Consider the following 144,179-nt stretch of genomic DNA (forward strand, 5'->3'; position numbering starts at 1 on the left):
CTTCATGATAAAGGTCTTTAAGAGATCAAGGATACATGGAACACATCTAAACATAATAAAATCAATATACAGTAAGCTGACAGCCAACATCAAAATGGAGAGAAACTCAAAGTGATTCTACTAATCAAGAACAAGACAAGGCTGCCCACTTTCTCCATATCTATTCAACATAGTACTCTAGCTAGAGCAATAAGAACAAAACAAGATCAAGGGGACATAAATTTCCAGATTATAAACATTGAAGCTCAAAAGAGATAAATTGCAAGGGTCATATAGTTTATGTCAACAAGGTATAATAGCACATCTAGGAACATGATAGAATTTCAAGCATTTAATAAAGATTCGGTTCATTTAATTGTAGAAACTCAGTGTTTGAAAGGATTTGACCTTGATTGCAGGCCCTGTTTACCTTGAGTACCACATAGACTCCTCTTCAGGATCACTAGCTGGCTCATCAGCCATTTGTTCTTAAATCTATCATTACCATACCTACCTCTAATATATCAAAGCAAAATGATTTTCCATCACCCAGATCCATAATCCTCTATATTAATTTTGCTGTTGTGTGAATGTCCAATAATACAATTTTTCCTACATGAAAACTTACAGTACAATATTTATCTTGATAAAAGTGGTTATTAGGTATATTACTTATATTTACTTAATTTTACCCTCACATGACATATATGTAATTGCTCTTTCCTTTGTTAATTAGTTATATGATTTATGAAAACTTTAGTAAGTTATTAAGCAGGCAATTCTTTTTGCATTTTATATTCATATGTTAGAAAGAGTTTTCTAAATCTAATGCTGTCAGATATTAGCCCAGTCACGACTTCCACTCATCTTATTTACAAATAACATTATCTGGCTAGCTTGCATTATGCATATAAAACTATGTTTTCATTTCATTATACTTTAATTTAAATTTTAATTGGTTTGTTATGGTAAAAGGCTATAACATCTTAGGTTTTCATAATTTACTCTACTTGAAGCATATCTCCTCTTCTAGAACAATTTGCATAATTAAGAACCATAAATTTATACTTATTAATTAATAAACTACTAAGAAAATAATGATACTCAAGTAATGTATAATTTCTTCCAATGAGAATATACAAGAATGCTTTAGCTCCAACTCAGCCTGTTGCTAGCTTTAATTCTTTTTTTTTCTTTTTTTCCATTCAATTATTTACACTTCCTTCCCTCCTCCCAATCTCCTCCCAGTCCTCAACATCCCCTCCTCCTTCTCCTACCCTGCTTGAGAGAGGGCAGGGAACCCTGCCCTGTGGGAAGTCCAAGGCCCTCCCCCCTACATCCAGGCCTAGGGAGCTGTGCATCCATATAGACTAGGGTCCCAAAAAGCTACAACATTCCATAAAACAAGTCCCAGTGCCTTTATCAATGGCTTCTCAGTCAGCCCCCATGGTCAGCCATAATCAGAGAGTCTGGTTTGATCCCATGCTCAATCAGACCCGGTCCAGCTGGATTTGGTGAGCTCCCATTAGAACAGGCACACTGCCTCAGTTGGTGGACCAACCCCTCGTGATCCTGACTTCTTTGCCTGTCTTATCCCTTCTTCTTCTGCCTTTCAACTGGACCTTGGGAGCTCAATCCATTCCTCTGATGAGGGTTTCTGTCTCTATCTCCATCTGTTGCTGGATGAAGATTCATATTCATCTTTTTGGGTCTGGGTTATCTCACTAAAGATAGAGTTTTCTATTTCCATCCATTTGCATGCACAATTCAAGATGTCATTGTTTTTTACCACTGAATAGTAATCTAATGCATATATATTCCGCACTTTCTTTATCCATTCTTCCATTGAGGGGCATCTAGGTTGTTTCCAGGTTCTGGCTATTACAAACAATTCCACTATGAACATAGTTGAACAAATGCTTTTGTAGTATGATTGGACATCTCTTGGGTATATTCCCAAGAGTCGTATTGCTGGATCCTGAGGTAGGTTGATCCTGAATTTCCTGAGAAACCGCCACACTGATTTCCAAAGTGGCTGCACAAGTTTGCATTCCCAGCAGCAATGGATGAGTGTTCCCCTTACTCCACATCCTCTTCAGCAAAGGCTATCATTAGTGTTTTTGATTTTAGCCACTCTGACAGCTTATAAGATGGTATCTCAAAGTTGTTTTGATTTGCATTTCCCTGATCACTAAGGAGGTTGAGCATGATCTTAAGTGTCTCTTGGCCATTTGAATGTCTTCTGTTGAAAATTCTCTGTTCAGTTCAGTGCCCCATTTTAAAAATTGGGTTAAATAGAATTTTAAAGTCTAGTTTCTTGAGTTCTTTATATATTTTGGAGTTCAGACCTTTGTCTGATGTGGGGTTGGTGAAGATCTTCTCCCTTTCAGTAGGATGCCTTTTTGTCTTAATGATAGTGTCCTTTGCTTTACAGAAGCAAACAAGACAAGGCTGTCCACTCTCATCATGTCTCTTCAACATAGTGCTTGAAGTTCTAGCAATAGCAATAAGATAACATAAGGAGATCAAGGGGATTTGATTCAGAAAGGAAGAAGTCAAACTTTCGTTATTTGCAGAGGATATGATAGTGTACATTAGTGACCCCAAAAACTCTATCAAAGAACTCCTACAGCTGATAAACACCTTTAGTAATGTGGCAGGATACAAGATCAACTCAAAAAAAATCAGTAGCCCTCCTATACATAAAGGACAGAGAAGCAGAGAGGGAAATCAGAAAAACTTCACCTTTTATGATAGCCACAAATAGCATAAAGTATCTTGGGGTAACTCTAACCAAAGAAGTTAAAGATCTATTTGACAAGAACTTTAAGGTTTTGAAGAAAGAAACTGAAGAGGACACCAGAAAATGGAAGGATCTCCCATGCTCTTGGATGGGTAGGATCAACATAGTAAAAGTGGCAGTTCTACCAAAGGCAATCTATAAATTCAATGCAATCTCCATTAAAATCCCAAAAGAATTCTTCACAGATCTTGAGGGAACAATAATCAACTTTATATGGAAAAACAAAAAACCCAGGATAGCCAAAATAATCCTATACAATAAAGGAACTTCTGGAGGCATTACCATCCCTGACTTCAAACTTTATTACAGAGCTACAGTAATAAAAGCAGCTTGGTATTGGCATAAGAACAAAGAAGTTGACCAATGGAATTGAATAGAAGACCTGGATATTAACCCACAAACCCATGAACACCTGATTTTCGAGCTAAAACTATACAATGAAAGAAAGTATCTTCAACAAATGGTGCTGGATGTCAACCTGTAGAAGAAAATAGATCCATATCTATTACCATGCACAAAACTGAAGTCCAAATGGATTAAAGACCGCAATATAACTCTGACCACATTGAACCTGATAGAAGAGAAAGTGGGAAGTTGACTGCAACACATGTGCACAGGAGACCATTTCCTAAGTAGAACCCCAGTAGCACAGACAATAAGGGCAACATTGAATAAATGGGACCTTCTAAAACTAGCTTGAATTCTTTATGCAGTGAAGATTGGAAAGACCAGTTGCATAAGCAATACTGAGAAGTACAGATAACGGATAAAGCAAAACTATTAGTCCTTCATAATGCCAGGGACTTAGCAGGTAAACCTTCAAATTTTAAATAATATTTGCAGATTTTTAGACTTAGATTTTGTCTCAATAATCATGTCATTTCTTTTTCTATGATCCTTTCATCTTACATCATTAATTAGCTTGTGTTTCACTTGCTTGCCCTCTGTGATTTTTACCTATTTATGACTGTATAGATTGAAATGTACAATGTGCACACATGTACAAAACCACAAATACCAATGCATATATACACATGCATATTCACAAAATCATACACCCAAATATATAAAGACATACATACATAAGTATATACATGAATACACAGATGAATGTGCAAACACATGAATATCCTCACAAATACACATGCACATCATAATCATACAAACATACACAACTCAGTTAACAGGCATACACATATTCACCTACCTACACAAATAAATGTGCCTTAACAGGCATACATAAAAGTACAATCATATGTACATCAAACACACAAGTATACAAAAAAACAGACAAAAAGAAACACACATACATACATGATATACATTGCATAGAGAAAACTTCATTCTTATGTACACATATATACATACATGCATATACACAAGTATACATATACACATAACACATATGTATATAAATGCATAAAAATGCACATATACACATCTAACATACAGATACATGCATATACAAATGCACACTTAAGCAACATACACATGTACACATATACAAATACTTGCATATAAACATATACATACAAATACTAAATACACACAAATATGTATATGCAATGTATGCATAAGCATGTACACACATGAATGCACATATATACACATATATAAGTGAAAGCACAGAGATTCCCCCACATATATAATGCATGCATATATGTAAATGAAGACTGTGTGTTGGTTTCCTGGCCTCTCTGATCCCAATAATCACACATAAGTATATTAATTACAACACTGGTCTATGTCTCAGGTGTATTTCTAGTTAGCTTTGACATCTTAAATTAACCCATTACTATTAATCTATGTATCACCATGAGGCTGTGGCCTACTGGTAAGATTCTGGCATCTTTCTCCTTCTGCAGCTACATGGCGTCTCTCTGACTCTGCCTTCTTTCTGCCACTATCTCTGCTTAGATTAGGAAATCTAAGCCTTGTTATATCCTGCCCTGCCACAAGCCAAAGCAGTTTCCTTATTAAACCAACGGCAATAAAACATATTCACAGCATACTAGGGGAATCCCACAACACATACACACACACATATATATATATATATATATATATATATATATATATATATATGCATATATATAAGTACACATATACGTGTACTCACCGAATGAACTAGGTGCTGAAGCCAGGCTGCTGACCATGCCTTATGTTAACTGACTTTGATTCTTTATGTTTGAAATAGTTTATTTTTTTTTCCTTACTGAACTGTGAGTCTTAAATTTTGTTTTCAGGGATGGTATCTTCATGTGATTTCAGAGGAAGATGGTTTTGGGTTGTGTAAAATTTCATGATCGCCACTCCATTTCCTGATTGTTGGGTACATTATCATCTTTCTTGAGGGTAGTAGAAAGTATTATTTAATCATTAGTTTTCAGGTCCTCCTTCACATGAATACTAAGTATTTATGTCATTCCATCTTCAAGAGGGACTCACAATCTATGAACATGTGAAGGAAGCTTTTATCCCTTTTACACTCAGTGACAGAATTATTAAAATGAGCTTTCTTTACTTTCTCTTTGATGGAATGTGTGTAAATACTCATGAGAGATTATCCTTACTGATAAGCTTGGATGTTTTGCTGCTCAGTTTTAGCCCACAGACTGTTAAGAGTATAAAAGCTCTCTAGGAGTAAAGAGAACAGACACTGGGGCTCTTTGCATGAAGATGAGAGGATTCTGAGTAAAGAGAAAAGGTAATAAGGTCTGTGGAAAGGAATTAGCACAGTGATGTTGCCTCATAGCTTAGGCTTGAACCTGCTGAGCACCTGGGCAATTGTCAGTGTATCCTTTTTCTTTCATGGGAACTTCTGGGTTTTCACAGCCTTTGGCTATGTGGAGAAAATAAATAACATTTTCAGCTTCTGGTGATTGAAGCTGTTCTCTGAACAGTAGGCAGAAATATTCATTCAGTAGTTGCTCTTAGCAAATACTTATTTAAAGACTTAAATTTCTAGTTCTCAACCTGTTTGCCAAAGCACTATCTCCAAACAAAAAGTGTTTACATTTCATGATTTATATAGCATTAACAAAATCACAATAATGAAGTTGTAGTGAAATAATTGCATGTTTGGGGGTCACCACAATGTAAGGAACTGTATTAAAGAGTCACAGCGTTGGGGAGGTTGAAGACGACTGGTGTAAATGGTTATGGAGAGTGAAACCTTCCGTAGATGACTAAGGAAGATGAGCCTACCTCTGCCAAAGTCTATCTCATCTATCACTTCTCTTCTATGCTGTCTTTCAAAGAAGCACCTTGGGAAAAGAAAGGAGTTGTCTTGCAATTTATTAAGTAATTTGGAAAAGAATTTTATGTGACAAAAGCTGAAGTTATTTATCAAATGTTAATTAGGAAGATTTTAACCTTCCCCTCAAAATTATAATTTCAAAAAGATATTTGAATACCACAATTCCCATAGCCCACTGTAGAACAGTTAAAGGGTTTCAATTTCACACAAGTAAATATATAAAATGTCTTTAATTTTCAGCATCAGAAATTCACATTTCCAGCATGTGTGAACAGTAATTCCACTGGTAACATAGATTTACATTAAATTGTGAATGAAAAACCTCTTCCCTTTACATATTGTAATCAGAAATGAAAAAGATTTGGGAGTGCTTTGATGGATGCTCTTTCATTTCATATTCCCAGTGTAAAACTGACTGGGACTATGGGGAAAGAAAAGTAGAATTAAAGAGAATGTGGGAGTCTCCAGGTTTGTAGACACCTAGAGAGAAGCAGTCTCATCAATCATGGTTCAGCATCTTCTGTGACCTGACAGAGGACTGAGTTGTTCACTATTTCACATTCAGTCAGTCACAGCTGACGTGGAATTACATTGTAAGTGACATTTTAAAAAGTTCTTTAGAAACTTTTATATATAACTTTATTATAATGAAGTAGCAAGTGTTTCTTTAAGCACTTTTTTGTTAACCACCATAAAAGCAAAATGTGGAAGACAGAGACATACCAATATTTAAATTATTAATTTAATGGAGGTTCCCTTTAGAAAATTAGAATAAGAATGCCTTTTTGCTGTCGGACAATGGTCTGTACCCTGTCACTTGCATTTTAAATAAATGTTGATTAGCCAGGCAGAAAATATAGATGGGGCCACCAGACAGGAAGTAGAGGTGGGGCAATAAGAATTCTAAGAGGGAAGTTTCAGTCTGCAGTCATCACCCAGAAAGAGAGAGAGGAAACCAGACACAGAGCAAGCAAGATGTGACTACCTCACTGAAAAAGGTACCAAGCCACATGGTTAACACGGACAAGAATTATGGGCTAATGTAAGTTATAAGTGTTAATAAGAAGCCCGAGACACTAATCAGTTTATAATTAATGTAGACCTCTGTGTGATTTCTTTAGGACTTAATGACTGTAGGAACTGGGCAAGACAGAAACCTCTGTTAACATCCTTTTGCTATCTGGAGTGAATAAAGAGTGTCTTAGCTCTTGGCGAAGCAGGGTATTCTCTGAGCAGCAGAACAGCAGAGAGACACATTCTTCAACTTCTTATAGTGAAACACCATGTACACAGAACACCCACTCAGTCAATGAGCATTTGACGGACATCAACTATGTCAGAAATGAAGCTAGATATTGAGTATTAAACTGATTTTTGAAGTTAGCAATAAGCTAACTGTAAGTGGTATAATTCAAAATTCTATTATATAAAAATATTTTTATTCAGTAAATCTCATCAGGTGTTGGATATTAGAGTTTCAAAAACTCTGAACATGTCTGAGATCTGACTTAGAATATACTGAATATCTTATCAGAGGCACTGGAATAGTAAGCTGTGGTGGAAACCACCTTTAATGCCAGCACTTGGGAAGCAGAGGCAGGTGCAACTCCCTGGATTCTAGGCCAGCCTGAACTCTACAGAAAGAAGATCACTGGAATAGACGGCATTATCTGAAATAGATAGACCATTACCTCTTTCATAGAAACACCAACCTCCTCCCTGTCAAAAATGAAAATATTTTAACCCCTCTCTCTTTCTTGGTATGTATGCGCGACTCTGTTTTTCTCTCCAGTCTCTCTCTCTCTCTCTCTCTCTCTCTCTCTCTCTCTCTCTCTCTCTACCTCTATCTTTGTATGTCTTTCTCTGTCTCTCTTTCTCTCTGTGTTGGGGGGGGGGAGAATTAAGGCCTATCAGGCAGAGGAGTCAACCAGAAGCCTTCCCGGCCTACCAGAGGCTCTGATCCTGCCTAGCCAATGAGGGGCGAGCATGTGATGTCAATGGCTCACAATGCTTGGGTGCTAAGGGTTTATTAGTTTTTCTCTGTTGTTAAATGAATGAGTCTGCTGTGTCCCTTTCACCAGACCCCTTGTGTCTGTGCTCATCGACATTGCACTTTCTCACCCCCTCTCTGAGGAAGACGTCAGGGCCCAGCTACATCTGCCATCTAGAACAGGGACTTCTAGCATAGGTTTTGAACTTACCCTGGTCAGTTATTTTTTTATTGTGGCTGTAATTTTTAGGTTTTGCCTGGAACAGGTTCTAGTCATTTCTCTCTTCTCACTTGATCCCCAGTTTATTTTTGGTGAGAAGGCCTCTCGATGTGTGTTCTCAGTCCCCATCCTTTCCTTCTTTTATGTTGTCTGTCACGCTTGTCTGCCTATTCAGTTAAGGAAGACATATTTTTTTTTTCTCTTTTGATTTGCCTAAGGTCTCCACATAAGGGCTGTTACATTAGGATGTGGCACCAAGGCTTGGCTCCTGAACAGCGTTCCTAATCAGGAAACTGTATGAGCATACAGTCCTTCTCAAAAAAACAGGGAAATACCCCACTGAGCATAAAACATGAAGGTCCAACAAAATTTTCCAGCCCTGTGGACTACCGTCGTCTCTCTGACTGTTGGTAGTCTGCTATTTCCCTCTACAAAATGGGTAATCTCTCTCTCACCTCCACCCCTTCCATGTCTGATCCCTCTACATCACCTGATGATGAGGAGACAGACATATCAAGCATTGTGAGACTGAGGAGAGCACAGTCACAGTTAACACCACAGGTGCCACTTCTCTGTCAGTTCCACTCCCTCTGTGGGAGGCGACATCTCTGGGGCGGTCATCTTGGAGTGAAGTGCTGTGAGATCTGCCTGTCCTCGAAGGCAGAAATTCCTTTACACTGCGATATGACCCCCAGTCAGTGCAGTCCCTGCTACTCCCATCTGAGGCCCTAAAGACCAGCAGAAGCCTTCCTGGTCAACCTGGGATGAAATGCCATTAATCCCACACCAAAATTGTACAGATTTATCCATGATGGCCATAACTTCTAATAAGTGCCTGAATACTGAATCAGACTTTTCTGAGCTCAAGGCAGTTGCCCATTGAAAACCTGAATAAGTGTCAATGGTATGGTGTCCATATTTCAAATATCCACATTCTGTAAAGTGGAGATTTCATTCCTTTGAGTGCTCTTTGGGTTACTCCCTGAAGGTAATGGTATTTGGTTATGGAAAGAGCAAATAGGACATCTCCTTATAATCCTCATTAGCTTGTTGCTGTATAATACAAAACTCTTTCTTTAAACCTTTGCTATTGACATGACTTTTTATGAAATTCTGAGGCCTTCAGCACATCAATAATCAATCAATTTCTGCATTACCTTGTGGTAGAGGACCAGGCACAAGGATTGGTTTTATGCTATGTATATGGGACAAACTTATACCTGATTATATCTTGAACCTGTATGAATAGTTGTGGCAGATGCCATGATTCTCCTGCCCCAGACAGACGCTGGTTAGACTCATGCCAGTAAGCCACAGTTAAGTGGCGATACACATTAATAGAAATGGGTAAATCAAGATGTGAGAGTTAGCCAGTAAGAGGCTAGAGCTAATGAGTCAGAGAGTGTTTAAATGAATACAGTTTCTGTGTAATTATTTCAGGTGTAAGCAAGCTGGGTGGGACAGAACAAAGGGCCTGCATTCCTTGTGGGGAGCAGGACATGGCCCACTCCTCCCCACTACAGATTGGCTAAGCTAGCCAGGCAGCAGGAAACAGCCCAAGCCCCTTCTACAAAAAATAGTGAGGGCTTTTGAGCCACAGAAGCTGAGCTCACACATCTGCCAGGATGAGCTATGACAGTGCCATCACCATCTTCTTGCCCGATGGCCACCTCTTCCAAGTGGAATACGCGCAAGAGGTGGTCAAGAAGGGCTCCACTGTGGTTGGTGAACGAGGAAGGGACATTGTTGTTCTTGGTGTGGAAAAAAAGTCAGTGGCCAAGCTACAAGATGAAAGAACAGTCCAGAAGATCTGTGCTTTGGATGACAACGTCTGCGTGGCCTTTGCAGGCCTCACCGCTGATGCAAGGAGAGTCATCAACAGAGCCCGGGTAGAGTGCCAGAACCACTGGATGACTGTGGAAGACCCAGTCACTGTGGAGTACATCACCCACTACATTGCCAGTCTGAAGCAGCGCTATACTCAGAGCAATGGGTGCAGGCCATTTGGCATCTCTGCCCTCATTGTGGGGTTTGACTTTGATGGTATCCCCAGACTCTATCAGACTGATCCCTCAGGCACATATCATGCCTGGAAGGCCAATGCCATAGGTTGGGGAGACAAGTCAGTGCGTGAATTCTTGGAGAAGAACTACACAGATGATGCCATCGAAACAGATGTTCTGACCATCAAACTAGTCATAAAGGCACTTCTGGAAGTGGTTCAGTCAGGTGGCAAAAACATTGAACTTGCTGTCATGAGGCAGGATCAACCATTCAAGATTCTAAATCCTGAAGAAATTGAGAAATATGTTGCCGAGATCCAAAAAGAAAAAGAAGAAAATGAAAAAGAAGAAACAAAAGAAAGCATCGTCATGAAGTGTGCGTTATTTGGAACGGCTTTCAGCCTTGGTGTTGCGGGCCTTCTGTCTGCTTGTCCTGGAGCCCAATAAACATCTCCATTTAAAAAAAATAGTGAGGTCAATTCTGTATCATCTGGTATAAATTCAGTGGTTTCAATATGCAAGACTACTCTTTCAGCATATTGTGAATCAGTAACTATATTGAGAGGTTCTTTAAAATCTCTAGTACCATGAAAATAGCATATAATTCTGTCTTTAGACAGGACTATAGAGGCTTTGTTCTACCTTACTTAAATCTTCTGATTTGTAACCTGCCTTTTTTGATTCATGTGCACCAGTATAAAATGTATGGGCTCCAGTTATTGGTACACCACATACAATTCATTGAAGAATCCAAGTAGTTTTCTTTAAAAGCTTAATTCTATCAATTTTGGGAGAATTGCTATTAACCTCTCCTAAAAATTAACACAAGCTCTTTTCCATGGTTCCTTGTCTTTCCATAATTTTTTTAATTTCATCAGTAGTAAAGGACACTATAATCTCTGCTGAGTCTATACCTGCTACTTGAAAAAGTCTTAATTTTCCTTTTATAATTAATTCAGAAACCATTTCTACTTAAGTTTTAAATTTTTTACTTGTTTGATGTGTGAAAAAAGATTTATGGAGATTGTTTCCCATTCTGTACACTGTCGTTTTGTCTTGTTGACTGTGTCCTTTGCTTTACAGAAGCTTTTCAGTTTCAGGAGGTCCCATTTATTTATTGTTTGTCTCAGTGTCTGTGCTGCTGGGGTTATATTTAGGAAGTGGTTCCCTGTGTCAATGTGTTCAAATGTACTTCCCACTTTCTCTTCTATAAGTTCAGTATGGCTTGCTTTATGTTGAAGTCTTTTATCCATTTGGACTTGAGTTTTGTGCATGGTGATAAATATGGGTCTATTTTAATTTTTCTACATGTTGATATCCAGTTATGCCAGCACTACTTGTTAAATACGCTTCCTTTTTTCCATTTGATATTTTTTGCTTCTTTATCAAAGATTAGGTGTTTGAAGATGTGTGGATTGATATCTGAGCCTTCTATGTGGTTCCATTGCTCCTCCTGTCTGTTCTTATGCCAGTACCAGGCTGTATTCAGTACTGTAGCTCTGTAGTACAGTTTGAAGTCAAGGATTGTGATGCCTCCAGAAGTTCTTTTATTGTACAGGATTGTTTTGGCTATCCTGTTTTTTTGCTTTACCAAATGAAGTTGAATACTGTTTTTTTGAGGTCTTTGAGAAATTTTGCTTGGATTTTTATGGGCATTGCATCTCCAAAATATATAAAGAACTCAAAAAATTGGACACCAAAAGATCACATAATCCAATAAAAATGGAGTACAGATCTAAACAGAGAACTCTCAACAGAGGAATCTAAAATGGTTGAAAGACACTTAAGGAAATGTTCAACATCCTTAGTCATCAGAGGAATGCAAATCAAAACAACTCAGATTCCATCTTACACCTGTAAGAATGGCCAAGATCAAAAACACTGATGACAACTTATGCTGGAGAGATTGTGGGGGAAAAGGGAACACTTCTGCATTGCTGGTGGGAATGCAAGTTGGTACAACCTCTTTGGATTTCATTGTGGTGATTTCTCAGAAAATTAAGAAACCCCACAGCTGGCAAGCCCCAAAGAAAACCACACAGAGATCTCCATAAGTTATAAAACTGATTGGCCTATTAGCTCTGTCTTCTTATTAGCTCTTGTAGCTTATATTAACCCATTGTTCTTATCTATGCTAGCCATGTGGCTCTGTACCTTTCACAGCAGGCAGCTCACATGTTGCTTCTCGGTGGTCTGGGCAGGAATGGGGAATGGGCTTCCTCCTTCCCAGCATTCTCCTGTTCTACTTCCTGTCTGGTTTACCCACCTATACTTCCTGTCTGGCCAATCAGTGTTTTATTAAAATACATAATTGACAGAATACAGATAATTCTCCCACATCACTTCCCCCTCTTTTTTCTTAAACAAAGGATAATATCCATAGTTCATTTTTTGGGAATGTGGGCATAGTTATCCAGGCTACTTCCTGCTGGTTGGGGGTGCTGAAAAATCTTATGGGGACCAAAAGAAAATTATCATCAAGTCCTGACTGGAGTATCTTGTGAGTCTTGATCACCTCAGGCAGCAGTTTTGAATCTGTTTTGGGTATAGAACTCAGACACCCAGGTCATCTGTTCCTACTGGAGATTTCTCAGGTGGTCTTCCTTGATCAAACTGGATTTTTCTTAACTCAGAATGAATCCAAATCCTCTCATTTTCTGTGGAAATCAAAGCAAAATCTCTTCCCCAAAGTAACATACGTTTTGACTTCAATTTTGAAGTCAAGGTATCTTTAAAATACCTATCTTTGATTAATTCGGCAGTATTTATAACCAAATATCTTTTAGCAGCTGTTGCTCCTTCCTCAGCATTAAAACAATTCAAAGAAAGCATAATATCATACAGTATCAAGATTCTGTGTGTATTTTCCATCTTTATGTGGCTTTACTTAGCCTCTATTTCTTTTATTTTTACTTTTACTTTTTGAGACTGGTTCTCTGTATATCTTTGTCCTGGATTAACTCTGCAGAACAGGCTGTCCTTGAACTCACAGAGACCCATCTGTCTCTGCCTCCCAGGCATTGTGATTAAAGGTGTGTCCCGCCACATCTTGAAGTAACAGAGATCAATCTACTTCTGCCTCCCAAGTGTTGGGATTAAAGGTGTGTACCACCACATCCAACTACTCTCTTTCTTTTTTAAGAACTTTAACCTTTAGCCTACATATATTTTTAACACACTGTAAACCATTTAGAGGTTTTTTCCTTTGAATCTCTCTTTACTATATATCTCTCTTTTTCTGACTATATGAGTCTTTAAGGAGAGGATTAAAGCCATCGCTTTGATGACTGGATCCAGATCATTCCATAGCATTCCAGCCTCATGGTGGAGGTACTGGCTGTAGCCATGTTTATTGCCACAACTCTATGGCATTTCAAGGTCTCTGCCAGCAAGCAAGCTGCAGCATTCTGCTCACAGACCACACTCAGTCAACTGCCTGCCTGAAAGAGTCAGAGTTTGCCCTGGCAGGACAGCTCAGAAAGCCAGCATTTTAAAACGGCACAGCTTTTTTTTTTTTCCTGCTACAGTTGAAAACAAAAAAGCATGTGGTCTGCTTTTTATCAACACTATTTAAGTGTTTCTTGGCAGGACCTCTTCAAGAGCTGTAGGGTTTTGCAGCTAAAGCTGAGTCAGGAAGCCTCTCTTAAATGAGAGTGCCTCTAGCAAGCAGAGCAGACCCAAGAAATTGCTGCTACCAAGAAAACATGATTTACTCTATTCTTTCCCAAGCTTTCTCAGGCTTTTTATGGATGTAGTTATCCATGTGGGCTCCATTTTGTAACACGAGGGCCTGCTCATTGGGGTTTTCATCCCACCTAGTACCACACAGCCGGCAAGCCCCATAGAATATCACACAGAGATCTCCATAAGTTATAAAACTGTTTGGCCCATTAGCTCAGTCTTCTTATTATCTCTTGTAGCTTATATTAACCCATTGTTCTTATCTATGCTAGCCATGTGGCTCTGTACCTTTTACAACAGGCAGCTCACATGTTGCTTCTCGGTGGTCTGGGCAGGAATGGGGAATGGGCTTCCTCCTTCCTAGAATTCTCCTGTTTTCATTGTTCTGCCTCTACTTCCTGTCTTGTTGATTTGCCTATACTTCCTGCCTGGCCAATCAGTGTTTTATTAAAATACTTGATTTACAGAATACAGATAATTCTCCCACTAGCTCAGTTGGTAGAGTATAAGACTCTTAATCTCAGGGTCGTGGGTTCATGCCCCATGTTGGGCACCTGATGAAGGCATAAGTCATAAACAATCCCACACCAGTTCAGAATTATGATTAATAGAATAGTTATTTATTTAAAGGGGAAAACTTACAGACCACTGTCCCAGACAACTGCCCTCTATGCAATCAGGAAAGGAGCCTAGTTGCCAGAAGCAGAGCCAAAAGCAAGAGAGGGCGCGGAGGATAGTTGCTGCTTTTTTAAAGAGAGAGACCACTCCCCAATGAGCTGGTATTTCAGCGGCTATTGGCTGAAGGAGCAGAAGGAGCTCCCACAACACAACCTACCTCAAGACCCAATAATACCACTTTTGGGTATATATCCAAAGGATGCTCAATTGTGCCGCAAGGACATGTGCTCAACTATGTTCATAACAGCTTTGTTTGTCATAGCCAGAACCTGGAAACAACCTAACTGTCCCTTGATCAAAGAATAGATTAGCAAATTGTGGTACATTTACACAATGGAGTACTACACAGCAGAAAAAATAACAATAGCTTGAATTTTGCAGAAAAATGGATGAGACTAGAAAACATTATTTTGAGTGAGGTAACCCAGACACAGAAAGACAATTATTACATATACTCACTCATAGGTTGTTTTTAAACATAAAGCAAAGAAAGCCAGCATACAAACCACAATCCCAGAGAACTTAGACAACAATGTGGACACTAAGAGAGACTTACATAGATATAATCTACATGGGAAGTAGAAAGTATAAAAAGACAAGATCTCCTGAGTGAATTGGGAGCATAGGGACCTTGGCAGAGGCTTGAAGGGAGGGAGGGTAAAGGCAGGGAGCAGAGCTCAATAAATATCAATAAAAAAGATTTATTATAAGATAATATCTTCCCACTTGCCCCCAAACTTGCCTATCCTCCATCAACCTTGGTGAAACTATGAAACACAGCTTGTTAAAATACTGATGGAATGAAGAGCTTTCTATAATACAGAGTGGATCAAGAGCTTGCTACAATACTGATGAGACCAAGAGCTTGTTATAACACTGGGGGAACCAAGAGAGAGGATCAACCAGTAGAGAAGACCAAGAGAGCAGGCTTAGAGAGACTTCAGAGGCTCCCAGAGACACAGATGTTGACAGTACAGAGGAGACCAAGAAAAATTACCAAACACTCAGACAACCACTGCAAGGATTGGACCAAGATGCAAAGACAGTGCCGGCTTCATTTGAAGAAAAAGATTAGCAGGTGCCAATTCAAGAATTTATCCAAAACCACCATGGTAACACCAGAACCCAGTGGTCACACAACAGGAAAACTTGATCATTCTATCCCAGAAGAAGCAGAAGAAAATGCCTTTAAACATAACTTTATGAAAATGATGGAGACCTTTAAAGAGGAAATGAAAAACTCTCCTAAAGATATGGAGGAAAGGGAAAACAAAATATTGGAAGAAATTAATAAATTCCTCAAAGAAACCCAAGAAAATCAAGAAAAAATAATCAAACTGGTGAAGCAAACAGTTGAAGACTTGAAGACTGAAATAGAGGTAATAAAGAAAACACAAACCAAGAGAATTAGAGATATGTAAACAAATAGGAACTACAGAGACAAGTATAACCAATAGACTACAAGAGATAGAACAGAGAATCTTAGGTGTTGAAGATACTGTAAAGGAAATAGACTCATTTGTCAAATAAAATATTAAATCTAAGAATTTTTTTACACAAAACATCCAGGAAAACTGGGACACCATGAAAAAAACAAACCTAAGAATAATAGGGTTAGAAGAAGAAAAACTCCAGCTCAAAGGCACAGAAAATATATTCAACAAAGTCATAGAAGAAAACTTTCCCAATCTAAAGAAGGATATCCCTATGAAGGTACAAGAAGTTTACAGAATACCAAATAGACTGGATAAAAAAACATGTCCCTTCGCCATATAATAATAATGAAAAACATACAGTATAAAGAAATAATATTAAGAGCTACAAAGGAGGCCAGGGCATGGTAGTGCATGCCTTTAGTACCAGTACTCAGGAGGCAGAGGTAGGAGAATCCCTGTGAGTTCGAGGCCAGGTGGGTCTACAAGAGCAAGTTCCAGGACAGCTAGGACTGCTATTCTAATATCTAACAAAATATGTTTCAAACTAAAATCAATCAGAAGAGTGGAGGACACTTTATAGTTATAATAGAAAACCCATTAAGATGTAGTTTCAATCCTGAACATCTATACCCCTAATTCAAGAACACCCACATATGTAAAAGAAACTTACTAAAACATAATCACACTTCAAACCCTACACACTAATAGTCGGAGACTTCAACATTCTACTCTTGCCAATGGACAGGTAAACAAGAAAGAAACTTAACAGAGAAATAACAGAACTAACAGATGTCATGAATCAAATCGACTTAACAGTCATTTATAGAATATTCTACCGAAACACAAAAGAATATATTTTTTTCTCAACACCTCATGGAACCTTTTCTAAAATTGATCATATACTCGGTAATGAAGTAAAGCTCCACAGATACAAAAAAACCGAAGTAACCCACTATGTCTTATCAGATCACCATGGATTAAAGTTAGAATTTAACAATACTACTCTCAGAAAGCTTGCGAACTCATGAAAATTGAACTGTGAACAACTGTACCACTCCTGGGTCAAGAAAGAAAGAAAGAAAGAAAGAAAGAAAGAAAGAAAGAAATAAAGAAATTAAAGATTTCCTACAATTCAAAGAAAATGAAGGCACAACGTACCTAAGCCTATGGGACACTATGAAAGCAAAGCTAAGTAAGAGAAAAGTGCATAGCACTAAGTGCCCACATAAAGAAAATGTAGAATGCTTACATCAATGACTTAATAGCACACCTAAAAGCTCTAGAACAAAAAGAAGCAGACTCATGGAGGAGGAGTAGAAGACAGGAAATAATCAAATTTAGGACTGATATCAACAAAATAGAAACAAAGAAAACAATACAAAGAAATAATGAAATAAAGAGTTAACAAGATAGACAAATTCTTATCCAAACTAATCAAAAGGCGGAGAGAGAAGATCAAATTAACAACACCAGAAATGAAAAGGGGGACATAACAACAGACACTAAGGAAATTCAGAGAATCATTAGGTTATACTACATAACTGGTACTCCACAAAATTGGAAAATGTAAAAGAAATGGAAAATTTTCTAATAGATACCACATACCAAAATTAATTTAAGACCAAGTGAGCAATTTAAATAGAATAATAAACTGCAAGGAAATAGAAGCTGTCATCAAAAACCTCCCAACCAAAAAAATGCTAGGGCCAGATGGTTTTAATGCAGAATTCTACCAGAACTTCCAAGAATAGCTAATACCTATATTCCTCAAAGTGTTTCAAATAATAGGAACAGAAGGAACATTGTAAAACTCTTTTTATGAGGCTACAGTTACCCTGATACTGAAACCGCACAAAGACTCAACCAAGAAAGAGAATTACAGACCAATCTCACTTATGAACATGTATGCAAAAATACTCAGTAAAATATTGGCAAACCAAATCAAAGAACACATCAAAAAATTATCCACCAGTGATCAAGTCAGTCTCATCCTAGAGATGCAGGGCTGGGTCAAAATACAAAACTCTGTTAAGGTAATACATCATATAATAAAGTTAAAGGAAAAAACATATAATCACTTAATTAGATGCTGAGAAAGCATTCAACAAAATCCAACACTCCTTCATGATAAAGGTCTTGGAGAAATCAGTGATACAAGGAACATATCTAAATATAATAAAAGCATCTATGAACATCCAATTTTTGACAAAAGCTAAAATTATACAATAGGAAAATTGAAAGCATCTTCAGCAAATGATGCTGGCATAATTGGATGTCAACATGTCAAAGAATTAAAATTGATTCATATCTATCTCCTTGCACAAAACTGAAGTCCAAATAGATTAAAGATCTCATTATAAATCTGAGCACACTGAACTTGATAGAAGAGAAAGTGGGAAGTAGTCTTCAATGCTAGGGCACAGGAGACCACTTCCTATGTATAACCCCAGTAGCACAGACACTGAGAGCAACAATAAATAAATGGAACCTCCTGAAAATGAGAAGTTTCTGTAAAGCAAAGTACACAGTCAATAGGACAAAAAGACATCCTACTGAATGGGAAAAGATCTTTACCAACCCCACATCAGACAAGTGACTGATCTCCAAAATATATAAAGAACTCAAGAAATGAGACATCAAAATTCTAAATAAACCATTTAAAAAATGGAGTACAGAACTAAATAGAAAATTTTCAACAGAAGAATATGAAATTCCTAAAAGATACTTAAGAAAATGTTCAATATCTTTAGCCATCAGGGAAATGAAAATCAAACAACTTTGATATACCATTTGGTTTCTCAAAGGATATTACTGGAGAAGCAGTAAAAACTCTGTGTAAGTCATTCCTGACTTTGACTTGTACTGGTGAGGCAAAATATTATTCCTGCACCGTCTTCCTGCTCATCAGTTCCAATAATTTCCTCAATTGTTTCAAATCTTTTTACCACTGCCTTTTGTCAAGTCTGAATCTGCAGTGCTGTGTGCTGTTCTAGTGCTCTCATTGATTCATTTAGCTTCTGAGCCTTTTTCTGTATATATGAACCCAAGGTATAAAATTTTTTTCAGTAAAGACAATATCTGTATCGGCTTGAATAAATGCAGGCAGATATTAAAGAATATATACAACTTTAATGATTAAATAAACTTACAGAACCAAGGTTCCCGCGTAGCACAGGAGGTAGGAAAGAAAGGGCCGAGCCGCCTCCCGCGTGCCCGATTTATCCGTATGCATTTGCCGAGGCAAACCTGCCCCCTAAAGGGGCTGGCTTAACTCAATATCTCCCTCTTTTGTCTAAATAAGACAGAACTAAACCAAATATAACTATAAACAATAATAACAAATGATAAATATTACAAACAATATTGAGAACAAAAGTTTTGCTAGACATTCTATCTCAAGGAGTCTAAATAATGTAGAGTAATTACAATTAAATAATCTTCAACTCCATCAAAGATCTGAGAAGGGAATAAATATTACTTAACAAATGAGAGATATCCAAAATGTGCAACAAATGACAGAGACAACTGACTACCTGGGCAATCACCCAAAGTCTCGTTTGCAATGTTGAGTCAACCAACTTTGGCTAAGGCCTAACATAACTGACATACCATTATCAAGTGCAAGGAACTTTCTTAGAATTATCCTACCCTGTCTTGGCAAGACAAGACAATCCTGTTTCATATCTTAGTCAGTAGTTGAGGTATGGGCTTTTCTTAACCCAAAGGCCGGTTCTGCCAAGAAGACAAGCTCCCAGTGAAGTGTCTTTGGTGCTCAATGTTCTCTCAGGAGTAGAGTGGCATTGCCAGGAGTAATTGTGTCTCGTTGGCACAGAATTCTAGGTTAGATTAAAGGCCATTTTCTACAGCTCTTCGAAGAGGCTGAAGATTATACTATCTATACTAAATATAATCTCTATGTATCTAAAAGACCTGATTAACCTAAAAATAAATATGACAAACATATAATTCTCAATATCTATCTAATTTGAAAACTAAGAGAATAAACAACTGTGCAATATATGAAGACAATGATCTTCACCTGTAAACAATGTCATTATATATCAAATGTAAACAATGTTATTACATAAACAGTTTCAGAGGTAGAAATGTACATTGTGATATGGTAGATGTATCAATACAATGTAAGCATACTCATACAAAAATAGAGGTAGGAACACTCACATTCAATATTTAATATATCAATATACAAGAAACAGTACCAATATAATTTTTTAAAAACAGTAAGTCACAAATATCAATCATCCCATCAAACCAGTTAATCCCGCCCTTTTTTTTGAATATACCCCTAATTCCATACAATATCTTCCCATCCCCTCAACCCTAAACCAATCACTAAAAGATGTCCCTAACCCTGTGGGCAAACTCTGTTGGGAGAGGGGACGTCGTCCTCTTAGATTGATTCTAGCTGACATGGGGGCGACGTTCTTCTTAGGGGCCCCTGTGAAAGCAAATGATGGTAAAATTCCCAAATTAACCTTTGACCTAAGAAAATTATAACTAGTCTCTGAGCGTTTTGAGAAGGTCTGGCCAGAGTGTTGTCAAAAATGTGCATCATTCTAAAATGTCTCATGCAGTTGGTTCCAAAAAACAGGTCTAATATTAGCACTCAAAAAAAATATTCATGACGTCGTAAAAACCAGATTGAGTTGATGTTGTAGGGCCCCATCTTCATCCTGGAAACTTCAAAGATTACTGTAGGAAAATTTGTTGCTTGTTATGGGAAATTTAAACACTAACAACAAGGACATATAATGACATATAAAGAAAGACACATATATGAGGAAAGGCAAAGAAAGTTTATCAAGTATAAAATTATTCTTATTCTGTCCCATTTCATGGCTCCTGACCTGAGACAGAAACTCTGAAATAACTCTTATCAACAGGCTTGGAATTGAAGAGGGACTGAGCCATAGTCCAACCCCAAAACCAGCTCTACACATTTATAAAGAAGTGTTCAATAAAACATACATATATGTATATATATATATATATATATATATGTCAATACTTACAGAATGTATAGAATTTTATTGTTGATCCTTAGTGGGTCGTAACTATTTTCCATCCATCAGTAATTAAATATTCAGGGTCCCTTAAATTCTTTGAAGATGAATATTTTCCTGTGGAGATAAGAAAAGAACCCTGCCCCCAACCGATCTGTAATCCTTACACTCAGTATGCTCGCCATTCGTGTGAATGAATTGCTACTTATCTTTTCCAAGTGACTTCTCTTCTTCAAACCGAACCTTTATTAATATTGATGGTATCCACAATTTTTCCTCACCTGTGGAGATAAGAGCAAAACCCCTTCCCCAATGCAGCACATCTCCTGGCTTCCATTGTGAGGTCAGCACATCCTTGAAATAAACTGGTTGATTTAGTTCAGTAGACTTTTCCATTATCCAATGTCTTTCTGCAGCCGTTATTCCCTTCTCATTAGCGTTGAGAAAATTCAAGCTTAACAAAGCATTATGTAACCTATTTCTGGGGGTGTTTTCCACCCCTTTCTGTTTGTTCAACATATCCTTTATAGTTCGATTTGATCTTTCTATGACTGCTTGACCTGTAGGATTGTATGGTATACCTGTAACATGCTTGATATTGTAATAATCCAAAAACCGTTTCATTTTCCTAGAGACATAAGCAGGACCATTATCCATCTTTATTTGTGTAGGTATACCCATGATAGCCATGACTTCTAATAAATGAGTGATTACTGAATCAGCTTTTTCTGAACTTAAAGCAGTTGCCCACTGAAAGCCTGAATAAGTGTCAATGGTGTGATGAACATACTTCAATTTGCCAAATTCTGCAAAGTGGAACACATCCATCTGCCAGATTTCATTCCTTTGGGTGTCCTTTGGATTAGCCCCTGCAGGCAGTGGCATTTGGTTATAGAAAGAGCAAGTAGGGTATTTCTTTACAATCTCCTTAGCTTGTAATAGAAAACTCTTTCTTCAAACCTTTGCTATTAACATGATATTTTTTATGAAATTCAGAGGCTTGTAGCACACTACCAATCAATAATTGATCAATTTCTGCATTACCTTGTGCTAGAGGACCTGGCAGACCCATATGGGATCGGATATGTGTTATGTACATAGGCAAAGCCTGTTCCTGATCAAATCTTGAACCTGGATAAACAATGAAGTTAGTTCTGTATCATCAGGTATAAATTCAGCAGTTTCAGTATGTAAAATAACTCTTTCTGCATATTTTGAATCAGTAACTATATTAATAGGTTCTTTAAAATCTCTTAGTACCATAAGAATGGCGTATAATTCTGCCTTCTGGACAGCATCATAAGGACTTTGTTCCACCTTACCCAAGTCTTCTGATTTGTAACCTGCCTTCCCTGATTTATTGGCATCAGTATAGAATGTACGGGCTCCAGTTATTGGAGCATCACGGACGATTCGAGGAAGGATCCAAGAAGTTCTCTTTATGAAGTTAAGCGGCTTGCTTTGTGGGTAGTTGTTATTAATGTCTCCCAAAAAATTAGCACAAGCTCTTTGCCATGGTTCAATATCTTCCCATAATTTCTTTAGTTCATCAGCAGTGAAAGGCACTATAATTTCTGCTGGGTCTATGCCTGCTACTTGACGAAGTCTCAGCTTGCCTTTTATAATTAACTCAGAGACTTTTTTCACGTAAGTTTTCAGTTTCTTACTTGGTTTATGTGGTAAAAAGATCCATTCCATGATAATATCATCTCTCTGCATTAAAATTCCTGTAGGAGAAATTTTTGATGGTAATATGATGAGAATACAATCGAGTTCTGGATTCACCCTGTCCACATGTGCCTGTTGTAATTTCTCCTCAATCATTGTCAGTTCCTTTTTTGCTTCAGCTGTTAATTCTCTGGGACTGTTTACATCTTTGTCACCATCCAAGGTTTTGTTCAAATGAATTATTAGATCAGGTGTTATCCCAATAGCTGGTCGTAGACTGGAAATGTCTCCTAACAGTCTTTGAAAGTCATTAAGAGTCCATAGCCGATCTCTCCTAATTTGTGCCTTTTGTGTCTTAATTTTTTGCAAACCTATTCTATAACCTAAATCATTAACAGAATCTCCCTTCTGAATTTTTCAGGAGCAATTTGCAATCCCCATTTAGGTAAAAGTGTCTGTATTTCTTCAAACAGTCTGTTCAAGGTATCTATGTTTGAATCAGATAACAAAATGTCGTCCATGTAATGGTATACTAGAGATTTGGGAAATTTCTTGCATATAATTTGCAATGGTTGGTTCACAAAATATTAGCACAGGGAGGGGCTATTTAACATACCCTGGGGGAGGACAGCCCAATGGTACCTCCTCGAAGGTTGAGAATTGTTATAAGTAGGCACTGTGAAGGCAAATTTTTCTCTATCTTCTTTTTGCAAAGGTATAGTGAAAAAACAATCCTTTAAATCAATAACTATGAGAGGGTATCCTTTTAGTAGTAAAGAGGGCAAAGGAATTCCAGATTGCAGAGGGCCCATAGGTTGAATAACCTTGTTGATGGCCCTGAGATCTGTCACCATTCTCCATTTACCTGATTTTTTTCTTAACCACAAATACAGGAGAATTCCAAGGGCTGGTAGATTCTTCTATATGTCCAGCATCTAATTGTTCTTGTACCAGCTGTTCTAAAGCCTGTAACTTTTCCTCAGCTAAAGGCCATTGCTTTGCCCATATTGGTTTCTCAGTCAACCATTTTAGAGGTAAGGCTGTTGGTATCTCTGAAGGGACATCAATTGCTTGTTCTTGCACAGCCCGAATGGCCAGTTTTCTCGTTTGTAATATCTTTTAATATTATTCTCAGAAATATAGGCTCTAGAAGTAGCAGGAATGTTAATTTCGGTATTCCATTCTTGCAATAGGTCATGACCCCATAAATTCATTGCAATATTGGCTACATATGGTCTTAATTTTCCTATTTGTCCCTCTTGCCCTATACATTCAACCCATCTCGTGCTCTGCCTTACTCGAGATAAGGTTCCAATTTCCATTTACATTCTGAAGAGGCCAATACAGATGCCAAGATTCTGGGGTAATGATACTTACATCAGCACCTGTGTCCAGCAGGCCAGTAGTAAAAATGCCATTTACACACACTCTCAGCTTAGGTCTTTGATCATTTATAGAAGTTTGCCAAAACACACATAACCCATCTTTCTGATTACTATTGCTTGTAACAGTAGGCATGTGACTTCCTAATTGTCCTGACGAGGCATGTTCCCTGCAGAAACTGGAAATGACTGAACCATGTTTGTCATGGGGGCCTGTGAGGCCCTCCCTCTCACGTTTCTCGTCTGTATCAGGTTGCCTTGTCTATCTCTTGTAGACCTGCATTCATTCGTCCAATGTCTGCCTTTTCCACATCTTCTACATAAACCTGAAGGCTGAATCCTTCTATTTCTGTTATTTCTAGAAGATGCATTATTATTATTTCTGAAAATCCGTTGTTTACAATTCCTTTTCATATGACCCATTTTGCCACAATTAAAACATTTGGTGTTCTGGTGTCTCCTTTTACCATTGGAAATTGCTTCTTCTACCCATGCTTCAGTGCCATAGTCAAATGTGTCAACATTCAGTGTATGCAAGACCCATTCTTCCAAGGGCGCTGATCTGAACTTTAAAGGCCCCAAGATCTTTTTGCATTCCACATTTGCATTTTCGTAAGCCAAAGACTCAATCATTATATGTCTTGCTTCTGGGTCAGATATCCCTATTTGTACAGCCTTAGTTATTCTTTGTAAAAAGTCACTAAAGAGTTCTCTCTGGCCCTGTTTAACTCTGACAAATGATTCCATTCTCTGTCCTGGGTCTTGTACCCTGTCCCAAGCCCTTAAGGCTGCTGTAGTACACATGGAGAGTGTGTTTTCATCCAAATTAGCTTGTTCCTGAGGGTCGGAAAAGAGCCCTTCACCTAGAATTTTATCTAGGGAAATGTCAATTCCCTTCTCTTTTTCCTGCTGTTCTAAAAGTCTAGCCTCTTGCCTGAATAAGCATTTCCATTTCAATTGCGGTCCACTCTCAAGGACCGTGGAGCTCAGCTGGAGCCAGTCCGAGGGGGTTGCTCTGCTTGTCGTGGCCCAAGATCTTAGCATCTCTTTAACAAAAGAAGTGTGCATCCCAAAAGTCATGACAGCCTATTTAATTTCTTTGAGATCATTCATACGGACAGGCTCCCATGTATCTTCCTAGATGACCCTAGGGTTTCTGGAACCAATCACTTTTTCTGTTGTTATTACTGGAAAGGCATGTAGAGCTGTAGGTAGAGCTTTGTGGAAATTGTCCTGGAGGGATTTATCCACAGATGTATTTAAAATTTGCCTTTCTACCCGCTGCTCTTCTTCATCAGAATTTAGAAATTCCTCATTCTTTTCAATTCTATTCACCATTGCCTTCTGCAATGTCTGAATCCCCTGTCCAGAATTATGTTCCAAAGCCTTCATTGAGGATTCTAAAGTTTGAAGTTTGTCCATTAGAGATAACATCTCATCTTTGGACATAATTTTTAAGGCATAAACCGTGCCTTCTTGTATTGACAATCTTTCCGCCAATCTGTCATAAGCTTTAGACAAAATTTGATTGTCACATTCAGCAGTTTTGATTCTCTCAGTTAATGTTTCAGTTCCTACAGAAAGGGACTGCTGGAACTCATGATCCAATTCAGCTGTTCCTTCTTTCATAGTAATGAATTTCTCCTTAACATCAGCCTGTACCTTTTCTAAATTTTGCTCAGTTAACCAAGTCATGTTAAACAAAGATCTGTTTTCTTCCTGGAGAACTTCAAACTGATTCTTGAGAAGATTGTTGTCATTCTCAATAGTTTTTAAATGTTCAACCTCTGCCTTAAGAGACTTTATCATTTTATGAGTCCCAGAAATATCCATAGATGTGGGGTGATAGACACCTCTTGTAAAATCTCCCACATGGTACACTCAAAAAAGCTGTGAAAATCTAAATCAGTCACGTTCTCAGACATTTTATTTATAAAAGAAAAAAATTCTTTTACGTGCAATGACCGGTTCCTGCCAGTGGTGGTGAAAGAGTCCACTTGAGTCCACGTGGCCTAAGTCTGAAATAAATGACTCAAAAACAAAAGTTGGAGCAGACACCAGGCTGATAAATAGCAATTGGGCCAGAAAGGGAACAGAGAGAAAAGCCGCCAAAGTGAACAAATCAAAGGAATGCCGGTGTGTTTGAGCCAGCTCGCAGGGCCGCTGTCACGTGACCCCAGCGCCGGTGGAGGTGGGAGGGGAACAGAGACTGATCATGGTGTTACAGAGGCGCTTGTGCCACTGTCAGGCAGGGCGGGGCCGGGGAGTGCTAATACTCCTGTTCCGTTTGACTTTTTAGCAGGCTCCAGGAAAGATTGAGTCACTCAGAATCTCAGCTGCGTCCGCAGCCATAGTTGGACTGGCAAGGTGCAGTGCTGAAAGGGTATAGTCCACACCTCCGGGGGGAGGTGCCCCTGGGAGCAGTTGCCCCCAGGAGCCTCCGATTTGGGGCGGGTATCCGCAAAGCCCCATGGGGCGGGCACCAAATGTATCGGTGTGAATAAATGCAGGCAGATATTAAAGAATATATAAAACTTTAATGATTAAATTTACAGAACCAAGGTTCCTGCGTAGCACAGGAGGTAGGAAAGAAAGGGCCGAGCCGCCTCCCATGCGCCCGATTTATCCATATGCATTCACCTGAGGCAAACCTGCCCCCTAAAGGGGCTGGCTTAACCCTACAAGTATCTCATCTTTGGACTTTTGGATTGTATACATATTGCCTCCCTGGAGAGATACCTTATGTATTAAGCTCTCACAACTTTTCAACAGATTTTGTTTGTTAAATTCAGCATTATAAATTCTTTCAGATGATTTCTCAGCACCTTTCAACATTGATTGTATTTTGTCTGTGAAATTAATGTTATTCTTTTCAACAGTATTAATTCTTTTCAGCTAGATGTTCACTATTAGTCTGTAAATACTGTATCATTTTAAAAAGTGCCTCATTCTAGGCTCTGTTATCAATCCATTTCCTTAAAGAAATAATATGAAAAACAAAGCTAATTCCCAAAATCAAATAAATTGATGCATATGGAAAATCACATAAGCCTTGTAGAATACTATCAGTATAACAAACAAAATGGTTATTAAATTTCCTAAATGGTAATATTGTCAGTAATCATATAACTTGCAAATTTTACTACTTACCTGCTCTAAGGCAATTACAGAGAATTGGAGTAGGTATAATAATCTTTATTGGCCAGCATGTGGCACTGTTGCAGTTTTGTGGTGGATAGACTGAGCAGCTAGGGCTCCTACAGCTTCTCCACTATCAGCGGGATTACTGCACTGGATATGAGCAGAGTCCCACACAGTTCCAAACATGCTGTCATCTACTTAGATACTTAAATATGCTTGTTTAAGAGCATTTATTAAGGACAATTAAAGTGATTCCATACGTGGAGAGAGTTGGTGGCAAGGAAAAGGGGGACACCCAAAGCTTCCCTTCAGTTACCAGTCCCCTCAATGTTGAAGGCTAAGGTGAGGAAAGCCAAGTTCCTAAACCGTGGTGGTTGGGCCACTGGCAGGTGAGAAACATGCTAGGGGCTGGTGAACCAGGAGTGTGGTGGGGATGGGGTCCCCCCCAGGTGAGAGTGGACTCAGATCCATGGTGGGCAGGCAGATGGAGTAGAACGTTTCAGATGTGGGAAAGGTGAATCAAATAATCCCACACTAGTTCTGAATAGGGTATTTAAGGTTTTTTTTTTTTTTTATTAAAAGGGAAACTCACAGATTACAATGAGGAAACAGGACCAGAGTCCAACATCTAGGTGCGATGAGTTGGAAGGAAAGCCCCAGAGGGCAGTCCTGCTGGCCTTTTGGAACCCAAAGCCACACCCCACCTGGTCCAGCTTTTCAAAGGGTATTGGTTGATGGAGATTCCCCATCATACAACAACGACTGTTGAAATTTTTATTAAATAAAAAATGCTATCTCGGATTTTTTGCTTTTCCATATGAAGTTGAGTACCTTTATTCAAGGTCTGTGAAAAAATTTTCTGGAATTTTGATGGGCATTGAATTGAATATGGAGATTGTTTTTGGTAAGATTGTCATTTTTACTATGTTATTTCTCTACCTACCAAAGAATGTGGGAGGTCTTTCCACTTTCTTGTGTCTTCTTCAGTTTCTTTCTTCAAAGATTTAAAGTTCTTGTCATACAAGTTTTCCACTTGTTTTGTTAGAGTTACTCTGAGATATTTTATGCTATTTGTGGTATTGTGAAGGGCGATATGTCTCAGATTTCTTTCTCAGCCCATTTTTCATCTCTGTAAAGGAGGGCTACTGATTTTTTGGAGTTAATCTTGTATACTGCTATTTACTGAAGGTGATTATGAGTTGTAGAAGTTCCTTGGTAGAAGTTTTGGGGTTTCTTATGTAAACTATCAGCAAATAGTGAGAATTTTTTTTTTCCAATTTGTATCCCCTTGATCTCCTTTTGGTGTCTTATTGCTCTAGCTAGAATCTCAAGAACTATATTGAGTAGATATGGAGAGAGTGGACAACCCTGTCTTGTTCCTGATTTCAATGGGATCCCTTTGAATTTCTCTCCATTTAGTTTGATGCTGACTCTTGGCTTGCGGCATATTGCCTTTATTATGTTTAGGTATGTTCCTTATATCTCTGCTCTTTCTAAGACCTTTATCTTGAAGGGATGTTGGTGCAGGAGAATTATCTGTATTCTGTTAATCATGTATTTTAATAAAATGCTGATTGGCCAGGCAGGAAGTATAGGTGGGTCAACCAGACAGGAAGTAGAGGTGGGGCGATGAGAACAGGAGAAGGCTAGGAAGGAGAAAGCCCATTCCTCCCATTCCTGCCCAGACCACCAAGAAGCAAGATGTAACCTGACCAGCTGCGAAAGGTACTGAGCTGTGTGGCTAACATAGATAAAAATAATGGGCTAACATAAGTTATAAGAACGAATAAGTAGCCTGAAGTAATGGGCCAATCAGTTTTGTAACATATGGAGATCTCTGTGTGATTTTCTTTGGGGCTTGCCGGCTGTGGGGTACTGGGTGGGACAGATACCCCAACAAGCAGGCCACCCATGTTACAGGATGTCGTATTTTGTTGAAAGCTTTTTCAACATTTAATAATATGATCATGTGGTTTTTATTTTTTAGTTTGTTTATATGATGGATTACATTGACAGATTTTCATATATTGAACCATTCCTGTATCTCTGGGATGAAGCCAAGTTGATCACGGTGGATGATGGTTCTGATGTGTTCTTGGATTTGATTTGCCAGTTTTTTATTGAGTATTTTTGCATTAATGTTCACTAATTAATTAATTAATTAGTGAGATTGGTATGTAATTCTCTTTCTTAGTAATATCTTTATGTGGTTTGGTTATCAGGGTAGTTGCAGCCTCATAAAAAGAGTTTGGTAATGTTCCTTCTGTTTCTTTTGTGTGGAATAATTTGAGGAGTATTGGTATTAGTTCTCCTTTGAAAATCTTATAGAATTCTGAACTGAAACCATTTGTTCCTGGAATTTTTTGTTTGGGACACTTTTTCTAGCTGTTTTTCTTTCTTTAGCAGTTATAGATCTATAACTTCAAATATTAATATTTGCTTGTCTGGTCTTGATTTATTTTTGGTAAGTGATATTTGTTCAGAAAATTATCCATTTCTTTGAAGTTTTCCAATTTTGTGGAGTACAGGTTTTTGAAATATGACCTGGTGATTGTCTGGATTTCCTTCAAGTCTGTTGTTTTGCCCCCTTTCAGTTCTGATTTTGTTAACTTGGATATTTTCTCTCTGCCTTTTGGTTAGTTTAGATAAAGGTTTGTCTATTTTGTTGATTTTCTCAAAGAACCATTTCATTGCCTCATTGATTTTTTTGTCTTGTTTTCTGTTTCTATTTTGTTGATTTCAGCTCTCAATTTGATTAATTCCTGCCGTCTAGTTCCTTTGAGTGATTTTGATTCTTTTTGTTCTAAAGTTTTCAAATGTTGTGTTATTTCACTAGTGTGCGATTTTCCCAGCTTTATTATGTAGGCATTTAGTGTTATGAACTTTCTTTTTAATATTGCTTTCATTGTGTCCCCTAAATTTGGGTATGTTGCACACACAAATTCCTTATTGATTATGTAAACTTGGCCTATTGCTTAAGCTTTCTTCTAACTTGCTCTTATAACTTAAATTAACCCATTTATATTAATTTACATTTTGCCTCCTGGTTTTTTATTCTTGTGTCTTTTATATTTCACTCTTTTTTCTCTTTTATCTCATACTTCCTGTTTTTCTCCATGCACACTGGCATCTCTCACATGCATAGATTCATCTTCCACTTCCTCTCACTGTGCCTAAACATCCCACATATTCCTCTTGTTTAGCTATTGGCCATTCGGCTTTTTATTACACCAATCACAGTAATATATTTTTACACAGTGTACAAATATCCCACAACATTTTTCCTTTTTGTCTAAATAAAAAGTAAGGTTTGACACAAATGCAATAAAACTGTACACGATAAGGACAAGTATCATGTTTTGTCTAAATAAAAAGAAGGGTTTTACCTCAACATACTAAAATTATATAGAATAAGAACAATTATTTGGTATGGATTTCATTTCTAATATCCAGTTCATTTGTATTTGGCAAATTCAGAGAAAGTACTGTATCATCTCTTCCATCTTAGTGAATCCAAAGTTTTATGTCTAAACTATTTCTATCATAACTTATATTACCATTCTAAAATTATCTTTTTAGACTTTAAAACATCTTAGATAGGCAACGTGAGCTTTTATGTTTTTTAACTTCACAAACTTTATATCTCTTATTTAAGTTTATTCTTAAAAATTTGGTAGCAATAGCAACTGTAAAACATAACTATCTTATCTTTAGCCCCATCAGAGACCGGAGAGGATATAATACTACCTTTAATAAACATAAAGTACATAGTAAGCAACTTCCAAAACTAACAAAACACAGAGACATCTGGCTGTTTGGATAGGCACTCCCAGGATCCTCTGCAATGTTGGGATATCAGTCTTTGGCCTTAGGACCTAGAATATCTGACAGATTTTTCTGTGAAGCAGGAATTTTCAAGGACTGTTTTACCTTGTCTTAGAAAAGTCCAGCAATCACTTTCTTTTGTGTCTTTCTTGTCCAATTTGGGCATCTTACTGTTAGCAGTCAAGGTTAGGGCAGTTTCTGGCCCAAATGGTTAGCTTTGCCACACTGACAGTAGGCTCCATCATCTTTTATTTTATTTCTTTTAGTAAATTGGTTCTGCCAGGAGCAGATGTGTCTGTTTCATGGTGCTGTGGGACAATGGTCTTTTATCTTGTCACTTGTATTATTTTTTAATAAGCTGTTGATTGGCGAATAGCCAGGCAGGAAGTAAAGGTAGACTGACAAAACAAGAGAATTCTGGTAAGAGGAAAGCTCAGTCTGCAGTCATCACCCAGACGGAGAAAAAGCAAGATGAGAATGCCTCACTGATGAAAGGTGCCAAACCACATGGCTAACACAGACAAGAATAATGGGCTAATATAAGATGTAAGAAAGTGTTAATAAAGCCTGAGCTAATAGGCCAACCAGTTTATGATTAATTTACCTCTGTGTGTTTCTTTGGGACTGAACTACTGTGGGACCAGGTAGGACAGAAACTTCAGTCAACATCATGGTCATGAAAAGCCTTGTTATTAAAATATTAAAATTTCACATTCTGTAGGTCTTTGAAATGTTTGATGACCACATATCTATTTAAAATGTTTGACCTTGAAAACTTATCTAAAATGACTATCAATTTGATTATTTTAGATAATTAACTTTTAACCTGTACTTCTTAATTATTTTAAACAGATTTCAAGGACTAGAACTTTACATTTTAAAATGAACTACACAAGTACAATACCACAAAAATTAATTGAAACATATATACCATATAGCAAAAATAACCTTAAATTTTATCAGTATGCAAAAGTCTATACAATATAAAATATTTAAGACTTGTAGTTGTTTTGTGGTTTAGAAGTAGATTCACTAATCTATCATTTTTCCTATCATTTCTATACTATATTCCCTCTTTTTTTCCTTCAGGAAGAGATCCCAGAATCTAATCTACTGTGTTCTACTTTCTACCTGACCATGACTAACAATAATTGCAACCAACCCTTCTAAATGATGATAAAACAGCCATCATCCATTGAATGAGCCTTCCCAAGCATTCTAGAGACTAACCTCCTTTATGTAAACACCCACAAGCACCCTAGAGACTAACCTCCTTTATGTAAGCACTCACAAGCACACTAGAGACTAACCTTTATACAAGTACTAACAAGCTTTCTAGAGATTCACCTACTTCAGATAACTCCTCCCAAGCATGCTAGAGACTCACCTACTTTAGATGAACCCTCAGAAGCATGCCCAGGGGCACATATTTCAGGGGACTCTAGAAATGATAGAGTAGACAATCATATGTACTATCAGAGATTGTAAAATTCATGATACTTATATTTTACTTAAATTAAATATATGTATTTTCTTTTTATGACCATTTATCTGTTGGTGTATATGTGCACCACATGCCTACCTGGAGAACTCAGAAGCCAAAAGAGGCATCTGATTCTCTGGGATTAGAAAACCAACCTAAGTCTTCTGTAAGAGCAGCAAATTATCTTGATGACTGAGTCATCTTGGCAGATCCGTGTTCTACTGAGATTAAATATATTTTAAATTAAACTTAATGAGTTTTATAGATAGACTATAGAAAACACATTTTCCATGAGAAGAATGTATCAACTTAGTCAAAGCATTTAGGTAAGAAATTATTTTATAACAAACATAGATCTAGACAGCTGATGGATGCATTGGATGGGTGAGTCTTTTATCCAGTAAAGACCAGGAGGAAACAAGTTATGGAATCAGTAAACACAATCTCTTCAGAAAATAACTTCTTTGTGTCTGCATTATGCACCAGAATATTATAATCAGTAAAGCCTGCTGTTAGTCAGCAGTAGGAGGCCATTTTATGATTTCTGAGCCTATAGTGAGGCAGGTGAGAAGTACAAATCACAGTTGATGAGAAACACCAGAGACTAATGATGATAAATACAGTAATTCTGGAATCATGGTTAGAGCAGGAAATTGGAATCATGACTAGAGATGGCAATTGCATGTTTTCTTTCACTATAATTCTTTTACAAGACAGGTTTGCTAATATTGTTGGAATTATACTGGGATTACACTCTTGAGTTTATTTCAATCTTTGGCCATTCATTTCTAGTGTAACCTTCCTTCTATTACTTTGTAGATTGACAGTTATTGATTCAGTACATATTAACTGTAATTACATCAATGGAATTCTTCATGACTGATTAATATTGCATATTATCTCATTAAAAGATACTCATAAAGTCTTGGTTTCTCTTCTGGTCTTTACTGGAAGTTTTCAAGACTTACTTGTCCTCATTTGCTTTTACTAGACATCTGTTCTGACCCATAGGACAGCCAGAGATAGGTGGGTTGCACAAAAGAATCAAATGTTAGTTCTACTTTCCAAGCACAGTGAAACCTAGTGCTTCTGAAATGTTCGCCAAATACCTCCCATCTCTCTTCATGTTATTTTTTTTTGTTTTTTTTGTATGAATGCAATCCTGTGTTTACCATAGCACATGTCAGGAACTCTAGCACTGAGGAAGCTGAGGCAGGAGATTTGTGAGTTTAAGCAATCATGTGATACAAAGGGAAGCATTGTCAAAAGAAGTAAACAAACAGAACCAGTCTACACAGAGAAATAAGCAAAAAACTAGAAAAAAATCTGAACTATGATGGATATGCTTAGAAAAAGGCATCTTCCAATTATGTGTTTTAACCTCTATTTTTGTTTCTTGATTTGACTTTAAGTCAGACTTGTGTCTTCTCTCAACCTGATAGCTTCAATCCAGCTCTGAGATCTAGATTTCTCTCTGTTGCCATGACTCAAGGTCTTGTTCCTTACTTTCACAAACTAGTTATGCTCTTTGGTCCTTCCATTGTGAGTTCATTATATGCACAGAGGAATTGTCATCTCATTCCCAGATCTCTGTCTCCCTGTCTTTCTGAACACTCCCTTCTTGCAGTCACCGGTGAGTCCATTCTTCCTCATCCTCTCTCAGGCTGAGGTAACATGGCTGTCCCTGGAGACTCATCTTCTACCTTGGACTCACTCTTTCAGTACTCTGAGTGTTTGTCCCTCAGATGCTTGTTCTACTATTGAGTAAGGAACCAGTTATATGGACAGGTGCTTGTGAATGGAAATCTAATCCAAATGCTTATGTATGCACTGTATGATTGGGCTATATCTTTTGTTTTCTTGTATGTTATTGCTTTACACAGGCAGTCCTGTGATGCTGTCCAGCTGGCCTTGTGGTTGTGATATTCTATCTGTAGCCTGGCTAGTGGCTGGGAATAGAGACATGGGTTATTGCACACAGCTCACTCAGAGAGATTTTAATAAAAGATATTTAATATTCTTTCTTAAGCAATGTTTACTATGAATGTTCTATAATCTCTTGTTAACAGATCAAATATTATTATCAATAACTGCCCATCCTTTGCTAATTGATATATAAATTGTTATACCAGAAATGCATGGTGATTAAAATGAAATGTGCTCTAGCCTTTTAGAACCAATAGCCATTAGTTGTGTAATTATATCTCCATAGAATTAGATTGACCCAAAGTTATTTAGAGGTGCATGATAATAGATTTAGAATCAACATAATAACTTTGCTTGAACAATCCACTCACTAAGAATAGCTATTGAAGCATGAAAAGAAATAAAAATTATGTTTGAGGACATAAGAGGGTAAGAGATTTACTTGGCATTTATTTCTAGGCAGACTTGAAGTCACTCAAAATGATCAGGTGTGGAAACACTTTTCTTACTTTAGTATTTACCAACTAAGAATAAAAAGAAGAGGCTCCTGAGAGACTGAGAAGCTAAGTAGCAATCTTAAGCTAAATTGGAGAAAATGTTTGTTCTTTTATTACACTCCTGAGACAGAATAAAACTCATAGTTGCATTCCTTATTTTAAATAAGATTGGCTATAAATGGTCAAGGCTTTCTATTAGAGCCTAAAATAATCCACCTAAGAAGGAAAAGTAGTGGAAATATACTACTACCATTAAAGCTAACATGAAATTAAAAGAATAGAAAATGCTCCTAACCTGTTTCTTGACAGAAAAGGAATCCCAATTAGCAGGCTTCTGGTGTAAGAGGTCCTTCTTTTTTTGCGTTGGTTAATTGGTTAATAAAGTAACTGCTTTGGGCCTGGCAGAACTTAGGTAGGCGGAGAAGACAGAACTGAATTGTGGGAGGAAGGAAGCAGAGTAAGAGAGACCCACCATGGAGCCACCAGGTCAGACATGCTGAATCTTTCCCGGTAAACCACGACCTTGTGGTGATAAACAGATTATTAGAAATGGGCTAAATCAAGATGTGAGAGTTAGCCAATAAGAGGCTAGAGCTAATTGGCCAGGCAGTGTTTGAATGAATGAAGTTTCTGTGTTATTATTTCAGGTGACAGCTAGCTGGGCAGCCAGGACAAACAAAGGACCTACTCTCCTTGCAACAGTAGGCGCTCCAACGTGGTAAACTAACTCCATGTAAAACCTGAGAGGGTTTGAAAAGGATTTCTAGACACAAATATAGAGTTTAACACAGCTTTTTCCTGTTTGCTGGCCACATGCCACAGAGACATTTGCCTGACTCAGCAGAAAAAAAAAGCCGCACCATTTTAAAACAAGGCTTCCTGGGCCCTGCCGCCTGTGCAAACTCGGGCTATGGAGCATTTGTGGGCCCAGATGTTTGTGTGCCCACTCAGGGTCAGCAACAAAGTACCCGAGACCATGCCTATGGCTTGGCGCTCCCTGCCTGGGCAGACAGAGAAGTCAGGTCTACGAGGCTTGGGCAGGCACGAGAGCATGGTGGATTCCTGCTGCCATACAAGAGATGTTTCCAGGCTGCACAGTGCTCTGCGTGGCAGTTTTAGCTGTAACTCGGATAAAAAGGGTTTTATGTGTTGTGCCATCATTCTTGGGGTTAAACTGCTGAGTGTGGCTCCTGCCTGGCAGCCCCAGAGCTAGCACTGGTGGTGCTTCTGCCATTTTAAAATTGGAGAGAGGTGGAGCCAACATCCAGAGCAGCTGCAACCAACCTGCTTAGCATTTTAAAAGCTCTTCTAGACAGTAATAATTACAGATTCACAATAGGACAGATTCAGACATAAAAGACCTCTAAATGGGTCACAGTGTTGGATAAATGGGAGAGAAAAGATAAAGAGTATAGAGATTCATAAAATAAAGTCAATGCTTTAAAAAAGGGTAAAGTCTTTAAAGAGACAGAGTACAGAAATCATAAATTAAAAGGAGTAAAGAAAAATAAGCCACATAAAAATGGAACATTCACAGAGAGTCTGGATTCTGTATATTATTGTGTTTATTTTATTTTATTTTTTACTGTGAAGGAGCTAAGCACAGAGAGACATTTCATTGTATGGGCTGCTAGGCTAAACCACTATGTATATTATAAAAGTATTATGACTTCAGAATTTGGGTCTAAGGATATGATGCTTTGGAAAAGCATCTTTTGTTTTCACAGAGGATGAGACCCTGTGAATTCCTTCTAGACCAATATACTGTCTTTGGATTTTTCTGGTTTATGGAAAAGTCTGCTAGATACTATGGGCCTGTAGGCTGAAGATGGATTCCCCAATGGTACAGAAGAACTTTGGGTGACTGTCCAGGCAGCGAGATATTATACCAGAATTGTCTCTGTCAATTCTAAAATTTTGGAACTTGCATACTATGCAATTCCTGTTTACTTAGGTAATATTATATTCTTCTGGAATCTTTGATGGAGTTGAAGAATAGATAGATAGTTATAGTTTTCCTTTGTTGTGCTAAAAGATAAAATAGATATATATAATGTAACTGTAATTCTTGCTTGATAACTGTTTTGTTATATGTAATTTTACTATGTTAAAGTTAAAGCCTTCCTTTTTGTTTAAACAGAGAAGAGGAAATGGTCCTTCTGTTTTTGTGTTGCTTTCATTGATAAATAAAGAAACTGCTTTGGGCCTGGTGATAGGGGAAAACTTAGGTAAGCGAGGAGACAGAACTGAATTCTGGGAGGAAGAAAGCAGAGTCAGAGAGCCGCCATGGAGACACCAGGTCAGACATGCTAAATCTTTCCTGGTAAGTCATGACCTCGTGGTGAACACAGATTAATAGAAAAGGGTTAAATCAAGATGTGAGAGTTAGCCAATAGGAGGCTAGAGCTAATGGCCAAGCAGTGTTTTAATTAATATAGTTCCTGTGTGATTATTTTGGGTGTAAGCTAGCCAGGCGGCCAGAACAAGTGGCCCTGGTCCCTGTAACAGGCTTCTATAGAGGTATGAAGATGACAGATCTAGTTTTTAAATCTACAACTTACTACAAGCTTTAAGCAGGAACATGAAGCACTGTGTAGCAGGAGAGGGCATCCACGAACAGCTCATAAAGTAGCATAAGTTCTGTGGTCCTTTCTCAAAGTATCCAAAGTATTCCAAAGCCAGAGAGATAAGGTGAGTTGATACAGAAGAAAAACTTGTTTGGGAATCATGATGGTGGACCGCAGTGTCCTCTCACCTCCTGAATGTCACTAATGCTATACGGAGTGGAACAATCTTCTCCAAAGAGTCCTCCAAGGAGAAAAAACACCCAGCAATGTTGTTAGAACATAGGAGGGTGGAGACGTGCATTTCTATAGCCTCAGACTCTATCAGTGTGAACTCGACTTGTTCACAACACTGAGAAATTATCTAGCATTGATTAATAAAAGAGATAATTATAATTCTCTAATGATGGGTGAGTATAGAAACATGGGTTGACTGTTCAGCTTCAGTCATGAACAGAGATACAGAGATCTAAACTAAACACTGATTTTGTAGGACTAAAATTCCTAGACTTGTGAAGACTGCTTGTTTAATAAATCAGGCAAAAAGTAGATGTGAACTAATTCTCTGAGAATTTAAAAAGATTAAGGCAGCTGGAATATAGTATTGTTAGAAGGAAAGAGGAAAAATATCATCTGGCATGTGTCCCTCCTGTGTATATAACTTCAGAAAGCAATATTCTGAGACATGTGAATTAGTACAATGTATTAATATATGCATAATATTGCTTTTATGAGCAAAAAACAAATAAAGGAGAAAAACTGAGTAGAAATTTTAATCTTGTAATTTTCCAAAATTAATAGAAGGCGTTAATGCAGAGATTCAGAAATATAAGCAAATACAGCTGTCATACAGACAACCATCTCCCTGTAATAGCACAAGTGTGACAATGAGACACAGTGAAAACCTGGAGAGTCCACAGAGCGGAAACACCGCACAAACAAGGAGCTGCAAGCCAATACACACATTTCAACAGTAATATAGGTCAGAATAGTCCAGAATCATTGCATAACAATGAAACAAGTTAATAAATAAATGAATATTATAAAACCATTTTGTTAAGTTAAAAGTACATTTCTATATAGAGAAATTTACAAAGAGGCATCAGATAAAATATAAAATGAGTATTTTTATGTTAAGGATAACCACATAAAATGTACCCACAAAGAAAACTAGATGGTGTATAAAATGATTCTAAGAAATCATTTTAATACAAATTAATGTAACTATTTCACAAACTTTAAGTTATGGAAAATTTCCAAAATCTTTTATTATATCATATGATACCTGACCCCAATACTTGGAGAAGTGGAATTTAGAAATAAGTCTTCTCTTAAATATGCATATAAATATAAATTCCTTTAAAAATTTCAAAAGTGAAACATACTGATAAAAAGAATGAATTAAGGTTATTTTTCCAAGTACAGAAACAAAGCTTACATTAACTAATGCAAGTTAGACTGTCACGTTAAAGAAACATGATTATTTCAGCAGCTTTTGCAGAGCTGGTAAACTTTCTTATGATACACTCAGAAGAGTTGAACCTAAGGGGAATATCCCTCTTTCAACCACATTCATGCACAAAGACCTCCAGAACAACGTCAATCAAAAGATCCAATATGCCTGCCTGAAGTCACAGACTCTGACCCATTGCAAACTGCACATAGGTAAGAAGAAAATGAAGTCTAAATGCCCTCAGCACCAGGTCTATTCAGGAAGCAGAGGAAAGCAGATAGAAGAGGAAGAACACTGAAAATTAAAATGATGGGTGTTGAAACTTCTTCAAAAACAATACAAAATTAGAGTTTATAATAACATATCTTTAGAATAATATTATTTGAGATTGTAACAGCGTAAATGAATGCAGACAGACTGTAAAAATATATACAGCTTTAATGGGGAAATAGACTTACAGAACCACCATTCCCGCAGAAACCAGGAAAGCAGAAGCAAGCGCTGAGAGCACGCTTGCCAGATTTATAGGTAAACATTAGCCCGAGGCAAACACGCCCCCTAAGGGGAGGAACTTATCCCTACATCTCTCCTTTTGGTCTAAATAAGACAGAACTAAACCAAATACAACTATATACAATAATAACAAATAATAAATATAACAAATAATATTGAGAACAAAAGTTTTGCTAAACATTCTATCTCAAGGAGTCTAAATAGTGTAGAGAGTAACTACAATTATATAATCTTCAACTCCGTCAAAGATCTGAGAAGGGAAGTAATATTACTTAACAAACGAGATATATCCAAAATGTGCAAAAATTGACAGAGACAACTGACTACCTGGGCAATCACCCAAAGTCTCGTTTGCAATGTTGAGTCAACCAACTTTGGCTAAGGCCTAACATAACAGACACACCATTATTAAAGGCAAGGAACTTTCTTAGAACTATCCTACCCTGTCTGGGCAGGATAAGACAATCCTGTTTCATTGTCAGAAGTTGATGTATGGGCTTTTCTTAACCCAAAGGCCAGTTCTGCCAAGAAGACAAGCTCCCAGTGGAGTGTCTTTGGTGCTCAATGTTCTCTCGGGAGTAGAGTGGCATTGCCAGGAGTAATTGTGTCTCGTTGGCACAGAATTCTAGGTTAGATTAAAGGCCATTTTCTACAGCTCTTCGAAGAGGCTGAAGATTATACTATCTATACTAAATATAATCTCTATGTATCTAAAAGACCTGATTAACCTAAAAATAAATATGACAAGCATATAATTCTCAATACCTATCTAACTTGAAGACTAAAAGAATAAACAACTGTGCAATATATGAAGACAATGATCTTCACCTGTAAACAATGTCATTATATATCAATGTAAACAATGTTATTATATAAATAGTACCAGAGGTAGAAATGTACATTGTGATATGGTAGATGTATCAATACAATAGACAAAGTTATAAGCACACTCTTATACGAAAATAGAGGTAGGAACACTCACATTCAGTATTCAATATATCAATATACAGGAAACAGTACCAATACAATTTTCTAAAAACAGTAATTCACAAATACCAATCATCCCAACAAACCAGTTAATCCCCCCCCCTTTTTTTGAAAATACCCCTAATTCCATAAAATATCTCCTCATCCCCTCAACCCTAAACCAACCACTAAAAGATGTCCCTAACCCTGAGGGCAAACTCTGTTGGGAGAGGGGGTGTCGTCCTCTAAAATTGCTTCTAGTTGACATGGGGGCAACGTTCTCCTTAGGGGCTCCTGTGAAAGCAAATGATGGTAAAATTCCCAAATTAACCTTTGACCTAAGAAAATTATAACTAGTCTCTGAGCATTTTGAGAAGGTCGGGCCAGAGTGTTGTTTAAAATGTGCATCATTAGAAATTGTCTCGTGCAGTTGGTACCAAAAACAAGTCTAATTTTAGCGCTTAAAAAAAATAATCATGACGTCATAACAACCAGATTGAGTTGAAGTCGTGGGGCCCATTTTCATCCTGGAAACTTTAAAGATTACTGTAGGGAAAGTTGTTGTTTGTTATGGGAAATTTAAACATTAACAACAAGGACATATAATGACATATAAAGAAAGACACAGATATGAGGAAAAGCAAAGAAAGTTTATCAAGTACATTATTATTCTTATTCTGTCCCATTTCATGGCTCCTGATCTGAGACAGAAACTCTGAAATATCTCTTATCAACAGGCTTGGGATTGAAGAGGGACTGAGCCATAGTCCAACTCCAAAACCAGCTCTACATATTTATAAAGAAATGTTTAATAAGACAAATAAATATATATAAAATTAATATTTACAAAATGTGTCCATCCATCAGTAATTAAATATTCAGGGTCCCTTAACTTCTTTGAAGATGAGTATTTTCCTGTGGAGATAAGAAAAGAATCCTGCCTCCAACCTATCTGTATTTCTTACCATCTGTATGCTCACCATTCTTGTGAATGAATTGTTATTTATCTTTTCCAAGTGGCTTCTCTTTTTCAAACCGAACCTTTATTAATATTGATGGTATCCACAATTTTTCCTCACCTGTGGAGATAAGAGCAAAACCCCTTCCCCAATGCAGCACATCTCCTGGCTTCCATTGTGAGGTCAGCACATCTTTGAAATAAACTGGTTGATTTAGTTCAGTAGACTTTTCCATTATCCAATGTCTTTCTGAAGCCGTTATTCCCTTCTCATTAGCGTTGAGAAAATTCAAGGTTAACAAAGCATTATGTAACCTATTTCTGAGGGTGTTTTCCACCCCTTTCTGTTTGTTCAACATATCCTTTATAGTTCGATTTGATCTTTCTATGACTGCTTGACCTGTAGGATTGTATGGTATACCTGTAACATGCTTGATATTGTAATAATCCAAAAACCATTTCATTTTCCTAGAGACATAAGCAGGACCATTATCCATCTTTATTTGTGTAGGTATACCCATGATAGCCATGACTTCTAATAAATGAGTGATTACTGAATCAGCTTTTTCTGAACTTAAAGCAGTTGCCCACTGAAAGCCTGAATAAGTGTCAATGGTGTGATGAACATACTTCAATTTGCCAAATTCTGCAAAGTGGAACACATCCATCTGCCAGATTTCATTCCTTTGGGTGTCCTTTGGATTAGCTCCTGCAGGCAGTGGCGTTTGGTTATAGAAAGAGCAAGTAGGGCATTTCTTTACAATCTCCTTAGCTTGTAATAGAAAACTCTTTCTTCAAACCTTTGTTATTAACATGATGTTTTTTTTTATGAAATTCAGAGGCTTGTAGCACACTACTAATCAATAATTGATCAATTTCTGCATTACCTTGTGCTAGAGGACCTGGCAGACCCGTATGGGATCGGATGTATGTTATGAACATAGGGCAAAGCCTGTTCCTGATCAAATCTTGAACCTGGATAAACAATGAGGTTCGTTCTGTATCATCAGGTATAAATTCAGCAGTTTCAATATGTAAAATAACTCTTTCTGCATATTGTGAATCAGTAACTATATTAATAGATTCTTTAAAATCCCTTAGCACCATAAGAATGGCATATAATTCTGCCTTCTGGACAGCATCATAAGGACTTTGTTCCACCTTACCCAAGTCTTCTGATTTGTAACCTGCCTTCCCTAATTTATTGGCATCAGTATAGAATGTACGGGCTCCAGTTATTGGAGCATCACGGACGATTCGAGGAAGGATCCAAGAAGTTCTCTTTATGAAGTTAAGCGGCTTGCTTTGTGGATAGTTGTTATTAATGTCTCCCAAAATATTAGCAAAGCTCTTTGCCATGGTTCATTATCTTCCCATAATTTCTTTAGTTCATCAGCAGAGAAAGGCACTATAATTTCTGCTGGGTCTATGCCTGCTAGTTGATGAAGTCTCAGCTTGCTTTTTATAATTAACTCAGAGACTTTTTCCACATAAGTTTTCAGTTTCTTACTTGGTTTATGTGGTAAAAAGATCTATTCCAAGATAATATCATCTCTCTGCATTAAAATTCCTGTAGGAGAAATTTTTGATGGTAATATGATGAGAATACAATCGAGTTCTGGATTCACCCTGTCCACATGTGCCTGTTGTAATTTTTCCTCAATCCATTGTGTGTTCCTTTTCTGCTTCAGCTGTTAATTCTCTGGGACTGTTTCAATCTTTGTCACCATTGAAGGTTTTGTTCAAATGAATCATTAGATCAGGTGTTATCCCAATAGCTGGTCGTAGACTGGAAATGTCTCCTAACAGTCTTTGAAAGTCATTAAGAGTCCATAGCCGATCTCTCCTAATTTGTGCCTTTTGTGTCTTAATTTTTGCAAACCTATTTTATAACCTAAATAATTAACAGAATCTCCCTTCTGAATCTTTTCAGGAGCGATTTGCAATCCCCATTTAGGTAAAAGTGTCTGTATTTCTTCAAACAGTCTGTTCAAGTTATCCATGTTTGAATCGGATAACAAAATGTCGTCCCTGTAATGGTATACTATAGATTTGGGAAATTTCTTGCGTATTATTTGCAATGGTTGGTTCACAAAATATTGGCACAGGGAGGGGCTATTAAACATACCCTGGGGAAGGACGGCCCAATGGTACCTCCTCGAAGGTTGAGAATTGCTATAAGTAGGCACTGTGAAGGCAAATTTTTCTCTATCTTCTTTTTGTAAAGATATAGTGAAAAAACAATCCTTTAAATCAATAACTATGAGAGGCCATCCTTTTGGTAATAAAGAGGGCAAAGGAATCCCAGATTGCAGAGGGCCCATAGGTTGAATAACCTTGTTGATGGCCCTGAGATCTCTCACCATTCTCCATTTACCTGATTTTTTCTTAACCACAAATACAGGAGAATTCCAAGGACTGGTAGATTCTTCTATATGTCCAGCATCTAATTGTTCTTGTACCAGCTGTTCTAAAGCCTGTAACTTTTCCTCAGCTAAAGGCCATTGCTTTGTCCATATTGGTTTCTCAGTCAACCATTTTAGAGGCAAGGCTGTTGGTATCTCTGAAGGGACATCAATTGCTTGTTCTTGCACAGCCCAAATGGCCGGTTTTCTCCATTTGTAATATCTTTTAATATTATTCTCAGATATATAGGCTCTAGAAGTAGCAGGAATGTTAATGGAGAGTGTGTTTTCATCCAAATTAGCTTGTTCTGAAAAGAGCCCTTCACCTAGAATTTTATCTAGGGAAATGTCAATTCCCTTTGCTTTTTCCTGCTGATCTAAAAGTCTAGCCTCTTGCCTGAATAAGCATTTCCATTTCAATTGCAGTCCACTCTCAAGTGCCTCAGAGCTCAGCTGGAGCCAGTCCGAGGTTTTGCTCTGCTTGTCGTGGCCCAAGAACTTAGCATCTCTATAAAAATAGATGCGTGCATCCCAGAAGTCATGACAGCCTGTTTAATTTCTTTGAGATCATTCATACGGACAAGCTCCCATGTATCCTCCTTGATGACCCTAGGGTTTCTGGAACCAATTACCTTCTCTGTTGTTATTACTGGAAAGGCAGGTAGAGCTGTAGGTAGGGCTTTGTGGAAATTGTCCTGGAGAGATTTATCCACAGATGTAGTTAAAATTTGCCTTTCTACCCTTTGCTCTTCTTCATCAGAATTTAGAAATTCCTCAATCTTTTCAATTCTATTCACCATTGCCTTCTGCAATGTCTGAATCTCCTGTCCAGAATTATGTTCCAAAGCCTTCATTGAGGATTCTAAAGTATGAAGTTTGTCCATCAGAGATAACATCTCATCTTTGGACATAATTTTTATGGCATAAGCTGTGCCTTCTTGTATTGACAATCTTTTCACCAACCTGTCATAAGCTTTAGACACAATCTGATTGTCACATTCAGCAGTTTTGATTCTCTCAGTTAATGTTTCACTTTTACAGAAAGGGACTGAAGCTTATGATCCAAATCAGCTGTTCCCTCTTCCATAGTAATGAATTTCTCCTTAGCATCAGCCTGTACCTTTTTAAAATTTTGCTCAGTTGATCGAATCATGTTAAACAAAGATCTGTTCTCTTCCTGGAGAACTTCAAACTGATTCTTGAGAAGATTGTTGTCATTCTCAATTGTTTTTAAGCATTCAACCTCTGCCTTAAGAATCCTGGATTCGTGTCGTAAAGACTTTATCATATTTCTATTATCAAACCATGTAGTGCCAAGGAAAACTACGAATCCCAGAAGGATCCATAGATGTGGGGTGATAGACACCTTTTGTAAAATCTCCCACATGGTACAATTAAAAAAACTGTTAAATTCTTGAATGGTAATGTGTTCAGACATTTTATTTATAAAAGAAAATTTTTTTACCTGCAGTGATCAGTTCCTGCCAGTGGTGGTCTCTGTGGTTTTGGAGCCTGTCCTGGAACTAGCTCTTTTAGACCAGGCCGGCCTCGAACTCCCAGAGATCCGCCTGCCTCTGCCTCCCAAGTGCTGGGATTAAAGGCGTGTGCCACCACCGCCTGGCCGGCCTCGAACTCCCAGAGATCGTCTGCCTCTCTGGATATAATGGGCCTGAAGGCCGAGTGTATCTTGGACTCAGCACTGGGGCCTGAGTCATGAACTAAAAAAAACCCGACACCCGGAGCGTGCTGTGTTAGCTAATGGGCTACGCACTTGAGTCCAATCACACTTCCTGAGCTCCGGTAGCTAATCTTGCTCGCAAAGGCTGGGAAAGATGGAGCTTGCGCCCCCCATGCCAGGTAGGGGGCCAAATAGCCCGACGTTGGACGACAAAATGTAATGGCGTAAATGAATGCAGACAGATTGTAAAAATATATACAGCTTTAATGGGGAAATAGACTTACAGAACCACCATTCCCGCAGAAACCAGGAAAGCAGAAGCAAGTGCTGAGAGCACACTTGCCAGATTTATAGGTAAACAATAGCCCGAGGAGAACACGCCCCCTAAGGGGCGGGACTTATCCCTACATGAGATGAACAAAAGAGTAGCTAAGCAAAGTGTAACACATCACAGATTGGTTCATATTTTTTCAGATACCTGAAAAACATAATGAAAACTAATAAAGTGGATACATGGAAATATCAAAAGTGAAAAAAGAATACAGAACAGATTAATGAGTGGAACATCAGACCACTTAAAAAGATAAACTTAATATTAAATTCAGGCCAATAGCCCTCGGTTGACCTTTACATAACTTATAAACTCAGATAAGGTTCTAACAAATCAGATTTCAAGGTAATTAGAAAGAAGAGTCATTGGTATATAAAGTCAAAGAGCAGCCTGTAGATAACATATCAGAGCTAAACAGTGTGTTAATCCTGGCAGTTATAAAGATCAGTTTAAGTGTAGTGTATTCATACTTATGACACTATGATATGTCTGTTAAAATAAGTTTAAAATACCAGAAATAACATCACTCACAGGAATTCCACTATTCCAGGAGTATGTGTTGGTTTTGTACAATGAAGAAGGATTATGTTTTGTGAAACCTGGATGAATTAGTTATTAATGTAGGACAAACACAAAAAATAACCCAAGAACAATTATATCTTGGAATTTATTATGAATTAGATCAGAAGTGATAAGATCCTCAAATGTGATTTTATGGATCAATGTGTAAGATAGACTCATCATGGGAGTGAGATCAATAAATAATGATACAGTGCCCACACGCTTGAGTATACAGTCAGTTAAGTCAACAAATGGCGGATAGGAACGTGGGAAAGGTCACTTCTGCAGTGAATTGTAAGGAGACAGAGACATGTCCATGTGTACTTGAACAGGTATGGTTCCAGTAGGTTCTGCATCCCATTACTTTTCCTGCACACATTACTGTCCTCCTCTCTCCACGACAGCAGAGATATGTTGGTAAAAAGTTTCATTCCAGCTCCTCACATGTAAATTTCCTATGCCGTTCTCCTGTGGAGTTTTGGACCCCAGTTTTGTCCCCTTTCATTGCAAAGTGTCGGTTAATGAGAACACATCTAACCTCAGAGAGCAGCAGTGGCTGAGACAGGCATTGATTCAGGGTAAGCTTTGTTTTTATTTATTTATTTTTATTAGTTCTTTGACTAACTTTATGATTGAGTTTTCAGACAGGATCTACTGTAGCCCAGGTTATTCTCAATCTGGCTGTGTAGTCAAGGGTGTACTAGAACTTTAGTCCTCTTGACTGCACATCCCAAGTGGTTGGATGATAGGTGCACACCCCAACAGTTGGACCGCAAGGCTGCATGCTGGGCAGTTAAGTCCACAGCCCCTGCAATGTACGGTGTGAGGGATGGAAACCCTGCCTCATTTCATGTTGGGAAATGGACAGCCTAAGAAGAAAAAACATCTTCGGCAGAGAAAGTCGGCACAGACTGACTCTGCTAGGACATGAGTTTCTGTTTTTCACAGCAGACTCTGAATAGTTTTTGATGTCAGAGCCTTGAGTCCAAGAACAAGGAGAGTGAACTTGAGTCTGGGAACCATTTCTCTTCACCCCTGTTAGGAGACCTAGCCCTCTGCAGTCTCCAGTGGAGGCTGTCAGCTCCTTTAGAGCCTGCTACCTCAGTTGCCATGGTAACCACTCAGTTCTCCCCCTGTTAAGTTCACCTGGGAAAAAGTAACATGTTTAACCTTTTCTGACACAAACTGGAGCTCTTGGTTGTCTGGTTGTACTGTGTCAGTAGGAAGTCTGGTAAACCAGTAGGAACCATGTTGTAGGACAGTTAAAATCATATATGCTTACTGAAGTTCCTCCTATAATATTCTGCCTTCAGGGATGTGTGCCGACAGCTCCCAGTGTGGAATGTGAGCATCGCTGCAGTTCACTAGCATGGTCCTAATCAATAAGCACTTGTGTGAATATGGAAAAGTGATATACTGAAGTGTACAAATCATATCCAAATGAACTGACCTGAACACTCACCCGAGAAATATGGATGACAGTGGTGCCGGGGAATGGACGTATCTACTCAGCCAAACCAGTTGAGTTGGCAGTAAGGGCATCATCAGAAACAAGCATGAGTTCCTAGTGAAAGTACGATCTGAGGTGACTACTGTTAGGAAACATCCTAAAACGAGCCACTCCACTGGCGCAAAGAAATCCAATCAGACCAGATTAAAATGCATCAAATGCCCGTGTTTAATAGACAGCCATCCTGGGTGGCTGGGGGGCATGGCAGGGGAAAGACAGAGAGAGCACACACACAAACCCAAACCACGTGTTCTTCTTTCATACACAAGCCCAAATAGCCTGGGGAAGGGTGCTGACCCTACCCAGGGAGGGGTCAGCACTTGGCAGGCTGGGAGTTGGAGTCCAAGCCAGGGCAACTTCCAGGTCAGAGGTTTCCAATCAACTACTCCCATCACAACTACACTAAGATTCTGAAGGTGCTGGACAGAGAAGTTGTAGGAGATGGTCAACACCTCCTCTGACTTTCAGAGTACCTGTGGACATGGTGGTTGAAGTAAAAACAGGAAAGATAGACAGAACTCCTTTAAGCTTATTTCATATCCACACTACAGTGACATAATAATAATAATAATAATAATAATAATAATAATAATAATAATAATAATAAGTTAGGGGCAGTTGGTATGGCTGATAGATATAATCCAGCACTTGAGATCAGCACTTGAGGTCTGCAAAGTAAAGCCCTAGATCTCAGACAATAACATCAGTGACTGTGGTGTGATATGTGTTTGTTTTGTTTTGCTTTGTTTGTTTGTTTGTTTTTTGGTTGTTTCAAGAAGACAGAGTTTCTCTGTGTTGCTTTGGATACTTGAGGCTGCCTTGAAACTTGCTCTGTAGACAAGGCTGGTCTCAAACACACAGAGATCTTGCCTCTGCCTCCTGGGTGCTGGAATTAAAGACTTGCACTACCAACAAGTGTAAGTGTTTTAAAAGTCAACTTGTGAAAATGTACAGAGAAATTATCTCAGACTAGCCTGTGGGCCTGTCGATGGGATTCCCTTGATCCCTAGTTGACCTAGTTTCCTCTTTATGGAACCATTCTACACAGTGGGACCTAAACCATCTGAGAGTGAAGAAAACAACCGAGATCAAGCAAGTAGGCAGCATGGGAGCATGTGTTTCTCTCTGTCTTGATGGTGGGTGTGCTGACACTGGCTGCTTGCTTTCCTGCTGTGACTTACCTGAGGTGGTAGACTTGAGCCTTCACAGCTGATCCTGTTCAGTGTTTTATCACAGCAGCAGCACTGAAACTATGACAATGAGTCATGTTCCTTACATAGTGTCTATTGTTGATATTGGTACACTCTATCTATCATAATATGATTCTTGTTCACATTTCTATATATGTATATTAAATTAATTGCTATGTATAAATTATAAATATGCATATATACATTACCTATTACAAGCTGTGTGTCCTGTCCTCCATCTTTAACTGCTTCCTCCTCTAAGCAGTGTGTTGGTCCTTCAAGCCGTACACTGCATTGAGCAGTGTTTTCAAGGGTATTTAGTCCAGCATTTCTTATATTTAGTTTGTGTATTCTGATATTTGTCTTATTACCCTTTCCTCAGTGAGCCCCACATTCCATCACCTTCCCCTGGATAGGATTATCCTAACTGTGGGAACTGGTTTATCTGATAGTCATGTAACCTATTTCTGATCAGTATTGCACAAGGTCACCTACGTATTTTACTAAAACTTAAATAGGATTGCATCATGTGCCTGTTTAAAATCCGATGCTGCCTCTTCCTTATTCTTATAAACTTCTTTTTTTATTATTTTTATTAAAATATATATATATTTTCTCCACTCCACTCCTTTCCTCTCCCCTCCCCTTCTGCCCTCTACCATGATCCCCACACTCCTAATTTACTCAGGAGGCTGTGTCTTTTTCTACTTCCCATGTTGATTAGATCCATGTATGTCTCCCTTAGGGTCCTCATTGTTGTCTAGGTTCTCTGAGATTGTAGGCTGGTTTTTCTTTGCCTTGTGTCCAAAGTCACTTACTTATGAGTGAGTACATAGGATATTTATATTTCTGGCTTTGGGTTACCTCACTCAGTATGATGTTTTCTAGATCCATCCATTTGCCCACAAATTTCAAGATGTCATCGTTTTTTTTCTGCTGGGCAGCACTCCATTGTGTTACTACTGAGCACTCCTCATGTCATGTGGTAACACCAGTTGTCTTTGATTTGGGTCAATTAATTTTGAATTTGGGGCAATATTCTTTATTTTTAGGAGGCATTCTTGAGGAATCCAACATTATATCTTTGAAATTTTAAGTAGTTCCTAGAGATTAAATACCTGAGCAGGTTTTTATATCAAGGGAGTTTTATTTGTAAGTATTTCCATTTGCCAGGATTATCTTTGTGCTTTATTTTTTATCTCTACTTCTCATGAAAATTTTAAATGTAGAGCAAAGTTAATAGATATTGAAAGTGAAAATTAATATTGGCACTACTTGGATATCATAAATCTGTAGGTTGGTTGAAGTGAATATAGCAAAGTAGAACGGTTTATATTCACGGGATGTCATAACAAAACCCTTGACCTGATGCACTACATTAAAAAAATCATGAAAATAAGATATTTTAAAATATTTTACTTATGCTCCAGTGGTTACTATTCTACAAATGCCCATGTGAGAATATCTGGTTCTCCCTAATGGGTAATGAAACAGAAACAAGAGCATTTGAAAGTGGGTTTGGAACTGTAGGGGCTAAGAGTCCTGCTCCAGCCCCTACCCAGGGTTCCAAAGGTGAAATGTACTCAGGAATGAAGGAGGTGGGTCCAAGCTTTCTATAGTAACTTCACACACATTCTGAGAATCATGGTCTTTATTGTTCTGTTTTTGCCCCAATAGTCCTGTCCTACTTCTAATCCCACCTCGTTTATTCTTCTAGCTTCTTCTATTCTAGTCTCTAGAATAGTCTAGTCTCTTGTCCTACTTGTAATCCCTCCTAGCTTCTTCTTCTAGCTTCTTCTTTTATTCTGATCTCTAAACTTTCTTTCCTCCCCCAGAGACTTGAAGCAAAAGAAAGAGTTACAAGAATAGCTCTCATTGGTCAGAAGCACATTCTGAGTCTAAGCAATAAGGGCAGAATCATTGCCATGGCAACGTAAGGGTCCAAGGTTACAGAAGTGAGACTGAGAACAGAGGGCAGGGGGTACAGTGAGATAACTTTTGAGACATGGGGCTTTAGTTACCATACTGGTAAGCAAAGAATAGGTGTGCTTTAACGTTATGGCGAGGTTCGCATGAGACAGCATTGTCCCATATCTGGCAGAGTGAATCCAGGACATCTGTTCTTTAGCTCTCTGAGAGCTTATGCTCAAAAATTTCAAATATGCTGTAATTTTTTTCCTTGGGAATCTGGGAATGTGTCAATAGAGGTCTTTTTGCATGGACACTAACACTGATAATTGCAGGAGGGTAATTTCTCAGTTTATACAAGAACCTGGTTGAGAGAGAGAGAGAGTAAGGGTTTTGGCTGTGATTACTTTCTTGTAATCACATTCAGAATCACGCATTGGTGAGATAGTCATCCAATATACCAACGCATCAGGGAAATTGTGTCCAGTAAACAAATAACACACTGTAGATCTGTAGAAAGACTCCCCAAGTTGTAATGTGAGAGAAAGACCTCTTCACACAAGAAGTCTTCAGTGAGGACAGCTAGCACATGCAGCAGGGAATCTACCTAATAACCTTGCTAAATAAGTTACCTCCATCAGATGCGCATCTCTGGTGATGGTGTCCCTTATAGCTGTGTTAAATAAGGTCTATGTTAAATAAGGTCTATCATCATGAGATTTGCATTGACCTCTGAAGTAATCTCTGAGTTCTCACTGTATAATTCTGAGATACACAGCAAGGAACATACCTGTGTAGCCATTTCCAACTCAAATGACAGACATTAAAGGAAAAAAGATGATAACACAATGGCTTGACTGTTGGATTTTTAATAGCATGTGAGTTTAAGGTATCACTACATGACCATCCAGAGATATTCTGTAGATAAAATAGATATTCTGCTTATTCTATATTAAAGTTAAATTAAGGTATCAATAACATTTCAAATTTTAAAGACTTTTTTTTGTAATATTAAGTTTTTTCCTAAAGCCTAATTTATTTTCTTTTTCTTTTCTTTTTGTTTTTCTAGACAGGGTTTCTCTGTAGCTTTGGAGCCTGTCCTGGAACTAGCTCTTTTTTTTTTTTATTGAGAAAAGAAAAAAAAAACAAGTTTCTGCCTCCTCCCAGCCTCCCATTTCCCTCCCCCTCCTCCCACCCATCTCCCCCTAACCCTACTCCTCTCCCCCTCTCTCTCCAGTCCAAAGAACAGTCAGGGTTCCCTGCCCTGTGGAAAGTCCAAGGTCCTCCCCCCTCCGTCCATATCTAGGAAGGTGAACATCCAAACTAGCTAGGCTCCCACAAAGCCAGCACATTAAGTAGGATCAAAACCCCGTGCCATTGTCCTTGGTGTCTCATCAGCCCTCATTGTTCGCCAAGTTCAAAGAGTCCGGTTTTATCCCATGCTTTTGCAGTCACAGTCCAGCTCGCCTTGGTGAGCTCCCAATAGATCAGCCCTACTGTCTCAGTGGGTGGGTGCACCCCTCGTGGTCCCGACTTCTTTGCTCATGTTCTCCCTCCTTCTGCTCCTCATTGGGACCTTGGGAGCTCAGTCCAATGCTCCAGTGTGGGTCTCTGTCTCTATCTCCATCCATCACCAGATGAAGGTTCTATGGTGATATGCAAGATATTCGTCAGTATTGCTATAGGATAGGGTCATTTCAGGTTCCCTATCCTCAGCTGCCCAAGGAACTAACTGGGGCATCGCCTTGGGCTCCTGGGAGCCACTCTAGGTTCAAGTCTCTTGCCAACCCTAAGGTGGCTCCCTTAACTAAGAATTGTGCTTCCGTGCTCCCCTATCCAACCTTCCTTTATCCCAATCATCCTTTACCCCCAAGTTCCCCACATCCTCCCCTTCTCCCTTTTCTCTCCCCATCTCCCCTTACCCCCATCCCATCCCACCCCCAAGATCCCAATTTTTTTCCCCAGCAATTTTGTCTACTTCCCATAGCCAAGAGGATAACTATATGTTTTTCCTTGGGTTCACCTTGTCACTTAGCTTCTTTAGGTTCACCAATTGTAGACTCCGTGACCCTTATTTATGGCTAGAAACCAATTATGAGTGAGTACATCCCATGTTCATCTTTTTGGGTCTGGGTTACCTCACTCAGTATAGTGTTTTCTATTTCCATCCATTTGCATGCAAAATTCGAGAAGTCATTGTTTTTTTTACCGCAGAGTAGTACTCTAATGTGTATATATTCCACACTTTCTTCATCCATTCTTCCATTGAAGGGCATCTAGGTTGTTTTCAGGTTCTGGCTATTACAAATAATACTGCTATGAACATAGTTGAACAAATGCTCTTGTCATATGATAGGGTATCTCTTGGGTATATTCCCAAGAGTGGTATTGCTGGGTCCAGGGGTAGGTTGATCCCGAATTTCCTGAGAAACCGAAACACTGATTTCCAAAGTGATTGCACAAGATTGCATTCCCACCAGCAATGGATGAGTTTACCCCTTCCTCCACAGCCTCTCCAGCAAAGGCTCTCATTGGTGTTTTTGATCTTAGCCATTCTGACAGGTGTAAGATGATATCTCAAAGTTGTTTTGATTTGCATTTCCCTGATCGCTAAGGAGGTTGAGCACGACCTTAAGTGTCTTTTGGCCATTTGAACTTCTGTTGAGAATTCTCTGTTCAGTTCAGTGCCCCATTTTTTAATTGGGTTAATTAGCATTTTAAAATCTATTTTCCTGAGTTCTCTATATATTTTGGAGATCAGACCTTTGTCTGTTGCGGGGTTGGTGAAGATCTTCTCCCAGTCAGTAGGTTACCTTTTGTCTTAGTGACAGTGTCCTTTGCTTTACAGAAGCTTCTCAGTTTTAGTAGGTCCCATTTATTCAATGTTGCCCTTAATGTCTGTGCTGCTGGGGTTATACATAGGAAGTGATCTCCTGTGCCCATATGTTGTAGAGTAGTTCCCACTTTCTCTTCTATCAGGTTCAGTGTGTTCAGATTGAAATTGAGGTCTTTGATCCACTTGGACTTGAGTTTTGTGCATGGTGATAGATATGGGTCTATTTTCATTCTTCTACAGGTTGACATCCAGTTATGCCAGCACCATTTGTTGAAAATGCTTTCTTTCTTCCATTGTATACTTTTAGCTCCTTTATCGAAAATGAGGTGATCATAGGTTTGTGGGTTAAAATTCGGGTCTTCTATATGATTCCAGTGGTCGACTTCTCTGTTTTTATGCCAGTACCACACTGTTTTCATCACTGTAGCTCTGTAATGAGTTTGAAGTCAGGGATGGTAATGCCTCCAGAAGATCCTTTATTGTATTGGATTGTTTTGGCTATCCTGGGTTTTTTGTTTTTCCATATAAAGTTGATTATTGTCCTCTGCAGATCTGTGAAGAATTTTGATGGGACCTTGATGGGAATTGCATTGAATCTATAAATTGCCTTTGGTAGAATTGCGATTTTTACTATGTTGATCCTCCCAATCCAAGAGCAAGGGAGGTCCTTCCATTTTCTGGTATCCTCCTCAATTTCTTTCTTCAATGCCTTAAAGTTCTTGTCAAATAGATCTTCCACTTCCTTGGTTAGAGTTACCCCAAGATATTTTATGCTGTTTGTGGCGATCGTGAAAGGTGAAGCTTCTCTGGTTTCCCTCTCTGCTTCCATATCCTTTGTGTATAAGAGGGCGACTGATTTTTTGGAGTTGATCTTGTATCCTGCCACATTACTAAAGGTGTTTATCAGCTGTAAAAGTTCTTTGCTGGAGTTTTGGGGGTCGCTTATGTACACTATCATATCATCTGCAAATAACGAAAGTTTCACTTCTTTCTTTCCAATTTGAATCCCCTTGATCCCCTTATGTTGTCTTATTGCTATTGCTAGAACTTCAAGCACTATATTGAAGAGGTATGGAGAGAGTGGACATCCTTGTCGTGTTCCTGAGTTTAGTGGGATGGCTTTGAGTTTCTCTCCATTTAATTTGATGTTAGCTGTCGGCTTGCTGTATATATCTTTTATTATATTTAGGTATGACCCTTGTATCCCTAATCTCTCCAAGACTTTTATCATAAAGGGATGTTGAATTTTGTCAAATGTTTTTTCAGCATCTAATGAAATGATCATATGGTTTTTTTCTTTCAGTTTATTTATATGATGGATTACATTGATAGATTTTCGTATGTTGAACCGCCCTGCATCTCTGGAATGAAGCCTACTTGATCATGATGGATAATTTTTCTAATGTGTTCTTGGATTCGGTTTGCCAGTATTTTGTTGATGACTTTTGCGTTGATGTTCATGAGTGAGATTGGCCTGTAATTCTCTTTCTTGGTTGAGTCTTTGTGCAGTTTTGGTATCAGGGTAACTGTAGCTTCATAAAAGGAATTTGACAATGCCTCTTCTGTTTCTATATTGTGAAATACATTAAGGAGTATGGGTATGAGCTCTTCTTGGAAGTTCTGGTAGAATTCCGCATTGAAACCATCTGGTCCTGGGCTTTTTTTGGTAGGGAGGTTTTTGATAACCACTTCTAATTCTTCGCAACTAACAGGTCTATTTAGATTGTTCTCCTGGTCCTGGTTTAACTTTGGTATATGGTATTTATCTAAAAAAGTGTCCATTTCCTTTACATTTTCCAGTTTTGTGGCATACAGGCTTTTGTAGTAAGATCTAATGATTCTCTGAATTTCTTCTGTGTTTGTGGTTATGTCCCCCTTTTCATTTTTGATCTTATTAATTTGCAAATTCTCTGTCTGCCGTTTGATTAGTTTGGATAGGGGTTTGTCAATCTTGTTGATTTTCTCCAGGAACCAGCTTTTTGTTTCATTGATTCTTTGTATTGTTTCCTGTGTTTCTATTTTGTTGATTTCAGCCCTCAGTTTGATTATTTCCAGTCTTCTACTCCTCCTAGGTGAGTCTGCTTCTCTTTTTTCTAGGGCTTTCAGGTGGGCTGTTAAGTCTCCAATGTGAGCTTTCTCTGTTTTCTTTAAGTGGGCACTTAGTGCTATGAACTTTCCTCTTAGGACTGCTTTCATAGTGTCCCATAAGTTTGAGTATGTTGTTTCTTTATTTTCATTGAGTTCAAGGAAGACTTTAGTTTCTTTCTTTATTTCTTCCTTAATCCAGGTATGGTTCAGTAGTTGACTGTTCAGTTTCCATGAATTTGTAGGTTTTCTGGGGGTAGCATTGTTGTTGAATTCTAACTTTAATCCATGGTGATCTGATAAGACACAGGTGGTTACTAATATTTTTTTGTAACTGTGTAAGTTAGCTTTGTTACCGAGTATGTGGTCAATTTTCAAGACGGTTCCATGAGCTGCAGAGAAGAAGGTATATTCTTTCCTTTTTGGGTGGAATGTTCTATAGATGTCTGTTAAGTCCATTTGCTTCATTACCTCCATTAATTCTCTTAATTCTCTGTTAGGTTTCTGTCTGATTGACCTGTCCATTGGTGAGAGAGGAGTGTTGAAGTCTCCTACTATTAGTGTGTGCGGTTTGATGACTGCCTTGAGTTTTAGCAATGTTTCTTTTATGTACGTGGGTGCTTTTATATTAGGGGCATAGATGTTCAGGATTGAGACTTCATCCTGATGAACTCTTCCTGTTATGAGTAGAAAATGCCCTTCTCCATCTCTTCTGATTGATTTAAATTTGAAGTCAACTTTGTTAGAGATTAGTTTGGCCACACCTGCTTGTTTCTTAGGTCCATTTGCTTGAAACACCTTTTCCCAGCCCTTTACTCTGAGTAGGTGCCTGTCTTTGTGGTTGAGGTGTGTTTCTTGTAAACAGCAGAATGTTGGATCCTGTTTTCTTATCCAATCTCTTAGCCTGTGCCTTTTTATAGGTCAGTTGAGACCATTGACATTAAGTGATATTAATGACCAGTGGTTGTTAACTCCAGTCACTTTTTTAGTCGTAGAGTTTGTGTGTTTCCCTTCTTTGAGTTGCGCTGTTGAAGGGTCTCTAGATGTCTGAGTTATTGTGGTCATTGTTGGACTCCTTGGTTAGTGATTTTCCTTCTTTTACTTTCTGTAAGGCTGGATTTGTGGCTATGTATTGTTTAAATTTGTTTTTATCCTGGAAAATTTTATTTTCTCCATTTATCGTGAACGAAAGCTTGGCTGGGTATAGTAGTCTGGGCTTGCACCCATGGTCTCTCAGTTTCTGCAGTACATCTGTCCAGGACCTTCTGGCTTTCATGGTTTCCATGGAGAAATCAGGTGTAAGTCTGGTAGTTTTACCTTTATAAGTGATTTGGCCTTTTTCCTTTGCAGCTCTTAATATTTTTTCCTTATTCTGTATGCTTTGTGTTTTGATTATTATATGGTGAGAGGATGCTTTTTTTGATCCAGCCTATTCGGTGTTATATATGCTTCTTGAATCTTCATAGGTATATCTTTCTTTAGGTTGGGAAAGTTTTCTTCTATAATTTTATTAAATTTATTTTCTGGACCATTGAGCTGCACTTCTTCTCCTTCTTCTACTCCTTTTATTCTTTGGTTTGGTCTTTTTATTGTGTCCCATATTTCCTGAATGTATTGTGATGAGAGTTTGTTGGACTTGCTGTTTTCTTTGATCAGTGTGTTTATTTTCTCTATGGTATCTTCAGAATCTGAGATTCTTTCTTCTAACTCTTGTATTCTGTTGGTTATGCTTGTTTCTGTAGACTCTGTTTGTTTACTTAAATTTTCCATGTCCAGCCGGCCCTCTGTTTGCGTTTTCTTCTTTGCCTCCATTTCAGTTTTCAAGTCTTGAACTGTTCCCATTATCTGTTTGATTGTTTTTCCTTGGTTTCCTAGGGTATCATTCACTGATTTATTCAATTCTTCAAACTTTCTGTTATATTTCTCATCCATTTCTATAAGGGTGTTCTTTACATGCTGTTTAAGGGCGTCAATCACTTTCATGAAGTCAATCTTTTCTACTTCTTCTTGATTAAGGTGTTCATGTCCTCCCGTTTTGATGTTGCTGGGTTCTGGTGGCTTCATGTTGCTTTTCAGATTGTTGGGTGAATTCTTGCATTGGTGTCTGCCCATCTCTTCCTCCAAATGCTCCCCTATGGATCTTCTTTTACTGGATCAGGTCTCCTTGCCTACTGATGTACCTTCCCAGTGATGGCTCTCCTGGTGCCGAGATCAGATCTCTGTGCCCAATAATGGCTCTCCCCAATGCTGGCTCTCCTGGCACTGAGATCAGGTCTCTGTGCTGGTTGGGTAGCTCGTAAACCAAGCACCTACCTTGCTTGGAACTCCCGCCCGCTTGGTTGCCCTGAGGATTCGGACCCAGTGCCCAGACAGGCTGAGCTGGGGATGTTATGTGCCCAAAGAGGGCAGGGTGGCTGAAGTGGGGAGGGTTCTGGGTGCAAGCTGGGTGGGATAGGAAGAAAGAGGCAGTATGCAGGGAGTAGAGCCCCTGCAGAGAGCCCAAGAAGGATAGGGGGTTGAGGAACTTCTGAGTTCACTGTCCCGGGCTGGCTCCGCGGGGTCAGAAACTCACCCCAATGTTGGCTCTCCTGGCACTGGAACTAGCTCTTGTAGACCAGGCTGGCCTCAGACTCACAGAGATCCACCTGTCTCTGCCTCCCAAGTGCTGGGATTAAAGTCGTGTGCCATCACTGCCCTGCCTCAAGCCTATTTTCAAGGCCATCTCATTTCCATCATTTCTCCTGAGCAATTCCTTAAAATCTCCTTTTCTTTGATGTTAGTCTGCCTTTATTTATGACTTCAGAGACTGTTTCATTTCTAAGTAAATTTCTAACACCTTTTCTCTTTTAATGCAACTAATTATTACTGTGTCTGGAAGTTCCTTGTTGAAAAGAAAATGGTATTTGTAAAATACAGAAAACTTGGTCTGGGGAGATGACTCAGTGGATAAATGCTTGCTATGTCTACATGAGAATTTGAGTTGAAATCCCTAGCAATCACTTAAAATCAGTGCATGATGGGAGTCAGAAGACAAAGAATCCCCAGGAAGTTAGGGCCAATAAGCCTGGTGTCCTAACATTATGACCCATATAATTTTGTCAATTCTTACTTACTGGATTGAATGGTTGAACTCTCTGAATCAGTATTCACCTTGAGACAGTATAAAAGCATGATAAAAATTTATATTTATACATGTATATGCGTGTGAGTATTTATATAAACCTATAAATCTTAACTCTACATGTAGATACATTCTATACATTTAAAACTAAATTATTTTTATGACCTAACACCTGATCTAAAGGAGTTATTTCTAGACCCAAGTCATTACAACATATGAAAAAGTAATACATTTCAGTCACCCACTTACCTCAAAAGTCTGGAACTGCTGACTTAGTAGCCCTTTTCCATGGTTCTTCTTTTGTTTAGTGACATGACTTAAACTATTAAATTAGAACTATGAAGTTTCAAAAGAGCAGTTGATGACTCAAAATTACCCATTTCCTGTGGCAACATTGGGTTTGATATTCTAGTACATCTAAAGCTGGAAGTATAGTCTTCATGACAAATATTCATTCTATATGGATGTGTATCTCATTAAAATTAGTACAACCCAGACTCAGAAAGACATGCACAGTAAGATCTCACTCATAAGTTGATACTAGATGTAAAGCAAAGGATAACCAGACTACAATCCACAAATCCAGAGAAGCTAAGTAACAAGGAGAACCCTAAGAGGGATTCTGGGACTGCTCTCGAAAGTGGAATTAGATAAAATCTCCTGGATAAATTAGAGTCAAAGATGGATGGTAAAGAGGAGTAATGGGGATGAGAACATGAGGGAACTGTATGCTTGATTTGGGGGAGGGATGGAGTGGAAGAGCAATGAAAGAGTTAACTGGATAGGGAAAGCCATTATGGGGTTAGGAAGAAACCTGAGACTAGGGAAATTTTAGGAATCCAAAAAGATGACATTAGGCTAAGAATCTAAGCGATAGTTAAAAAGGGGTTCCTGAACTGACTTTCCCCTGTAATCAGATTGGTGAATACTCCAACTGTCACAATAAAGTCTTTATCCAGTAACTGATGGAACCAGATCCAGAGATCTACAACCAAGCACCAGGTCGAACTCTAGGAATCCTGTCAAAGAGAGGGAGGAGGGAATATATGAACAAGGGAGGTCAAGATCATTAAGGGGAAATCTACAGTGAAACCAGAACCAAGTTTGTGGATAGTCATGAACTCGAGACCAACAGCTGTGGATCTTCCAAGGGACTGAACAAGGCTCTCTGCATGTGAAGTCAGTTGTGTAGCTTGTTCAGTCTGAGGGGTTACTGGCAGTAAGACAAGAGTCTATCCCTGATGCATATGCTAGCTTGTCAGAGCCCATTCTCTATGGTGGATGCCATGCTCAACCTTAATGTAGCGAGGAGGGACTAGGTCCTGCCTCAACTCAATGGGCCAGACTTTGTTGACTCCCTATGGGAGTCCTTACCTTTTGAGAGGTGTGAATGGGGTTTGGACTGGGGGAAGGTGAGAGGTGGTTGGGAGTTAGGGGTGAGAGGAAGGACTGTAGTTGCAGAGTAAAATAATTTTTTTAAAAATAAGTAAAAAAAACATAAAAATTAGAACACACATGAATATTAAAGAGATGTTTATGAAAATTTACATATATGTCCAAAAAAACCTTAATAATATTAAAACAAGTAAAATTATTTCACTGTTGTTTACCTTGTTCTCTCTTTCCATAACAGATTCCACTCTTACAGTCACTTAGTTGTTAATTAGGATCTCACAGCCGTGTGCATGTGTCCAGATATTGGGTAACTTTTTCATTTGATCATAAAATTTCTGATACATTATATAGAACAAATAGAATGTTACCATGTTAGAAAATAAACGCCATTAATTAAAATAATTATTTCTCTGTTAATTGGAAAACCTCCGTCCAGGCTAGATTTTCCTACATAATTTTACTTTGACCTAACAATTACCCTTGTGTACCAGAAACTATATCTCCTCAGAGTTGCTGATATGGTAGCGAGGAGGTTAAGTAATTGGCTCATAATTATAGTAGTTTGTTTTGTTTTTACTTGTTGAGTGGTTTTTAAAGACTGAGTCTCATGTAGTTGAGGCTGGCCTTGAACTCTGCATTCTCCTCTCTCAGCTCCCTGAGTGCTGTTGATTATGGGGTGTGGCACTTTGCCTGGTTGTTTATTAGCGACAGTCAAACTTACAGCCCAAAGAGTTGGCTCGGCAGTTAAGAATTCATGCTGCTTTTACGGAAGACCTCAGTTCTGTTTTGAGCACCCACCAATGTCAATTGGTTCACAATTGCTGTTATTCCAGTTCCAGAGCATCAGACGCTGTTTGGTTTCCATAGGCACTTGCACTCATATACACAGGTACACCCAATGCCAGGGAGTCTTATGTCAACAGGACACACAAATTAGAGTTATCTGAATGGATGTCCCTAAACTGAGAAAATGCCTCCATAAGAGCCAGCTATAAGGCATTTTTTTAAATTAGTGATTGATGGGGAAGGGCCCAACTCATTGAGGATGGTGCCATCCTTGGGCTGGTGGTCCTCGGTTCTATAAGAAAGCAGATTGAGCATGCCATGGGAAGCAAGCCAGGAAGCAGCAACCCTCCATGGCCTCTGCATTATCTTCTGCTTCCAGGATTCTTCTCTTTTTGAGTTTTTCTTCTTATTTCTTATGAAGATGAAAGATATAAAATTATAAGCCAAATAAACCTTTTCCTCTGTAACTTACTCTTTGTTCATGGTGTTTCATAGAAATCCTAAGTACACATATACTCATAATTAAAATTAACACTAAAAGTAAAATCTTTAACACATTTTTGTGTATAAAGTATGCATATACATATGATCATATCATGTGACAATAACTCTTGACTCTATTTCTACTTTTCTTTCCCCCAAATACATACAACCAGAATTTATCATCACCCCATTTTATTTTCTTGGACCAATATTCTGAGGAATATGGACATTTCTAATTAACCCCAAAGTTAAGAAACCAAGGCACAAAGAAGTTGTTGGACTCTTCAAGATCACTTAGTAACTGAAACAGGCAAGACATGAAGACCCACTGAGCTTACTTTAAGCATCTCCCACATCTTCTGTTGAAGGGAGCAGGCTAAACCACTTTGGCCTGAGTACTGCCATTATGACTTCAGACTCCATTTTCCCTGCAGAGTGAAAACAAGTTCAGGTTTCCAATCCCTGGGGGAGCTGAAATGTTTCCAATGGCTGATCAATTCTTCCATAAACCATAGAAATGGTCATTATTCATCTCTAGTTTTTAGAAACATTATGGCTGTTCCTAACAACTGAAGGAACAAACGAATCTGATTGGGTGAACTGAAAATCTTGCTTTATGTGTCGATTGACAATGGTGGAACATTCAAAGAAATCCCTAATCTCTAAATCCTAATTGATGATAATTGTCACTATATGTGTAATTCTTGTGCTTATAAATGCAGCTTCTGCCCCTGCTCGGGACTCTCAGGAGAAACAAGTCTCCGAGTCTTTGTCCTGCAGCCCCAATCAATCAGTGGCCCACTTATATGTTGAATTTTCAAAGTCTTCAAGTGCTGTCCCTCCTCTTCCTCATGGTGCATAACAGGATGGGGATAACACTGTCATTATCTTTACAGCACTTCTGCTAAACTCCTGCCAGAAGAAAACTATTGAAAATGTGTTTATTCCATTTTTGACTTGGTGCCTGTGCTTATTTAACTTATATAATTGCTACTTATGATTATCTCAGATGTTCAAGCAACACAGAACATTGCAGAACCTTTTGATCAATGAATTTTTCATCTGGAGGGAAGGGGAAGAAGAGTCTGCAAGGGTTTAGCCACTGCTGACCCTTCCATGGTGCAGCAGAGCTAGAAGACATAGCTGCTGTTGTGACTGAGTCTTCAAGAGAAACCATCCTAGGTTTGCAGTTACAGTGTTCTAGCCTGGAAGCACCAAGGTAAACAACTCTAATAGCAAACCTTAATCCAGCTGTTCACCATTCTCATGATCCCCTGTGTATGCAAGTGATTTAACAGAAGAGAAATGGAAATGTTGAGGAAAAAGTCAAAAGAGCAGTCAGAAATAATATTCCCCAGCATTTATGGTTAAGTAAAGTGAGTAGATAAACACAAAATCCTGCAACAGTCTGAGTGTTTACCGCTTTTGATTAGCTCTGGGATGCAGAGGCCTGGCTTCAGTGCTAGTGGGAGGAGGGAGAAAGACAAACGGGGTTAAGGTGGCAGCAATGCAGGATGTGGTGCTCTTCTCGCCCACTAACTCCTGATTGCCAGTGCGGTCAGATGCAGAGTTAGTGGTCAATATAAAAAGGATAGTTGTGTGCTCTAGATGCTGAAGGCTAAGACCATTGATGAAGTGTTTGGCAAACAAGTATTCATATATTTCTGGGTGCTGGGATTTCCAAATAGAGGCAGCAGTAGACTTGACATGTAGTGAGGACAAACTCTCCAGTTTGGGAGCACCTGTCTTCTTATGTTCTCACATGGCAAGAGGAGAGACCATATCTGTCATGTTTTTCAGTTTAGAGACCTTAACCCATGATGAACGTGCAACACTATGACTTCACAACCTCACCCTTTCAACACAGGAGGAGGATAGAATACAAAGGAGGCTTTTGAGAGCAATTAAAGACCCAGCCTATCCAGCAGAGCCATTGTACACTCTACGGTGATAAGAATATCTTTGCTATAACAGTGTCTTCACAGGGAAACATTTTCAGCAACTGTATAATTAAACAATATTAATTTAAAGAAAGCTGACTAGACCAGACATATGAATGAGTGAGGCTAAGTGCAGCCTGGGGAGGGAGAATGGCAGAAGGAGTCCTAATACTCTATGTGACCTGCTCTCCTCCTGCTGATGGGAGGCTCTAGAGAAATACACTGTTTTACAACCAAAGGTCCTGACATAATAGGCTACATATAAGTAACTGAGTAATTAGCCCCTCAAGGTATTTACGCTTTGTATTACAACTAAAGCGCTTGTATGGGGCTAAAAGTTCAAGTGAGAAGCTAAATTAGATAAACTCTATGGTCCTTTTTAAATTTTGAAACTACTAAAGAAATTATTCAGAAATTTTGAGATTTTAACTTACCCTCCTAGTTAAGGAATGGATTGTAGACATCACCCTGTAATTGTTTTGTAGAGTTGGTCACTTCCTGAGTGTCAGTCTTTGTAAAATATCAGACCCTGGTCCAGATCTCTGAAGGGAGATATGATTGTCCTTTCTCCAGGTACATAGTTCATCAGTTAATCATTTTTGTGCCATACAAGTACAAATAATGTAGGCAATAATATCATTCATATTTTACTATTTTTAATAAAATGATATGTTTTTATCTAAAAATCCAAGGCAGAAGTAACTCTTGTGCAATATATTTAGTGGTGGTAGGGAAAAGGTAAGTCCAAGGATCTGACAGACAGATGTCAATCTAGTGAGATAACCAAGCTCCTGTGCTTCCTGTTCCTGCGTTGGAATAAGTTGCCTGGGTTTCAGCAACTACCCCAGCAAAAAGCACAGGCATTAATTCTACAAATGTCTTCAGCAGCCAAAACAGCAAAGAGGTGCATCTTGTAGAGGAAAGGATTCCAGCAGCTTCAGGTATGATGACAATCTAAGCAATTTCCTATGATGGCTATTTCTTGTTTGGTACTGTGTTTCTTTTAGTGTATATCTAAGTATTAGTTCTGGGGAAGGTAGAAGACATTATCTCTCTTCTCATTCTCTGTAACACTTAATTACTTCATATTTTTAAGGTCAAGTTGACTTTCTTTATCTCCAAGGACTTGTGGACTGTCTCAAAATCTTTTATGTACTGTTTACAAAGAGCAATAGCCGGGCGGTGGTGGCGCACGCCTTTAATCCCAGCACTCGGGAGGCAGAGGCAGGCGGACCTCTGTGAGTTCGAGGCCAGCCTGGTCTACAAGAGCTAGTTCCAAGACAGGAACCAAAAGCTACGGAGAAACCCTGTCTCGAAAAATCAAAAAACAAACAAACAAACAAAAAAAAAAACAAAGAGCAATAAAAAATATGGAATCCGATTCCAGAAACCCATTTGAAGGGCTACAATAAGTCTGGTGATAGCGTCTATCACTTTTCTCCTGAAGGAAGTATCCTGCTTTCTGAAATGGATATCTTTTTTATTGCAAGTAAAGAGAGCATTTTGTCACTGTCAAATAATACATTCTTAGTCAGGTGACAGTAAAATTCTGACGTGCATCCTAGATCTCATAAACCTTAAGTTGGATAAGTTAACCAAGGTGCCTAAATCACAGCCTGTAATATTTTTAAGGAAATAAAATCCATCCCAGAAATTGCTTCTAGAGATAAGTGCATGCCCTCATTCTCAGAGTCTTTACACTATCACTTGAGCAGAATATTGTAAAAGGAGAGAGCCACTAGTTAGTTCCCTGAAGCAATGCTAGACACAGTGCCCCAAATCACACAACGACACTGAAGGGTAAAAACTTGATACGACTGTGCTATTCAGAGGTGATTAACTGGGAAGTTAATTGGAGCAGATCATTAGGTTTGGAACTGGTTATTAAATCCTGGTGGCCTGGCAGAGGGAAAAGGGTATATCCATGTGTGTTCTGCAGTGATGTAAGACTGCACTATGGACTTCTCTCCAGAGTCCCAGCCATGTCTGGGATTAGCTTCCAGATCCGAAAACTGTAAACCTGATGGACTTCTTTTCAGATAAAGTGCACCCAATTTGTTTTTTTTTAATTTATTTATTTATTAAAGATTTCTGTCTCTTCCCCGCCACCACCTCCCATTTCTCTCCCCCTCCCCCAGTTAAGTCTCCCCCCCCCCCGCCAGCCCGAAAAGCAATCAGGGTTCCCTGTCCTGTGGGAAGTCCAAGGAACCCCCACCTCCATCCAGGTCTAGTAAGTTGAGCATCCAAACTGCCTAGGTTCCCACAAAGCCAGAGTGCACCCAATTTGAGTAGTAGGTTACAGTAATAAGAACACACAGTGAACAAAACCCTGCCACATTGCTAAGTGATGATGTTAAGGGAATTAGATAAGAGATTTTTCTTCTTCCCATTCATAGTCAACAGACACCTGCACTCCCATTTCACTGCAGTACTGTTCTCAGTAGCCCAGAAAAGAAAGGAATCCACACGTGCATCTACTAATAAGTGACTGTAAATACTGTGGTATGTATACACTATGAAATACTACTCACCATGAAAGGAGGACAGTCCTTTCATTTGCATCATCATGGTGCAAATGGAGATCTTGTTAAGAGAAACACGTCAGGCACACACAGGGGAGAGTTATGTGCTCTCACTTTTATGTAGGCTCTAAGAGGTCGGCCTCAATGAAGTAGGATGGTTATTATTAATGTGTTGTGGTATCTAGGGAGAAGTGATGGTTGAAATCAGGTTCTATGTTGTGATATATGGAATTCTAACTTATTGGTACGCACTTGCAGAGGAAATGACAAGCGTTAACAAATCAATAAGTTAGGATAATTGAATTTGAAAGTTTTCACCATAAAGAAGTGACAGCTGTTCCAGGAGAAATATTTGGGATCCCATTTAAACAGTATACAGTGCATTGCATACCATCTCATCCCTGGGACCAGTCCTAATCTCATTTGTTTTGCTATGACAAATGCTCTGCCAATAGTGGCATAGGGGAGGAAAGGGTCACCATTCATCAGTTTTGGGAGTCATCTATGCAATGTCTTCAGATGAAAGGTCATACTACCTACATAATAAAGTACCAGTTCACCCATGCCATCCGCTTCTTTGTTTGCCCAGCTTTCTTCACTGTTTATATAGCCCCAGGCCTAGATAATTGTCCTACCCAAAATGAAATGGGTCAAGTAAAAATAAAAAAAAAAATCCTCACACTTGCCCACAACCAATGCTATCTAGAAAGTTTTTCAATTGAGACTTTTTTCAAATATGTTGTTTCAAATTAAAATTTAAAGTTAACTATCACAGTACAGTACTAGTATGTAAAATTTCATTGGTTTATATATTATGTAAAAATTAATCTTGAAATAACAATTAGTTTTGCTCTTCCCAAAACCTTCTATAAAAAGAGAAAAATATGCCAATAGAGATTATGTTTCTTTCACTCTGATATCACTGACTTAGTTATAAAAGTCAGGCATTTATAACTAAGAGGGGAAACTTTAAAAGGTGGTGTCTTTATTTTTGTTCATCAGTTGTAGAATTTCAGTATTTGTAGAGAGCTCCATATTTGTAGATGGAATGGTTCTGTGTTTCTGGAACTGCATTCATTTGACGCATCGTGGTAGAGCTATGTGATAGGATAAACTACTCATCTCATGGCAACCAGAAAGCTGAGGGAGGGGGGATAAAATGGACACCAGCTGGACACATCTCCAGTGACCCACTTCTTCCAAATAGACACAACTCCTAAAATTGCAACACCAGCTACCAACCAAATGTTCAACACATGAGGCTGTTAGGTAAATATCATATTCATCTTTTAACTCTCACCAATCTCATGCTTGTTATTCAGTCAAGGATTGCATCTGTACTGATTTGTCTTTTGCGTTTTCAGAAAGATAAAAATATCTCTACTATAACCAGGAAATTATGTATCTTCACTTTGAAAGACCCAAATTAATAATTTTACTTATATGTGATTGTTTAAATTAAACTGTAAATTGCAAATGAAGAGAAGAAAATATTTTTTGCCCGTGTATTCATCTGAGATTTTATTCTCAAAATCATATTTATTCCCTTGTCTTTAGAATCAGTTTCTTTGTCTAAATATAGTTCCTTATTACACAGGGAGGTGAAATATATCAGCAAGTTGATTGTATTCATTATTTTCTTTTCTTTAGTAATGTTTAAATCATAATTGTCCATCTAAAATACATTGTGCAGTCAGAATTTGCAAAATGGCATGATTTGGAAATTCTTTTAAAGCACATTAGATTCTGCAGTCTCCAAGAACATTTCATATTTTCCTGCTACTATATAACCCAGCATAAAGAATCTGAAACTCAAAACTTCTGAGCAAAAAGTTGACTAATAGGGATTTTTAAAACAACTTATTGCTTGCCTTCACATTTGTTTGTGTTATTAAAATAGACTACTTTCTGACACATTATTTCTTGATTATAGTGTCCCATCTTTCTACTCCTCCCATTTCTTCTCCACCTTGCTTTTCCTCCATATCCATTTCCTTTCTGTCTCTCATTAGAAAAGAACAGGCTTCTAAAAAATAACAACTAAGCATAAGAAAGCATAAAATAATATGAAGCTAAAACTTCCATATTGAACATGGGTATGGCAACACAACAGGAGAAAAAGAGGACCAAGAGAAGGCACAAAAAATACTATCCTAATATCTACAGTGTATGTGCAGAGGACTTGATGTAGACCCATGAAAGCACTGTGCTTATGGCTTTGGGCTCTGTGAGCTTGTGTACACCTTGCTTAGTTGATTAATAGGGCCTTGTCCTCCTGGTGTTCTCCATCCTCCCTGACACTTACAATTTTTCTACTTTCTCTTGTGCAGGATTTCTTGAGTTCTAAGGGAAGGACTTTGATGGACACCCCTGTAGTGACATTTCAAATGTATTTTGATAAATAAAGACTGCCTGAAAATCTGAGAAAAACAATCCCACTGGTCCACTTTACAGACAAGATTATGGTAACATACACTTTTAATCCCAGTAGCCACAATGACACACACCTTTGATCTCAGTAGCCACAATGACACATTGATCCTAGTAGCCACCCTAATTGTCATTGAAATTAGGTGATGCATGCATTTAATCCCAGTGATAGACGCCTTTGATCCCAGCCCTAGAGAGGAATATAAGACAGGGTGAGACAGCTCTCAGACACAGCCTTATTTCGAGATTCCAGGAGTCAGGATCACAATTTTAGACTGAGGTTAGGGTAAGAGTCAGTGACTGGTTGTTTTGCTTTCCAGATTTTCAGGTTGAACTCAAATTTCTCTCTCTGAGTTGTTATTAATTGTGCTCCAGTGTCACGCCCGCCTCGACCAGCAAGGAAGATGCAACACCCAAGCTCTTCTTGCTAGCAGTTTATTCAGGACCTTGTTCTCTTTCTCTCTCTCCTCTCCCTCTCCCTCTCTCCTCTCCCTCTCCCTCTCCCTCTCCCTCTCCCTCTCCCTCTCCCTCTCCCTCTCCCTCTTCCCCTTCCCCTCCCTCCTTCCCTCCCTCCCTCCCTCCCTCCCTCCCTCCCTCCCTCCCTCTCTCTCTTTTTCTCTCTCTCTCTGGGCAAATCTCTCCCAGTCCTTAAAAAGGCATGGGCTGCCAACCCCGGATTGCCAGGTGGGCATTGCCCATAGGTCCACGCATATGCAAGCAGCTGACAATCATTGCGTGATAATAGGATGAGTCAGGCCTTAGCTATATTCGGAGCTGATTATCACAGAGAGCACTCACTTTCGGGATCGCGCAGGGCAGAAGCCAGCACCATTAGGTGCGGCTCCATGCAGCTCTCTACACTCCAGACCTCCCATTTAGACTCTCTCTTCATGTAATATTTGTCTTTAGACAATTTATTTTCTTGTTTTGGCTACCCAACCTGTGACAAATCTAGTTTGTTTCCTGTGGAGCAGGCCTTAAGTCTAATCAGACCTTGGGTTGGTTATTCTCGAAGTTTGGTGCTACCATTGTCTTAGCATATTTTGCAGGCAGGACAGATTGTAGGTCAAATGTTTCTTGCTTGTGTTGGTGCCATGCATTCTAGGAAGTTTACACAGCACTAGGTTTTCATAGCAATCCCCAAATGTCCCTGCCCTGTTACAGCCATCTCTCTGTCCACTATCCCTCTACCCCATCTCCCTCAAATTTAATGCCCCTACTTGCATCCACTCTTGCCCCCAGTTAGCAGTAAAATATATTATTTCCTGTTCAAAGGGAGTCTCATGCTTCCCCCCTTAGACCTCTCCTCTTTGACTAACCTTTCTGGGTCTGTAGACCTTAACTTGATTATAATATACCTAATGGCTAATATCTACTTAGAAGCAAATATACAATATTTATCTTTCTGGGTCTTGGTTACTCACTCAAATTGATGTGTTCTAGTTCCATCCAAGTGCCTGTAAATTCCATGATGTCATTTTGCTTAAATGGGTAATATTCCATTATGCAAATGTATCACATTTCTTTATCCATTTTTCTGTTGAGGAATATCTAGGTTGTTTGTAATTTTTAGCTATTATGTTTAAAGGAGTAATAAGTATGTTTCAACAAGTGTTCTTTTTGTAAGATGAAGTATAATTTACCTATATGCCCAAGAATGGTATAGTTGGGTCTTAAGGTAGATCAATTCCCAACTTTCCCCAAAACTGTCATAATAATTTTCATAGTTGCTGAACATGCTTGCACTTCCATCAGCATGAGTTACCATTTGTGTTGTTGATCTCAGTCGTTCTGACAGGTGTAAGATGGAATCTCAAAGTGGATTTGATTTGCATTCCCTTGATGTTTAAGAGTTGTTTACATTTCTTTAAGTGTTTTTCAGGCATTTTAGATTTCTCTATTGAAAATTTTCTGTTGAGATCTGTTGCCCACTTTTTAATTGTATAATTTGGTTTTTTGAGACAGGGTTTCTCTGTGGTTTTGGAGCCTGTCCTGGAACTAGCTCTTGTAGACCAGGCTGGTCTCGAACTCACAGAGATCCGCCTGCCTCTGCCTCCCAAGTGCTGGGATTAAAGGCATGCGCCACCACCGCCCGGCAAATAATTATTTATTTATTTGTTATATATATACAATATTCTGCCTGTGTGTATGTCTGCAGGCCAGAAGAGCGCACCAGACCTCATTACAGATGGTTGTAAGCCACCATGTGGTTGCTGGGAATTGAACCCAGGACCTTTGGAAGAGCAGGCAATGCTCTTAATCACTGAGCCATCTCTCCAGCCCCCTTTCTTGAATTCTTTATATATTTTGGATATTAGTTCTCTATTAACTGTGATGTTTGTTAAAAAACAAAATCCTTCCCCATTCTCTAGGTGGCTATTTTGTGCTTCCACTCCTGATGCCTTTGCTCTATAGAAGCTTCTCATTTTCATGAGTTCCCATTTAATAATTTCTGATCTTAGCTTCTGCTATCAATATTCTGTCCATGACGTTGTCTCGTGTGCCAATGAATTCAAGGAAATTTTTCACTTTCTCTTCTATCAGGTTCAGTGTGTTGGGTTTTATGTTGAGGTCTTTGACCCACTGTAGTATTAGGGGCTGCGTCCCCAACACCCCAGCCGCCCGCACGGCTAGCTTATGCCCGAAATAACAACACACAAACTGTATTCATTTAAACACTGCTTGGCCCATTCTCTTCTAGGCTAATTCTCACATATTAATTTAGCCCATCTCTAATCATCTGTGTATGGCACCCCAAGGTGCGCTTACCAGGAAGATTCTAGCCTATGTCCATCCTGGGTCGGAGCTTCATTCCGGGAGTGGGGCATGGCGTCTCTCTCAGGCGTTTGCTCCCGAGAGGAGAGCTGTAGAGACTGAGCTCACTTCCTCTTCCTCCCAGCGTTCTGTTCTGTTTACTCCTCCCACCTATCCTCTAACCAATAAAATGGGCCAAGGCAGTTCCTTTATTAGCCAATGACCTTCCTCCATCAATCCACCTGGACTTAGGTTTTGTGCAGGGTGTAAGTAGGAACCTATTCACACTCTCCTACATGCAGGCAACAATTTTGACCAGTATTATTTGTTCAAGATGCTTTCTTTCCCCAGTTTGTGCTTCTAGCATCACTATAAAAATAATCAGGTTTCCTTATATGTTTGTGCCCTCAATTTAAAGGAAAAGCAATAAGGGATAGATAGAGGAGCCAGTGTCTAGATCTCATAGGAAACCAGAGAATTCAGGAATCATTTTTTAAAATCATTATTCACCTTTTGTGACTGCAAAACAGAGGCAGAAGCCTCATAAAGAATATAAGTAAAACTTGACAATAATTAAAGCTGCACAAGGAGACTCAGCATGATCCTCCACCAGTGTTCTGATTTTCTAAAATTGGATACTCAGTCTTGCTTAAGTGGTGATTCTCATTGGTGCTTTAACTCTGATACTGAGTCTCTTAGTTTTGATTTTATCAATTCAGTCGAGGTTTTGATCTGCATAATCTTGTAAATAATTTGTTGTAAACTATAACTAAATCTCTCTCTCTCCCTACCCCCCTCTCTGTGAGTGTATGAGAGAACAATTGTTAATTTGAGATATCATCTGGGTTAGTTCTGGGGGCTTGTGTCCATTTCCCCTCACAGCTCTGGGCCCCATCTTGGTTAGACCTGTTCAGGACCTGTGTAGGCTGTCACAGCCTGTGTGTTTTCTTATCTGCTCCAGTTCTGCTGTTAATAAGATACAAGATCTTATTTCCTTAGTATCCTCCATCCCCACTGACTCTTAAAAGTCTTTGCACTTTTTCCTGTTTATTGAGCCCCATGGAAAGAGATTTGATGGAGACATCACATATAGGATGAGTGTTTCAAAGCTTCTTATTCTCACGCACTGTCGGTTGTGGGGCTCAGTACTTGTTCCTATCTACGACGAAAGGAAACTACAGTGATGATGGCCAAGGGTGACAGTGATCTGAGTCTGGCAGAATGTTGTTAGGGGTCACTTTCCTGTGTCCGTCTTTTGGTGGAAAACTAGTATGTGTTTCCCCCCTAGAATTTGGCCTATCTAGTCTCAAAATACAATAATTTAGAGACATGTTGAAAGATGGACATTCATAAATTTACAAATAAGAAGATATTCTATTAAAAATGTTAGTATTCTGTAGTAATAAGAGCGGCGGGCTGCGTGCCCAGCACCCCGGCCGCCTGGCTAGCTTATACCCCAAAATAATTACACGGACACTGTATTCTTTTAAACACTGCTTGGCCCATTATATCTAGCCTCTTCTCGGCTAACTCTCGCACCTGGACTAGCCCATTTCCAATCATGTGTGTAGCACCCCAAGGTGCGCTTACTGGGAAGATTCTAGCCCACGTCCATCCTGGGTCGGAGCTGAATCACGTCTGCCCGGGAGAGTGGAGCATGGCGTCTCTGAGCTCACTTCCTCTTCCTCCCAGCATTCTGTTCTGTTTACTCCTCCCACCTATGTTTTAACCTAGCAGGGCCGAGCAATTTCTTTATTGCTTAACCAATGAAATCAACAGATTGATATATGACACTCCCACATCAGCATTCTCTCTGCTGCCTGAGTGACATCAAGCTTTAATGAAATCACAAGGAGCTTTGTTCAACTTTCTCTGAGTTGGTATTTTAAATAGGATCTGAGGACTGAATTGAGATATCATAGTATATTCTGTCAAATCTTATAGGTCTTATTTCATTAAGACCTACTGGACTTAGGATCATTATGTAAAATCTCCATTAGGACAGAAGAAAAACTTCCCAATACTTACTTTAACACATTCTATTTATTTAAAAATACTCTTATTGATCTATCTTACTAGGAGGATGCTATATTAGTACACTGACAAAGAAATTTTCTTGAAAAATTATCTAAAGATTTTTTTGAGTGTAATGAACTGTAATTATCTTTTGTTTCCTGCAGCTCTTGGGGATGCCGTTTCTTCCATTATACTTGAACTCAGAAATTACAGTCAGCATGATATCCCCTATAGGAAAACACATATGAGCATGTATTATGAACATTGCTGCCACAAAGGCAGAATATTTTTCAGGTCCTAACTGCACTTGAATTTGAATGGCAGTCTGAACTGAGTCAATGTCTTTGCTATTAGGGATGTTTTCAGAATGATTCATATTGAACAAGAACACAAGTGAGTATGTATTTTAAATTACCACTGTGATGGCATAGCATGCTTTTTTCCTTTAAAGTTATGAGTTGATTATAATGACATAGTTTAACACTGTAAACACTTGTAATCTCACACATGTGTTATTCCTAGTTGGAATAAGTTATGAAGGGAGTCAAAATTGTTCTAAACCTATCTCTAACTTGTACACACATTTTCACATATATTCATTTTATTTTTAGAAATGTATATAGCTGTGAGAAAAGTTTCTTAATTTGATGCTATTTATATAATTTTCACATGTCAAAGTATGAAAATCTACTGCATTTATTTTAACTGAACCCTAGCGGCTTTTTAAAATCAATTCCTGTTCTTCTGTCTTTCTGTAACCAATTACACAAGAGGAAGATATAAAATGAAAGGGATTAAGAATGCACCACTTCTTTAATCATGGACATTCTGCTTATAGATGCACTTTTTACAGTAATGGCTCTCCTATGAATTGATATCCACTAATCACTGTATTTCCAAAAGCTGATCCAAACCTTGGAGTAACATAATTAAATCATTTTTAGGAAAATCATATGTGAAGAGGTATAATATTTTAGTTAAGATTTTCCCATAGTTTTTTTTTCATTTGGTTCAATCCTGGAAATTCATTTTATATGGACAGAGAGTAAACCATTTCTTATGGATTACCTACTCATTTTTCCTAGAGAACATTTTAAAGCTGAATTAGCCCTTTACTTTAATTTGATATTTTTTGGCAGGTTCTAAAATCATGCTTAGCAAATAAATGCAGAAGTCCTAACAAAATTAATACTTGTTATAGGACAACTGAAGCAGAAAACAAACTAATCACTGAGCACCCTGTAGTTGAGTCCTAGGCCAGGGAGATAAACATCTTTATCCCTGGGAATCCAGGAGTAAAGACATGTGCCCTGGCTCTGAAATTAGTGTCAAAGAAACACATTTTATCCCTATAATCAGAGCCAGTGAAAGAAATATGCCTTGGTCCTAAAAATAGAGTAAAATAAACTGTGAAAGAAACACAGTTTGGCCATAAAGTCAGAGCCTTCTCTGCCTCTGACCAGCTAAACTGACCAATCCCTGAGCAGAGATAAACTAACCAATCCCCCTTCTTTCTGGGAAAACTCTGCTCCTAAGAAGCCCTACATAAGCCTCTCCATCCCTTCAGTTGAAAACTGCCATTAATTCCAAACTGGCAGAGGAAGCCATTCTCCTGAATTTCTCCTTCCCCAAAGAATCTCTTTCTCAAAAGAGTCTTGGGTGACAACCTTCATTTGCTGGCACAGAGCAGAAGAATCTGCCTGGGATTAGAGGACTGAGCTGAAAGCCTTGCTGAGATGCTCCCTAGCCAGAAGAACCTTGCTAATACAGTCCTTAAGGTGACGGAGCATGGCCATTGGTGGGGGTGAGGGGTGGGAGTAACATTTTTTTTTTTTTTTTTGCTGTAGCTGGAGGAGATTGCTACATTTCTGCAGGGGGCTTCCCTTAGCAGAGTGTTAGCAGAAGAAACATCTTGGGCTGGATAAGAATATAGCTCTGCTAGGATGCTCCTATAAGGGAATAGAGCAGAACTCAGCTGTAGTGGCTCTCTAGGAGAAGGGCAGTATCCCTATTTCCTGCCAGGAAACCATCCCTCATCACACCCCAGCTTCAAGTAGCCTGACTTCCCCATAGTCAGGACACCTTTCCTCCAGGGCTGAGCTGTCTCATTGCTGCTTCAGCCTCCAGAGCTGTCCTATTGTGGCTCTAATCCCAACTGTACCATTGCAGTTCTACCCCTCCAGAGCTGTCCTATTGTGGCTCTACCCCTCCAGAGCTGTACTATTGCGGCTCTACTCCTCTAGAGCTGTCCTATTGCAGCTCTAAGTATATCCTGGTTTCCCAGTATGTCAGGATATCCATGTAACACTATTGTAACACATTTCCCTACACTGTCTAATTTAAGTTCTTTCATTCAGAGATTATTTTAAAATTACCAGTTGCCCTTCTATTTTTAAGGTCATTTTATATTTCTTGGCATGAGATATTATTTATAAGCATAATGTTATTATCTGCATTTGAGAGTTAATATGTTGAAGTTCATCTATAATCTATTGATAACTATAGCCCTTATGGAAAACTTTTCCATAATGAAGTAGAGCATAGGTCTCTCAGAAACTCTTTCTTAGAGACAATATATTCTATAGTGTTGGGAGCCACCTTTTTTTGGGTGACTTCTGCTGTGATCCTAGCCACAGCATGTTTATACATTCCAGGGTATGGGTATGAGGATTAGAAACCTTAGGTAGGAGGAGAAGAGATAAGAAAGAAACACAGAGACATAGGATAGTACTAGGAAGGCAACTCAACAATCCCGAATGCTGAATTTCACCCATGTTTACTTTACATACACTTTTATACCCCAATATAAAAGTGCAAGAGAAGGCAAAAGACTGCTTTAACATAATACAAAGGGAAACAAGTGCTGTAGCCAGTGCAGCCTGGATAGCCGAGACTGGCAGGGGGGTGCCGGGATTAAGACACGGAGGCTTCTTTTCAGGTGGAAGAACAGCAACCTTTATTTTGCCCAGCAACCTTTTATACCTCTACTCCTTCTGTGGTGACCCACCGGCCAGAAAGAACACAAACATCCTTGTCAATTACAGACCACAAGGAAGTTCCACTGTCAGTCAGGGGGAGTGAGGGCAGCTGGATCACAACAACTCCCCCCATTTTATTTTATAATACCTTGCCTGTCATGGGGAATAGCCAATATTCCCTGTCTTAGGTAGCATCCTGCCCCCAAAGTATTGCCCGTCCATGGCTAACCAGACACATAGTTCTAAACCAAGTATCCCCAGGACTGACAGTTTCAAGGAGCCAGACTAGCGCTGCAACCATCTAGCGTGCACTAACTGGGTGGTAAGATTAACAAAAGCAGTATTCCAAACCCCTCTCATATGACGGTAGAATTCCATAACAGTAGCAGAAGCATGTAATACAGTGCCATTACATGATTAACATAACATGATTAACTGTTGAAAAGTCCAAAGATCACAACAAACCAGGACAGTTACTTGCTCCAATACTTGTGCCATCAAGCCATTAATTCCTGAGAAAAGCATTTGATGTCTGGGGTAGTGAAAATGCCCTAGTCTGAGTATCCTGCTGGTAGTCACTCCCTAAGTCAAACAACCTATTTTAAAAGAAGAAGCAGAAGAGTGCTTTAATTCTCTGACCTTTAGTCAGGGTAGAGCAGATCCACCTCTATGTGCTATCTTAATGTCCAAAACATCAAGTAACCACACCCTAGGTCAGGGTGTGTAGCCACACTTGTTGTCAAGAACTTTGAGAGAACAGAATAAACTCAAACTCTCTGATCTTCAGACAAGGTAGAATAAGTTCACATTTTTAGGTCTCCACACTACAATCACTGGAAAGTTTTCTCTAAGTCATGACAACATTGTCTTAGGGAAGTCAAGATTCCACCATGGATTGAGTATTAGTCATAAAAACAGACAAGGGCTGGGAAGAGCACATCTCATTTGCAAGTTTCACTTAACCACATCCTTCGATTGCTCTCTCTGGCTATAGTTTAATTGAGCACACTAAATAAATACCTGGGAAAACTAAGCAGCAATTTCACACAGTGATTGACTTGTGATGTATGGTTTTAGTAATCTTTTTAATTACATGAGGTCTTGAGGATAGAAGAAGGAAGAACCCAGCTAGCCTGTATGCCCCACTTCACCCTGACACCCCCTCCACCACCTAATGATGCAGGGAGACCCACACTTCAGATTGACAGGTACTAGTACAATGTGCTTGAATTCACAGGTCTCAGAGGTAAGGCGGATAAATTTATGACTTTATAAACCATCTGGTCTCCAGGAATTTGCACTGAGACAGCACTGACACTGAAAAACATAGAGAAGGCAATAGCAATTGCTAGAGGTGAAGCCTAATAAAAATGCACACAAAGACCATGCAGCAAGATCCACAAAAATACTAGGAGTTCTTTATTTACCTCGTGGTGGCATCTATCAGCTCTCAATGTTATTTTATAAAGTAAACTCACCTCTTCTATAGGTGGTACTAGAAAACACCATTTTGTTGTCTATTGATGTTATGGTTATTTCTCAACACATAGAAGGTCTCCTTCCCCATTATCCAAGCCATTGTTTCCAATTCTATTTTAGGCCCAGTGTATTATCATTTTAACTGATGTTGCTCCCATGCTTCATTGGATATACTTCATTGGCCATTTTAATTTGGTCCATATAAGTAGTTAAATGATCAAGCATAATGTCTAGATATTGTGCAAGTAAGTATATGTGAATACATGTGGATGTGAGACAGAGAGAGAGAAAAAGAGAGACACACACACAGCACAAAGAGAGAAAGAGAGAGAGCATGCATTTGTGTTTGTGTTCCATCCCATTCAGAAAATTTGATACTGAGTAGATTTAAGATGTACAAGGGAGTCCTGAGCATGTCTAAGGAATGTTGGTCATGACCACGGCATACCTGTGATTATCTGACATCTCTTTTGTACCTTCTCATGCATGTGAGCAGGTTGTTGACCTTCTGTGCTGTGTTTTCTCATCTCACTCATTTATCAACAAAACCAAGCAAGCCCATGTTCACCATCTTTACTTATTAAGGCAGTATTTCAGTCCCCTGTCTAGCAGGTCTTGTCTACTGTTCAGGTTCACAGAAAGCACTGTGGTCAGTGAGAAAACAAGAGCTTCTGCTATCTCTGTCTTAGATTCTGTATAGGTACTCCAAGAAAAGATCTCCAAACCACCCTGACCTTTATGATCAAGACTAGACTATCAGCAACAATTTATGTTTCATTTTATTTATGTTCAGTAAAAACAGATCCATCCTGTTTTAAGAGACATACTATCAATAAGTTTACTGCAGAATGAAAGGAAGACTGCAGCACGGATAATAAAAACCTAGAGACAGATATTGGAGTTCAACTGAAGTTCAGAAAAGCAAAGCAGTCAAGCCACTAGAGAGCTCTTACCTTAATGAGATCTTCAGACTGAAAAAAGAATGAGTTCCTGTCTCTTCCCGCCTTATATTCCTCTCTAATGCTGGTATTAAAGGCTTGAACCAGCACTGCTCCGTTTCTATGGCTAACTAGTTTGTCTGCTGGGATTAAAGGTGTGTGTAACTGATGTCTGACTGACTTGTGTGGCTGCTTTGCACTGACCTTCAGGCAGCCTTTATTTATTAAAATACAAATGAAATATCACCACATTTCCCTTCCTTTGTCTAAAATAAAAAGGCTATAACTAATGTAAGAAAAACTACATACAATATATATGGGCAAAAATACATCAATAATGTATATTCCATTTGCATCTGACAAATTCAGAGAAAATACTCCATATCTATCCTATCTTGGTGAGTCCAAAGTCTTGTACTTAATTTACTTTCTAACATAACTTGCTTTCTGCATCAGATAAAGAAAGAAAACTGTAACTATCCAGTCTTCAACTCTTCAGAGACACAAGAAGGAAATATTATTACCTGAGTAAGCAGAAAGTGCAAGCAAGCAACTTCTAAAAAATGTGAGACATGACAGAAACAGCTGGTTTTTTGGACAGTCACCCAAAGTCCTCATGCAGCAGTGGGACATCCATCTCTTGCCTACAGGCCTACAATATCTTACAGACATTTTTATGAATCAGCAGAGCTTTTGAAGGACTGCCCCACCTTATATGGGCAAGGTTAAAGTCACTCTCTTTTGTGTTTTGCTTGTCATGTTAGGGCAGCATACAGTCAGCAGTTGAGGCAAGGACACTTTCTTGCCCAGTGTCTTACTTTTGCCACAAAGAAATCAAACTCCATGTGGAGTTTCATCAATGCCCATTATCTTCTGTGAAGTAAATTGGTGCTTCCAAGGACAAACATGATTCATCATCATCAAAAAAAAGAACTGTTATTATTAAAACATCTTAAGTGCTATATTCTTTAGATATCTGAAGTGTCTGAAGATGATCTGTCTATTTAAAGTATATCTCTATTTGACCTTGAAAACACCTAATATGGCTTTAAGTTCGATTGTAATATGTGACTAATGAGTAACCTGTATTTCCTTATTATCCTAAACAGTTGCTAATAGTAACTTTCAAGGACTAGAAATTTGTATTACATTGTTAAATGAGTTGTGTATGTATGATATCTTGAACAATATTAGAAACACATGTACAGTATGCTTTAACAAAATTTATCTCAAATCTGCATTGACATGTAATTTATAAACTTTACAAAAGTCCAATCCAAAGTAAAATATTAAAAACTAGTAGTTGCTTTTTAAAAGTAGATTCAATTATCCATTTTTTATTTTTCAAATTTATATTCTCCCTTTTTTCTTTCATAGTAGATTCAAAAATCTATCTAGTCACCTTATAAGGCTTTGTTTCAATTAATCAGGTCATCATGACCTATCCCATTATAGATGGGAAATGTCTCCATGCATTCTTTGGAAGTTATTAGGAGTATGCAATTGATCTCTTCTAATTTGTACATTTTTGGGTCTATTGTTTTGTAAAACATTACCCTAAATAATTAATATAATCTCCTTATTGTGTTTTGTCAGGAGCAATTTGTAGTACCCAACAAGAATTTTTTTTGTTTCTTCAAACATTTTTTTCTAAAGTATCTACATTTGAATCAGATAGCAAAATGTCATCCTTTTAATGGTAAACTCTCAGTTCAGAAAATTGCTTACATATCATTTCCAATGGCTGACTTACAAAATATTGGCACAGGGTATAACTATTTGATATTCCCTGTGGGAGAAGATTTCAATGATGTCTTTTAGTAGGCTGAGAATTATTATAAGTATGCACTGCTATTCTCTTTCCTTTTCTTGTAAAGGTATAGTGAAGAAATAACCTTTAAAATAAATAACTATAAGAGGCCATTCTTTAGGCAATAGAGAAGGAAAAGGAGTGCCAAACTGTAGAAAGTCCACTGACTGAATGATCTTATTAGCAGCTCTTAGATATGTTACCATTCTCATTTCTCTTTTTAACAGCAAGTCGTGAGAATTACAAAGGACGGTTGATTCTTCAATATGCTGAGCATCTAGTTGCTCTTGCACCAGCTATTCTAAAGCCTGCAGTTTTTCTATTGTTAAAGACCATTGCTTACCCCATATAGGTTTGTCTGTAAAGCCCTTTAAAATGTAAAGCTGTTGGTGCCTTTGAAATATCAGCAGTTTCTTTCCTTGTTCTTGTAAGACCTGAATTGTCAGTGATTGTTCTTTATAATATCTTGTAATACTCTCCTCAGAAACATACTTTAATTTATAGTTTATTTCTAAGATTGGAGATATATTAATTTAACTCACAGTGAGAGAGAGAGAGAGAGAGAGAGAGAGAGAGAGAGAGAGAGAGAGAGAGACAGAGAGAGATGAGGGAGGGAGAGGAAAATAACTGGCTGCATAGGGGTTCAGGAAAAGTCATGTGTATTGGCGGGGGGTTGCCTGAAGGCAGAGTCAGTCAGTCTAGGGCCACTGAATCCTGTGTCATTTGGAGCCCAGGTGCTTCTGGAGTTTGGGTGGCACCTTGAGTCTGTTTCAGAAAGCTTACAACAGAAAATCCCAAACTTGCTCAGTGACTTGGGGAAAAAAGAAAAGAAAACTATCCAGGTATGGCTAAAGTGCCATGTATAGCTCCAGGGGAGCCTGCAGCTCCAGCCTGTGTTGGTGACTAAAATGACATAAGCAAATGGCCTTTTTTAAAAATTTATTCGTACCCCAAACGTTGGACTCCAAATATAGCATGAATAATAAAAAAACACAAACAAATATTGGCTGTTTTACCCGAATTTCCTGAGAAACCGAAACACTGACTTCCATAGTGGTTGCACAAGATTGCATTCCCACCAGCAATGGATGAGGGTACCCCTTCCTCCACAGCCTCTCCAGCAAAGGTTATCGTTGGTGTTTTTGACTTTAGCCATTCTGACAGGTGTAAGATGATATCTCAAAGTTGTTTTGATTTGCATTTCCCTGATTGCTAAGGAAGTTGAGCATGACCTTAAGTGTCTTTTGGCCATTTGAACTTCTTCTGTTGAGAATTCTCTGTTCAGATCAGTGCCCCATTTTTTAATTGGGTTAATTAGCATTTTAAAGTCTAGTTTCTTGAGTTCTCTATATATTTTGGAGATCAGACCTTTGTCTGTTGCGGGGTTGGTGAAGATCTTCTCCCAGTCAGTAGGTTGCCTTTGTGTCTTAGTGACAGTGTCCTTTGCTTTACAGAAGCTTCTCAGTTTTAGTAGGTCCCATTTATTCAATGTTGCCCTTAATGTCTGTGCTTCTGGGGTTATACATAGGAAGCGATCTCCTGTGCCCATCTGTTGTAGGGTATTTCCCACTTTCTCTTCTATCCTTTTCAGTGTGTTCGGGCTGATATTGAGGTCTTTAATCCATTTGGACTTGAGTTTTGTGCACGGTGAAAGATGTGGGTCTATTTTCATTCTTCTACAGGTTGACATCCAGTTGTGCCAGCACCATTTGTTGAAGATGCTTTCTTTCTTCCATTGTATACTTTTAGCTCCTTTATCAAAAATGAGGTGTTCATAGGTTTGTGGGTTAAAATCCGGGTCTTCTATACGATTCCATTGGTCGACTTCTCTGTTTTTATGCCAGTACCACACTGTTTTCATTACTGTAGCTCTGTAATAGAGTTTGAAGTCAGGGATGGTAATGCCTCCACAAGATCCTTTATTGTATAGGATTGTTTTGGCTATCCTGGGTTTTTTGTTTTTCCACATAAAGTTGATTATTGTCCTCTCCAGATCTGTGAAGAATTTTGATGGGATCTTGATGGTGATTGCATTGAATCTATAAATTGCCTTAGGTAGAATTGCCATTTTTACTATGTTGATGAAGTCGGGACCACGAGGGATGCACCCTCCCACTGAGACAGTGGAGCTGATCTATTGAGAGCTCATCAAGACCAGCTGGACTGTGACTGAAAAAGCATGGGAGAAAACTGGACTCTCTGAACATGGCGAACAATGAGGGCTGATGAGACGCAAAGGACAATGGCACGGGGGTTTGATCCTACGCAATGTGATGGCTTTGTGGGAGCCTAGCCCATTTGGATGTTCACCTTCCTAGATATGGACGGAGGGGGGAGGTCCTAGGTCTTACCATAGGGCAGAAAACCCTGACTGCTCTTTGGACTGGAGAGGGAAGGGGAAAGGAGTGGGGGGAGGGGGAGAAGGGTGCGAGGAGGGGGCATAGGGTGGGAGGAGGGGGAGGGAAATGGGAGGCTGGGAGGAGGTGGAAACTTGTTTTTTTTTCTCCTTTTCTCAATAAAAAAAATATTGGCTGTTTTAAAGATATATTTGATTTTTAAGTGTGTGTGTGTGCATGTGTGTATGTATATATGTGAGTACACGCACCCTCAAGGTCTAAAAGTTTATATTAAATTCTTTAGAGCTGCTTTTCCAGGCAGCCGTGAGTTACCCAATGTGGGTTTTGGAAACCAGGTCACCTGGAAGATCTTCAAATCTGCTGTTAATCTGTCCTTTAGCTCCACCCAGTGTGATGTGAACCTTTGAAAAAAAAATGATAAAGTGAGGTGAAGGACAGAAAAATATTCTAATTTTTCTCTTTGCATAGCCTACATTTGTATATGAACACTATACTGCATTCCATTAATGTATATACTATATTTCAAATAAAATAAAATTTACTTGAGATGAAATGCACAGTGGATCACCAAGTAAGTTCCTTCTTGGTATCTCAATGGTTTATTGTTCTTTCTACTGATGTTAAAATTAAAACATATTTATGCATGTTTGAATTTATGAAGAAATTTTATCTGAAAGAGAAAATTTTCCAATTTTAATTTTCTTGTTTAAGTTACATTTTCATACTTTCACTTGAGCCTAGGATTTTTTTTTTTTACTCAAAGAAAATCAATCAATTATATTATAATAGACAACAAATGTAACAGAAAGGCTGCTGGTTTGTCCCAGTCACCCAGATAGCTTAGCCCCAAAATAACAACACAGAAACTGTATGCATTAAAGCACTGCTTGGCCCATTAGCTCTAGTTTCTTATTGGCTAATTTCTTACATCTTGATTTAACCCATTTCTATTAATCTGTGTATTACCACGTAGCTGTGGCTTACCGGTAAGATTCTAAGCAGCATCGGTCTGAGGCACAAGATCCATGGCTTCTCCCTGACTCTTCCTTCTTCCTCACAGAATTCAGTTCCATCTTCCCTGCCTAAGTTCTAACCTATCTACAAGCCCAGAGCAATTTCTTTATTAAGCAATGAAAGCAACACAAAGACAGAAGGACCTCCTACACCAAACAAAGGCATTCATTTTATTAACTGGTGGGAACATTGTTACAACCTAACAGCTCATGTTACTACAGTCATAGTTAATAACATTTCAGTGCTAGTTGGGGCTTGGAATTTCATCCTCTCATGCAACTGTGCTGATCAGGAAGATGGAAATATCTCTGGTCTTGGAGGTATTGAGAGGGAGGCTCTGTCTAGCTTTTCCCCTCAGCTAAGCAGGTATTTACTGTCTCTGGGGATATGGTTCCAGAACCTCTTAGGATCCATCTTTTGCCTACATCCTGCTACTCATTCTCCTGTGGTCTAAGAATAGTACCATTATGCTTTTTCAGAGAAAATCCATAAATCTCCCCTGCCTTGGGTTTGAAAGGGCAAGATGTCTAATGCTTACTTTGTCTCTTGGTCATGCCATTTCTGTAGCTCAATTACAACAGCATACATTTTGATCTTTGTCTCACCCCTATTCTTCAAAAACCCACAAAATTATAAGAATCACAAAATTTCTCATATTTGCTTGCCATTACTTGTCTAATGTTCACTTTCAAAGGCCCTTGACATAGTATCATTTTATAATAAGTCAGAGTGGTGAGAAGTACAGCTGTTAAATGGCTTTAAAGGAGTCAGACACAAAGGGGTGAAGAAGTCCACTTGTCCACAACAGTGATACATAGCGAAGCAGAGGTGAAAGTCGAGATCTGGCAGTGGAAGACCACACTGCAGGAAATCTGAAGCCTGCTGAAGATCATTTGGGTAACTGAACTGAAGAGATGGCACATTAACCCTGAGAGATGAACAGGAAACCTTAGTTCTGCAGGTGGAGACTGTCAAGGCTTTGACATTTTTGCCATTGCTGAGATCTCTTGCCTAGAGGTACCCAAGGGCTCTGCCTCTCTCTAGACCATGGACACTCATGCAAACAACTCACTTAAAATGAGGCAGGAAACTTTCCCCACATTTTCACAGGAAATTTGAAGAAATCTAAATAGCAGTGTGTGCATAATCAGAGCTTTGGCTGTCTGAGCAGCTAAGAGTCCTTCACAGCTATAATGAATTTTTAACATTCTTTTGCCTTTGTTATTTGCCTGGCTTGTTCTGTATTAGCAGCTCTTTACCCAACATTATAGAGGCCTGGAAATGGTAGGGTGAAAGTCCCATTCATTCTGGTAAATGTGCTCCCAGACTGAGTCCAAGGGCTTTGTCATCATGCTGCTATGGTGCTCTACCTATCCTAAAAATCAAAAGGTCTTAACACCTATTTTCAGCAGAGAAATTAGGTCAAAGTAAAGCACTGGTGAAATTGGGTTTTATCTCGAATCTCTGAAATAAAAGGTTTTAGCAATGATTTTCTCTTTAGTAAAGACAATGGTATCAAAGAAGGTCGTAGGATAATTAATACGCTATAGATAGCAGGAGATGAGCACAGAAGTAAATGCTATTAGGAAAATTAACTGGACAAAACCATATTTGCTTCATTTTGTCTCAAACCCTTGCTATTTATTGCTTAAAGCTGAGAGATACGCAGTCATCAAGGCAGCTGTGTAGAGCTAAGTAAATATGTCAAAGTCCAATGTCTAAAAGTAAGGTGAAAGTCTGACCCAGTTTTAAGGAGCTTGTGTCTAAGAACAGCTGCTGTGGGAGAGGTGTGGTGTTTTAAACAAGAAAGGTTTTTGGAGGTATAGGTGGTTTGGGCTTGCTCAAGGAACAATCTCCATGGGTTTTGAGATTAGAAGCCTTGCACGGCTCTCAGTTCCTTCTGCTACATATCTGCAGTCCAAGATGCAAGATTTCATCTCCCTGTTTCTGCTGCCATGCCTGTGGCTTGATGCCATGCTTCCTTGAAAGGATGGACTCACCCTCTAAAACCACAACCACAATAAACTCTTTGGTAAATGGCTTTATTTCCTCATATTTTATCACAGAAAGAAAGGTGACTAATGGGGGGATATCAGTCTTCTGGGCAGATGTATTAGCCAGCATATTGACAGGGACACAATACAGCCAGTCAGTAAGTGGTCAACCAGTAAGGTGTGGAATAAAGTTCTGGCTGGAATTCATGAATGAGCGAAAACCCTAAAGGTCAGGATAAAATTCCATTCCCATGTCTTCCTGCCCATTCCTTTATTACGACTCCCATTTGATCCTGCCAAAATTGTTTTTTTCTCACCTATCCTCTTCATCATTGCCATGTGCCTAGCATAGTTGGACTTGGCCATGCCTGGTATGGTAGCATGTTTAATAAAAGCCCAGAGACAGAAGTTGGAGTTCAACCTGAAGGTCAGAAACTGGGTTTTACCTCTGCCTCAGTCTGAAATGGAGATCCTGCTTCCAGGAATCTCAGAAGGAGACCATGAGAGCTGTCTCCTCCCATTTTATATTCCTCTCTAGTGCTGGGATTACATGTGTGCGTCACTACCACCGGTTTCTATGACAAACTAGTGTGACTACTGGGATTAAAGGTGTGTGTCACCACTGCCTGGTCTGTAAGGCTGAACAGTGTAGCTGTTTTACTCTCTGAACTTCAGAAAAGCTTTATTTATAAAAATACAAACGAAATAGCACTATACAGTATCAGCAGGATTTCTGTCCCATTGGCACTTGGTTAACTTGACGCGTGTAGTTTCATTCTTTCTTTTATAAAACCTTTAAAAATAATAACATTTTCTCCAATGAGTATGAATATAATTAAGAGGAATTTGAATTGCAATGAGACTTCATAAAAAGCAGCTGGTTGAAAGAAATCAGCCATTGTAGCATAATGGAGATTACCTTGAAACATAATCAGTGCTGTTAGGTACAGAAACCTCATGTAATTGACTTGTCCTTGCAACTCCCCAATACACACCAAAGGAGACTGGAAACATATTCTGTTCCCGAGAAAGTAAAGAAATTCATCTGAACTACCACTTTGGCTTTGACCTAAGAAGATTGAATACCCCCTTGGTATCATGACTGATCATCCCTTCGGACTTGTTTTAATCTACCAGGGCTGTGACAATTGCACAGAAACACTGTACTAGGCTGTGCTGCAGGATGAAAACTGTGAACTGGTTCTCCATGTTTCTGTACCATTCCTCTGATAATGTCTGAGAGTCTGGGTTGCTGGGTGTCCTCAGCAGGACTGGGTGGAGCTTGCAGTCACTCTTTTCCTGTCTGTTTTTCTTTAATATTGTCCTCTGTAAAGGAAAGATGTATAAGACCATATTCTAGAGTTTCTTAGTGGGTTTTTTCCCCACAAGATATCAATTAATGCACTCTTCCTGTTTGTCATGGTGTATAATAAATGATCAGTTTCCAATAGGGACATTGGGGAAGAGTCAAGTTTGGTAACAATGCTTAGGATGAAACAATAATGGGTAAAATTATATCATTCCGAGGAAAGATACATGCATAAGGCCTTCAGCTGGGTGCTGAACAGTAAGAGTTGGGACTATGGAAGGAGTGGATAAAAGCCATTGAGAAAGTATTTGTAACAGATGGGAGCAGCCTCCTGCAAATTCATGAGGTTCCCAACAGTGAAAATGGGAACAAATAAGAGTTACCAGGTTTAAGAAGAACAAAACGATAAAGTTACAATAATAATACTCTTTGATTACAGAATTGTGATATTCAAGTTATAATGAATCCACATTATCAAAAACAGATTCTCTCAAGAGTAATTCATTGCAAATGGCAATTTAGGTGCCAACATAATAGTCTGACAATTGAAATACGAATGAAAGATTTTAAAAACACAAGGAATTAGCTTATGTTTAAAAGTAAAATAATACATTAAATATTCCTCATTGCCTCTAAAGAATACTGTTGAATACAGAAGAAAGTGTTTTGCATCAGAGCAATTTGAGCACATTGTGGGAGTGTTGGGAGGCCTAAGTATCTAGATAATTGCAAGAGCACCTTATTCTTGAGCATGTTTGAAGCTGCTTGGGCTACAGCACTTGCAAAGTCTGGGGACTATCGTGTTCTGTGTTAGTGCTGGGCAGCTGTATGTAGCTGGTCTGAACGTAAGATCCTGGAAGAGTTTCTTGGCTAGATTATCTGATACTGACACATTACATATTGAACTGATCTCCCAGTAACTGCAGTTTTTTTTTTTGTGTGGTGTGTTCAGATTTTTGTATTTCTATGCAAATATATATATATATATATATATATATATATATATATATATATATATAAATTCTGCATGCATGTATTTGTGTATGTTTATATGTATGTGTGTATTTCGGAGTATGTGTATATGTGTATATCTATAGATAGCTGTATTTGTGGTCAGAAGAGCTGTATTCCCTAGAGATGTAGTTACAGGTTGTTATGTGATTCTTGACATGGATGTTGGGACACCAACTCTGATCCTTCAGAAAGTCAGCATGTACTCTTGAATGCTGAGCCATCTCTCCAGCCCAAAATGGTTAAAACTTGAGTGTTTAATTAGTTAAATCTTGATTTGTGTATAAAACTAAACCCATATAAACCAGTCAATAATTTATATGCCATAATCATTACCCCAAAGTAACTATGAGTTCCTGCCCATCTCCGAACAGCCTATTTTCTGATGTCAACTCCATGTTAGCTCTACATGTTTCAAAGCTTCCTTCTGAATATGGAGTTTATGAATGAAAGCAGAACAGGTATATCTAATAACTTAGGGACAAGACATAATACTCGTTAGCACATTTTATATAAGAAATTGTTAAATGTTGAGTTGGATGAGAGACAAAAAGCCAATAAATGGAATAAGTTGAATTTCAGGATCTCAGGTACAAACTCACTCTCTCTAGAAAACAAGTCTATGGTGTCTTAGAATTAAGGACAGCTAATTCATGCCTCAGTTATTGACTGTTGCATAGATTGTTTATAAGTTCTCCAAGCTAATGATGTGTATTTGCCACTTATTAAGCAAATTAAAATTGTATTAAAAGAGAGAGAAATGATAATGTCCAGCTTACCAACTTGGAGTGGGAAAAAGATGAGAACTTTTTTCTAAGACCCCGTCAAATCTGAGGGCTGTAGAGATGGCTCAGTAAGGAAGCACTTGCTGATCTTGCAGACGACCTGAGTTTAGTTCCCAGAATTCCTGTCAAGCCTGTAACTCTAGCTTTGTAGCATCTGGTGTTTTCTTTTGACCACAATGGACAACTATAGTCAGATGCACATAAAATCATAGAGAAGTACACATAATTATATACTTCTTTAAAACAAGAACTAAACAAATCAAGGGTTTTGAGGAAAGAATCTTCATAAATCTGGAAATTGCTAAGAACAATTTCATAAGGTTTCTATTTTTAAGTCAATGTCAGGTTGTATACGAAGTTGGGGTCTCAACAGTTTGTGAATTAGCTTACACACACTTTCATTAGCAATTCTCATTTTGACTTTATATTGTATATACAGATTGTACTTAGGTGTCTACACCTGCCCACCATTTCACAAATGTCTGCATTCACATATATATCATAAAAGATAACCTCAACACCTTGAGAAAGAATACACCGAGTCTGGAACTTACTCTGTTTGGTTTTTTATTCAGTGTCTGCCCAGACTGCACTAAGGGAATTATCATCAAATAAGCTATACAAAGCCAGACAGTGTGAGATAAATTACTATAAGTCACAGCTTGACTAGTTGCTCAGTAAACTTGAAATGCTATTGTCATCACTGTTGTGTTAGAGGAAGCCTGACACCACACACGATTCACATAAAGTGAATATAAATACTTAAGAATATAGTAAGGTCTCTTCCATGAGTTCATGTATTTTCATGTACTAAATCAGGAGGTATATTACATTAAATCAAGACATCAAAAGAGATCCTCACAATTTGACACATAGTTTGTTTTCTGTGATAAAATACTGACAAGATACTTGGGGAGAAAATGATTTATTAACATTGTGGAGGGAAGCCAGGGCAGAAGCTTAAGCAAGGAGCTGAAGGCAGAAGCTGATGCAGGGGCCACTGAGAAAAGCTGCATAAGGTCTTTCTCTGCACGACTGACTTTTACTTTGCCTTATTGAGTCTTATTTCTCCTGTTTTGTTGTTGTCTCTTGGAAGCCCGCTTTTATCTTGGAGAAACAAAAAGAAGGGATATGGATCTCGAGGAGAGGAAATTAGGGGGACAAAGAGTTAAGGGAGGGGAACTGTGGTTAGGATGCATTGTATAAGAGAAGAACCTATTTTCAATCAAAAGAATTTTGCATAAATAAAATTATACAGTATGCAGGACTTGGGAGTTCAGCATCTTTTTTAAAAAGAAACTAATTTTTTAATTTAAACTTGTTGTTATATATCTATGTTTATGTCTGTTTGTGTATCTGGAATATATATTCAACATCACTGTCTTTCCTGTAGAATAATTCCTAGTATTGAAACATGTGGTAGTCATACAGCCTGTTTATCAACTTTTTCTATATTACACAGTTAGTTCAGTTTTAATTTTTCACTCAACAAATTACTAAGAATATTGTATGCATGCATAGACACGTGCACGGTATTTCACTTGCTTAGTTATTCTTAAAAGTGCATTGCCTTAAAAGTGGCACAGGCCTTTAAACCCAGCACTTAGGCAGCAGAAGCAGGAAGATCTCTGTGAGTCTAAGGCTAGCCTGGTATACAGAGTTCCAGGACTGGCTCCATAAGTGCTGAGAAACCCTGTCTCAAAAAGTTCAAAAAAAGAAAAAACGGGCTTTACTTCTGTTATATGATAAAAACACTGACTTTCATGGATCTGGCCAAATGTTTCTCAAAGTCTTCCTATGATTTTTACATATCCTGGAATGTTTCAGAATTTCCATAGTTCCAAGCCTCTGTCAGATGCCATGACATTTTTCAGCTTTATCCATTTTAGTAATTGTGTAGAAATATATTGTGTAACTTTAATATTCATTACCATGATGGTTTAGTTTCAGCTGCCTTTTTTTATTACCATCCATGCAACTTCCTTTACTAAGTATGTGTATAAACCACTCACTCTAACATTACTTAATTGGATTGTTTTCTTATTTTAATCATGATGCATTGCATTTTTATGTTTCCAGGTTGACTAATTTCCTCTCTGTGCAAGCAGCCTCATTTAACCCTTCTCATAATATAAAAATACTGCTGTGAATTCTTAGCTTTAGATTTTGCTGTGATGCTAAAATACATTTTTTTTTCAATTTGAAATGTTCCATGATCAGGAGCAATTATCTCACTTTATTCCTTTGAAAGACTTCTAATATGGGTCTATTTTCATTCTTCTACAGGTTGACATCCAGTTATGCCAGCACCATTTGTTGAAGATGCTTTCTTTCTTCCATTGTATACTTTTAGCTCCTTTATCGAAAATGAGGTGTTCATAGGTTTGTGGGTTAAAATCCGGGTCTTCTATACGATTCCATTGGTCGACTTCTCTGTTTTTATGCCAGTACCACACTGTTTTCATCACTGTAGCTCTGTAATAGAGTTTGAAGTCAGGGATGGTAATGCCTCCAGAAGATCCTTTACTGTATAGGATTGTTTTGGCTATCCTGGGTTTTTTGTTTTTCCATATAAAGTTGATTATTATCCTCTCAAGATCTGTGAAGAATTTTGATGTGACCTTGATGGGGATTGCATTGAATCTATAAATTGCCTTAGGTAGAATTGCCATTTTTACTATGTTGATCCTCCCAATCCAAGAGCAAGGGAGGTCCTTCCATTTTCTGGTATCCTCCTCAATTTCTTTCTTCAATGCCTTAAAGTTCTTGTCAAATAGATCTTTCACTTCCTTGGTTAGAGTTACCCCAAGATATTTTATGCTGTTTGTGGCTATCGTGAAAGGTGAAGCTTCTCTGATATCACCATGCACAAAACTCAAGTCCAAATGGATTAAAGACCTCAATATTAGTCAGAACACATTGAACCTGATAGAAGAGAAAGTGGGAAGTACCCTACAACAGATGGGCACAGGTGATCGCTTCCTATGTGTAACCCCAACAGCACAGACATTAAGGGCCTCATTGAATAAATGGGACCTACTAAAACTGAGAAGCTTCTGTAAAGCAAAGGACACTGTCACTAAGACAAAAAGGCAACCTACTGACTGGGAGAAGATCTTCACCAACCCCGCAACAGACAAAGGTCTGATCTCCAAAATATATAGAGAACTCAGGAAAATAGATTTTAAAATGCTAATTAACCCAATTAAAAAATGGGGCACTGAACTGAACAGAGAATTCTCAACAGAAGAAGTTCAAATGGCCAAAAGACACTTAAGGTCATGCTCAACCTCCTTAGCGATCAGGGAAATGAAAATCAAAACAACTTTGAGATATCATCTTATACCTGTCAGAATGGCTAAAATCAAAAACTCCAATGATAGCCTTTGCTGGACAGGCTGTGGAGGAAGGGATACCCTCATCCATTGCTGGTGGGAATGCAATCTTGTGCAACCACTTTGGAAATCAGTGTTTCGGTTTCTCAGGAAATTTGGGATCAACCTACCCCTGGACCCAGCAATACCACTCTTGGGAATATACCCAAGAGATGCCCTATCATATGACAAGAGAATTTGTTCATCTATGTTCACAGCAGTATTATTTGTAATAGCCAGAACCTGGAAACAACCTAGATGCCCTTCAATGGAAGAATGGATGAAGAAAGTGTGGAATATATACACATTAGAGTACTACGCTGTGGTAAAAAACAATGACTTCTTGAATTTTGCATGCAAATGGATGGAAATAGAAAACACTATCCTGAGTGAGAACCTTCATCTGGTTATGGATGGAGATAGAGACAGAGACCCACACTGGAGCACTGGACTGAGCTCCCAAGGTCCCAATGAGGAGAAGAAGGAGGGAGAACATGAGCAAAGAAGTTGGGACCACGAGGGGTGCACCCTCCCACTGAGACAGTGGAGCTGATCTATTGGGAGCTCACCAAGGCCAGCTGGACTGTGACTGAAAAAGCATGGGATAAAACTGGACTCTCTGAACATGGCGAACAATGAGGGCTGATGAGAAGCCAAGGACAATGGCATGGGGTTTGTGGGAGCCTAGCCAGTTTGGATGTTCACCTTCCTAGATATGGACGGAGGGGGGAGGACCTAGGAATTACCACAGGGCAGGGAACCCTGACTGCTCTTTGGACCGGAGAGGGAGGGGGAGAGGTGTGGAGGGAGGAGGAGAAGGGTGGGAGGAAGGGGAGATGGTGGGAGGAGGGGGAGGGAAATGGGAGGCTGAGAGGAGGCCGAAACTTGTTTTTTTTTCCTTTTCTCAATAAAAAAATTCTTAAAAAAAAGAAATAGGTTTGCTAATGAAAAAAAAAGAAAGACTTCTAATAAAATACACCATGATGTAGCCTCTTACATTGTTTAGTTTTATGCCTTTCATTATTCATTGGGCTCTTGGGAGTCAATTATCATTTTAGAATAATTAAACAATAAAAATGTATTACACAGATGCTGCTTAAATTTCTATAGAGTTATGTGCTAACTATATATTGTAAAATAAAAAGCACCCCAAATTGAAAATGCATTTACTTTCCTTTTTCATCACTAACCAGAGCTGAGCCTAACCTTAATCAACTTTGCTATAAACATTTATAGTATCCAAGAGTGGGGCCAAGTGGAACACAGAAAAGCAGCTCATGGATACACAGACACTGGCAATTTTGAATATGCTGGGGTCTAAAACACAGAGCAGAACATCCATGCAACACTGGAAAGACATTCTACTGTGGGATACACGTTGACTCTTTCTGTGAATACCTGGCACTGCCAGCTTCAGAACAGTGCCCTGTCCAGAACCCAGAAGTCATTCCCAGTGGCCTCTCCTAACTGAAGAGTACTGCTCTTCATTGTCCACTCAGAATTCAAGAGTGGCACTCATTTCCCACAATTCCAGAGTCTGAGTGTGTCCCACATGGACTCTCCAGCATCATGTATTTCTTAGTTGCATTATAAAATAATAAAAACTTAAATTTCAACCCTGATTTTACTGAATGCAGCTCGCTTTTAGAGTACAATACTGAAAGAAATTAAAAGACAGTTTTATATTTAGCCGTCTGTGCACATATCTGAAGCCTGGTCATTCCTGAAGCAATACACTTACTTGTGTGTAACTAATCATCTCAGGTCATAAATCCTCTTCCTGGAAGCTTTCTTATATTATGTGTTTCAAGTATTCATGATCTTTGTTTTCATTTAATTTTTCAATCAATTAATTAACTTGCTATTTGAAACAGGGTCTTGTGTAGCCCAGTTTGGATTCAAAGTTGTGTGGAAGAAACCAGCCTTGAACTCCTCATCCTCCCATCTCCATAAAGGGCTGGAATTACCAGGATATGTCAATACACTGATGACTGCCAACGTATTTGATCATTTTGAAAAAGTTCTTATTTTCATTTATTTGTAAAATATCTCTCCTCTTGCTGTGATGCTTTGTATTGACATTAATTTTGTTCAATACCTCATCATTTCAACACTTGCTGGCTAGCTAGTTTATAGTGAGAAATTGGCTATGATACACAATTTTATTTTTATGCTATTTGACTTTGCATACTTCATTAACAAATGGAGTCTTTATCATTTTCACCCTCACCTGTCCCATTCCTGTCACTTCCAAATTCATGACCTCTTCTTCATTCTTACAGTTACACAAACATGTGTATATGTATGTATGTATGTATGTATGTATGTATGTATGTATTAACATCTACTGAGTTCACTTAATGTTCTCATATATCTGAGTTTAAAGCAGACCATGTGGGATTGGACAATTATTCAAGGAGATAGTTCCTGAAGAAAACTTATGTTCCCACTCAGCAGTGTTTGACTTCCTTTATATCTTTCATCATTCAATGTTTTATCTATGTCTAAATGGCTTTGTGCAGGGACCTGTGAAGTAGATATGTTAACTACATTAGCATAGATTTGAAATAGCTAAGAAAAGAATCCTTGGGGAGGCAGAAATTGATTAAGTACATAGTGAAAACCACAAACCAAGCAAGATGAAAGAGCCAATAATCCAAGCTCAGTGGGATTAATATCAGGTTATTGTATGGAGAGCATTTGGGGTTCTGCATCCACTGGTCTGACACCCTCCAATTCAACTACCCATGGGTTCAACATATTTGCACCGTTAATTTTGCCTGAATGAGAGCAGGGAGCTTTTCTCATCACTCCTAACTGCAGAATGCAATGTAACAAAGCATCTGTGTGGTGTAAGGGTAATAATCTACATGTATCTGAGACACAAAAGGGGACATGTACATGTAAGCACAGTATTGTCGCATACAGAGATTTGAGTGTGCACAGGGCTTGCTCTTCTGGAGGCAGACATTCCAGATTCAGAGTGGCAAGAGCATTTATGTTGCATGCATTATTTGAAACTCTCCATCTCTATTTTGGTCATCCTTTGATATTTGAAGTTTATTCTATTGTCTCCCTAAACAAGTTCTCCTCTCCTTGCTCACAAAACTGCTGCAAATCCATGCACATCAGAGGACTGGATATCACTCTAGAGCTTTGTTCCAGGGTCTGTCCACTGCCTTTGCTGTTAGCTTCTCACTATTCTCTTTTCTGTACTGTTTTAGTATTACAGATTTCATTGGTGTCTACCCTTTCAATCATATTCCTTCATTTTCAAAATCCTCTGTCCTCAAATAGTTTTCTACCCCTCCCAAAACTCATCCTTCTTTTTCAGAAAAACACATTTTAACTTGATACTTAAAGAAGAAATAACTATAGTTACTTTAAAATTCTGTTTAATAGCTACAACGTCTGAAGCAGCTCGCAATATGTCTCTATTACTTACTGTCAGACCATGACTCAGTGTTTGATACACTCTATAAGAATGACCTGAAACATTGGTTAACCCTTCACGCACTCAGGCAGCTGTCTTAGGGATTAGTGACTACATTGGTTACTGTTATGTTTCTTATGATAAAATACCATGAAAAAAGCAGCTTAGGGAAGAACCAGTCTATTCTGTCTTACACATTCAATAGGGATGGGCCCTGCATGGTCAGGTGGCCTAACAGCTGGAGCCCCGAAAATTCCTAGAAATCAGAAAACACACTGATCACCTTTATGCCCATGAAGAAGCCAGAAAGAACAGGAATGGAACAGGCTATAAAACTGCAAAGCACAGCCCAGTGACATCCTTCATCAAAGCTCCACCTCCCAGACATCACCACTAGCTGGGGATTGAGTGTTAAAACACCAGGTCTGTAGGGAAATTTCACACTCACACCATAAGAGTGTGTCCTTCTTACATGAAAAGGAGAACTCAGAGCTAGAAATGAACTAAGACATTCCAATCTGCAATTCTTGCCCCACTGAATGCCAGACTCTTCATACGGCAGAATGGTTTTCAGTTCAGTTACATGCATAGCATTTTATCCTGACTTTTCATGATAGCTCAGTCATTTCATCTTCATTGGGTAATTATTCCTTTAGAACTCAAATAATTTTGTGGTGCTCTCTGAAAATAATACTACTAGTGGAAAAAGAGAACTTGCAACTTTTTATTAGCTCATGACTTATTTTTCTTCACATAATTCTGTATTTTTATATGCTAAAAAATACAAGGGGCAAGTCCTGAATAAGGAATTTCTCTCTCTCTCTCTCTCTGTCTTTTGTCTCTGTCTCTCTCAGAAGGGACCCTTTGGCAGCAAAGGAGCAGCAGTTTTTGTCAAATCTGAAGAGTACAGGTTTAGTACTAAGTAGTGACAGGGTGCTAGGATTTATTACTGCTGTCTTTGTCCTAAATTTTCTCACAGTGAAGAGCTGTCATGGTTTGGGAGCTGAGGAAATGTGTTTCTTTCAGGATACATTTTGATAGAATGCAGACCTTCAGCACTTTGATCCTGATAATTCTGCAAACAATGCAGAGAATAAAGAACTACTTATAGGGTTATGTGTGAATCAGTGGCAGGAATGACAAACAAAGTTTTCCCATGAAGCAAGGTGTTTTGACCCATGGCAGAGTGTGCCTGCTGTTGAGTAAGGGGCATTGCTGTTATAGACCAAGGAGACCTAGAGAGAGGAAGAACAAGTCTGTTTGAAGATGCATTGTGGATACCAATCTCAGTGTATTCAACTTGGTTATTCTAAAAAATAGAGAGAAGGATATTCGTAGATACAACTGTGCCTAATCTGTTGGAACCTAAAAGAGATAGCAGAATCTGAAAACTCTTTAATCTCTCTACAGAAGATAATGTACACCAATACATTGTCAGAAAGCCCTTAAACAAAGAAGATAAGAAACCCAGGACCAAAGCAGTGAAGATTTAGTATTGTGTTATTCCACATGCCTTGGAACTCAAACGCTAATGTATTGCTCTGAAGAAACAGCATGCTAAGAAAAGCAAGGAAAAAACTTCAGAATATGCTAAACTTTGCCTAACAGAATGAAGGAGGCCAAAGAAAAGCATCAGGAACAAATTGCCAAGAGACATAATCCGTTCTCACTGAGAGCTTCTACTTCTGAGTTCAGTCCAAAATAAGTCTTTAAGAATAATAAATAGCCCACAGATCCAAAACAATAACTGGATAGTCAAGAGGAGCTGATGGAGGAAGGTCATTGGTTAATTAATAAAGAAACTGCTTGGCCTCATAGATTAGAACATAGGTGGGTGGAGTAAACAGAACAGAATGCTGGGAGGAAGAGGAAGTGAGCTCAGACTCGATAGCTCTCCTCTCTGGGGCAGACATGATGAAGCTCCGACCCAGGATGGATGTAAGCTAGAATCTTCCTGGTAAGCACACCTTGGGGTACTACACACATTATTAGAAATGGGCTAGTCCAGGTGCGAGAGTTAGCCAAGAAAAGGCTAGATATAATGGGCCAAGCAGTGTTTAAAAGAATACAGTGTCCGTGTAATTATTTTGGGGTATAAGCTAGCCGGATGGCGGGAGGCAGCCTGCCGCTCTTATTTCAACAGAGTGGCGCTCCAACGTGATGGGCTAAATCCACTTAAAAACCTGAGAAGGCTTAAAAATAAGGGAGAGAGAGTTTAACACAGATTTTTCTGTTTGTTGGTGGCATGCCATAGAGAGATTTCCTGAATCGGCAACAGCAGCAGAAAAAAAGCTGTGCGGCTTCCTGGGGCTGTGCCGCCAGAGCAAACTCTGGCTTTAAAGCATTTTAATGGCTTTTATGGGACTGGATGTTTCAGTTCCTGCTTGGGATCGAAAGGAGAGTGCTCTGAGACCATGCCAATGGCTCAGCGCTCCCTGTCTGCACCTGGGCAGACGGCAGAATCAGGCTTAGGCAGGCAGAAGAGCATGGCGGATTCCTGCCACCATACAGAGATGTGTTTTCAGACTGTGCAGTGCTCTACATGTCAGGTTTGGCTGTAACTTGGATGAAAAGAGTTTCTGTGCTGCACGCTCAGTCTTAGGGTTAAAGTGCTGAGTGTGGCTCCTACCTGGCGGCCCCAGAGCTAGTAGAAAATGTTAAAGTTAAAGCCTTCTTTTTTTTTGTTTAAACAGAAAAAGGGGAAATGATGGAGGAAGGTCATTGGCTAATTAATAAAGAAACTGCTTGGCCTCATAGGTTAGAACATAGGTGGGTGGAGTAAACAGAACAGAATGCTGGGAGGAAGAGGAAGTGAGCTCAGACTCGATAGCTCTCCTCTCTGGGGCAGACGCGATGAAGCTCCGACCCAGGATGGATGTAAGCTAGAATCTTCCCGGTAAGTGCACCTTGGGGTACTACACACGTTATTAGAAATGGGCTAGTCCAGGTGCGAGAGTTAGCCAAGAAAAGGCTAGATATAATGGGCCAAGCAGTGTTTAAAAGAATATAGTTTCCATGTAATTATTTCAGGTAAAGCTAGCCCGGTGGTGGGAAGCAGCCCGCAGCTCTTATTTCAACAAGGAGCCCCAGGGGGAGCCCATTACCAGTGGTGTAACAGAAGCCAGAGGCCTCAAGCCAGACCAATAACTCATGGCAACAAGCACTTGTGGGTAAAGATGGATAAGCTAAAGGGAAAATCCTGAGACTAAACTGGGCCACACTACAGCTTCCATGACAAGATTCCCCTTCATGTGTATATGTGTGTTGTTTTGTTTGTTTGTCTGGTTTAGTTTTTAGTTTTTATTTTAAATTTGGTTTTGTTTTGGAGGAGGGGGATTGCAAATGCAGAGGGCATGGATGTGAGGGGACAGAGAGAACATGAGATTGGAATGCATAATGTGAAATACACAAAGAATTAATAAAAGTTAAAAAAAGAGTAGCAAGTAAATAATCACACCTTAAAATAAAAAAATACTGTCTGATCCTCAACTAATTATATTTTCCATTCAACTGTGCAAAGTACGATTTTTGTGTAATGACATAGCACAGGATTAAAAAGAGTAGACTCTCACACAAGAGGTTACCATGTAGAAATCGTAGGGATGATTTGTCAACTTTGAATCATGAGTGAATAACATTCTCAACACAATGTAGTTCAGTGTGAATAACTTATTATTGACTATTAATTGTATGCTTCAGGAAGTTGACGATTAAGTGGGATTCAGCATTAGTTTCAAGTACTGACTGAGCAGCAGTTCTACGGGAAATAACACTGCAGGACCATTGCACTTTGCAAGTTTAGAGTAGGCTTAACTACTTTAAAGGAAGAAACAAGGGAATAATTGACCTTTAAATTGGAGCTAAAAGGTAAATATCATTTAGAAAGTCATTTCATCCATATCATACATGCAGTGAAATATGGCACTCAAAAGCACTGAGCTAAGAAAATTCTATTCTGGGAAATTTGCATCAGTGATAGGCAGCTGTAGTGTTCCCTGGAGTGAGTCAAGGGGGAAACATCAGGGACAAAAAAAAAGTATATGGGGAAAGTACAGTTCATAAACAAATTAAGGAGAGATTATAAAATCTCAAGCTAGAAAAGCTTCAGACAGTATTTTGTTTTCTGTTTGTTGAAAAGTGAAGTACTAATCACTTTTAATATGATAGATATTTGCATTTGATCTTTCATCTTAGTTCTGTTAAGAAAACATCAAGTCCATTTTTTCTCCTGGAATTCTATGATAACTTCTTTACTAAAAAATCAGCAATATCATATTTTCATCTATGTGAAAAAGTGATATCTAGTTTCTGGCACTATGTCATGTTACTTTTTCACTGTTTGGTTAGAATATTTCAGGGTGATATCTTTTGGTGCCTACCTCAGATTGCCTTCATGACTATGTTAATTTAGCATACTCAGTTAAATATTAGATGCGCTCTTTATGTATTAGAGATACATCATTGGTGTCTTTAATGGGCTGATGATTTACAACAACAATTATAGGGGCAGTCAACATCAGATGAATGTGGTATGTACTAAACTGATGTTATTCATGTATTCTAAACAGAATTCAATTTAAAAATAAAAGTGTCTCTAGTGAAAAAAGATGATTTTGAATTTTTTAAAAGGATAAAGATACTTCTGAATGAGTTAAGCACAGGAGGGATGTGAGAAAGCACACTGAGGAAAAGGTCAAGGAGAAGAAAAGGAATGTTCCTGAGTCACTGTGATACACACTAAGTGTGTACCCCACTCACAATACTACCAATAACACAAATTAAAGAAAATCCTAAGGTCAGGGAGATGAATATATTGATGGGTACCTCCAATGCCTGTGTTCTATCTAATGTCTGGTCTTATGGATATAATGTTTTAATGACTAAAGGGATATGAAAGGAGTAGTTACCTAAAATTTGAAAAAAATCTTGTTTTATGTAATGTTCTCAACTTAAACAAGCCTCTTCACAACAGTGAGCGACATTTCTGGCTGACTGAGAGAAGAAGTGTAAATAAGAAGATTGTCTGAGAGACACGAGGATCTGACTTAAGATCTGGGCACACTTGACATCTGGAAGTACAAGAAAATGAGTTATCTTCCAGAGGATGTAGGAATGAACAGTGCCCTAAGACATGGAGGTTTTAGACTAGTGGGACTCCAGCCAGACTGTCAAAGTTGCCTGGTGATAAACTTGAGTTGGTCTAAACCAAAATTTCATGGAAATTTGTTAGCAAGGAAACAAGAAGCCAATGCTGTGAGAATTGTGAGATCAAACTCCTTTCTGTATTGAGGATCTGAGGTGAGGAAGTATGAATAACACAAGAAAACTTAAATTGCTAAACCAGCACAATAAGACACGCTACCCTTCTAAAAAATGTAAGGGAAAGGTAGTGCCATGTTCCTGAAAGCTGCATTCAGTGACTAAAAGTTCCTGATTGTTTAAATCTACATCTTACTGTTTTGATTGACACATACTCTAGGGAGGAAATAAATCCATATTTTCCCTTGCTATGAGTGTATTACACCAAATTAGGCTGATCGGATATGATGATGAAATAGACACTTAATGGATTGTTGCAGAGACAATGCACTCAGCCAAGAAGAGCAAGAGAATATCTACCATTCCTTCTTGTTTCAGAAGAGCTGGAGTTGTGTCCATATGCTCCAGTGAGGGATGAAAAGGGCAGAGAAGGTAGGAGAGGTAGGGGTGCAGAGAAGAGGCGAGACATCTAGAAAGTATCCATAAGAAGCATCGCTACAATCAGATTTTATTCTTGCAACACCATGGAGAAAAATATTTTGTTTCTGGTCTCTGCCTCTATTTTCAACTAGCTTTTTAAAGACAAATGCCATGTTATTAAAAAATCAATTTCAATATTTTCCAAATGCCTCCAAAGGTAGTTCTGGCTCAGCACTCAGATTATCACCTAAGGTGCTATTGCCTTATTTTTTTTAGTGCATAATTTATCCAACACAAAGGTTGCATTCAGGATCAGTTAAAGCAAACACTAATTCAAAGAATTAAAAATAGTTGCCTTTCATAGCCTTTCAGTTAGACTGTAATAATTTGCCTTACAAATATAATTACAAATATAGTATACTTTAGTATACAACTTATTATGATAGACTTTGATTTTGAATAACTAAACATTTTTTCAATTCATATATGTCAAAATAAATATATAGCATTTTGTTCTTATTCCCGTTGAACAATATATTTAAGTAAGGATAGTTTACTAAGAACCACTTTAAAATCCAAATGTTTAAGCAACCACAATTAAAAACAACTATGCTTTGTAGAGTGACCAAGTGTTGAATGTTGAAATTCATTTAATTTGCTGAAGAAACTATTATGGTTTTGCATTTCCACAAAGAAAAGAGTTGTAAAACTCTAACACATAAGGAGATGAAACCATCTGTTCCTCAGAATCTTGGGGACTTTGTACTTACCAGAAAAGAGGAGACACATTTCTTTAGTCTCTGAGGATAACTTAATTCATAAACACGATCTATGGTTCCCCCACCCTCTTTAACCCATATGTACTAAGAATCTATTATTTTTCCAGGAAGTATCACATAAATAGAACATCTAATTGCCATTAATCTACTTTCAATTAGTGTTCTTAGTTCTATATACAAGACTGGCGTTAAAATTAGTCATTGCTAACACATTAAAGTTGTTATACTGCAACCAGGTGGTGGTGGAAATCAACTTTCATGCAAGCACTGAAGAGGTAGAGCAGGCATATCTCTGTGAGCTTGAGACAAGCCTGGTCTACAAAGCAAGTTCCAGAGCAATCAAGACTACACAGAGAAAGCCTTTCTCGAAAAATAAAACAAAAGAAAAATCAAATTAAAACAAAATTTTTAAAAAGCAAAAAGATTGTTATACTTCATGGGTAAGAAAAAAGAATAGGTCAAAGTGAGGTGTTAGAAACCACCTTTAGCAGAGAGATCAGGAAGAAAGATTCAAAGAAAGGAAATGAGGTTTATGAACATACAAAGACTTAGACAAAAGCCAGAACTGACAGGAGACACCCTGATTTCACAGTGTGTGCCAGTTTCCCTGGTACAAATTACCCCATTTAATCAGGTTGCTGGTTTTGATATGTGTGTTTTGATCATAATTATTTTATACTTAAGGTAATGACACATAGAAATTGATAAATTTGCCCAAAAGCATATGGTTAGAAGGGGTGGCTGAATTTTGACAGTGCCAGAGCCTGTATCCAGAGCATCTGACCACCACTGCCGATGAGAAGGGAAGGGCATCCCTGGCAGAGGTGATGTGCACAAGGCGAAGGCCTGGAATTTGATGTTGGAAAGATAAACAGCTCAGTATGGTGGGCCAGAGTCTATGACAGGAGTTGTAGAACAAAGGCTTGAAGGAAGCACCAGGATCCAGAAAACAGGGCAAGGGGTGTGCTCTCTGTGTAGAAGATAAAATAAGGAAATGAGACCACAATTTTTGTTAGAAAGAGAGGGGAACCACAATTAATAGAAAGAAAGGAAGAAAGAAAGAAAAAATAAAGTAAGAAAAGGAAAGCAATGCTGGTTTTCTGAGCAAAAGGGAAGCATTAGAAAAATTCAGTGAGCTATCAGAGTACTTGCTGACTTTGTTGAGTGGTTAGATTTGTTAGAGAACTCTAGAATGGAACAGGGATTCGTATCTTGCTGACTTTTGTCAACACTAGAAATAGAAAAGTTGTTGGGTGGTGGTGCACACATTTAATCCCAGCTCTTGGGAGGCAGAGGCAGGTGAATCTCTGTGAGTTCAAGGACAACCTGGTCTACAAAGTGAGTTCCAGGCTAAGCCCCAAAGATACAGAGAAGCCCTGACTTGAAAAACCAGCCTCCTCCCAAAAATTAATTACTCAAGCATTTTTACACTTGTTATCGGCCTTGGAAAAGTTGGAAGTAATCTTTGAATTTCTCTATAACTACAAAGCCAATGAAAATATTTACTATCATCAGAAATACATGAAAGAGAGAAGTAAATTTAACTTTTTTTCTACTGTTGAGGAATCACAGAACAGTAGGATCCCTTTTGTAGGCAAGAAATGTTCCTTTGTAACCTAACTCTGTGATGTCATAGACATTTGCCTCCATCCCCTACCTCTGAGAAATCATGGATTCTGCGTTCATCATCAACTCAGTGAAGTCCCAGACATCAGCATGCAGTCCCCCATCTCTGTGAAGTCATAGACATCTGCTTCCATCTCTGTGAAGTCAGAATTATTTGTTTCCATTTCCCAATCTCCATGAAATCACAGATAACTGCCTTCATAACCATTTCGATGAAGACATAGACCTCTGCTTCTCTTCACAGTGTGAAGTCTGTGTCCATCTCCTATCTGTGGAATCACTGACTCTGCTTAAATTCCCCTTCTCTGTGGAATCACAGACTTTTGCCTTCACCCCCATCTCTGTTTCTGTTTCATTTTCACCTTAGAGTCAAAACGCAGCGAACTGCTTTTCAGTGAGACACATACTCTGTTTTGCAGACATTATCTCACCTAGACGTTTCAGTAGGTGAAATAGTCCAGGGAACAATTTATTCCTATCTTTAAAGGGTAAGGAGGTTAAGTGATTCATTTATGTAACTGAAAGTAGAGGTTCAGCAGCCACAACAGGCTCTCTGTATAAGAGCATCTACCAAATGTCTTTCAGAAAGAGAGTGAGCTAAAGGTTGTTGAAATTTTTTCAACCATGAGTTTTCAGACACATCATTTACTGTAAACTAATACCTTGGAGATAAAAGGGCAACGAGCACGGTTTATTCTAGGTACACAGCATATACTGATGTTTTTGGTGAGCTTTCCTCTGAGATATGATTCGGTAACAGGAATCTGAAAGTGTCTTTCAGTTTCAGGGGATTATCCACACAGGTGTGTACAGAAATATTCTCTGTGTTTAACATGCTTGATAAAAGGCGTCAGAAGCTATAAGTTATAAGGTGAGTCTGTGAGGATGGATTAGGACAAGTCATAGATAATGCATGACAGTTTTATAAAGCCCGGAATTGTCTGCTTTGCAAATGGATTGACTTCTGAATCCTTGATTCTGCTTCTATATAATAGCATACAAAAACTAAAACTTCCATTCCAAGTGAAGGAATCTTTGTGGAGAGATCAAGCCATCATTGATAAAAGATAACTTTTATCTTTCAAATAGTCAAATTATTCCCTTTTATTTTCCCTTTTAACTTTCTCTTGTGAAATTATTGTTATTTAACACACTATTAGATTAATTTACTTTATTCACCGCTAGTCTGTCCCATGTCCCATGTCCCCTGGTCCCGGCAAAGAAAAGGCTTTGCACCACTCCATTTTACAGAGAGTATTTTTATACTGGATACGCCTCTGTGAGGGGCCATTAACTGATTGAAGGTAAACCACTTTTATAAAGGGAATTATTAACAATTTCAAAAAATGTGAGCAGTATTTTAACAATATCTTCATAGAAAATGCCCATCATCTTATAAGCCCATTGAAAATCCTTGTTCATGTGTTTCATAACTGATTCACTTTGAAGTATGGAAATTTTTGTTTAACATGGGTGCAAAATTGAATACAGGAAGAAAAACAGACAACTGCTTAGAAAATACATTATGGGTAAAAAAAAAACCAATTTTCTTACTTATTCTGTGTTGAGTTTTTTTACACTTGAGTATCTGAGGTTTCAGAATATAGTTTTCCAGATAAAACTAAAATCAAAAGTGGATTGTACTATTTTCCGGGAGCCAAAACCTCAGTGATGTAGCCTGACCAGCAGGTGCAGGTAGGGACCAAGCTCAGGGTCCCTTCAGCACAGCCCTCCTGTACTCATCTGTGCACTCAGATCATCACAGGAAAAGAATAAATAGCAAGATTCTTTCATTTCCTTGAGAAAAATACCAAATATATTAAAAGTTTAAAAATGATATATTGTTCATCATTTTTGATGACATCTTCATACAGATCTTTTGAGTAGTCTCCTAGGAAAATTTAACTCTTTCATATTATTAAAACTAATTACCACTTCTTCTTTAAGGAGTAAAGGGAAGAAAACTAGACAAAAATATAAGCTTTTTATGCTTCCCGCTGCTGACTTGACAATAGCTCACTTTAAAATGGAGTAAGTTCGAGCTGACAGAACTCACTGAATGTACTGAGTACTTGTTCCTCTTCACCTTATTTGGGTGATATCACTCGTTATTCTTTCTGTGACAGTCACACACACAGATGAAGCTGGATGACCCAGAGTGAGATCACCTGCTAATGTAATCTCTGATGACGATTTTAAGGCTTCAGTGATACCTCAAACCTCTGCTTTTTATTTTAATTTTACTGCCCAACCCACCTCCATCTGCCAGGGATTTCTCCATTCCTAGTCTGTCATGAGTCTTTGTTCTAGCATCTGTCTCTGAGGATGTGTGGTGGGGCAGTGTTTTCTAGATTCTACATAATCTGATAAGTATATCTCACTGCCTGCTATAGGTGTCCACAGATTTAGCTGCAGTCACCTTGATGATGGTGTCCCATATGGCCTGGCACTCATTTCCTGTTTTTTTCCTTTCTGAAGATAGTTTTATTCCCATACACAGTATCCAATCAGAGCCCAATGGCAAATGTGTCTCTGGGAGGGAAAGGAATTTTGATTAAGACCCCTATTCAGAAAGTTTGCACTGCAATATCTTAAGGCCACTTTTCAGTTCTGTTCTTACTGAAATACAAAGAATGAGATCATTTCTGATACTTTCAGGATGCTGGCTTCCATGAGCAACTTGTGTTTTGAGTGATTGAATTTATTGATCCCAAGGACAGTGTCAATAGTTCTCAGTGAAGGAGGAAGTGTGAACCCAGTACATGATCTTGAACCTCCAGCTTCGGGGAGGCTTAAAAGCCTGAGCTGTGGTTCAGTGTTTCAGCTACTTGTCAGTATGGCACGGCTTCTCTATTCCTGGCATACAAGGCTCCTGAGAGACAGACGTCCAGTTCCTTTTTCTGACCGGTACACACACTCAGTCTGGTTGATTTATTCATCTATGATGCTAAAAATAGTTGATCAAATCATGGAAGAAAAGGCTCTTACACAGGACTTCAGAATTATTTAAACCATAAGAGAATTGAACAGTTCCTTACAATTACTCTAAATTAAGGATGATATCTCCCAGAGACCATCGTCACAGGAATGCTTTTTTAGACTGAGCCCTTTCCTCATGTCTCATGGACAACAAGGTGGGGACATAAAGGAGGATCATACACAAGTCCTCAGGAATTTCTCCAGGATGTGATCACATCTTCCATGCACTACAGAAAACCCTCACAAATTTAATTTTTGCCTTAGAGATTATTTTTTCTTTTAATTGTGAAACTTAGCATTTTAAAACTGTCTATGTCATAATTATTAACTTTTACTTTTCAGTAAAATATAAATCATATTTTTCCTGTAAAGTCTTCTTAATCATTGTTCTGATATTCAAAGCTAAGTCAAGTCTATAAAACGTATCTTGTTTCATAATAAGCCTTTGTAAGTCTCTGAGAACATTGCAGTCACATAATAAAAGGGATGTTGCTGTGTGGAAGTTAATTTTTCCTAGTACCAAGCTGAATCTCCCATAAGCAGCAGTCCTGAGTAACAAATGCCTCCTAACCCTATCTATATTGAGTTTCAGTTATAATTCCTCATTTTCACCTTTTAAAAATTATGTCTAGGTATCTAGGAGGCTCACACATGCCTCATTTGAGATGAGTCTGCTGGTTCATCCTTCCTGGCAGTTACTTGCACTGCGTAGCAGCAGCAGGTCCATAATCAGAATTATTCATGCTTCAGGCTTTCTCAATCTCAGCAGGAAAGTCACATGATACATAATGAGATGTAGCTTCATGCTTTCCGTCCATGCTGCCGTTTATGACTTCCAAATGGTGTGATAATAAACATGTCTGTAATGTTATTTTAAGTGATTATAACGTGATAATGGTATCATACTGTGTGCCGAATGGTGTCTTTATCACATTAACAAACTAATGATCTTCATAAGTCGTGCAGTTACACCGGTGTCAGTTTCAAGTCAATCAAGGACAAAGGAACCATGGGACAATGAGTTGAGCTGCACACTGCTGCCATTTCCCTTCTGATAGGTAGTATTCAGCTCCTTCCACAGAGAGTACCTCTGCCCAAATCCCAGGTACAAGCACGAGGAACCTCCCTTTGAGCTGTTAACTAAGGATGTCCAAGAGACTCACAAAACATCTCCTATTGCTACAGCTCTTTGCTACCTCCTAGAACTTCACAGTAAGACCTTATTGCTGAGATGTCACACACTCAGGACACAAAACACAGAGGAACTGAACTTGAACTGACACATATCAGACTTTGACTCATGCATTTAATTATATTAGGGTTCAGTGAAGATGGCATGCAAATAAAAAAGTAGAGGTGAGCCCAGGCTGCATCACATGAATTTGTATATGACTCTGTTATCCACATGTTTTATTGTTTAAGAATATGAGTTTCTTACTTCTAAATTTTCCAATATCTTTCAAATATGAAGCCTTTAAAAAAAAGAAAAGGACAACAGGGTTTATTTTAACTTACAGTTCCAGAAGAGATACAGTTGGTCATGGCAGGGAAGGGATGGTGGCAGGAATGGGAGGCTGGTCAGGGAGCAGAGTGATCATAGTTCATCTGTATACAGAAAGTAAAGGGTGAGAATAGGAAGTAGGTTCAGGAAGCAGAGGGATTACATTTCATCCATATACAGGAAGTAAAGGATAAGAACAGGAAGTGGGGTCAGGAGATAAAACTCAAAGGTCTACCCACAGTTTCTTCCATCCAGAGTTCACTTTTTAAAGGTTCCTTTCCCCCTCCCCCTTAATTAAAATAGATTTTTTTTCTCACACAATATATCCTGATCACAGCCCCCCCCCATTTCTCCCACTTCCACTCTACCTCCACTCTCCTCTGGATCTACTCCCTTTCTGTCTATCATTAGAAAAAAACAGGATTCTAATAGATAACAACCAAATATACCAAAATAAAACACAACAAGATAAAATAAAGTCATCACACTGAGTTTGAATAAAGCAAACCAACAGAAGGAAAAAGGCCCAAGAGAAGGCCCAAGAATCAGAGATAACTCATTTACACACTCAGGAGTCCTACAGAAATACTATTTCAAAAGCCATAGTATATACACATAGTATATACACAGAGGACCTAGTGCAGTGTTAGTCCTGTACCTGCTGCTCCAGTCTGTGAATTCATATGAGCTTTGCTCTGCTAACTTAGTTGGCCTTGTTCCTCTGGTGTCCTCTATCCCCTCTGGCTCTTATACATGCTGCCTACTCTTCTGCAGGGTTCTCTGAGCTCTGAGGGGAGGAAAAGGGATTTGATAGAGACATCTCTTTTAGAGATGTGTGTTCCAAGACCTGTCTCTCTCTCTCTCTCTCTCTCTCTCTCTCTCTCTCTCTCTCTCTCTCTCTATGTCTGGCTATGAGTCTCTGTATTTGTTCCCATTTGCTGTAGATGGAAGTATCTCTGCAGAAGGCTGAATGAGGCACTGAACTATAAGTATAACAATTACTAACAGTTATTTTACTGTTACATTTATCTATCTTTTTGACTGGTAGTATTGGTTTTACTCTTGGTTTCTGCGCTATCTAGTCTCTGATTCTTGGTCACCTGAGCAGTATCAGGAATGGGTTCCATTGCTTCGAGTGAGCCTTAAGTCAAATCGGACATTATAGCATTTTTGAGTAGTCTTCACAAAGGGAAAAGGCACCCACACAAATAAAAAATGGTCTTCAAATGATCAGTATGTCTCTATACCTCTGTACCCTAAATAAACACTCACTAACATGCTATAGAGTTATCCTAAATCTGAATCACTTGCATTCTTACAGAGAAGTTCATGTAACATTTTTACTGAGATAGGAGCATAGAGATACAACTCCTAATACTTCTGTTTGCTATGTACAGATTTAGATATAATTTTGCTTGCAGAACATACAGACAGGTAAAAGATAAAATTACTGTGGAAAGTTTGTTAATATTTCTGCTCCAAACAAATTGAGCTTCCTGGAGGAAGCATTAGATTAACTAGCTTCCGTCCCTTTCTGGCCTTTCTCCAGCCTGGTTTAATTACGTACTTAGACGAGGCAGTAAGCATGTCACAGTTGAATCCTCTTGTCAAATCTTCCCAACTTGGAAAGTAATATAAATCCATTTCTTTGTCAAGATCGTTTTCATTTGCCCCTAGGTTAACATAGATAACCATTTGCTAGAACCAGACCCACTTACCATTTTAATAGTCTGTCAGTGTCCCTGTGAGCAGCCATGAGGATCAGTGGGGTGGCATTTCTGAGCCGCTATAAGTGTGTAAAATGAGAAGACTTAGATTTCCACCTGTGCTCACAGAATGATCCTGCAGGCCTTGAAAAACTCCATATTTAATTTATTTTCCCATATCACTCTTTTTTCCTGTCTACCATATTCACAGTAGTAGATTGAAACTGCAAAGCATCTCAGAAAAACTATGCCAACACAGCTCTGTCCACCAGATACCTAGCACGGAGGCAGATTCATTAACCCTAGAGTGTTAAGTTAGCCATGAATGTACATGATGCTAGTGAAATGTATGCTTCTACAGGAGCCTGAAATTGAGAAATGTGAAACACAGTAGCCATTTGATTGTGTTGAGAAATACTTGGCAAAATGTTTGGGTACAGTGGGTGTTCCTGGGAGGGTTTTCCATAGATGATGAATTCAGATGGTACCCTAAATACGATAAGCACCGTCCAACAGCTTGGGCTTAGGTGGAGCAAAAGAGAGGGAGGAGGTGTCCATTAGCTCACCTCTTCTTCCTGCTGCCATGAATAGAGATTCTCTCTTTTACCACAGGACCAAGGACAATTATCCAGGCAGCCATGCAGCAACACTTTTTGCCACTGAACCAAATTTAATCTTTCTCCATTTAATGGTTTCCTTCATGTATTTGTGAGAGCTAGAAAATTGTGAGCTGCCTAGAAACCATCAAGGAAGCGTTCTTTCAGATCCACATGCCTCACCCGACCAAGTCCTACTGAAAATCATTATCAATTTTGAACTCAAACTGTCATATTTCATAATAACTAAAATAGGCTGTAAAGGGCTAATTTTTCTTGTCATAAATAATGTCATAAAAATTCATTATTGATTCTAGGCTTGTTTGGGGTTTTAGTTCTAAGAAACTCTACAAATACCACAACCAAAGGTCATGTATAGTTTAGAACTTGCATTTGTCTTAAAAGCATCATCCCATAGACTTTCATTCATGTCTATTGCTACTAATACTGGATACAATGAACATTTGTGCAAATGCTGTAAGTTTAGGGATTAGAACAAGAAAAAGAACCTGAAAATGTTTAGTATCTCTTATTTCAGAGATTTTCATTCCATAATTTTCGTGGTTTGTGGATATAGTACTTAAGGACACAGAGAGTGACTATATTCCCAAATAAACTGTAAACCACATGACTTCAGGTTTTTCTCCTAATAAAAGAAGTGAGTTGCATGAATTGAGGGGTGTCTTCCCCAAATCCATGAATTTCTGACTCCAGTGAAATTGTATTGGTAAGAAGGTCTTTAGGAACCGATCAAGGTAAACTGAGATCATAAAGGTAGATCTCATAAAGAGCCTTGTTCTGATGGGGCTAATATCAGAAGTTTTTCTCTTTCTCACAACTTAAAGGGAAATTTAGAAGCAATTCCATTTCAGCCAGGACGAGGGTTCTCATAATAAATAAAACCTTTCCAGGGTCATACCATTCACTTTCCAGCCTTTTGTATCAACTTAATTAACTCCTTCAGGCATAGCAGTGCGAATCTTTATTCTTAGATACTCCGGAGAAGGTGAGGCCCTGAAATGAATTAAACATAGGAGCTCAAGACTAGCTAAGGAAACAATGTGAGGCAGGCTCAACAAATCCAGCTGCCGTAAATCCAAATTATTGGATCTGTGATGTGTGAGGTGTTCTTCATGTGTACTTATTACAGTTTCAGTTACATTCATAGCTACAGATAAAACATACCACAGAAAGAGAACACATGTGGGACCTTGAGCAAAACATAAGCATCAGAAAACATATAATGCAGATGAAGGATATTGGTAAACAGTAGATTGAAGTGCTAGATATTTCCCTCTGTTTCCAGTTATTATTTATCAACAAAGTATGACGACTTTGTTCAAGTCAATTCTGTAACGTTGCCATAGTTACCACTTGTGCTATTAATTTCCCATGTCTTTGCAGAGAGAAAAAACACTGCACAGACTGACAGGACTGAACTGATTATATATCTTTAAGTTTTAAAAATAGCTTGCTTGACTAAAAGAAGTTGTGGAAGTCTCTGCAGGAGCATACCGTCCTCTGTAAACCTTCCCTGATAATTGTACCTGACAGTGAAGTTTGGTTCCTGAATTTGTGTTGTTTTCAAACCAATAATAATAGCAAATCTAAATACAGACCATAGCATAGGTTCCTCAAGTACTTGAAATGTGCTTGAGGTAAAATCAACTGTTTCAACACAATTATCAAATACCCAAAGCCTAGGTAGGAAATCTTAAACTAGCAAAGGTTTTTTTTCTTGTTTGTTGGCTTGATTTTTGTTTTGATATTTATTTATTTATAGACTCACATTCCCTATTCCAGCATTGATACAAGGCCAGTGAAATTACCATGTTTTTGTCATCACCTTTCTTAGAGAAATTATAACAAATAAATCACTGCTTTCATTTCTTGGACTTCAAGGCAATCTGAGCATGATGCTGTCGGGCTTTCTGATGATGATGATGATGATTATATTCTTTTCTTATGTATTACATCCCAATCATAATTTCCCATCCCATCATTCTTCCTTAGGTTGTGCATCCTCCCATGTCTCTCTGATCTGCATCTCTTCTTGTTTCCCTTCTAAAAAAAGCAGGCCTACCAGGGATATCCACCAGACATGGCCTAACAATTAACAGCAAGACTAGACACAGATGTCATATCAATGCTGGGAGAGAAGGGTCCCAAGAGCATAAGATTCAGAGACCCAGCCACACCTACTGTTGGGAGTCCCACAAGAACATCAAGCTGCAAACCATAACATATGTGCAGACGGCCTACCTCAGAACCATATAGGCTCCCTGATAGTTTCTTCAGTATCTATTAGTCCCTAAACATCCTAATCAGCTGATTTTGTGGGCTGTGTTCTCATGATGTCCTCAACTTCTCTAGCTCCTTCAAAATCCTTTCTTACTGTCTTGAGTGGGATTCCCTAAGCTCTGCCTACCAAGTCATATAGACCAGTGCAAATCATCTGGTAACTTTAAGGATCAAACCAACAAGATAATTGTGGGATAGAAACAAAGAATTATCAGAGCCAGCAAAAGCATATTAGGAACTAAAGCTTTGGACTTTAAATACCTCAGTCTCAGTTGTCTCCTAGAAAGTCTTTAAACATGCGGGGCAGGCAATAAGAGAAGAATAACCAAATTTGACAGTCAACTACAGTGAACATGTTATCACTAAGTTCTCTGAGATAGAAGGATGGGGTTTCTATGGCTCAAACAATAATGAAGAGGGCTAAAAGACCTTCAAAAGGTAAATGAGTTTTGATCAGAAGGGAGTTTACTGGTGCTAACGACTTATATCTCATTTACATTCATTGAATAAAATATATCACAATCATTAGGTCTCTTTCATAATCCTGTTTATTCTATAATCTCTGCTTGAAGAAGAAAAATCTTAAACATAGAAGCACATTTCTGGGTTGTTTTAAATTCCCAGTTACTTTTCTGATGGACCTGAAAGAGCTTATGTACTTACTAATAATTACTAAAATGACTATTGTATCTTACATGTTCCCACCTGTCATTTACTTGTTGAGAAATATGCATGGCATCCACCCTTGTAAATCTAAATTTCAGTGAATAGGTTAGTAAACCTTTTACTATGTCTGTTGGTTCTTTATTGTCTGTGAATTTGTTGCTTTGAGATTTAAAATATACTTTACTTGCTCCTTAATGGTTTGTGTTCATTTTGTCCCTTCAAGCACTTTCTGTGCTTCTTTCCCAAAGCTGTGTTTTGGAAACGTAAAAACAAAAGTGCTGCAAACAAAGATACTGAGGTTGTAGTTTATAGATTGGAACCTTGAGAACATATATATAATTTTATGTACAGGAGAGTCCCCAAAGCCTGTGGTAACTCAACATTCTATCTTTCTGAAATGTCACATATAATGTAAAAAGTAACATTAAGTTTTACTTGTCTAATACCTATTCTACAAAACACCAACAAATAATCTGTTGTGTAGTTAACCTGAATCTGTGACTGAGAGCCACAGGAAGCTGAAAAACTACTGGAATCTATGTAGAGTCTCAGAAGACATAGGAGAGTCCTAAGTCTGGCTTAGGTGTCCATCATGCTTGGATAGGATGGAAGAGTCATGGGACTGCTGCTGGTGAGATGAGATAGGTGTGTGAGGATTCCAGGATTTCTCTCTCTCTCTCTCTCTCTCTCTCTCTCTCTCTCTCTCTCTCTGTATTATCAACATATGGATTTATTCTGCTTATAAGGATGATGTCTACATGTTTCTGTTTTTATTATGACTTTAAAAAATTTGGCTTAAATATATTCAGATTATTGTTTGACTGTCTTAAGAAACCCTGACAGCTTCCTAGGTTTTCTCTTTCCTTTTATTTATAATAGATTTTTTCTCTTATACTATATACTGATTACTGTTTCTACACCTTCTGCTCCTCCCAGCTCCTTTCTACCTCCTCTCTTATTCAGATCTATCCACTTTCTGTCTCTGAATAGACAACAAACACGTTTCTAAGAGAAAATAAGAAATAAAATATATTAATATAAAAGAAAACTAGCACATAGGAAGAGGACAAAACAAAACATAAAACAGAAAGAGCCCAAGAACAAGCCCAAGAAACAGAAACGGACACAGAGCCCAACTCCTTAGTGCATAAGCATTTTGTACAACCACTGAGATGGAAGCCATGATATAATTGCAAAGGACCTGTAATGTAAAAAGAGAGAGAAAACTGTGTGCGTGTGTGTGTGTGTGTGTGTAAAATAAAATTAAAAACTGAGAAAACTTTTCTAAATAGCCCTGGCACAACACTGTGAGAAAAGGAAGCCGCACAGATGCCGTCACTGAGCTCATGCTCTGCTGGCCATCCATTGCTGGGTGGGCAGCCTGCTTGGGAGCAGTTTATTTCCCCAGTGAGACTCCCTTGGGGAAATGAAAATTTTCATTTGTAAGTGGTTATCAGCTGGAGATAGCTTCTGGATTCGGTGTGGGGGCATGTATACACTTCTCTTTTCAACTCTAGGACCTCCTCTGGTGCAGACTCTGCTTGCTGCCGCAGTCTCTGTGAATTCTTGTGTGTCAGTCAATCCTGCTGATTTTGACAGCCTTATTTCTTTGGTGTCTTCCATACCCTGTGAGTCTTACATTCATTCTGCCTACTGTTACTTGGGTTTCCTGGGGTTTGAGGGGAGGAATTTGATAGAGACATCCCATTTAGAGCTGAATGTTTCAGGGTCTATTACTCACAGGATAGTGTTTGACTGTGAGTCTCTGTATATGGAGTTAGCAAGAAACCTGGCATTAGAGAAATTCCCAGAAATCCACAAGAATGACCCCAGCAAAGACCCTAAGCAACAGCTGAGAGGGTAAGCCTCACGGTGGTTGTGCATTCCTTTAATCCCATACTTGAGAAGCAGAGGCAGGCAGATCTCTGTGAGTTCGAGGTCAGCCTGTTCTATAAAAGATAGGTCCAGGACAGTCACCAAAGCTACACAGAGAGACCCTGTCTCAAAAAAAAGAAAAAAAGAAAGAAAGACAAAAAGAAAAAGGAAAAAAGAAAAAAAGAAAGAAAAGAAAAAAGACAAAAAAATAGTGGAGAAGGTGTCCAAACTGGCCTTGCCCTGTAGTCAGATTGATGACTATCTTAAATATCACCATAGAGCCCTCATTGATGAAACAGAGGCAGAGACCCGCAGAGGAGCCCTGGGATGAACTCCCAAAGTCCAGCTGAAGAGTGGGAGGAATGAAAATATGAGCAAGGAGGTCAAGACGATTATGGGGACACCCACTGAAACAGCTTACCTGAGCTAATGGACGCTCACAACCCTGGCCGGACAGGGAAGGAATCAGCATAGGACCAAACTAGATGCTTTGAATGTGGGTGACGGTTGTACGGCTGGGACAGACTGTGGGGCCACTGGTAGTGTCACCAGAATTTATCCCTACTGCTTATACTGGCTTTTTGAAACCTATTCTCTTTGGATGGATACCTTGCTCAGCCTAGGAATAGTAGGGAGGGCCTTGGAACTTCCTCAAAGCAATGCGCCTTACCCTCTCCGAGGAGTGAATGGGGTGAGATGGGGGAAGGTGGAGGGAAAGGGAGGAAAGGCAGGAATGAGAACTGGGTTTGGTATGTAAAATGAAAGATATAGCATGTTTTTGTTTTCAAAATAATATAAAATAAAAAACTTCTTAGTTTTGTGGGGTCCTGTTTATTATTTGTTGATCTTAGTGCCTGTGCTAAGGTTTTGTTGTTGCTGTTGTTGTTGTTCAGAATGTGTTTTTTTTTTTTTTTGTGAGGATTTCTAAGGAAGTAATGGGCGAATTGTCATTGGATCAGGTTATTTCAGGAAGGAGAGACTTCATGGGAGATATGCTAAAACAATCTGTGTGTTTATAGGAAGCTTCGGTTCCTCGGTAAACAAAAGTATTTCTGGCACTGAGATGTTTATGGACTTTTAAAGGCAAAGGAACTGAGCTAAGGACCGCTTACTTTCCTCAACATCGTGAACAAAGTTCTTTCCAAAAGCAATTAATGAGAGGAAGGACTTATTTGGTTCCTACCTCAAAGGTTATAGTCAGTGTTGGTGGGGATGGTGTGGAAGACACCATGGCTACAGAAGGATCTGGCTGATACCAGTAATCAGAGAGAGCGAGGGTTGGCAATCGTTTTATTTCTCTCTCTTTCATTCTCAGTCTAGGAACCCAGCACATGGGATGGTGCCATTCATTCACTTTGGTCTTTATAACCTTATGCAATAATCTGAATTATATAATCCTGTTTGGAAAAACCCACATATAGACAAGTAGAGGCATTTTCTCTCAGTTATCCTAAATCCAGTCAGGTTAACAAAGGATAAATATCATAGTATGAATATAAATGCATTTAAATTTCACAGGAAGTAGCTGGCCTTTAAAACTGAGCCTATGGCATGTCATATAAGAGGCATTCCTAGAAGTTTAAGCAAATACCAATACTATAGAAATTGCAGTAAGTTACAATGTTTGGAGGATTTAAGAGAATCATAATTATGCATATAAAAAAGGTGATCCTCCACAGAAATTGTGACTATTACAGACGTTTTTTCTGGTTATAGTAAATTATTTCTAGCACCTATGGACATTTTAGAAAGGAAAACTACCCTTCTGACCCTAGGACTTGACCTTTATTATCTCAAGATTCCCCATAGCTCTCTGGGACTAGTTGCACATCTGGTTTCTAGAATTGGTCCTGAGTTCCTTGTGATATTAATATGGATATAATTATACTGTATTGTTCTAAATTCTGGGTTTCTCCACAATCTTACATGATTAATTAATTTGCTTGAACAATACCAGCAACAATATAAAGCACAAGGCAGGAATTCATGCAATGAGGCTATTTCTATACAAAGACTGACATCTGTGAATTCTGTATCATAGCAAGCTAAGCAGTCATCCCTAAACTTCAAATGTGCTTATTTTAGGAACAAACACAGCAAAAAATCTTTTAGTTTTGACATAAAATTCCTTGCAAGTGCAAACCTTTATTTATTTTACTGTATTAAGCATTGATCAGTCAGTTTACTGTGAAAGCAAGTAGACAGAAATAAGTAGTTTCAGAACTAAGGTTTTCAGGTTGTTTATGAACAGGTGGGGCTTATTTGGCATGCAAGTGGACAAAGAAAGAAGGATGGCATTTTTGTGAAAGGTAGGAAAAGTGAGAGTTCCACTGAAAATGTGATGCTGGCTGGGTAGAAAGGCAAGTGAAGGAAAATACACAGAAATAAGAGGAGAGCGGAGGTGACCTAGCAAGTGAAACGTGAGCAACAGTGAACTGAGATCAAGAGGGAAGGCTGAGAACTTTGAAAACAAATAGTCCTTCATTTTGTTAAATTTTATTTAAAAATTTTAATAATCCATTAAATTTTATGTTGGATTCTGAACAATGGTTGTTGTCTATAATTGTTTTATTTTGCTGAATTCTGCAACCCGCCAAAAACTGAGATATTTTCTCCCATGTGGTATTCAGAGTAGAGAAGTGACCACAGAAACAACACAAAGAAGAGCAATCTAGCAAAACAGCACCATAAGAAATGCTGACCAGTGATTCTCAGGTGAGAAGGAATATAGAAAATTCTTAATGATATTGATTGGAGTTTCCTAGTTTCTTCCTGAGTGTGGCATAAAGTTGCCTTAACTTTGAAAAGGGCTATCATCAGCGTGGTGCCATTTTAACAAAAGAATTGTGCCTAATACAGGCAAAGTAATCGCTAAATGCAAGTCCCAAAATAGTACCCCTGTCATTATGCTGGAGAAGGACCATGGGTTCTGACTCTGCACAGGGGTCCCGGAAGTATTCTCCCTTGCTCAGGGCTCACTCTAACTCTCTCTAGGCAGTGCTATCTAGGTATTGCCTGGAAGCATGAGCTTCAGTCAACTTTGTTTTTAAATGTGCTCACACATCTTTAACTGGAAAAATTGAAAACCGTCATGGAGATTATAAAAATTTTAAACATGCAACTACAAATATCTGCATGTTGTTCCCTGGAAAAGTAAAAATCAGGAAATTTTTAATCATCTCACAGGCATGTAATATACAGTTGACATCATGCATCATGAATAAGAACTAGTATATTAACGTGTCCGTTGAATGTATTAATAGCTGTGCTTGGAAATGAAAACCATCTGCTTTCACACAGAAAGCAATCGTGGTCTGGAGGTACTGTAGGTCAGAGTCCACCTGCAAGGCCATAGCTGGAACTGCTCACTCCAGTCTCTAACTTGTCTTCAGATACCATCACTGAACTCAGTATCTGAGGTGTCACCAGGGCTGTGCCTTCAATTTGATCTCCAACAGGTAAAATATTTCTTATACGTCTGTGTAAGTGTTTGTGTTCATTAGTGCAGGTGCTTACAGTGGCTATAGCTATTGGGTGCCCTGAAGCTTACATTGCAGGCCGTTGTGAGCTTCCTGACAGGGATGACGGAAGCAGAATTCAGGTCCTCTACAAGAGGAGTAAGTGCATTCAGCTACAGGGACATCTTTCTAGACCCCCCACCATATTTTCTTTTACCAGTCACAATCATTGCTTTCAGATGATAATGGTACTTTCAAAACTCCTTAACCTTATATCTTCAAAACAAAATGAAAAGGAAAACACTGTATACCATTCTAGAGTTTATAGGCCTTGTAAATACTCATATTAATTTTAAAATCCAAATTTTACAATTGTTTTAACAAATGAATCAAATCTTTAGCCCTAAAGAGACACATTTGGGTATTTGTTGTTGAAGATAAAGTGACTGAAATCCTTTCTTTCTCCACTGATGCTTGGCTTGTGTGTCTGTTCATTTGTTGTATCCAAAGAGATACCCAGCTCACAGGCACTCTTAGAAGAACTACATGATTTTAGAATTATCTTTGATTCCTGCCCACATCAGGGAAATATAAAGAACTTGATGTTTCTTACGTGAATGGACAGGGATAATTTATGAGAATTACAGCTGAGAAGCTCACACTATGGAGCCAAGAAATGACCCTGTGGCCTTTCTTAATTGTAAACCTCACTTATCATAGAGGGACTTCTGCAGTAGAGGCAGGTTGTTAGAATTCAGCGAACACATGACTGTGGGTGCCTATCCTCAAATGGGGCATCTCTAACACAACACACCCTGAGGCTCTGAGAATCTAGAAAAAACTTGGACTTTGTAAAATATATGGTGTCTTATAAGTATTTATCGAGGAAGAGTAGGTAAATTTGAAAATGGAGTGTTTTGAGAAGGAATCTTTGGGGGAATGTGGGAAGAATTATATAGAGAGGGGATGGTAAAATCCATTGGTCTTGTACATAAAATTCTCAAAAATAATTTAATAACTCACACTGTCACGAATAAGTTCTATTACTGATCCAGTCCTGCTGTGGATAACCGTCTCATTTAAATTTTGATGTCAGCCAGGTGACATAGCTCAGCAGGAAAAGGCTCATGACAGACAAGCCTGATAATCTTTGCCTGATCTTCAAAACTTGAGATGAAAAAAGAAATCTCACCCCATGCACACCATATGTACAGTACAACAATAAAAATATGATTTAATTTGATCTTTCCCAATTACGCTTTCTAAATTTCATATCATAATTGATAGTTTATTTAATATGTTTATATAACACAGTAGTCACCAGTGGCCACAAATGAGCATTTCTGATATCTTTGATTTATCTAATGGTACCAAAATATCTTATAACTTGACAAAGAATAAACAAAGAATGAACAAGCAAAATTTTTCCATCATTTAACTGAAAATAATTTCTAGACTTGATAGTATATGATATTATTCAGTTTTGCTATTTTTGAGAAAATACATATTGTTTATTATCTATTAAAACAATATTTTACTATCTCTTATGATAAGTAAGAATTTTGTGTTGTATAATAAAAGGTGAAATAACTCTCCATGCAAAAAAAAAAAATCCTGTAAAATCCCCTGAAAAGTGAGGTCAACTTATCATGAATTTCTCCTTTCCTTATTTCTCCACCTCCTCTTCTATTATTTTGTGTGTGTGTCTGTGGCTGTGTGTGTGTGCTGTGCAACTCATAGAACCTGATGTAAAAATGAGAATTTGTTTTGTTTTCATGGCCAAGGCCCACAGACAGCACTGAAGAGTTGAGCAATCATGACAAAGGCTGGAGACCAGTCACATGACACTTTATGCTCTACCTGATACAGAAACATTCTGAAGAACTGTACAGTGTCTGATAAAATTGTCCTGACTTTTAAAAGAATACTTTTTGGCTTCAAAGATCTAGAATGTCCAAAGTCTGTTCAATAAAGAGTTAAACAAAATAACAAAACTCACAGAAGGCAACAGAGTTATCTAAAAACTATAAACATTTTGGGGACAGTGGTTAAGGTCCCCAAAGGATCAAGGCTTTGGAATATTTTTATTTTCTTTATTGTATAAGAGAGAGAGAGAGAGAGAGAGAGAGAGAGAGAGAGAGAGAGAGAGACTCAACAGAGTACCAGTGGAAACACTCTTTGAAAGACATGAAAAAAGATGTCACCAAGTAGAGTGAGAGCTCAGTCTTTTGCCCTTCATGTGAAGCAGTGATGATGAGGGGAAATATGAGTTCTGTTTATATTAAGTGGATTGTTCAGTGTTACTTAGGAAGCTAGACAACATGCGTGCAAACCAAGTGAAGCAGATATGTCTTTCCTTAGATATATTGAAAAGCATTGATTGATTCACCTGTGGATGAAAGTTGGCATTCTGGAAATACCTGGGGGTGGAAGACAAGCAAACGTGATGGGGAGAAATACCTAAGGTAACCTAAGCTAAGAAAATCCTAAGTCAGTTTCTCCCTAACACACTAAGAACACTTCACATGTGCTTCAGGAAGAGCCTGCTCAAAAGACTTACTGAAGCAGCCTGACACAGCTAAGGCAGTGCCCACTCCATTGTCATGGTTTCTGTCCCATTGAGTATCATGAACAGTCAGTGATCTTTGTGCAGTAGTTACATCGAAGCAAGAAAACAGACATAAAGGAAAGGCACAGGCAGGCTAAGAAGAGAAGAGAGATGATCATGCCCTGGGCACGCACAGGGTAGTCAAGAGTTCCTGAAGCCCCATGTCAGAGAAGCAGAAAGCCTCATTAAACCCATACTCTAAAGCTGTCCAAGCTTCCCATGCAGCTGTGCTGTGCTTGCTGAGGAGGCAAAGATGTCAGATGTTTTAAAAATCGTTTTTAAGACGATCACCCTAGGGCCTCCCTTTCACCATGCAAGATATAAAGCACTTGACTTGTGCCTCCTCAACCTGACTCACCTCCAACGCAGTCTCTTCAGAGCCCAGCTCACTTCATAAAAGAGGAAATAAATGGCTGACACAACAGTGTTTGTAGCTGGACAGGGAATACCAATGGTGGAAGCAGTTTGCAGCTCCTTTCTGCTTTGCCTGCAGCATTTGTGGGGTTATCATCTCCAATGGTGCTTGGTGGATATTGACAGAAAGTCTTCTTTCAAGTGCATTGAATATGAGCATCTGTTTAGAAAAATAAGAATGACTGGGCACTACAAAACCTGCACAGTGTACATACACATTAATTTATACTATCCTCCAACAGAAACAGAAATTAGAGTTAGTAGACATTAGTGTCAAGTTGGTCCTGCTAACTGAAGCTCATATGCTCACAACATACATCCCACAACTCTATCCTTCCTGACTAAATCTCATAAGCTCCCTACATGTATTGATGTGGGAGTGATTTCTTATTAATAAAGAAACTGCCTAAGCCCATTTGATAGGCCAACCCTTAGGTAGGGGGAGAAAACAGAACAAAATGCTGGGAGAAAGAAGCTAAATCAGTGAGTCGTCATGATTCTCCCACTCCAGACAGACGCAGGTTAAGATCTTCCCTGGTAAGCCACCTCGTGGGCTACACAGATTATTAAAAATGGTTTAGATCAATATGTAAGAGCTAGCCAATAAGAGGCTGGAACTAATGGGCCAGGCAGTGTTTAAAAGAATACAGTTTCCGTGTAATTTTTTCGGGGCATAAGCCATGCGGGTGGCCGGGTGCTGGGGACACAGCCCCACCGCTCCCTCAACAATGTATCCCACTGGAAGTAAAACATGTGCCTTGGACAATGAGACCACACTTCTTCAACACTTCAAGCACCTGTTTGTTGGGGAAGACTGCTCATTCCTTCCTGACTGTTTAGACCTGAGATAATCACTCAGAAACTATATTATTTGCAATATTGTTTGGCCAATAGCTTAAGCATATTGCTAGCTAGCTTGTATATCTTTGGTTAACAAATTTCTATTAATCTGTGTATTGCCACATTGCTGTGGCTTACTGGCAAGGTTCCAGCGCATCTGACTCTGGTGGCAGTTCCATGGCTTCTCACCGACTCTGCCTTCTTTCTTCCAGCATTCAGTTTAGTTTTCCCCCTAGCTCTGTTTCACCCTACACAAACCCAAGCAGCTTTTTTTATTCATTAATCAATAAAAGCAACACATATGCAGAAGGGAATCCCACATCACCTATCATTACATTATTCTCCTAAAGAAATAAAATAATAAGCATTAAGATGCACACGTTAATAAAGGGAATTATTTATTTTTTTGAAATGTGAAATAAGGTGTCTATGGGCATGCACTATAAAAGAAAAAACATGGTGATGGTGATGATGATGATGATTTAGTTTATTAATTGGAAAGAGAATTCTGTCTGGATTTTCTATTTCCTCTGCTCTCTACATTTTGAAGTTCATAAATGGTGGTGAGTGCCCACGTATAGGATCTCTTGGATTGATGAGCTGCAGTGATGGGTTTCCATTACATATTCCTCCTCTTTCCACATACCGTGGTGTGGTTCCCCCTAAGAGGACCACCGCTGACTCAAAACGGCCCATGGAACCTCATTAAATGAGATTGAAAAGGAGGTTGAATAGAAGTAAGTTTATTTCCATGGGAAAATGCTGAAATATAAAAAATCCACATAGGATTGACTTGCTGAGGACAAAGGGAGCTCTGTTTGATAACATCTACATGAGAATTATATCTCTCTCGATTGTCCATCATTATACTCTTAGATGACTACAGCTGTGGCTGGGACATGGCGCACTGAGAGGTAAGTAACACAGTGAGGGAAATACATGGTGCTTCCCTTAAGTCATAACATTTCAGGGTGATTTATTGGGTGTCTTGAGTTTATTGCTCATATGTGTTGTTTGGGTTTTTTTGTGTGTTTTTTTGTTGTTTGGTTTTTAAAAACAACTTTGTGTGTTATCTTAGTCAGCAGAAATGAACCACCTTCCCTACAGTAAGAGCCATTAGCCTCATCCTCAACAATCTTTGCAAGCATACACATAATATTCTTAATAGATAAATGCCAAAACCCAATACACTCTCTTTTGTGCATTTATGCAACATCTGTATTAATTTGCTCCCCATAGCAAAGTCTAGTCAGGGAAAATGGATAAAAAGCTTTCTTTTAATTAAAATTCACCAAAAATTTAATGAAAGTTATTTTCAGTTCCAATGCAGAAAAATGTAAGTGAATATAGAGCTTTTATCTTTTCTCTCTTCATCAGGTTAATTCTGAAGCATGTGGATCCTCTCTCCTCCCTCTGCCTCCCCACACCTTATTACTCTATCTCCATATAGCTTTCTTTTTTCCTTCCAGACTTGAAGATCTCTGGCAGATTCTGTCATGTCTATAAAGTCAGCATTACACGTAGTGCCTAAAGATCACAAGTATTTACAGACAAAACAAAAATAAAATTTATCTTGAACTGTAATGTTATTGATACTTTCCAAACACATTCTTTCCTTTGTTTTTGTTTAGTTATTGACATGTACAGGAGTTTGAGAAGAATTGATACAAAGAAGCAAGGAAGACAGAATCCTATGATCTTCCCAGTTGGCCTCTGTCACCTCTTAGAAGTCATTGAAGGGCCCAGATGACTGTACAGTATTATGTGGGAATATATTTAGTTACATCTCCACCACAAAACCAGGTTATATTTAGGATCCTGTTCTGGGTAGATTATTTTTTTAATTTTATATGTGTGTACTACATTTCCACAATTTCCCTTCATCTCCTTCTTCCAACTCTCCCATGTCATCTTCTACCTCAATCCCCTAACTCTCAAATGCATGTTCTCCATTACTTACACACACACACATACACACACACACACACACGTACACACATACATACACAAAAATGAATGTATAAATGTACACTCTGTTTCACTTAATGTTGCTCATATATACATACATACATACATACATACATGCATGCATACATATACATATAACAAAGACTGACCAGTTGATAAGAGATAACTAATTAGCAGGCTCGTGCTGGTGAAGGCTAATTCTCCTTCTCTAAGTAGGCATGAATTGTCTGTAGATCTTCATCTAAGAGTGGTATTCCAAGTGACTCTTTGCTGTGTTAAAGTTGCAATAAAATTAGCCATGATAACAACCTATATAACATCTTCTGGAACTACCTCATTATTGTCCCGTAATTCCTCTTGCTCAGATTTAATGCACGCAGCTTACAATGCCATCAAATTTGATTTGAGAATTTCCAAGACCCCTCTTTTTCTTGTTATATGAAGGCTTCAAAATGAAGTGTGAGTGTCCAGTCCCTGACTTAAACTATTTGAGGCATTTTTACTTTTCATTCAACCCATAGTGAAAGTTTGTTATGTGGTATCTGGTGAACATGGAAACAGGAGGAAAATCAGGGCATATCTACCCCATATAATAAGACACACTCCTGACATATTGGTGAAATCATCAGACAGACAGGCTACAGCAAAGGGAAAATTTCTGCTATCCATGTTAGCTGATATTTGATTATATTCTTAGCTTTGGATTGGAAGGAGGTGCAGAAAGTTTGTACACTCCAAAGGGGTTTGTTTTGAAAGCACAAGGATTTTAGGTAACACAAAAGAAGTGGCAAAAAATGGCTATTTATTGAGGTTAGACAGCCCAAGAATATTGTGTGACTTGGAGTAGACCATTTCTCCATGGTCCTTGAGATGGTCAGCAACATGGAGATTTTAGTGCAGGTGTGGCTTGTTGGTGTTTTACTGAAATTTCAAGTTCACACTTTGTATCAAATTTTTGTTTAAATCATCATTTCTTCATGTAATGAAATGAAAGTATTTTTAATGCTCAGGAATATTTATCATTGCATTATCACACATACACAAATGTTTAAGGGTCAAACTAGATATGGACAATGAAAGATTAGCTAATATATATACATATACATATAATACACCATATATATATACACCATATATATATATCCACCATATATATATCCACCTTGGAATTTGAAATGGCTATTGAAAGTTGTGTTTTAGAAAATAGTTAATGGATTGGGGAAACAGTTAATGGATTGGTGGCTGAACTGGATGACTGTAGTGGTTTTTATTTTCTTTTGTATAATTATCTGTGTTTTTCAAATTTTGATAAGGAGCAAGGATTATTTATAACCACAAAAAGATATTGCTGGAGAAAAAAGAAATAATGTATTTTAATATACATTTTAATCAATGTATTTTATAATATAATATATAAGAAGTGAATTTTAGTAATGTCTTTTAAGTGAATTTTGCAAGCTTCTCATGTCAAGTGATTCAAAACACATAAAAGTTTGGAATCCTTGCATGAAAAACTTGTGAAGAGCTTGTCACTTTTTCTAAATTAGTTTTCATCATTTCCCCGTGGAAGCACTATCGAGATGTGCAAGCACAGAATCCTAAGGGTCCATGAACCGAGTCTGGTCAACTGCCAGAGATGTAATATTCTGCGTACATGTGACAATGTTTCAACAAAGAAGAAACTGAGTCATAACCTCCTGATGTCCTTACAAGGACTTGGAACAGTGACAGGGCAGGGAGTTACCGTGTGCAGGGATGCAGTTCAGGTATATTGGGCTACATCCACACTAGTATTTGTCTGGAGACAGTTGAAGGCATCTCACAGATCAAAGACAAGATCATGTCAAAGACACAGCTTGAATTACAGCATTTCAGTGAAGTTTCACCTGTCTTCACACCTCAGCATTTAGAAGATTTCTCTCCTAATTGACATTCACTTGACAATGAAGCCAAATAATTCAAGCAGAAAATGTCCTAAATTTAATTTCTGTATTGTTCCAGACTGCTGAATAATAAAGTGACAAAGGATGTTATATTTTTAGCATTACCTGTATCAACTTCTTCCTGACATGCCATTCAAAATATCTAAAAATATTGAAGTCAATTTTTAATTTTTATAGTATATCCAAACATGGGTTCATTATTAAAATGCATACTGTCATAGATCTCGTATGTCCCCTCTTGTGAGGCTATGAGTCCCTTGCTTTAGTGAATGACGGTAATATATAGTGAATTTTTTAAATGATGTGAGTGTAACCTAAGACAAATAATTCCTCATTTATCAGTATACAGAAGAATATTGAACATTCTAAATTGAGATGAAGAAATAAAGAAATTACTAGGACCATGTTTACATTGCTGATGGACAATCTACAGATTTTTGTGTAGACACAAGAAGTTTAGTCTAGATCTTTGTTTAAAAGATCCATTATTTTCCCTTCTTGTGGGACCGTTTTCCTCTTACTAGACAGCCCCATTCAGTCTTGACATGAGGGTTTACGCCTAGTCTTATTATACCTTGTTATTCTGTGAACTGTTCATATCAGTGAGAAGCCTGCTTTTTCTTAAGGGAAATGGATGAACAGTGGATCTGGGGTAGAAGGGAGGTGGGGAAGCTGGGAAAAGAGGAAGAAAGGGAGACAGGGGAGACAGACAGAGGTCGGAATGTATTGTATGAAAGGAGAATAAAAAAAGATACAATTTCATGTGTCCTCAGAAAGTCATAACAAATGTTTATTTTCTTGAATGAACATACTCTGAAGTTTCTAGATGTTTCAGTGAATAAAGTGGAGCAAGCACAGCTTGAAATCACTACTTGGTTAAGTGACTGATTTCCAGATAACCAAGGTTACAGTGAGACTTGCTTCAGGTAAATCTAGAAAGTCTGGACAGAATGCTGATGCTCCACATTGGATTCTTAATCAGAGTGCTGTGTAAATATCAGGAGATCTCTAAATTTGTGTAAACAGATAATTTATAAACATAAATATTTAGGTTTTCCCCATCAGAATGAACATAGAAAATGCCATGATTGAATTACAATCCTTGGGCTTTTGTCCTCATATAACTTAGAGAAAATTTCACTTAAAAATGTGATGTTTTTGCAGATTAGTCTATGGATCTTTTACATGTTAACAACTTCGTAGTTAATATACCTATTACAACTTATTTAAACTAGTTGATCATGATCTCATCTTAAAGGTTTTGATTTTCTATTTTATGTTGCCTTTTCCTTTAAGAAGAATCAATAGGCTTCATCAAACTGAGAAGAGTGATCTGCTGCCCAGCACATACTTAAGATGTGTTTTTCTCAAAAGTTCTTCAAACTCTCCCTTTTCCATAAGCTATTTCTCACACTGGCATGCCCTATCTCCTTGACTTCCAGTGTATGTCTCAATACCATCTTCTTTTAGGCATCTCCTCTATTTCTTCATTGTATCAAGCCACAGTTGTATTTGATATTGTAGTTCTCTCACAAATCTGAATACTGTCTCAGTTGGTGCAACTTTAAGGTTGGAACTCGTGTCAGTCTGTGTCAGCAGGAGTGATCTGATTTATTAGGAACCTTAAGCACTGAAGCATTTTTGCTGCATTGTCCTGATAAAGCTATAATTAAATTATATACCCATAGATTAAAGTATGTACACATAGAAAATTATGCTAATGATGAATGATATTTCATGTGAGTTTAGTAATTTAATCATCTATATGTTATTGCCCTTCTCTCAAGGACTCTAAAAGATGAAATTTTGCAATTGTTTTTTCAAATAATTATATGATCTTATTAAAATTGCATTTTAATGACAAAAACATGAAGATAGCCTCTTGTTTCTTTGAGCTCTCTGCTACAAGAAAGCTACACAACAGTAGGCTGGAGAGGTGGCTCTGCATTTAAAGACATATCCTGTTCTTGTGGAGAACTCTGAGTTCAATTCTCAGCATCCACATGTGCTAGCAATTAGCTGCATGTAACTCTGTCTCCGAGGGGTCTTATGCCTCTGGCCTCCTCAACTACCTGCATATACGCACACACACACACACACACACACACACACACACACACACACACACCACACACATAAAAAAGAGATATCCATTATCAGAAGACTTGAATTCTATAATGCTATGATTTCTGCATAAATAAGGAAGCTATGACCAAAAGACACATAGAATTACTGTAAATAGAAATTAAGGGGGAAGAAGGAGACCTTGTTTAGTGGCCAGGAACATTTGATACTTTTCCAGAGGACCCAAGTTCATATAGCAGCACCCACACATGATGGATGACTCACATTCTCCTGTGACTCCAGGTCTGGGTGATTTGATTCCTTCATTAGTTCCCAAAGGCACATTCAGGTGTACGTAAGTGTGTGTGTATGTGTGTATGTATGTGTGTGTGATACACAAAACCAAGAGTGATGTGGGAGTGTCATATATCAATCTGTTGATTTCATTGGTTAAGTAATAAAGAAACTGCTAGGCCCATTTGATAGGCCCACCCTTAGGTGGGTGGAGTAAACAGAACAGAATGCTGGAAGAAAGAAGCTGAGTCAGTGAGTCGCCATGATTCTCCCACTCCAGGCAGACGCAGGTTAAGATCGTTCCTGGTAAGCCAGCTCGTGGGCTACAGCAGATTATTAGAAATGGGCTAGTCCAGGTGCGAGAGCTAGCCTAGAAGAGGCTAGATAGAAATGGGCCAAGCGGTGTTTAAAAGAATACAGTTTCTGTGTAATTATTTCTGGTAAAGCTAGTCGTGGGGGCGGCCGGGTGCTGGGGACGCAGCCTGCCACTTCAACTACAACACAAGAGTGTACATTCTTTAGCTCATTTGCTAAAATATTCATTGCGTGCACTCAAAAAAAAAGCCTTTTTAGACTTAAGACATATAGCAGAAAATTAGGCACACTGGTCCTATGAGTCAGTGAGGAGGCAGTTTAAAATATACATAGATAATTGGTTATGGGAGGTGTCTTTCCAAAAAAAGACCCCTAAATTATTTGCACATTTAACATAGTTGATGAAGTACATTGTTGAGCTCAATTTGCATGAAATATTGTGAGTTTGATTATTACACCTTTGTACAACATAGTACTGATACAAAAGGGAAAATATTTCTAGGTACTTAAACAAATACACACATTGTCAGAGAAATATTTAAAGGCTTAGGTAGGTATTTGGATGGAGTGGAAGTCATGTCAAAAGAGTGAAAGGGCCCAAGCTCCTAGAAAACCCATCACAGTGCACTCAGGGTGAAATAGAGTTACATAGCATTGGCTAATTTAGGAGATTCCAACACACACACACACACACACACACACACACACACACACACACACACAAAAGAAGTTAAATAATGATCCATAAATGTGAATCCATTAGGTTTTGAAATTGCTGACATTCCAATTTCATTTTAATGACACAGAAACTCATTTGAAAATGTTTTTTGAAGCTCTTTTATCTGTGAAAAGACAATACCACATTTTTTTGCAGTGACACAAGAATTACTATATTTTTACACAAAGAAAACACACCATTGAAGTGCCCTTTTCATGAGACATGATTTTACCTATATACATGCTTGACTATTCTCCACAAGCTAAGTAAACTCAAAATGGTGTCTCAAGCCTGAAAAATCACACACCTTGCTGGGGATCCAGAAGGCAATAGAGAATTCATACAGCTTGCAGGTCATTTGGAAAAGACACAGGTCTACCTGGCATCTTATGGTGCCAGGCAGAAGGCCACTACTATGGTGAGCAAATGTGTGGGGTTGTATGGGAGAGAGAGAAAGACAGAAGGGTTCATGTCCTGTGGAGAGGGGCATATCTGAAGAGTTGGAAGAGGTGAAGATGAGGCTGACGTGGGTGGCTTTACCCATGGCCACGGTGAAGTCTGGGTCTGGCCTGTTTTGGAACTGATGCAGCTGTTGTCTCGGTTGCTGTCCATGACTCCTGATCCCACCAAAGGCTAAGAGGATGGGGCTGTACAGATTTGGCACCACCACTCACTGACTGCAACCCTAGGAAGACTTGGTCCTTCACTGGATGGAGCACTCAGGAGAGAGGGTCCTACCCATCATCCGGGCAGTACAATCTCACCAACCCTGTTAGCAGGGGCATGGGCAAGCTGGCCCTTAGAGCATGAAATTGGGAGAGCAGGTTGTGATCCTCTTTTATTCCATGTGGTGGCATGGGTAGGGAAAGATGGCCTTCTCCCCTCATCATCTGCAGCAGGTGGGGGATCTGATCCAACCTCTTACAGGATGCAGCAATGGGGAGAACAGGCCCTGAGCCTTGCCTGAGAGTTGACCCTCACCATGGTAAGGGGCAGCTCTCTTGCCAGCTGGAGGGGTTGGGGTGGGGTGGAAAGCATTTTCCCATCACCACACCACAGAAGAGGGAGACAGTACCAGCTATGTTCCAATCACACCCTCAGGGCTGGCTCACCTATGCCCCTGTCTACAGGGTCAACTCTCAGGCAAGGCTCAGGGCCTGTTCTCCCCATTGCTGCATCCTGTAAGAGGTTGGATCAGATCCCCCACCTAACCCTAACCCTAACCCTAACCCTAACCCTAACCCTAACCCTAACTACTATGGTGAGCAAACACTTCTGAACGTTCTGCCCCATTTCTTTCACTCTCTTCTTTCTCTCTCTCTCTTTCCTCTATACAAATACACACACACACACACACACACACACACATTCAGTTTCATTTTTACTTATAATAATTGGCTCTCATCATTCACCAGGTTATAACTAAAACATTTTCTAAGACATTTTTCTTATGCTTTTTCTGTCAAGATACAGAATGACGCTCAGACACATTTCCAGCACACCCCTGTGGGGAGACTGCGTTCCAACGGACACTCATTGGAATGGATTCAACCAGCATGTCTGTCTGGGTATAGGCAATTTCAATAGATGAATCTTTGAAGCTTAATACACACCATGCTAAAGCTGACTGCATTCATCAACTACAACATTTTAACAATTTTTCTTTCCATCTTTCAAATGAACAATTGCATTTTGACACAATATACTGCTCATAGTGGTGATCCTAAACATATTATTTAAAAAAAAAACACCTCAATATCTCAACTGCAGAACTGACAGCTATTACCAATAGCTAAATTTACAATTATTCTGTTAAAATTTAACACTGTTTCCTGGCACCATGCATGGTCAGCACACAGTGCTGTCAAACAGTAACCTAATCCTGGAGTAATCCCCTAGGATCAGTGAGGAAGAATTCTGCTTGTTGTTGCTGGATGGACACACTGTATGATCAGGACATGCCAGCAAAATCCACTGCCCTCCCCCAAGAGGTCTCTGTTAATCTGCCAAGCACTCAACAGAGACATTGCATGACAGTAATAATTTTCTAGAATGACCCTTAATGAATCCTGGCACATGTTTGTTTTTAATCAAAGGCCATCACACTCTGTGTAGCAGATGCCCAGATGTCTTTATGGATTACGTGGGACATGAGCATAAAATGATGCATTTTAAAATTTCTCTGTTACTTTTATTATAAGTAATGATGCTTTCTTCAGAGCACAGCATACTACATCTGACTTCAGCATCCTCACTAGCTGTCAACATATTTGATCCTGTTTGAAAAATGGAAACAGATCCTGAGAACTTAAATGATTTGTAACAGCAGGGACCCTCTGAGCTGTAAGGTTACTTATTAAATTAATGAAAGCAGTCAACTAAACAGAGAGGAGATCCTTAAATTTTTCATGACTATTGGTTTGAGTTATGTTTTATAGTATCATCTAATCTCAGTTCCCTTGCAACAAGAATATTGAGAGCTCAGTAAATCTGTGTTTTCTAAGCTCTTGACAAGTGGAAGGCAGAGCCAGACTGATTCAGGTGGTCCCAGTGATCCTTCTTGTTTCCTTTAGAAGGTTCATCTCTATCACCAGGAATCATGTGTGACTCTATTAACAGAGGAACTTTAAGGAAAGTTAAAAATCAGTTATCTGTGTTTATGGTGATAAGAAAAGTTGAAGGAAATCAAAACTATCAACATGCAAGTGTTTCATTGACACTTTAGTCTGCAAAGGCAGCTTGTTTTGGGTATCTTAAGGACATGTGTGATAGCTGTACCACAACACATCACAGCCTGAGACTAGAACAGGATCTACTCTCCACATCAGATATTAAGACCTGGATCCCTCATCCTATTTTTCCAAAAGACAAGTGATTAGATAGATACCTACTGACGTGTGTTGATAAAATTAAAATCTAGACACAGTGTGTCCTAGTTTTGTTTCAAAGGCTGCTTGGGGAAAAATGTGTTTATTTGACCCTCAAGTCCTGATCAGAGTCTATCCTCAAGGGAAATCAGGGCAGGAACTCAAGTGGGAGCAGAGTTAGGTGCCATAAAGGAACACTGCTTCCTGATGTGCTCGCCAAGGCTTTCTTAGCTTGCTGTATAGCACCTGGGGCCACCTATGTAGGGGTGGCAGCACCCACAGTAGGGTGACTCCTCCATCACTTATCAAGAGTATGTAATGCAGACATGTATATAGGACAATCTATCAAGAGAAATTCCTTAATTGAGATTTGCTTTAATCAAGTATATCTAGGTTCTGGTCAAATTGCCCAAAACTAGCCATTGCACAGGATTTCTGTTAAGGAGTCATATAAATTTTCTCTATAAACTCTAGAGAAGACCTGCAGCCAAAGATGGAGAACTGCAAGCATTGTTATTATTCATGCCATTATTGAGAGGGCCCACTGGTCAATTGAGAGACAATATGGCTGCCATAAACCCTTCCATCTCAATGCTCCCTCATCACCAGCCCAACAATAATGTCTAAAGTTGGGATTTGAACAACTTTACACATCTGTTCTCAGTCCACCCATCATTGAATATGTAGACTGCCCATTATACTTTTATTATATAAATTGATAAGAAAAAATAATGGGGAAATATGAAAATTTATACATAGTTCTTTACTCTGGAACCAGTCAAAACCTGATCTGCAGATTAATAATCGTTCACAAGTCAGAAAGCAGACATTTTTCCTCGAAATATGTTAGATACACCATTTTCAAGTAAAATGTAACATACAACACCAATAAAATATGAAATGTAATACCACTTCCAACATCTTTTTTTTTATTGCGAAAAGAAGAAAAAAAAACATAAACAAAAAACAAGTTTCCACCTCCTCCCAGCCTCCCATTTCCCTTCCCCTCCTCCCACCCTTCTCCCCCTCCTCCCACCCTTCTCCCCCTCCCCTCACTCCTCTCCCCCTCCCTCTCCAGTCCACAGAGCAGTCCGGGTTCCCTGCCCTGTGTTAAGTCCTAGGTCCTCTCCGTCCATATCTAGGAAGGTGAACATCCAAACTGGCTAGGCTCCCACAAAGCCAGCACATTAAGTAGGATCAAAACCCCCTGCCATTGTCCTTGGTGTCTCATCAGCCCTCATTGTTCGCCATGTTCAGAGAGTCCGGTTTTATCCCATGCTTTTTCGGTCACAGTCCAGCTGGCCTTGGTGAGCTCCCCGTAGATCAGCTCCTCTGTCTCAGTGGGTGGATGCACGCCTCGTGGTCCCGAATTCTTTGCTCATGTTCTCCCTCCTTCTGCTCCTCCTTGGGACCTTGGGAGCTCAGTCCAGTGGTCCTGTGTGGGTCACTGTCTCGATCTCTATCCATCACCAGATGAAGATTCTATGATGATATGCAAGATATTCGTCAGTATTGCTCTAGGATAGGGTCATTTCAGGTTCCCAATCCTCAGCTGCCCAAGGAACTAACTGGGAACCTCATCTTGGGCACTAGGGAGCCCCTCTAGGGTCAAGTCGCTTGCCCACCCTAAAGTGGCTCCCTTAACTAAGAATTGTGGTTCCGTGCTCCCCTATCCACCTTTCCTTTATCCCAATTCTCCCATTTCCCAGGTCCCCCCTCCTTCCCTTCTACCTTTTCTCTCCCCATCTCCCCTTACCCCCATCCCCCCCCCCAAGATCCCATTTTCTCCCCGGAAATTTGGTCTACTTCCCTTAGCGAAGAGGACAACTATATGTTTTTCCTTCGGTTCACCTTCTTCCTTAGCTTCTTTAGGTTCACCTATTGTAGACTCCGTGGTCCTTATTTATGGCTAGAAACCAATTTGGACCCAGCAATACCACTCTTGGGAATATACCCAAGAGATGCTCTATCAAATGACAAAAGCATTTGTTCAACTATGTTCATAGCAGTATTATTTGTAATAGCCAGAACCTGGAAACAACCTAGATGCCCTTCAATGGAAGAATGGATGAAGAAAGTATGGAATATATACACGCTAGAGTACTACGCTGCGGTAAAAAACAATGACTTCTCGAATTTTGCATGCAAATGGATGGAAATAGAAAACACTATCCTGAGTGAGGTATCCCAGACCCAAAAAGATGAATATGGGATGTACTCACTCATAATTGGTTTCTAGCCACTTCCAACATCTTATTGGAAAGTATGAATTAGCTGAATTTTCTGTCTTCATTATTTGCAAAAATGGAATAAAATGCTAATATTTAATAAAATAGTTCTTCAACCTACAACTAAGAGAAAGATAAATTGATAGAATGTAAAATTAAATATGATTCTGTTTCTAGCTTTGCAAATTCCAAAGCTACTATTTTATAATAAAATGGCAGGTACATTTTCCAGTCATTGTAAGCTCATATTATACGACAGTGCAGTTCCTCCACCTGCACTCTTACTGTACTACCACTGCAAGAGTGAAAATGAGAAAAACATCCCAATGCAAACCGTGTAGCCTGCCAGCCCCAGTGACATTTGCAAAAACCTCCAGGAAATGTTTGCTCATACCCTAAAATATTTGAAACCCCAGTGTTTTAAAATTTAGCAAGAATCTTGATGAATTTTACATAACCTATAATTATTAAAGCTATCCGGTGTATTTTCACCAAATTAAAGCACAGAGAGATGTAAAACTCTAGTTTTAAGTCCATGGAAATCACCTGTTCAGGGTAAAGAGAGGCAGAAGTGGGAGGTGAGGCTGTTTTCCTTCACTGACCTTTAGTGTAGTGTAGGTGGTTACCTCACAGCTCTGTTCTTCAACAGGGCGGAAGAAGACATGCTCCCTTCCATGGCTGTGGTTCCAGGAGTGCTTAGAGAGGAACTATATATATATCTCATTTGCATACGTATGGAAACATATTTGTGTAGCATTACACAGCAGGAGGCCAGGTCCACAGCACCCTCTTTGGTGTCCTGTCAAGAAAACTTTTGCTTTGAGGATGTCTATGCCTAATGTCAAAACCCAAATACATTTGAAATTTTAAAAGATATTCTTCATGGTATAAAATGGCTGGAAATAATGAAAGATACCCTAATTTCACTTTGCCAATAAAATTAATAGATTTTTTTCTGACCCTCCGGGGAAAAAGAGAAAAATCAAGGCTTTGTACAACCAGCAGCTTCTGTCACAGCATTTTGTCTGCACCAGAGTGAAGGTGCTAGAACAACAGCCTGAAGTCCTGAAGTGTTGGCATGTATTTACATTGGGTTCTGTGTGATCATTTGACATTTGATTCCTAAGTGAAAAACTAAGCACACTGAGGTTTCCATTTACATCCCTTACCTTTTTATATATGGCAGGTGCGGAGTTTAAAATCTTACCAATGCCTATTCTAAAGCAAGAACTGAAAGACATACTGAAGAATTCAGCTGTCCTCTTTGCAAGATGCAGTAACTTACTGAATATATTTTCTTAATGCAAATCATTGTGGAAACACAACTTGTTATAAACTAATATAAAATTAGGAAAGTAAAATCAGACAGATCATTAAATCTGCATGTCATCCCAAGACTGTACAATGCTGAATAATTCATTATCTCTTTAGCATATCTGCATGCCCTAAGAACCATGCAAACTGTTTCTATTACTGAAGTTTTCTTTAAATTTGAAAGAGAAGTATATATTCACTTTTTATCTCTGGGACTTAAAAATTCTAGATTCAAAATAATTAACATTGGACTCTATATAATTAAATCAATAGAGGAGATTCGGCAATGCTCTGTGGTGTACTCAGAGGAAACAACTGTCTCATTGAATTAAATATACTGCGTCTATCCCAGGTATTTTCTCAGCTGATTTGTTTGATGCACCATTTTGTGTAGAAGGAAAACGAATCTCTATTGGATAGGCATCAAAAAAGCACTGTGGTCTTGCTTTAACTACCTGATCTAGAAGTCCGTTAACACCAGCCGTAAACTGCACTGAACTGTAACAAAGTCTGACGCAAGTTTCTTCTTATTGAGCCGACCACACTTGCACAACTAGATAGAAGGGCTGTATGAACTGTGTTTCCACAGGTTAAGAAAGTATTCAGGTATCAATATCAGCAGATCTTACTTCTTAAATAATACAAATAGAATAAGATTAAAAATAATTAACCTGTCTTGATCCCTTTAACACATTAAATATATATCCGCTAATAAAGTTTTGCACAACTATGCAAAAATATTTCTACTTTATTAGATCACTCATAGATGCCTGACTATTCTCAAATAACCTGGAAGACAAATGCCTCCTGCTTCAGGACATTTCTGAGAACGTTTAGTATGAACAGAGTTAATGTGAACTTGTAGCTGGAACTTAGAATCTCTAAGATGTATAACATTGCTGACTAAAAGAAAAATGCTAGGAGAAAGAGAAAAGGCCATTAGGAGCTCTTGTTGCTTTTTTGGAGGGCTAGGGTTCAGTTCCTGGTACCTGTGTAGTGTAGCTCACAACCATCGGCAATTCCACCTCTCTTCTACCTCATGGCCACTGCATTCTCTCTCTCTCTCTCTCTCTCTCTCTCTCTCTCTCTCTCTCTGCCCCCCACACAAACACACACACACACACACACACACACACACACACACACACACACACACCTCACCACATACATACACATGAATAAATAATAAATATGTTTTAAAGACTGAAATTGCACTTTAAGGCTGCAGTTGGGTAAAGGGGACGATAGGAATGTAAATTGTTATGCTTCTTTGAAATGTTCATCTTTGTTCAGTGGTATCTTTGAAAAATAAAACATTATCAAGTATATTTTTGAGAAATCACTATACATTGATTTTCTATACTGCCATACCCTTAAGACACAAATAATTTTATTTAGAATCTGTTGTCTTCAGTTAAGATATAGTGGCTAATTTAATTATAGGTGGTTTTTATTTGATCTTTATCATTAATTATATCATTAATTGTATACTAAGAAGACAAAATTAATCAGCACCCATCATTACATACTTTTTCAGTAATAGGTGATTGTTCTGCAAAGTGATCAAATGACAAACCTAGAATTATTTGGAAATTTTATTAACTTTATAAAATTAAAACTTTTTCTCAGGTAATTCTATAAAAATCTGTTTCTTTGCTCCCAAATTACAAGGCAGGCAGGAATATGTCAGCATTGTTGCTTTGAGATGTCTTTCTAGACCCAAAATACACCTTCTATTATGTCAGTGCTGTGCACTTAAATTTGGTGACTTTCCACAGTGTTCTCTGTCAGTTACACTGTAGTTCAGTCAAGTAAAGTAAGAGAGCATGTCAAATCAGAACATTTATCAAGTTTCCACTAGGAAAGTAAACTAAAACAGAGGGGCTCCTCATCTGTTGTTACAAGATTCACCCTCTCTTTTGATAGACAAGTTTGAAAACTGCCATACTCACAGAAGGTTGCCTACTGTGTTGCATTCTATGGGCTTGCTTGTCTGTCTAAGCTTTGTATGCAACCAATGCTAAACAAATAGCAGTGCTCTTGGTTTGCTGTTTACAAATTTAGGTTTAAATACAAGCTTTTCTCATCTTAATGCATTTTCCATACAGGTTTTCAGCAGTTTAAAAACATATTCTCCCATTTATATTATAAGCTTGATTTGTCTATAGTAATGAACTGTTCATAAAGTATTCCATTTTTAAGCCCCTTTTTGTAACCAAGCCTACTTAGGTTTTAGATTCTTAACTATTGACTGTTAGTTACTATAAGTATGGGGAAGGGACTTGAGAATGTATCTTAATATTGGGAAGGAATTTGGGAGGCAAAAAACTTCTGGGATTTAGCTTTTTCTTATATTCTGCAAAAGGAAGGGAAACTAGAAGGTGTAATACAAGTTGCGCACACTGACTGTTAAGGAATGTTTATGGGCCACCTTTCGAAAGACTCATAGAAAAATCAAAGTCCAAGATTCTTGTTTCTCTGGGATGCCACTCTCTGAAACCTGGATATTCTTGCTTTCAAATTTTACAACATGAGTTAAAATTGTAACCACTATTTTAATTATGATTTGATTTTTTCAATGAGCACAATCGCTGATTAAAAATAACACACTAACTTAACCGTAATATAGTAGACATACTATTGAATTCAATCAGTATGTGCTCTCAAAATTGAGAAAAACAACTTCCATCCATGGGATGATTCTGTCAACAATAACTTCAGTAAGTGAAGGAATTAAATAATAAAAGGAGATGGAGGACACAGATCAGTGCATTCAGGGAGTTGAATAAAAATGAACCAAACCATTGCTGCTCCACTACTCAGAAGGTTGAAGGTTCAAATCTGTTCTTTTCTCCTGTGCCCACTATGGAGTGAGATTATACATGATGAATAACCAAGGCAACTGGCTAGCATTACAATATGGTATATATAATTGTAAAAGTTCAGGTTGTAGCTCTTGCCTTTGTTCTATTTCATTGTTATTGTCATCAAGCACTGGCTACCTCAACTTTGGGTAATTAGTGCATCAGCTTTGTGGGCCCAGAGTGTGCACAGAAGGTACACTGCTCCTAGAGTCTGCCCTGACGGAACCTGAGAAGTTCATGAGTGAGCACACCTTCTTAGCTTGGATTGCTAGAAATGTTGCTTTTCAATGAGATAAAAGTCTTCTTTCTATGAAGGCAGAATAAATTAGTGACCACAAAATAATGAAAAGATATTGTAGATGGATGTTTGGCCTTACTGTCAGATTCACAAAACCTATGAGAAAGAAAGCTGTATTCACCATAACATCTCCATAGCCTTCACTAACATAAGATAATTCTGAATATATGACCGAATGTGTCACAGAAACATGGGTTAAGTCACTTTCTTCATCAGAACCTTGTTTAATTAAGTTCAAACCCAGAGTAGTCCAGATTACTTGAACTCATGATTTTTAATATAAAGCAAAAATTAAGAACTCTATTATAGAGCAACCCAAATTGTAAGTGCAAAATAAGGAATATGTATTTAAAGGAGGCAGAAGGGAAGGCTGAATTATTCATGCCAGAGAAAGACAAGCAAAATCAGAAATGCTAAAACTGTATAGAAGAGATTCTCTTTTCTCTTGCTGTTAGCCAGCTCGTGGTGAGATTCTGCCCCTTGTCAGACCCCAAGTTGTGTTTGGTCTGTGCTAGGTAAATGGAGAGAAAACTTGGAGAATAGAAGTATTTGGTCCACCAATACAGAGCTTTCAGTTCTTGCTGACGTGGCTCTGAGAACTTGAGTAAGAGAGTTCAGGGTGACAAGAGAGTGTGGTGAAGGAGGAACCTTGCTGCCCGGAAGGAAGTATGTTACCATTGTTGTACACACAGCAGGGACAGCACTTGACAAGCAGGCTGGGTCGGGAAGAAGAGTGTAGTTTGCATTCTTGCTTTTATACCCAACGTAGATGGTGCATTTTAACCACTGAGTCTCCAGAGTCAAAGTGACTCCCTCTGCTGACATCGTAAAGTTGTACCCCTGGATGTGTGCAAGGAGTTGAACAATTTTGTGAACTGAATCATTTCACCTGGGGGAAATGTATAGGAATTGAAAGAATTTTAAGAAGTGTGTAAGAAATATCCTGGCCTTTTTAACTCCAAGAGATTGTTAGGTAAAATGTAAGTATTTTTGTGATTCTGAGACAACAGAGGCAGAATAAACCAAGGGAGACATAACTATAACATGAATTAATAGCAAGATAACCCTTGCTATGAGGGAAATGGAAGCTGTTCTTATGCTGAACTGTACTCTGACATTTTATGGATGGTAGAATTTCTGAGGAATGATATTGCATAGGATGTATAGCTGAGGAGGTTTCTAAGTCAGTATAATGATTCCTTTTAAAATCACAGTAACCCCGTGGAGGACAATCTTTCACCTGAGATGTCCACGGTCTTCTGTCCATCACTTCACAATGAGGCATCACCTTTCAGGAGTCAGATAATGTGGTTGCATTCTCAGCTCTCCTCTGATACTCTGACCTTAACTGTGGCCACTCAGTTCTGAGTCTATAGAGGTAGAGACACTTTGTAGAATTTGGAGATCCCTAACTCTATAGTATTTAAGGTAGTTCCTCATAATCAAACTCTTTATGTGTGTATTCACACACACACACACACACACACACACACATATATATATATATAATTGTATGTATGCACATACAAATCTGTTTATAAGCATAGTATGTATATGTTTTAGCCCATTTGACGTATGAGAAATTGACAGTTAAAAGCGAAATGAACTTGTTTCTAACCATCCTGAAGAGCAGGTTATTTGCCAGAGAGCTAGCAGGTTAGGTATTTAGAGAGAGCCATATTCTTGTGCCACAGAGAGCTAGCAGGTTAGGTGTTTAGAGAGAGCCATATTCTTGTGCCACAGAGAGCTAGCAGGTTAGGTATTTAGAGAGAGCCATATTCTTGTGCCACAGAGAGCTAGCAGGTTAGGTGTTTAGAGAGAGCCATATTCTTGTGCCACAGAGAGCTAGCAGGTTAGGTGTTTAGAGAGAGCCATATTCTTGTGCCACAGAGAGCTAGCAGGTTAGGTGTTTAGAGAGAGCCATATTCTTGTGCCACAGAGAGCTAGCAGGTTAGGTGTTTAGAGAGAGCCATATTCTTGTGCCACAGAGAGCTAGCAGGTTAGGTGTTTAGAGAGAGCCATATTCTTGTGCCACAGAGAGCTAGCAGGTTAGGTGTTTAGAGAGAGCCATATTCTTGTGCCACAGAGGACTGTCTTTTAGTTGTGTCTTCATGTCAAAATGAAGTTCTGGCTTCTCTTTTGTAGACACCACTGAAACCTAATGTGGTATAAATATAACTCTCCCAAATATCTGAAGATAATATATATTAGCTTTAAAACTAGTGGGAAACTGTAGAAGGAAGAGTCTTAACAGTCACCTGTCCCCTTGACCCCCTTTTATAATGCCATTAGCAGTTTCCCTACACGGAAGTCAGACCTCAGCACCATCTAGATTCCTTTACAAGCATAGTAGAAAGCAGAGTATGCCACAGTGAACCATAACTCCAAAAGAGTTCAGGATATGGCATGCCACTTAAAGTATGCTGGCCGTTCCTGGTGGTTATTTGAGGTGCAAGGCATTTGAAAGAGAAGACAAATTCAAAAGAGGCATCTTCTCTGGACCCTTTTCTCTGCACCTTTGATAAGTTGTTTCCTGAAAGCTGAAACTCTGGGGCAAGGTTGTGAGAATTGTGCCCTTCCTGGAGGGCATGTAATTGGGAAGGGTGTCCCTCTCCTTCTCCCTCCCCCCCTCTAACCCCCCCCTCGTGTGTGTGTGTGTGTGTGTGTGTGAGAGAGAGAGAGAGAGAGAGAGAGAGAGAGAGAGAGAGAGAGAGAATTTGTGGGACAGTGGCTTTTCTTTTCTCAAAATTAGCCAAGTCATCTGTTCCATGTGACATGTAATATCTTCCTATTTCTCTCTAATTATGTACATATCCTAGGAAATTAAAGTCTGGTGTAAATGACTAGTAAGCATTCTTAGAATTAATTTTTTACCAGTTAATTCTCCAGAAATGGCTTCACATAGACAATATGGTTATTTTATAACTGCTGTTAGTTCATATATACAGCTTTCCCATTGTGTCCAGATGGTAATGTTTCTGTGTATTCATCCATAATCTCTGACTCATAGTCTTTCTATCTACTTCTTTTACAGTGAGATCCAAAACCTAGAAAAAGATGTCCCATGGATGGGCTGAGCATTCTGCAAATTCCTATACCATGCACCTTGGCCAGTTGTGGGTCTTTGTATTAAGCACTAAAAAAAGTGAAGCTTCTCTAATTAGGGATGAGAGCTGCATTGATCTATGGATGTAGTAAGTCCTTAACAGTCAGTTTAAAGCCATCTGCATTTATCAAAACAATTGTAGCGAGTTTTCGATTAGGTCCTATTATCAGTCTGTCCTCTGGTTTTCGGCCCAACATTGGTACCAAGGATGAATTTCATCTTGCAAAATAGGACTCATACATATCAAGAAAGTAGGTGATGTTTTTGTCACTATGCATCAATGGGCACATATTACCAGGCTTGTTACTGTACTTTGCAGGGGTGAAAGCTGAGCAAACTTAGTGACGACTTTTCTCCTTTGCTAGCATCCAACACTCTAAAAGCTATTCAGTAGGGATAGCTTCAAGGTCAGCCCCAGTTGGAAACGTCCACATTCTGTGACTCAGTATGTAGTATCTTCAGCAATGTCATCTTAAAGTCAAGTTACAAATGGTAACCTGGAGCGTTGGCAATAAACTTTAAAGTCGCTAGTTTATGAGAATCACTGGCATCATCTCCCAAGATGTAACCCATTCCTGGAACTTGAACTTCTACTTTTTACTCTCTGGTGTCTAAAAATCACTGCCACCCATTACAGGGTAACTTCATTTTAATACTATAGTTCTCTCTTTCTCTTCCTAGTCATTTGTTATAGGAATGTATTAATTAGCAAATTGCTTGTTTAAGAACAAAGGAATTTTTCACATGCTGTTATTGGTCATAAAACTGGCTCATAACACAGACTATTTTATCACACAGCCTAGAACTCTTGGTGGAGAGGCTTGGAACTCACACATGGTCGTTGCCATTATTATTTCACTTGTATTCATTCATTCACTTTTGCACTCACTTTTTCTAGCCGGCTACTTAGCTGTACCAGTTAGGCTGACCCTGAAACCCTGTGTAATTTAGAACACAATTTGTAAATGGAAGGAACACTGCTCACCACTGGTTAAAAGACTAAAGGAAGCAATAGCTTAAGGCTGGCTTGGATGTAAGAACAGGCTCAGACAATAGTAATTATATTTACTTTAAAAGGACATTTCTTCAACGTAGAATGTCATTTTCTAGGCACTTGAATGTCTTAATCTAATACTTTGTCATAAATAGAGAATTTATCAAGTTTCATGGCTCTAACAACTCATTTTGTTTTAAGAAGCAATGTGTATGTATAATAGTTGTATTTTTGATGGGGTTTATTGTGTCCTTTCAATCTATACACAGTGTGTGCTGAACAGAAATAAACTTCTG

General features: G+C 38.6%; 1 protein-coding gene and 1 pseudogene across 1 annotated transcript; both read left to right on the forward strand.

Annotated features, from left to right (window-relative positions):
* The first annotated feature begins 9,876 nt into the window (after nucleotides 1-9,876).
* LOC121459573 (proteasome subunit alpha type-7-like) lies at nucleotides 9,877-10,701 on the forward strand. Its single transcript, XM_041669471.1, has one exon. It carries the CDS (start codon nucleotides 9,877-9,879, stop codon nucleotides 10,699-10,701), a length of 825 nt encoding a protein of 274 aa, XP_041525405.1.
* Nucleotides 10,702-46,675: 35,974 nt separating this feature from the next.
* On the forward strand, nucleotides 46,676-97,587 carry LOC121459574 (annotated as a pseudogene).
* Nucleotides 97,588-144,179: the final 46,592 nt, after the last annotated feature.

The sequence above is a fragment of the Microtus oregoni genome, unplaced genomic scaffold, assembly GCF_018167655.1.
Source record: "Microtus oregoni isolate MIOR12 unplaced genomic scaffold, Mior012 000019F_ref0000042, whole genome shotgun sequence".
In the NCBI taxonomy this organism is placed as follows: Eukaryota; Metazoa; Chordata; class Mammalia; order Rodentia; family Cricetidae; genus Microtus; species Microtus oregoni.

Bases quoted from the DNA above. Each gene is read 5' to 3' on its own strand.
- LOC121459573 (XM_041669471.1), top strand. From the start codon at position 9,877: ATGAGCTATGACAGTGCCATCACCATCTTCTTGCCCGATGGCCACCTC.